The 108,862-nt window shown below is 40.9% G+C and overlaps 1 protein-coding gene across 9 annotated transcripts; it reads left to right on the plus strand.

Annotated features, from left to right (window-relative positions):
• Positions 1-7,856: 7,856 nt before the first annotated feature.
• ARHGAP12 (Rho GTPase activating protein 12) lies at positions 7,857-85,895 on the plus strand. 9 transcript variants are annotated; one of them, XM_084511303.1, is made up of 18 exons: positions 7,857-7,930; positions 13,560-14,314; positions 40,921-41,184; positions 46,862-47,002; positions 48,582-48,662; positions 56,679-56,804; positions 60,538-60,612; positions 63,529-63,590; positions 65,209-65,290; positions 72,313-72,417; positions 72,777-72,875; positions 75,208-75,307; positions 76,230-76,349; positions 79,260-79,358; positions 81,357-81,434; positions 82,481-82,615; positions 82,881-82,983; positions 83,420-85,895. In XM_084511303.1, the coding sequence occupies exons 2-18, from the start codon at positions 13,646-13,648 to the stop codon at positions 83,592-83,594; spliced, it is 2,514 nt and encodes an 837-aa protein (XP_084367429.1). In that variant the 5' UTR covers positions 7,857-7,930; positions 13,560-13,645; the 3' UTR covers positions 83,595-85,895. The 9 variants fall into 9 exon arrangements, 7 of the variants coding, with proteins under 7 accessions (XP_084367429.1, XP_084367433.1, XP_084367434.1 ...); XM_084511307.1 differs by having other exon boundaries at positions 72,316-72,417; XM_084511306.1 differs by having other exon boundaries at positions 7,874-7,926.
• Positions 85,896-108,862: the final 22,967 nt, after the last annotated feature.

Here is a 108,862-nt window from a genome sequence, read left to right on the forward strand (position 1 = left end):
TTAATTTCATTTTCCCCCTTAGTTTTTTTTTTTTTTTTTTTTTTTTTTTTTGTCTCAGTAGGATTCCTGAGAACTCTCCCTCCCTTTTCTTTCATTGCAAATGTAGCGATAACAAAGCTCCAGGCCAGTGAACACCTCTTGCTTTGGAGTTTATTCCTCCCTAAGGTGTAGTTATTATTTCGTAACTGAAAGCACCTTCTAGGTATTCTTTTATCAGCAGGATAATAGATATGTGTAGCTCTGCTGTTACTTCCTGGTGAAGCCACCGTGATGCCACCGGCTTTCATCTCGGCTCAGCTGTTTGCAGTGGCTCGGGGACTCCTCCCTTCCAGGAGGCAGTTTCATCACGAACGAAACCAGCATCCTACGCAGCCCGGTCCTGTCGCCAGGGCAGACTGGTGCCACAGCAGGAAAAGATCATGATCTCCACAGTGGGAGCACACGTATTATGTATTGCTAAAGTCATTACCTAGTAGGCACAGTGCTCCCAGACTTTCTAATTAGGTTCTGAGCTAATTAGAAGTGGCTAAGATGGAAGCATTTTGGACATACTTTTATTGAGTGGGCTTCAAGGGAGGTATAAGACTCTCCTCCTTCCAAAAATGTTTATATTCACCATCAACATTTTCACTAAAAGTTTTAGCAATTATCAAACTGAAACCTGACTTTTCAAATGAAATGATTACATCACCCGATGGTTTTGATGAAGAGACTGGGGATTGGCTTAATAAGCGTGGTACAAATAGGAAGTTTCCACGAATGCTTTAGGGAGTGCCAGCACAGTGAACCGACAAGGCCAGGGGAAAAGGAATTAGGCAAAGGCTATGGAGGAGACGTGCAATGAAGGGCCACAGCTAACACAGTTGTTCTTTTCTCCCTTTTTGTAGGATGTGGTGATCATAAAGTCAAGCCCAAACATATCAAGGGATCCTTCACATCAATTCAGTGTGTAAACAGATGGAGGTCCAGCCAAAATAATAGTAGCTTTCCATTCTTTCTACAGACAAATCAGTTTTACTATTAAAAAACACATACAAATAAGAAAGACCGAGCCAATCCCTTTTTATGAGCTTTTTTCATGGTCTGCTCTCTAGTGAAAAATGTGAATGACTCATTTCTGGCTAAAACCAGCTGATCCAACAGAAGGAAAGACAGCACCGACTGCCATCACCAACAGCGGTATTGCTACGCCAGCCTTAGAGCAATAAAATACTTTGTAAGGGTTTATTTTCTTTTGTTGGTGGAAAACAATTGGGCAAATAGAAAGAACAAAGAAAATCAGGAGAAAAACTTACAGGAAAACAAACATACGACAGAATGAGGACTTGGACTCCTGAAGATATTGTTATTGGAGGAAGGAGCGACAGGATTGGAAAGGGTCTGTTCCCTGAACTCCAGTGACTCCTCGGGAATGGCTATGATATGCTGAAATTACTACGAACTCCAAGCCAGCACATAGTTTCCTTCATACCAGCCCACTCAGGGACTTGAAATAACTTTTTTGTCAGAGGCAAAACACAAAATTGAAAGAAAGAAACACAGCATGCCATGGAAATGTCATAACCTTCCACCTGCTTCTTTCTGCAGTAGCTGTCGGCACAGAAAGTTTCCTTTATCTTTTATGAAATAGGGAATGAAACAGACAAGAGCTGGTGCAGGGGCCGTAATAGAACAAAGGGACTGGATAAGGAAGAATAAAAGTTGACGTCTATACCAGCAGATGGAACATGCTCACTGGCACTGGAATGTGATCATCCACATCGTTAACATGTTAGAGCAGCCCCTTCCTACGGTTTGGCTGCAGGGTAGCATACTGTGTCCCACACACCTCCTGCGACGAGACCTTTCCCAGTTTAGATGAGAACACCAGATTTTGAGGAGTAAGAGCATTTAATGGTGTGGCTGTGGGACCAGCAGGGATAGTTGGCTTCACTCTCCGAGACCTGTTTATCCCAGTGGTATGGACTCAGCCACAGAGGGTGCAGGAATGGCCACATCTGTCCGTCCTTTCACATATGCAACCCAAGTCATATTGTCTTTTCTCTAAATGCATCTAACAGCATCTTGGAAAGAGTTAGATTTTTCCTGACTTCTTTGTTCCTGATGGCAGGAAGCATTTTTGGGAAAAAAAAAAAAGAGAGAGAGAGAGAAGAAAAAAGGTCAATTCAATTTGCATCCAATGTGTTTAGACATAAAAGCTTCTGTTGGTATTTTTCCTTGACATATTTACACAGAGGAATCAAAATCTCTCTTCACCTTTGCTGTGTTCAACTAAATACAGGAGTATGGAAGTGATCAGGGGCCTGCCAGAAGACAGAGTGCACAACTCCCCTGTTTCAAGCCACCATGTCTCTTTCATGCTGCATGTCAAAAAAAAAAAAAAAAAAAAAGTATTTTTATCCTTGTTGCTACTGCTCATTCCAGTTCTTTTTTCTATCATAGTTAAAAAGCACCTCCTATTTTCCAACTCACACCTAGCCAAAACCACGTACCAAAACCATGCCAGGGACCATGCTACCAGTTTAACATTGGGTGGCTGTGTCGGTTTGCCAGCATGGATATACATGTAGCTTGAGACTGTGATTAGCAAAGATGTTTACTGAGTTGAGTATCACAGTTACCAAATTAAATGTTTTTCTGAATAGCCTGGATCCATAGAGGGCAACATCTTTCATCAGGATTGCTCTCTAGCTCTGTCCTCTCCAAGCCCAGCCCCAGGGGTTAGCGTGGCCACCAAGCAGTGAGAGGAAGTATCACACTTTTAGAACAAAAAGATGTCAGAGAAACTGAAAACCAATACATACATGTTCATGTCTCTGAAAACAGGTAGGGTTAAACTCAGTGTACGCAACTGAAAATCAAACATCTGTCTCTCAATTTTTTCTGACGAATTTGTCTAATTTTTTTGAATATGTAAACCGGAATTCACTGATTCCAGTAGTAATGACTTCCACTGGTCAGCTACATCAAGAGCATTTAGAGTGTGATCAATCTGATCACATACAGGCATCCATGATGAGGTGAATTATTTTCCAGACTCTTTTGACTTCTTGATTCCTACTCTTTGAGTAGAACTCCACCAGTCATCAAGGGAGCACAGACACCTGCCTAGATGTAGATACACATTAATAGACACACACAAACCTTAGGCAGAATGGAGTCCCCTGTCTTGAAGCTGTGCCTATGAGGGTGAGATGAATCCTACCTTGTCTATCTATTTCTGGTGTTCCATTGAAATAACTTTCAGTATAAACTGGACAACCTCCAGCAACTTCTCTTTGACTGTCCAGCCCTTGAGAAGTCGCTCAAGGCTCAGAGTAGCTTTGTGCTTCTAGTTTCAGATGGGCCTGGAAGTGAGCACGCTGCTGCTGAGCCAGGCTGGGCCTTCTGCTGGTGTCAGCTCTGAATCTCTATGATTTGGGGAACCAGAAACTCCCTCGTGTTTCTTCTTTCACATTGGATTTTGTGCATTTTTACAAAAGGAACTTCAAAATAAACAAAACATTAAACTCAACAGGTCCATTCTTTTCGCACATCTTTACATTTCTTTTGACTCTGCTTATCAGTGGTTCACAAATGCAATTCCTTCCTTTTCCTTAGACAAAAACAAACAAACACAAAACCAATCCACCTACTTAGAAATTAAAGAAACTGGTGCAGGACCCTCCTCAATTCTCCAGTGTATAAATGGACATTTACGTTGTGCTTTTTGAATCTCAATACCTTTCATTATAGTTTTATCCCAGGAAAGAGGCACTATTATTAAAAGGATTAATTGTGCCTTTTGTATGGTTGCCTGTTAGCACAAACCATTGCTACACCAAGCCGCAACTGGCCTTGTGGACATGACTAAGGTCTAGCTTAGTGTTTCTGTGCTAAGGCAAAGGGCTTGAGCCAAGGCAGCAGAAAGGAATGTTCTCCTTCACCTACTCCTTGCTCTAGAGAGTGTATCTGAAATAGATTTGGTACCTTTCACCAGTTTTAATTCCATGCTGTGGCCTGGACGTACATTTTCATGCTCAACATAAAAGGGATTCATTTTTGAACACTATGACCAAGAAGAGAAAGGCAACAAACAACGTAATGTCATGGGTAACTTGTGAGCCTGTTCCTGGCAGGAGCAGACCTAGAGGATATGTTTGACCGAAACAAGTACTACTTTGTACTTTAATAATGCTGGCAATTGGATAACTGATACACTGCTCATGCAAACAATAATCATATTTGAATTTTTGTCACAGCTTCCACTGGATGGTCTCAGAGAGAAATACAACTATTAAACACCACAGTGGCCCTGTGGCAAATGAACAGAATAAAGTAAAAAAGCTTGCACTGACCTCAGTCCATTCTAACATGATTTAAAAAAATGTGCTGGAAAGACAGAAGAATCTTACAAACTCTTCCCTGCTTTTTCATAGTAATAGAAATTATCTTCTCTGAGCTGTGGATACAAATTCCTGCTTAAGGCAGAGAACATTCCTCTGCAGTGTAATAGCAAAAGCTCTTCACTGAACTTCTGAGAAATCTGGGTTCCTTTGCTATATTCCTTACTTTCTTTGTTCCCCTTTCAATTCAATTGATTTTCCTTATAATGAACAGTTATATAAAAAAAAATGGCTCATCTCTGAGTCGAGGCAGGAGATGGGGAGTGAATTGACAAGTTCATGCAAAAAGCCCACAGCATCTGCACGTCGTTAAAAAGTGCTTTTGTAGTAGTTAGAAAAAACAGAAAGGAAGAATTGATTGTATGTACATGTGTGGGCGGTAAAAGTATTTTTAGCTAGAGGTGAGAGGCTAGAAGCTGTCAAAAAACTGGGAGTAGGAGCAGAGTAGACAGGAGATGCCCCAGGTGATGTATTTTAGATCAGGCTAGTTGAACCATTTTATAAAATAAACCTGTAAGTAGTACTGGAAGTAAAAAATATTTCCTATTTATATCAGAACATTTTGCTAATTAAGTGCATTTCTTTGTCTAAATTTAGAATGGTTTCTTTATTGCATAGCACTATTGAGGTCATAGTTCCAAACACAAGATCACTGAAAAATGGGCTGAAAACCCAAGGAGAAAGGAAAAGGACTAAAGTGGATACTTGCAGTATCTGCCCTGTGATGTGAGAAAGCCTTTTTTTTTTTTCTTCCTTTTCAGCCATTTCTGAAAAAAAAAAAAAAAAAGAATCAATGTAGGTCATAATGAGCTTAGCCTGTGCAGTGTTAAATCCAGGTTGTTTATTTATTGTTTTCCATCCCCTGATCACATTTTAGGCAGCACATTTCTGTTATCTAACATCAGTTCTGGCACTATGAATAACAGGATGGCAATGTCCAATCTTAGATACGCATTTCAAATGAATTAAAACACAGTGCTCATCTAGAATTACTGCAACTGAGTCATGACCAAAATAATGGACAGCTGAACTTGCAGAGATTTGAATTAGAGGACTCACAGAAGAAGAAACATAAATGGGATTTTGCCCTTCAAATTTAATAGACTCAGATTTTTATATACATGACCCTGCTATTTCAGAATTCTTAACCCAAGGAGAACAAGTATTCTTTCTATTTCTAATTCAAACACCAAAAGAAAGATTTTTCCAAGACTGGATTTTCAGAACTATGACACTTATTTTCTGTGGACTTGTGTTTTATCACAGAGGTCATAAATGAAAGTATGAGGTCAACTTTTTCTCCACGATTGTGGATTGTATAATGTCACTTTCTTCTCCTGCCCTTCTGTATAGCTGCCTGCTTTCACAAAACTTTCGAGTTTAGCTGCCTTTAAGACAACTCCCTTTTGGCAAACACAGATAAATTTGGACAATGGTATTGGAAGATATGAGGTAGCAGGACAGACAGACACAGATTGAACACTGGCTTTATGTAAGGAATCGGTTTACAAAGGCAAAAATTGATATTTAATGTTCAATTTGTGATATAAAAACATTCCAAATGCAATACATACAAGAATTAAGAATCTGTAGATTGTATAACAGTTCACAACAGTACCTAAAGCAGTTGTATTTGGCAATTCTTTCAATCTGAAATTCATGAGGTAACTGCACGTACTGGATATTTTCACCTAATGTATATCTCAGTCCTACCTGAGGCATCGAGTGTGACAGCAACACTGCACTTGCACGTTTCGAGGAAAAAAACAAATCACAGTGAGTAAAGGTTGTGAACTCTAGCTCTTTTTACTCCAGCAAAATTATAGAGAAATCCTTTATATGCGAAATACGTAACATGCTAAAATTGGAACTTGAGCTGGACAGTTTGTGTGTGTTGTGGAATCTTTCATGACTGCACTTGGGCAGGGACTCAAAATTACATATCTTCTGGCACCTTCGGCTCTATTACACGTTAGCATTATGTGGGACCATTGGTTCAACACTGACTCAGAGGGAAGAGTGCCTCATTCTGAATCACTAATGCCATATCCTGCAGCACTCCAGCGAAGCCCTGGCAGTAAGAAAGGATAATTACAATGTGGTTACTAAGGCTGATTTTTGAGATGCTTTTATGCATACCTCAGGCATGTCAGTAGGTAAAATGTAGTCAGCTTGCCTAGAAATACCCAGGTGTCTTAAGTATATTATTTTCTACCCCAAAACCGGGCATGCGAACTGAATCTTTGTAGACAAAAACATCCAACTGAACGCTGTATCTGGAACTACCGTGCATTTATTTTCACACGTATATTTAAAAAATACTAGGTATGAATACAAAACTATTTGATGAGTTTCTTTCACCTTTTAAGGATAAATCATGAACATCTGCATAAAAGACGTTGTTTCCCTTGCGATAGAAATAGTAGTCTCTACTGTTTTTCTGGACTGTGAATAACTTCTGAAAGGAGGTGTGAGAGTGGTACCAGCCTTGCTCCATCAGCAGACTTCACAGGATTTTAATGATGTTCTGTGAACAGTTAGCCCAAAGTCAAACAATCCTTGGTGTCAAGGGGGACACTTGCATGAGTATTCAGGCTGAGATACATAGAAGCAAACCTTTAAGGTGTTTGCACTGTTTACCACTTGTCTTGCATGTTGTCACACATCACCAAATACAAAATTGCAGGGAAATGTAATTACTGGAAATATGATTCAGTATGAAAATGTGTCCACATGTTCATTTATACAGACTCATGTCATTTTTCTATTTTTTTCCCCCTCAGTTACAGCCTCTGCTCCTCTTTTCCTCAAGTGGAGTCTGTTTCTCTTGCCTGCACCCCTCAGGTGCTCTCTTCTCACTGCCTTTCCTTCCCTTCAACAAAACCTTTTTCCCACTTCTTGAGGATTTTACCATCTCCTTCCGTATTCTATGTGCTAAAATTATCAACAAAGAAGTTTGGGCCAAGGTGAGCCTGGATCACAGGAACAGAGCACAGTTTACATGCCTCAGTGACGTTGCTTCAGGATGTTTGCAGATCCCCACAGATCCCCGTGTGGGTTACACTCAGCTCATGCTTTCAAGGAGGAGTAGATACTATTATTTTTGAAACGATGAGATAAATCGCAATTTGAAAACACCGCGAAGGTCACGTAAACAGCCCCAAACCGGCCGCGTGACAGTTTTGACTGGCAGAGTAAGAAACACCACACAAACTCTGAACAAGCAGGGATGCATATTTTTATTATTTCACTCCAAACACCGCGTATCTTTCCCACAGGTGCCCCCTGACGAACACCCCCTTCCCCCCCTCCCTCTCCTCACGGCCGCCATGCTCAGGCCGCGCCCCCCCCCCCCTCCCGCTCCCTCCCGCGCTGCCCCGGGCCAGGCCCCAGCGGCGTCCCGGGGCCCGCCCGCCCCCGGCACGTGACGCGAGGCGGGGCCGGGACCGGGAGCGGGGCGGGGAGCGGGGCGGGCCGGGAGGGGAGGGCACGGAGCGGAGCGGAGCGGAGCCGCCGGATCGGGGCCCGCCGCCACCCTGAGGCAGGTGAGGGGCTGCGGGGCGAGGACGACGACGACGACGACGACGAGGTGGTGGAGGAAGGTGGGGAGGTGCCGCCGTGCCGCCGCCACCGGGAGGGCTCGGGGCACGGCGTCGCCCCGCTCCGCCGCCATCCCGGGGAGGCGGCTCCGGGCCGCGGGGAGGCAGCGGGGAGGCAGCGGGGAGGCGCACCTGGGCGCTGCGGGGCCGTGCCCAACTGGGCCGGGCTGAACCCAGCCGTGTTCAGCCGAACCGAGCCGTACCGGGCCGTACCGAGCCGCCGGGCGCAGCCTCCCCTCACCTGCGCCAGCCGCAGCCGGGCTGCAAACAAAGGGAGCGCGGCGCTGCCTCTCCCCGGCTCCCCCCCACCCCCTTTTTACCCTTCCTCACCCCCTCTCCGTTTTGTTTTTTTTGGGGTTTTCGCCCCTCTCCCGGCAGGGTTTTGGAGCCGTTTGGAGGCGGGGGGCGAGCCCGGTGCGAGGCGCACGGTGAGGGCAGGTGGGGTGGCGGGGGGTGCTGCAGGAGCCCCAGCAGTGGCCCTGGGCAGCTGCCTGAGATCCAGGGCTTGTGCAGGGCTCTGAGTCAGTAGGCGATTGTTAAATGGTTACTTATTAAGCCTTTTAATTTTTAAGGAAGTCCGAGCTCCGGGAAGCGGCTTCGCGTCGCGCTTGTGCTTGATTTCTAACCTGGCGGTAGGTAGCCCTGCGAGGAGGCAGCGCAGGAGCGAGCTCGTCTTCAGGAGCCTGCACGTTGTGCATGTTTTGTCTGTGTTTGTTGGTCGCATTTGCATTTGGCATCTATTTTTATACGATTTCAGCGGGCCGCAAGCGCAGGCTTTGCAGGCAGTAGTTTTTGCAGGCGCTGGTTGGGTGCTGGCTGCTCGTCTGACCCACCAGGTCCACCGAGGAGGTGGCTGGAAGGGGTCCCCAGGAGAAAAGCAGCATCAGCGGGGAGAGATTGGGACAGACAGGGCTGCTGTGGGGTTGTTCTGCCCAGAAACCATCGTGTGATACATCCAAAAGTGCTGAGAAAGCTGCCAGTGGAGAAGCAGAAGCACAGAATCTAGTGAACTGCAGCCAGTTTATCTCATCTGGCCCAAACCAATAATAATTTATCTCAATTTAGCCTCAGTAATTGGGTTTATTTCTGCAGCAGCACCCCAGAAGGGTTCATTTCAGTAGTGGGTGAAGTTTGATGCTGAAAATGGAAAAAGATGGCGCGAGTCAACTGCTGCTACTTTGTAGGACATCATGAACAAGGTCACAGGAAGAATTTTAAGGAGATCAATTAATATCCTCAGTGTTTTGTATTCAGTAATTTGCTGTGTTTGTATTAGTAAGTAAGTGATTACATAGTTGTGGTAAGTCTCCCCCAAGACAAATATAGAAGAGAAGGACTTGAGATATACCAAAAAGGCTTTTCTGTAATTACTTGGCTTTCGAAGATCAGAAGAAATTCCTCTGTGTGTAATAACTTGGGGAGAGGTAGGAAACTTATATTGTGTACCTTCTGATTTGTATTTTTGTCTTGAGTTCTGGGGTAGTGCTGAAGTTAGGGATGACATAAACATAATCTTACACATGTTGTACACGGTCGTATCTGTGTGCTTCTGTCTGTCTGTGTGTGCTGGGGCTGTGCTTCTTTCAGGTCCATTTGCACATGCTTCAGGATGAATTTAGTGAAAATCTTTCTGCAGTTAAGAGTGAGTGTTTCAAGCAGATGAACTGCAGGGTTTCAGTTGCCCTAGGAAAGGCCTCCTAAACAAATGCCAAGATGCCTAGAACAAACCACTCCAAGCAGAGATCAATTTGCCATTGCAGCTGCTTGGGTTTGGTGAGAAAAGATCTTGGTTTGGTGAGAAATGCCCCAGTTCCAGCTGGGCTCAGAGGCTGGCTGCAGAGCTGCTGTGTGCCTGTGCTGGGGGTGTCAGGGCTGGGTGCTGGCAGGGCAGAGCTGATCTCGGCAAACACAGTGGGTTACTCACCTTGCTTGGTCTTTGCTGATAAACAGCTGGGAACAGTTCACATTAGGAATGGGAGCCCAAAGAGATCCATGGCATGGTGTTGAGTGAGGGAACTCATAACCATTGGCCCTGTCTATGTGGGGACATAGACACAGGTGTAATCATGAACATGCTCGGTCTTTGTGGCAGTCCAACTGCTCAGTTAAGTGGCAGGGTGTATTTCTACGTGGGGATGTGGCCCACCTTAAATTCGTTACCTGTAGCATTCAGGTTTCACTTGCCAGATGGAAAATGTGGCCTGAATCTGATCTTTGGCATTCCTGAGAAAAGTTTTCTTGTTTTTGTTGTCAGGTGGGGGCATTCATTGTTATTAATCTCTTCACCAGGTATTAAGACTTTATTTAAGGTATTAAAGCTTACAGATGTCCTCTGTGGCAGTCGATGGCTTTTTCATGCCTATCATTCTCTAATTAGGATTCCTCAGCCTTCTGTACCGACGTGGGTGTCATCCAGCCCTACAGGTAACGCTCGAGCAAACAGCTCAGGGGCTGTGAGGCCTGACCTGCCGTATCGCTTCCGTGGCTGCCCAGTAGCAACAAACTCACGTGCTCCAGATGTCACTGCTGTGCTCTCAGGTCTGAATTCTTCCGTGCCCTCTGCTGTAGAGGCTCAGCCCAGGCTCCCAGGGCTCTGTAACACGAGGCAGGCAGGCGGGTGCGTCCTCAGAGGATGTCACCAGAAGCTGTCCCCGGGGCTATGCACAGGGTTCAGGCAGTCCTGTCTCCTGTGGTGCAACAGCTGCGTGAAAAAAATGAAGTAAAACTTCCTGCGTTTGGATCCGTGAAATCAAGGCAGTGCTAGTTGTTTGCGGACTTAGAGGCTTAAGTCAATATTTATTAATTAAACTCGGTGAGAAGGATTTCCCACCTATACCATAGGTGTTTCTCTCAGGGGAGGTGGAGAAGTAGAGCCTCGCTTGATCCCGATGATGTGAGCTATTTATAAATCTGTTTCAGTGTGCTGGCCAGCCACAGAATACAGCCTGTCTCTTTTCATCCTATGTTCAGTGTTACAAAATGCTTGCTATTGACTTGATAATTTTGCAGCTCAGCTGAAAGAACAAAAAACTCTGCCTTTTTTTTTTTTCTTTTTGGAAAAGGCATGGGGTTACAGAACTGACTTCAGAATTGAGTAGGGCTATTTTTGTAGCTCTTGCATTTTTTATTTAACTCCTATTTCTTAAAATTCTGTTAACTTTTTTGAAGTGTAAAATACAACTTATATTGAGCCTATCTATCTTGAAAAAAAAAAAATAAACAGTAAGCATGCATTCTCACTAAATAGTTATATGAAGCAGGCAAGAGAATGAAAATTCCAAGCTTTTAAACATTTGGGAGCCCTGTGGGAAACCACGAGCTTTTGGGAGAAGTAAAACCAGTGTGAGTGGGTTGTCTTCTTACATTTTAATATCCAAGGCAGCATAACTTAATGGTAGACTGTAACTAGGAATCGCTTCTATTTTTCTAGTATATGACCTTGAAGCTGTGACAGGGATTGGTAGCAATGCTGAAGAAGTGTTGGGAGGAGTCAGATTTAGTAACGAGGAGGAAAATAATGTTTTTATGCGAGAGTTTCCAAAGCTACGAAGCGAGTGGGTATGTTTACCTGCTGCTGGAGTTGCTAAACAACTGCAGAAGTGCACTTAAAAATACCGATTTATGTTGAGCAGCAGGTAGGCTGTTCTGTACCCAGCCTGTAAATAGACCGGGGTGCTGCAAATGTCAGTGTGCTGTTTTATGGGGGAGAGAGTAAAAGGAAAAAAACAAAACGCGCACACAAAACCCCAGACAATCCGAGCATTCTTTTCTACTGCTGTGTGTCCCTCTCGTCAGCTCTGTTTGAATGTGGTACCATCTTTCTTTCTGCCAAGTCCTGCAATAAAATTGCAAGCCTGATCTTGTGACTCCATTTGGAGGCCGGTAAGCAATTGTGGCTTTAAAGCTACCCGTAGGAAGTGCGTCCTGGGTGTTGATGATGGACTGTGGGAGAAGGGAAGACATGGTTGAAACACAGATTGTTCTTTCTAAGCTTCGTACTTGAGCTTTTTAGGGTTGTCTCTATTGAGTGAAGTGGGAAGCGCAACGTAGTCGAGGATCGGCTCAAATAGCAGAAATGGTGAAAGAAAAATTGAGGAACTGCTAGGGGTTTCTGCTTCAACTCTCCCCAGAAGTCCCTTTTGTTGTTTGTGCACTTAGTCCCTCTTACAGCCTGCATCTGTGGGCCTGCATGGAATTGCATTAGTTCCGCTGTGTTTCAGGGTAAACACTCCAAATCTCATCATGAAGTCTCAACTTGCAGAGCAGCGAGTTTCGGAATTGTTTTTCTCATTCACGAAACATGCGGGACTTTTGGAGACTTATTTGTTAATCTTTGGGGTTAAAATGGCAGCATTTTATTGAATTCTCCTAAACTCTATTTGAATGTTAGAGGTCTTCCCCGTTTACTGCTATGCTTCTTTTTTTTTTCCCCAAGATTAGGAGACTGTATCTTAAAATGAGCACAACGCAGTGAAAGTTGCTAAGATTGATGTTTGCCAACTCATGAATCATGACCTCAATGTTAACATGATTAACTAGAGGAAAAAATGTAGTCCATGGATATGGTACAGTTTTTGTTGTCTAGACTAAAGGATGCTAAAAAGTCCTTTTCAAAATTTTCACATAGTATCCTTTTATTATTTATTTTTGGTTTTGCTTCATAATCCTTTTTCATTATTGTTTTTGGTCTTTGTTTTAGCACACATCACTCCTGGTTATATCAGGTTTTCTGTGAAGTAAATTAAAACTAAAAGCTATAAAAGTAATTAAAACTAAAAGCTTTTTTTTAAGAGCAAAGCAAATATGTGGAATTTAAACCACTAAAACCAGAGTATCTTTAAAACTTTCAATATTTCTTTTAATCTGAAACTGTTTTAACATTAAAATGGTATGTTGCAGTTATACCAGCAATTTATACAAGTAAATCAGCATTTTTGAAGACTGGCTAGATGTAGAGGCAATGACCTGCATCCTCATGTGGCAGAGGTTGCAGAGCTCCTTGGGGATCAGTTTTGGCACTGAGGTGGAGGTCAGCAGAGCCTGTATACAGCGTGCAACACGTGGGGCAGGGATTGCCAGCCCATGCTGAACTTGGTGGCTGGCGTGTAGCACTGGGGGAAGAATTAAGGGATTTTGTAAGGAATTCTGAGCGCTCTGAGGGGACTTGTGAACTGAAGGACAGCTCAAAATAAGCAAATCACAATCTTTTTCTTTTAAATATATTAAATCCAGTATAGTGACGCACTTTCATATGAAATTAAGCCTGTATGGTAGCAAGAGAGACTCAGACTAGTCCCCCCAGTGTTGGTTAACCTTGTTTAGTGATAGAAGCAACAGGGTTAACATGTAACTTGGTAGCAAGAGGCTTGTGTGAATATGGGGGTTAAATCAGTGGTGTTTTATTGCTGTGAAAGATACCTGAAAAATCTTGCTTTTTTTTCATCAATTTCTCTGTCTGAGTTGACATAAATTGAATATGAAGGGTTATTTTTGAAATTATTTTCTTCTAAAATGCTCTTGGGCAATTACTTCATTATGTAGATATAACTTTGTTTTTTTTTTTTTTTCCTTGCAGCTCTGATTATTAACAGGAAAATAACACTTCTGAACCAGAATGTCGCTTACTGTTTGCCGGAAAAGGTGAAATCTTTTCAAAGAGAGATGGCTGATAAGGGTGGGAAGATCCTTCCAGGACAATTGTACATTGAAGTGGAGTATGACTATGAGTACGAGGCCAAGGACAAGAAAATTGTGATTAAGCAAGGAGAGAAGTACATCTTAGTGAAGAAAACTAATGATGACTGGTGGCAAGTCAAAAGGGATGAAAATTCCAAACCTTTTTATGTGCCAGCACAGTATGTGAAGGAAATACCACGAAAAGCACTGATGCCACCTGTTAAGCAAGCAGGAATGCTGTCAAATAATGCTTTAAAGTTGACACATGGATTACAGAGGTCGACAGAAAATGTGAATAAGTCACCAGAGCTTTCTAGTTTTGGAAAATCTTCTCCAGTTCAAGTGTCTTGCTTAGTTCGAGATGCCAATCAAAATCTGGGACCAAACAATAGCCCTGGTCAAACGCTTGGTTTGAGTCTGGACCTTACTCAAAACAATGGAAAACTTAACAACGACTTGCAATCTCCCAAGATTTCCAATCAGTATAGAACCATCTCCATGGGTCATTTCCCGTGCCCAGAGTTCTTGGAAATAGAGAAGACCAGCTTTTTGCATGAACAATCTTGTGATTCAGCAGGAGAAGGCTCAGAAAAAATTCATCAAGATTCAGAATCTGGAGATGAACTCAGTAGTAGCTCCACAGAACAAGTGCAGGTAAGCTTAAAAAAGGTTTCTGTAGATGTGTGTTTTTTTTCCTTCTTCATTTTTCCTTGTTACCATAATGGTTCGTTACTGTTTTGATTTTTTATTTTTCAGTAATAATTTGAGATTATGTCAAAGTGTCCTGTCTCAGCATGAACTAGCTGTTGAAGTCTGAACAGTTGGCGTACGTGGTTCTATTACTTGCAGAAGTACTTTGGTTTGGGGATTAATTCCATTTACAATTCACACAATCGAATGTTACAGAAACAGCTCTTCTTTATTAAGTTTGTTTTGAGATGACTCTTAATTTGGGTTATTCTCTTCCAGAGGAAGCGAGCCTGTTGCAGTAACTCGCTTGGACTTGTGAAAGCAGAGGAAGATAATAGTGCTAGTTATCGACAGCTTTTTCTAAATCTGTGTGTAGATAGTGAAAGAGCTGTGAATTGACGTACTAGAGGGTTTAATAGCTTAAAAATGGTACACTTAGATTTGTATGGAGTTTAATTTCTGGCTTGATTATTTTATTTGTAGACTTGTAATGAGTCAGTCTTGCCAATTCTGCTTCCCACAACTTTACACTGGATTAAAACTCAAAACATGTGAGTTTTGTTAATTAGTATGGAAGAATCTCAGGAATGATGTACTCCCACTTCAGGCTAAAACTGAGCATTGATTTCCGTTTTCTTTAGTAAAATGGAAGTCATTTCTTCTACTTTTTCCTTTTTTTAACACCTCCTTGCCCTCTCCCCCCCCCCCAAAAAAAAAAAAAAAAAAAAAAAATTAACACTGATTTAGATAATTAGGTCATACTTCTGGTATGGGTAACCAAGCTAATTGGTCTGTTGTAATTCCAGATTTGTTCTTGAAGTATTGATGTGTGTGTACATGTGCATATCTATGTATTTGCATAATGCAGAGATTTTAATCCCCAATATACAGAGATTTTAAAACAATTTAAAATTCTCAGATTAAAAAACTCCCTGCTCTTAAACTTCCTTATGCTTTATTGTTGCCTGTACACAAACCAACCACTATAATAAATCCCATTTGTCAGCCACTCACTTGCCAGATTCAGGTCTCAGTTAAGGGTGGTATTCAGATGAAAGCTGATACTAACTTCAAAACTGAAAATATTACTTTGGAGAGTTGTGCATCAGCACTGGTTTGCTAATAAGACACAATTCGTACAAAGCTGCTTAGTTAATGAGTGAGTATAGAAAGGTCTTAAAGATACAAGATAGATTGGGTGATATACGTAGTCATGAACTCTTAATATATATTATTATGTAATATATTGATATTTATTGGAGTACCTAGAATCAGGAATTCTTAAATATCACACTCTATTCTTGACCTCTTTCTTGAAAGTCCAAGTTTCTCTAGCTAGGTGATTTCATACCTCTGGTATCTGTTACCTGTTCTAACAATTTTACTTTCACTTTTTTTTTTTTTTTTTTTAAATGTGGATAATATGGAACAAATGGGATTACTGATTTTTATTTCTTCATGCTTTTAGTTTTAGTTTCATTTTGTACTTCATTAATGTAAAGGTTGTTATGAACAAAGTGGAGAAAACCAATGTCCTAGCTCATGGTAGCTGATACCAGCTGCTTAGAACTAAGGATAAGATTACTGTTAGACATTTACTTTAGAAACGTGCAGTGGCTCATCTGCTGTTGGATTAATTGATTGCTGAATGAATGACAAAATACTAAGGGATGGTTTGAAAGGATATCTTACTCTAAATAGTTTATCACGGTGATGTCTATGTTGTGTCTCAAGACAGTTTCCTCTACTGTGTTGAATAAGCATTACCTTTTCTAGTTAAAGTAGATGAAATTGATGTTACATGGGTGTATTCTGCCACGCAGTAATTAACATGCAGGCCTGCTGTTTGGTTTTTGTGCAACTTTGTGGTACTGATAGAGTGACACAATCTTTTCACCTTTCTCCTCCATCCCACACCCCACTGCCTTACCACTAGAAGTGTGAACTTCGGTGGAACAAGTATGCACATGTGTGTAGCCTTCATGGGGTTGTAAGGAAGGTCAGAAAATGGAAGGTTTGACAGTGCTTAATATTCTGTGTCTTAAAAATGTGATGTTTCAGCTGGAGGGAAAATCATGGCGGTGTTTGACATGTGCTGCTGTGGAACTTGTCCTAATCACAGCCTCGGACATTGAGAGCGGGTGCTCAGTATGCCTCACAGTTGTCTTATTTTAAAACTGTGAAGGAATTTCATCTCATGTGGAATCATGGGCTCCTTCAATACAATAAAAATATTTGACATTTCGTAGCCACAGGGATTAAAGCAGTAGTAGAACTGATGTCACTGCAGCTCAGTCTAGATTCTCTGAGTGCCAGCCTTCTCTGGAACAGACCCATTTTTTTTTTTTTAATAATTCTTTCAATAATGCGCATTGTTTAGTACAAATCAGCTGTGCCGAAATTAATGGCTTAGAAAGCTGTTTTTACTGCTTTTTAGTCTGTAGTGAGAACATCAAGTTCCCTGCTTTTGCACACAAACAGGATTTCACTTCCCAAGACAGTCTGGCTGTGGCTCTTCCTTCCCTCTGCCTGCTGTGGAATTCAATTTTATGCTGTCTGTATTGCGATGAGCTTCAAGCTACAGGTGTTTTCTCTTAAATTTGTAAGGTTAGAGACTAGACTGGCCTTGATAGGATCTCTGTGTGGGTGACTTTTTATTTCTTCCTAGACTCATGATTTAAGAGTCTGGCTGGAAGGGGAGTTATCAGTGATGTCAGCAGAGCTGGTACGGAGGTAGCCTGAGAGTCAAGGGATGTACTTCTGTGGTCAAGCTGGTTTGGAGAAGGAACCTTTGAACTTACCCAGCCCAGTGGCATGGTTTCTAGCCAGCCACGGAAATGAGGAATGGGTTTGTTTGAGGTGATGGTAATTTTTTTTGTCCCTTTCCCAACCTGCAGTGTTTTTTCAGTATCCTGAGTATGAATGCACAAGATGCAGAGGAGTGCTTGTATGATGAGGTGGGTACACTATTTTCTGAAGATTATCCTACTTCTTTCCAGTAAAGAAGTACAGCTTCTGTGGCTGAACAGCCTCCAGCTCATACAGTTGCTGGCTGCGGCAATGTTGGAAGATCCAGTCTCTGATGTACTGCATATGGAAGGACTTTCTGAGATGTGGTATGAAATGGAGGTTAGGGAGGTGACAATGTGAGCAGAAGAATTAGTTAATGAAGATGAGGGCAAAATGATCTGATCAAGAGGGAGAGGAAAAAAGGAAAGGGTAATGAATACTTCTGGCTCTTTGTATAAAGAAATTCCAAGTGCTGGGTGTAACTCAGATGCATAAGGTGTGCTAAGGATCAGATGTTTGCTTCTGGACCTGAACTGTAGGAAGGCTGGAGGTAATTAGAGAAAGCAGGGCTTGAGAGGAAATGTTCCAATTTAACCAGATTTAAATCTGGTGGAGATAGTACCTGCCAGTAGAACTGGTATTGAATGAGGTGGATCAGGATTGCACAGATGGGATCACTGGCACGCTGATTGTGCTTACATCTGAGAATCCATGAATGTTTTCAACAGAATTTTAGGACAGTGGTGTCAGGTATGATGTGTTGGTCCTATGAAAAGCACAGAAAATAATCAATCGAGATGCTAGCAGTGGGAAAGAAGGAAACTGAGAGGAGAAATTTGTAGCAGAGGAGGCACAATACTTGAGAAGAGCAACTGAAAGGTTAGTGATGTGTAGTAGAGCCAGAATAATTGTTGTGTAGGTGTGTGGGGGAAACCCAAAACCCACGTGTTTAGGCACACCTGATTTCTTAGGAAGGGAGAGTTGAAGCAAAAGTGGAAAAAACGTAAAAGCGGTTTAGAAGACTTTGGGTCAGTGTTTGCAAGTAAAATCTACTCACGGGTTTTGAGGGAGGGTGTGCAGAGAGGGAAGAGTTGGTTGAGTTCTGAGATCGTGCCAAGGATGATTAGGTGTTATCTTTTATATAAAGGTGGTGCTTTGGAGTAAAATAGCTGCAGACAGAAATTAATCTGCTTTCAGCAACGCTAATGTATAACCTACCTGCAGTAATTTTTGTGATGAGCATGAGTGTAACTTCCTCCTGTGTCATAAGAACCATGGATTATATATGTGATTATGTACGTGTATGAGTAAAATACTTGCTCTGACTTAGTGTTACTTCTTACGCTCATTAAAAGTTACTTTTAGTCGCAGGCTGTTTTTAATCATTATAAATATAGACACTGACCCATTTGCAAAGATTGTTCTGTCTTTCATCCTCTTTAGTAATTGACTATTGCATAAACTGTCAAGTGCTAAAGGGGATTATCACTAGGATGACTGTTTTGCTTTGATTAATTCTGAGTAGTAAAGATCTCGCAAAGAGATCCTTCTGTTTTACTGTAGAGATTTCTGTGGGAATTGCAGTAACTTTTTAAATGGAGACAACAATTTTTTGTGTCTGTATGTTTCGGTAGATAGTGTGTGTGTGTGTCATCTGGAGGTCTTAGTATTTTTGTCTATTTTGCCACCCAGTTGAAAAGTAGGTGGTAAATCTTCTGCATTAGACTACCTCGGTCAAACAGTAAAATTCTAAATAAATGTTTGTTACTGTTTTTGTGACCCTCAGATTTATTTTGCATAATAACTTTTTTTTACTTCATTAACTAAGAATATGCTGAAATATAGCCATTATAATGAGGTGAAGAATAAAGCTTTTAGTTCCTAGTCATTAGAAGTTATAATCTGTGGTATTTTGTAAAGTACTAAAACAATTCTTTTTATGTAATCCCAATAACTGCTGTTAGAATTTAGGAAAACATATCAGGCTGGTTAGAAAGTTGTATCAATTACCCTGGACATGAACATTGTCTGTTCAGATCCTTTAAGGGTTACTTTTTTTTTTTTCTTCCTATCCTATGCTAGTAGGTCTGGATAGCTTGAATTTCTAAGGGCCTTGTTTTTGAGCAGCTCTGTTAATAGCTGTTGCATATTAAAAATATTAAGTCAGCTAGCAGATAGTTGTCTCTCTCTGTCTCAATGAGCAGTTCTGGATTTGGGTGTCTGACAGTGAGAAGATACCATGTCCCGCTAACACTGCCTATAGCCCTTGTGTTCCTCTGAGCTTCCCTGCTGCAAATCAGACTGGCCTTTTTTTTTTTTTTTTTTTTTTTTTTTAAATCCATATAAGGCAGCTGTGGAAGAAAGCATAACCTGGGAGACGAGCTGGGTTTAGCTGACTGGCTTGTTCAAATACTGGTGTATGAATGCTCGGCTGGGTAAGATACCAAGCTGCTTGGAATATGTGGTTTTGCTTTTGTGCTTTCATAATTTAAACAAGATCTACAGCATGGCTGGATTTCTGCAAGTACCAACGTAGTCTTCTGACTTTGTGCCCTGGTTTACATTAATTTAGTGCAGAGCATGCTAAAGTGGAACTTGCAAGGCATCAACTTACACGCATAAACCTCTCTATGCCTGTGTTCTGGTGGGGCTACTTACTAGCTCAAATGAAGCCCAAGCTGTGGTGCTTGAGGAATAACAATCATAATATGGAAATGAGTTTTGGTTTTCATCTAGAAAAGTGCCGTTCCTAGTGTGCAGTATGAGTTCTGGTGCCTGTTTTCCCACCTGCCTTTTCTTTTAAGCAGTACAAAATACCACCTTCAGCTCTGACAATGGCAGAATCTCCGCAGCCGGTAAGCGCTTACACAGAAAAGCAGCACCAGGAAAATGAACTGATGTTTTGTCTGGCTGCTGCATAAACTTAAAGCAGCAGGCGATACTGGAGACTTGCTTGTTCTCCATTGGCAGTGCTTCTGTCGGTTTTTGAGTTGGGAACTTCCAGATGCAGAACAAACTCAAATTGCTTTGTAATAAACAAAAACCCTACTTGAGAATATTTGATCCAATCTTGTTCTTGCACATTGCGTAACTCTGAGAATAAACAATTGCATTCTGTATATATTTACCTAGTTGCTTTCTAGACAGTTGTTTAATGTTCCAGTGCTTGTATGTTAAATAAATGTGCTGTTCTTTTGTAGAATTCTAAAGAAAGTCTCGCTTGTTTCACAGCAGTGTGACAAAACAGTAGGGAACGTATGACTGGATAGAATAAAATGCAGAACGCTTTTTTTTTTTTTTTTTTTTTGTCAGATGGGCAGCTCTCTGGAATAGTAGACATTTGTGCTTAAAAAAGGAAAGTAAAGTCTGTGCACATCCAGTACCCAAACAGCTGATATTTCTGTGTCCTTGCAGAGGTGTTTGATTTAAAAGTGATAGAAGTGGGTTTTGTCCTTACATGGATTTTGTTCTAATACTAAAGCACAATACTTTTAAACAATGAAACTCTTCATCATCAGTTCTTACTATTCAGAAGAAGATTATAAAGACTTTTGTGATGGTGAGTGATTGGACAACGTAGTGTTAGATTACATTTATAACTTTAAATTTAGTCTTAGTGTGGCTTCTGTGCTAGTTCTTGGGAAAGATGGTAACTGTTCAGTGCACCACTTTATGGAAGAGTTAGATTAATACAAAGAAGTGATCAAATAAGTGTGGGTAATGTCAGTTGTAGAAAACAGTAAAAAATGCAGCAGTTTGTAACTAATTCCATGGTATTTCAGTATCTTAACTACTTTTGCAGTCATCGTTCTCATTGAAAATCTCTCTAATGGAAAATGAGAGAGTGCTGAAAACAGCATACAGAAAGGTGAAAGGTACGAGCAGAGGCATGGAATAGTTCCCATGTGAAATCTTTGCAAAGCCTTTTAACTCTGGGTGCACATTTAGCATTATATAGAGAATACGTATTGTAATTATTGCTGCTGAAATGGCTGAGAGATTGTTGAGAAGTAAAGTAGTCTTTTTTTTTTTTTCCAACCTTTTATTTTTCTGCCTGTCTTTTCTGTTGTAAATTCTTGAAGGTTGAGAACTTGTGTACAAAGATGTTCTGGAGATGGGCGTGGGTATTCTGAGTCTGTTTCAGTGAATTGTAGTTCTCCCTCAGATAAAAGTTTTGTAAATGAAACCTTAAAGCTGAAGGGTTGAGCTTATTGCTTATGTTGGTTTTTGATGTTGTATTATCTGGCTTCAACTTCTGTTTGTAAGCAGAGTTCCTGATTAGAATTTACTGGCACCCCTCTTTAATCCGAAATTACATTAGACTTTTGAATTTAATTAATAGTTTTAATTGTTCCCTTTTTAAATGGTTTGCCTGGGGCTTCTGGATGATCTTCAGATCATCCAGTTAAACTAAGTAGCGTCCCCGTGTTCTGTTGAAAGGCACTGCTGAGGAGCAGAGTGTTACACAGGTTTTCTGGCTGTGGCTAGCACGAGCAGATGTCATCTTTCTCCTGCTTTTGTGGATTATCATTCAGCTGAATAACTTTGCTGCTCTAGTCACCGTGTGGCTCTGTAAATATTTATTGCTGGTGGAGCAGAGATGGAACGGTGCTGGCTGGAGGAGAGCTGTGATGGAGAATGTGAATAGCGGTGCAGCAATACCAAAGGCTGTGTGTATCCCTTTATTACAGCTTGAATAGCTATAAATAGTCTAGAGCAGACTTTGAAGCCTGATGGACTGAAGGACACACTTGCCTTTTTAGTACAGGTTATGGGCTGAGATATCTGCAACAAAGGTACTATGTAAAGGAATACTCTAGCAACATACTGCCTGATAAAAACCAAAAATACTACTCCCCAAAATCTTTCTGAACTTGTTCAGTATATACAACAGTGTTGTATACAAATCTATTTTCTTGACAGGTTGCCATGATGTTGTTCAGAATCACTTGTGCCACACGAATTCTGCACTGCATTGCATATAACTGGTGTGACTCCCTCATACCTGCGCTCACACCCATGCAGATAAAGCTGGAGGAGGCTTTGCTGCCTCCTCCCCGGCCCACTTGTCATGGCCGGGCCCTGTGGCTGTGGTGGTAGCCCTGAGGCGAGGCAGCCCAGGATGGATCTCCCTGAGGCCTGCCATGGCTGTCACCGGGCGCTCTCCTTCCCGCCCTGTCATGGCAGGCAGCCCCTCACGGGGCGGGTGCTCCTCAGTCATCCACTGCTGCCCTCGCAGCTCCCGGCTGCGGCCTCTGGTCTGACTTGCTTCCTCCCCTCTCATCTTCGTTGACTGGAGGGATTATGTCCTTCGTTTGTCACCTCTGAGAAGGGAGGACATGTACTGGGGGGAAATACAACTCGGAAGGGACTTTTTTCTTGGTATTCTTCCATGCCCTTCTTCCTAGAAGAGACCTGTCTGTTCCTTCTCTCACCAAGTGTTAGAGTACTTGTTCCCACAGCAGGATGTGGGTTGTGACCTACCAAGATAGAAACTTTAACTTTGTTTTCAATTAACTGTGTGTGTAAAAACTGTATTTTATCCCGTTCCTTCTGTTCTAGTTCACAAACTGCTATTGTAACCACTGACTGAACAAAACTTGGTACCTTCTTGTGCTCAAATTTATATTTTTATGGACAATGAGGAAAAAAAAACTACTCCCATGTGCTTTGTGAATATGTTGTTTCTTGCTTTGTAAAGCTCTAAAGTCGCTGCAGACTGTCCAAACTTAGGGTCTGACGAAACTTCATGTAACATTTATGAAGGATGTCAGACAGTGCTATCCAGCAGCTGCAACTCTGTGGCATGCTGTTTGTTAAAACAAATAAAGAGAACATTATGAGGAAAGATGATGTTGCACTGACAATTTATTTCTTTGCAATTGATTTCAGAGGGAAGACTTTTTTTTTTTTCCTTTTTATTTGCGACTCCTCAGTTAACCCTTCTGTTAACTCCTCAGTTAAACCTCCCTGTGGCTACTTGCACTGTCTGTTTTGTGGCTCTTCCCTTGCCTTCTCATAATGTGGTTGCTTCCTGCAACAAACAGAATCAATAGCCATAAGATATTTCCAATTTTATTTCCCCAGCACTGTATACTAAGCTAGGCTGTATGTTGCTAATTATGTGCTTCTTTGTGACACATCTCGAATTTCCTAGCAGGAGAAAGTGATGCAATACTTCACATCTTGAGCTATGTGTATACTTGTTATCTATGTAGTCATAGCTGGTGGGTAGAAAGGATAGATCATGTTGGTTTTTACACTTTCATAAACTTTCTCTTTAGTCCTGACTAGTCATAGCTGTGCTTAGCAGGATCCAGTTACATTACTGCAGCATGTAAGGATAAAGCTCCAAATTCTGGAGTGCAAGTCTTGTACTCACCAGTCTGTGGGAACAGTTAGTGGTTGGTAAGTCTTCCTTTTGGTTAGAAACCTACCCACCTTTTTCACCTACTGAGCATTTGCTGAAAACTGCAAAGCATCTTTTTGGTGTTTATTCTCAATGCAACCAGTTGATAAAGGCAAATGCGGAGGTCAGCTAGAAGGAAGACAGAGCAATTTGCTGTAGCTTGAAGGGCTGAATTTAAAGACTCTGTCCACAGCTGGACTCAGAAATTGTAATTGCTTATCCTCCTCGCATTTCATCTTTTTGCTGTGCCTCCTTACTGTCTGTCTGTCCAGTGTGCTTGCTGCTTTACTTCACCATATATTATGTTGTAGACTGATTTTTGCACTGAGGGCCAGGCTTCCCTATTGCCCTTGCTGTGGTTGAATTTGGGTTGAGTGCAGCCTCAGAGCTGTTGAAAAGTTAATAAAATTCCACAAATACTACATTTTCTTTGTATGTTTGCAGCTGTCATTGGGGGGAAAAAAATCTGGTTTAGTATCTAATTTCATTGAAGCATTGTGGTAGCTGCAGACTTGGTTTAAATTCTGTTCTAATGTTGAAACGCAAAAGGGAATGACAGAAAGTATACTTCTTTACTCTGGATACTGAATTGCAGAAATAACTGTTCTTAAAAATGAAAGAAATTCTTGCTAGTGTAAGGAAAATAAAGGGGAAGAAAGAGTACAGAAATGCGTGGCTGTTAAATGCTTTCTGCCCTCAACCCAAGTGCCAATAAACTGTCTGCAAGTAGAGAGAAACAGTAAAAAGTACAGTCACAGGACAAATATGTATATTTTTAGTTGTTGCAAGGGGGGAAAAAGCTGCAACCTGGTTGAGATTCCCATGAAAATTTTTACTTCGCTTAGCTGTACTGTCAGCATTATGTACAGTCTGCTGCTGTGTTCGTTGGGATTTCAATGTAGTTTTTAACAGTACAATTATGTACTTGTTGTTAGCATTAAAAAACAAACAAAACAACAGAAAACTGAAAAGTGATCTTAAAAATCTCTAACTTGTTGAAGTTACATGCTGTGTTTTGGATGTAATTCTAAAAATATTGATCTGTTTCTAAAAATATTCATCCTGCTTTGTACTCTGTTGCAAAATGGAATCAGAACATTAAAATCAGAGGTACTGTAGTCTATTCTAGCACCATTGAAAATGGAGAATTTAAAAAAGAAATTAGAAGCAACGTGGCACAATTTCTTATAGGCTTTTCTGTATGACTTTAAACAGCAATTAAAGGAAGTATTCTTTGCTCAAATTTTTAAATACTGTATAAGTGTGCTGACAATATTTTTTTGTTGTTGTTGCTGTTCATCCTATTACATCTTTTAGGACAGAATTTGAAGCTGAAATCTTGATGTAAAATATTGCCTATGTATTGTCTGGCAAGAGACTTGCTTTCCTACATCATGATGAGGAAAAAAAATATGCCTGGTGTAACAGTAGATATTCTTTTTCTCATGCCTCTAGAATAAATGAGTTTTTTGGGGGGAGTAAAGTGGGGGTCAAACAACCCTAACAAAACTTCAGAGTTTCAGTTTTGTGTTTTGAAGAAAATATGTTGTGTAGGCAACGTCTTCTGAATTTAGAAGGACTTGTGATATTTTGCCCTAATTCTTCATCCCTTCAATTCATATTCATTCATATTCCTCCTTCTCTCTCCCTTTCTCTTTCTGATCAGTGCTAATATATGTGGGATTTTCATGGTTTATTGGGAACTTCATTTCCACAAGTGTCAAAATCAGAAGTATTTTTCCTGGTCAGGGAGGTTTTCTAGAGAAAACTCATCTAAAATGTGTTTTAATGCCAAACTTGATTTTTGCCACTTTTTGCTTTAAAGTTTTATCGATGAAGTCTGATAAATGCCCTGTTCTAAAGGACTCCAAAACAGTAAGGATGACAAATGCAGTATCTTGAAATACTAAATTCCTTTGAAAGTTAAATTGCAATCTCTGATCTTGGCTGTTGTACCGTGACTGTCTTGCACCTTCTACAAAATCGTGCTGTCTGTCATGGAACCCACTAATTATATGCAGTGTTGGCAATAAAAATGTGAGAGAATATTGCATGTGAATGCGGATTCAGGAAAGGGACTGGTATAAGGCAAGTGGTGTTTAAAGACAAGGTCCAACCTGTTCACTGTTGGTTGAAACCTGCTAGGTAAAAATCAATTTGGATTTTAAAATACAGAAATGTAAAATCTGTTTTAATAGTGCACTAAATAATTAAGGGGAAGCGTAGTGTCTTGTTTTAAAATACATATTCAAAATGAAATGAAAAATTAAATGTTAATTAAAATGTTTAAATATGCGAAAAATGAAGTGTGTGTGAAAACTACTTCTGTATCATCTGTGTGCTTGGCAGAAGGTTTATGTGGAGAAAAGGCTGTGGAAACAGGCAACCCCAAACCTATTAAGCAGCTTCGTGTCCCAGATTGTTTTCAAGTAGGGAACTCTTTTCATACCAGCTTACGTTAAGCATCTCAGTAAAGGTATGTTTCCTTGCAGTGACAAAAATGTGGGTGTGACATGTCTTTTTTAATTCATATTTTTTTTTAATATTGCTGCTACTAGACCTGTTTTGTTACGGGGTGCCTGTGTGGCCAAAAGCTCTATGCTGCTGCCGTGGTTAAAGGCAGCATAAAATGTTAGCTTCTGCTCTTACGTGGCTTTATATGCTACAGTGTGAAGTATGCACTGGTGTTCATAGCAGAGATTAGTGGTTTAAAATCTTCCTGCAGCTCTTCTCCTGCATTTCTCTGTAGGACAAGTGATGGCTGCAAGGTTTGTGGTACTGCAGGTCCATCTGAATGGCTTTGTAGTAGGTTGGGTTATGATTGCTGTGCCAGACTGATTGCCCATCCTCTAATCCCTTGATTTTAATGGCGTTCTAAAAAACATAATTATTAATCCTGATGCCTGCAGTTAGATCTCGGTGATTAGATGTCATTAAGTGCTGAGAAGATCCAGGTAACCCCCTAGATACTCAACTGCAGCTCTTGTGAAGACAAAATACTTGGGAGCAACGCTGCTCTTAAGCATGTATTAAAAGGTATTTAAAGTTTCCTGGTATGCCACCTATGCTTAACGTAGCTCTTGTACTAGATGTGACTGGACAGCAAATGGAGCTTCATTTAATGACAGCGCTGCTCCAGGACAGTTTCTGGGCAGCTGGCTGGGCAGGAGGCACTGGCACTTCTGCAGACTGTGGTGGGACCTGAGCCTTGCAACAGCAGGCATCGTGGGCGCTTTTTTTTCACTGTTTTAGAGAAGCTCAGTGGTAATACTGAAAGTATCTCTAGAAAACAGCACTGAAGTCAATGGAGAAGTATTCCTGTCAAAACTTCTATGCGGTAACTTTCAATCCTTTTTAAAAACTTGTTTTTCTGTCTGCCTTAATTCATGGCAAACTGCCATCTTTCCAGAAATGGTAATACTTTAAATTTCACTTGTGGTACTCGGCTTTAGCTGTATCATCAAACAAATGCAACGACCTTCCAAAGGTGCATGTTTATAACAGAGAAATACCACGCCCTTTACTCTATTACCTATTTTTCTTGGAGACTCCTAGAAAGTTCAGCTTTCATTGAACCTGGTTTCCACAGCTGAGCAGCTGCTTTCCATCAGCTCTCAAGAAAACCTTTACGCATCGAGCTCTGCTATATACCTCAGAGCAGAGATTTTAATGCATACGAGTCCTTAAAAGCATTTTTTTTCCGATAGCTTGGCAGATAGTGCCATGATACTTTCTAATACTTGCAGTTTCAATGGGAATGTTCTGCAGAGGCTCGTGGCTCGCTGATCCGCTGACTGCTGAGCACAGGGTTGTAATTCAGCTGCCTGGGGGAGGCTGCTGTTTGCTCTTGGCGCTCGGGCACCCGCTCGTTGCGTGTTGCTTAATCAGCATGAAACTATTAGCAAATTCCTGCCATCTCAGCTATAATGCATTGCTAATGGGTTTGCTTTATTACACAGTATAGTCAAAAAACGTCTGGAATGTTTTAGTAATTTTAAGTAGCATAACATTCTGCTTAATGACATCAGACGTCATTTTCTGAACTCCCTCGCTTAACGCATTTGTACTCCTGTTGTACAAAATGCTGCTGACTTACTTGTGCCTTTTCTTAAGGAAAGTTTTAGTATTTAAAAGATTTCTAGATGATTTTAATTTATAATGTATTACATAAAAGAGACTCCTGCCAACAAAAACATCTGTATAATTAGTTCATTTTAAAGCACTATCAGTTTTGTCAGAAGATCTTGCAAATTTTACTTCAGTCCAAAATTTTGTGTTCTCTTGTTTTAATTGCCTCCCCACCTCATATTTTAGGAAGTGCTTTGTAAACTGGTGTGCAGTGGCCTCACTTGCACCATCAGCAGTGTGTTTCAGAGGGGACTAGTGCTAAATGTCTTGATTTGTCTTTCTTTTGCCTATTCTCTGCCTCTTGCTTTAGAGCAGTAACTTTTTTTTTTTTTTTTTTTTGTGGCAATTTAGTCATGTCTCCCTTTTACCGATAAATCAGAACGGATCTCTGACATCTACAGGCTGGGACAATTTTTGGTTTTAGTCGCCAACACTGAACTTGTTACGTGGCAGAAAGCCAATTTAATTGCTAGTTTATTTTGCTTCTTTTAGTAACTTGGCAGAAACTGGAAGGGTGTCCTCCCACCCCCCTGCTTGCCAGGTCTGCACTGAATAGACTGCACGGGTTCTCTGCGTTGTGGTCAGAAATGTGGCGAAGAACGAAGCATCCGATTTATACTGTGAGATCTGGTTTGCTTACAGCTGCACTGACTCCTTCAGTGCCCTATCTCACTTCTGGAGCCAAACTTTGAAATAGACTTTTACAATCTGAATCCAGGGATGGGCAGACGAGATGCCACCCTCCTGGTAGGTGCAGCCGTAACCGACCCTATTGGGATTGATCCTAGTGTGACATCAGGACTTTGGAGATAGAGCCTTTACTGGAAATATCGAAATGCTTTTTTTCTTTTCTTTGCTATTTCTGGCAGGCTGTAGCCCTTTGGTACTGATCTTCTTAAGGGATCTTTCATTGTATGAAAGCTTTGTTTGAGAAGGACCTGCTGACCGGAGGATTTCTGTTAAACCTCCGACTGTGATTAGTTGCTGATACTTGTATGAAGGAAAGAAAGCAATGCAGAAAGACGGAATGAGATTTTAAACATCATTTTTACTTCTGTGTACCGTTACCTAACAGTTTCCTGCTGTTGCAAATGCAGCATTTTTTGATGAACAGACAGTTCCCAGCCTTTAAATGAAAAACTTCAATTGAGGATGTCAAAATTTTAAATAGTGGGCTATTTTTTTCTTTTCTTTTTTGAGTTACCAAACAACTCAAAGATAGCATCTCAGTGATACTTGTAATAACCTCGTACCCTGATTTGTCACTAACATTGTACACACAGAGTGAAACATAAAATATATTTGACCATGTTAATTATGTCCAGTCTGTTTTCCCTGCCATATACCCTTAAAAAGGTGTGCTTAAAAAAAAATAATACAATGAACTATGTTATGGGAAATTTGGTTGATACTGTGCTCTTTAACCTTCCTTTGATAAATCACACCCTAGCATATAGCTGGAAATACTGCAGTGGGGCTGTTTTTTGTTATAGAAGATCGAAGCAGTCAGTAAATAAGTATTTTAATTTGATCACTGAAAACTTGATGAGATGCTTACTCTCAAGACATCTATTTTTTTTTCTTTTTTAAAACCAAGTAGCTCTTTTGTAGGGTGGGCCTGTAGTCTCTCAATTCTCCTGGTGCTTGACCACCAGACCATTTGGTTGCCTATTCAAAGGTAGTCATGCCATTGGGAATGGGGATACTTTCTTGTTTTGTTTCTTTTTCATTTCAGTCATAACAAAAATTAGCTGAATGTCAAGGTTTGTTTCACTTTTTTTTTTTTTTTTTTTTAAATTCAGAGTTTTTTAATTTGAATCGCTCAATAGCTCATGTAGAACATAAGGGACCATTAGAATCTGTGCTGGCAAATCTTCTGTAACGCATACCAGTCAACATTAAGCAATAATTTTCTGTGTAAAATGAAGAACTGTTCTGATTGAGGAAGATTGCTGGAGGAGGGGAAATACTCAGATAAGTTTTTTGCTTTTTGGGCATGGATGGATGTGCTGAGTCTGTGGGAATGGGCACAGTCCACTGCTGAGCTGCCCATTCATTATTACTCTGAGTATTTTGGTATAAAGCTTTTAAAAAAGTGAACTTCTAGACTGTGGCACTGCCTTGTCCCTTCACCAGTTCTTTTAGATAAGATACTATAGACAGTAGGCACTGTGATGCCATTTTGTGGTTCCTTCTTGATTGCTTTAGTATACAATTCACAGACTTTATCGTAATGGCTACATTAAAATTTGATTGGAACTGGAAAAAAAAAAATAAGACCAAATGCTTCTGGAAAAAAATAAATATTTGTTTCGATTGCAATGCAGTCGAAAAGCCCTAAGCCCTAGTTTGCTTTGTTTGCAAGACCTCTATTTTGTATTACAAATGAGCAAATGATGAAACAAGTTGCATTTTGTAACTTCTCAAGGAAGACCAGGGACCTGAAGTTTCCTGTGCTGCAGCTGTGACAGCCAGCGAGGGGGAAATAGCTGCGGGTCTCAGTAAAACTGCTCCTCGTGAAACGTGGGGTTTTGCCATCTAACTTCTAAGACTACGTTTTTTTTTTTTTTTTTTTTTTTTTTTTTTTTTTTTTGCAAATTGCACCTGAGAGTTGTCTTACCCAACTCTGTTTCTGCTGGCTGTGAAGTGATAATTCCTAGTTAATGAAGAGTAACTTCAGTACAAGCGCTGCCAGTTGCCTGGCACATTACAGGGTACTGGAATGGGTGATTTACGTTCTGTGCAGAAAGTTGTCTAATACAGATATGGTTTTACTCCTTTCATCATCTCAGAACATGAAAGTGGGTTTGCCCCCTTGATGAGCTGTACTGCTCTGAAAAATCTACCTACTAGCTCCCAAGTGTAGTATTATTGGGTTTGTTTTCCTGTCTGGTTTGGTGTGCCATCCTCTTGCTAACTTTTTTGGGTTAAATGTCTGGGTGAATGGGACAGGATCCACTGTAGGGTTGGTGTGACAGGGCGAAGGGGTGCAATTTGTCTGAAACCAGAGAAGCCTGACTCTCCTGAGCTCTGTGATCTGTGGCAGTGTCTGAAGGCAGAAGCATAACCAGATCCAGTGAAAACTTCTTGCTTTATCCAGGGCGGTTTTGCTACAGGTTCAAGAAAACCATCTTCAGCTTAAAACTAAATGTATCCCCTTTCCTTACTGGCACATTTCTGAAGGTGTTATATCTCTTCTGGGTTACAATTTATTTTAGGTATTGATACACCCTGGAGGTTTGGAGAAGAGCAGAAAATGTATCATCTTCCCTTGCTTAAATTGATGAAGCTATTCCCAGCATACCTGACCCAGGATTTTTCTTTCTGCTGGATATTAATATTAGTAATACGGATTTTGTTAACGTTACAAAAAATGACTAAGCACTCTGAGCAATGTTTCTTTTCTCTGAGAAATAAGAAGTCTACAGACACAGCAGTCCAGCATAGCTGAGAGCACACATTAGTCCTTGACCTAACTCTGTCTTGTTCGATGACAACTGTGGCAAAAGCATCCTGTGTCTTCCTAATTCTGTAAAGCACCATGTTACATAGAGGAATAGGTGTTTTTGTGCTTGTCCATGCAGATCTTCAGCATACTGGAACCAGTGAATGCCTCAGGAGGAAGCATGGAGCTCGTGCCCTCGACTGTGCAATAGCCGAGCTTGTTGAGGTACCTTGGTGTAGCTCTGCTCGGCTCTTTGCATCAAGTATTGGGGCTGGCTGACCCCTGCTACCAGCAGCAGGGTGCTGGAGGGCAGGGGGCAGCCACTTGGGGCTGTGGGGCCAGGAGGGGGCTCACCCCTTGGTAGCAGTGAGCTGGCCCAACCCCTGGCTCTGGCATCAGCCTTCTTCAGGGGTCTTCTATTTCCTGAGCTAAGTAAATCTGTGTTTGTCTTGTTTCCTAAACATTGAATCGTTGGCTGAGTCCTCTGAACTGCATGCTGTATTAATCTGGCGACACGAACTGAATTGGCAAAAGTATTTGCTGAACTCTGGGTGGAAGCAGAAGTGTCAGCGTGGCTTCTGCCTTCGTGCACAAAGGAAATTCTTCTCGGGCATGCAGGGGGAGTTAGGGTAACTAACGCGTTCAAAACAGCAAATTACTTTACTCGGCGCTTCCTTGTCTGTGAAGACGAACAGACCAGTTTTTCAGAAAGGGAAAAAAAGAGCAGAAACCATTTTTTTATAGTAGATGTTTTGCTGTGTTTAAAAGGACAGCTGTTGGAAAAAAATGGCTGAAAATAGAGCTATGGAAACAATCGGGACTTTGCATATACAGACTTGAGAAAGATGCATCCTGAGATCCCTGCCTCCCTACCATACATCTGGTCTGTGTTAGAGTATGACTGAACTACTTGGTGAAGAGTATTCATCGTAATTTTTCTAGATTTTGGACGTACAATTTGATTTTTAGGTTTGTACAGATACAGAGCTAGCATGGCAAAATGTGGTGTGTCGATCAGGAATTGAATAGCCGTGCAGAATCCTGAGAGCATACTTCTGGGATGTTGCTCTAGTTTATCAATTGTGTGTTAATGATGCTTGGTTCTCAGGTTTTTGGTATAATTTCTTATGGAAGTTAATGTAAGTGTTTACAGGAGTTGTTTTCTGAGGCGATTTGCTCCATTTCATCCCAAGTGGGACGCTGATCAAGCCAGCTGCCCACCGCAGGTCTGAGGAACACGCATAGCGCGGTAGCTCAAGGGTGGTAGCTGCAAATAATAACTGGAGACACCTCCGAGCAGCAGATGTGGGGTAGCAGCTGTCGTAACTGTGTGAAGTACAGCTGCCTGCCTGCCCAAGGGCAGATAAAGCCCGCTGCTTACCCAACAGGTTATAGTCGTGTTACTGTATGAGTAAGGTAAGCCAACAGAAATTGTTCCAGAGCTGATTTCCTACTGTACTGTGGTTGTTCTCGAGGCCAGCTAGCCGTGTTAGTAACTGGGTTTTGCTTTTATATCAATAAGTGTCCTGGTACGTTAGCATTTTTTATACTGTTTAAATACTGGTGATGTCCTGCAGCTGCATGTCATTAAAACCTCACAAATTTTCAGCCTGGAGAAGAGGAGGCTCAGGGGTGACCTTATCGCTCTCTATGGGTACCTCAAGGGAGGCTGCAGCGAGGTGGGGGTTGGCCTGTTCTCCCACGTGCCTGGTGACAGGACGAGGGGGAATGGGCTTAAGTTGAGCCAGGGGAGTTTTAGGTTAGATGTTAGGAAGAACTTCTTCACTGAAAGGGTTGTGAGGCACTGGAACAGGCTGCCCAGGGAAGTGGTGGAGTCACCATCCCTGGAAGTCTTCAAAAGACATTTAGATGTAGAGCTTAGGTCCCCACTAGGATTAGATGTAGAGCTTAGGTCCCCACTAGGTTTAGTGGGGACTGCTAGCGTTAGGTCAGAGGTTGGACTCGATGATCTTGAGGTCTCTTCCAACCTAGAAATTCTGTGATTCTGTGAAATGCTGCAGTTCATAAGAGCAACAAGATATTCTGAAATTAGGCTAACACCTAACAAAGAACTACTAGCACAACAAATTTTTTACAGAATTTGCTGCCACAAGCAACATTCTCTTGAAGTAGTTTCACACAAGTGAAATCTGCTGTAAAAGCAGAGTAGAAGGACAACAGCTGTAAATAAATTGTGTGGGAGTTCTGCATTTTCTTGTGAAATGCTTGGAATTAAACACCCTCTTTGACAGTACGCAGTTTTGATGACTCCTGTGTTTTGGAACAATAACTTGCAATTTTTTTTTTTTAAAGCTTAAATATTTGGTAACAGCCCTTATTTATATTAAAGTCCTTAGTGCCTGTAGCTTTTTCTTTCTCTTGAAAATTGTAGGATAGTATAATTTCTGTGCCAGTGTGTCATGATTTTTAGTATCTTGCGTGGTATTAGATTTCATTATATATTTGATCAGGTGGCTCTTGAGCTATATTTTAGCCTTTCGGAGCTATTAACGCAACTTCAGTATCTTCTCAGTAACCTGGGAATCGTACCAAAGGTGATGTTTACTTTCCCATCTGCACTTTCTAGGGGTGCCTGGCTTTACTCAGCGCTGTATAAGCACTGAACTCTTACAAGTACACTGAAATGCGATGGGATCTGTGCTTCTGAAAATAGGAAGTGTAGGAAAAATTGCTGTTCAGTTGGCAGTGATGTAAACTAATGGAAACTTTTTTTGACCATGAGGTCAAATCACACCACGGTAATTTGTAAGAGGGAACTTTGTGGAGATGCTGTGGAACCGTAGTGGTGACAACACAGAGGAAGTTCAGGGTTGCTAATAGCTCTCTAAAATTACTTTGGCTTCTGTGAGGCAAATACGATATGGGGCTATACGATATATATTTTTTTTAATGGTAAATGTCTTGTGAACTGAGAATTTCCAGTACTCTGGAAACTTATGTATTTATTTACAGATGGTTCTACTGTAAGGCTTCTAAAACTCCTACAGCTCTTTTGCTCTTGTGATGCTGCCCTGCTGAAAAGGTGGTAGCCGCTGGCACATCACACAACATTTTTCCACTGGAGAAAGAAAGCTAGGTTTCTGTGGTGCTTTCTTAATGCAGTTAGATTTTATCAGAAGTAATCCTCAGGAGACATCACAAACAATGCCAACAGCTTTCTTCTTCGCAAACCTGCTTTTAAACATGTACTTCAGGTTCCACAGTGGTCAAGAATTGAGGCAGTTAAACTAAAACACAGAATAAATTGTGTTCTTACGAGTTCTGTTGACTTTCATTACTATAGGACCAACTTTACATCACTTGTATGAAACTTGTATGAAGCTTGGAGGAAAAATAAATATGACAAGTTACTACTGCATGGCACGTCCAGGCTGTTGATGCTGTCTGCATTTCTGAAATGTTAGTACCTTATGTCTGTTGAAGGTATCCGCATTTTTTATGGTGAATAGACAGTTGAAAGTGAAGGAAATTCACCATCTGACTCTTGAATATGTTAAATTTGGCCAATCTTTCCTAATTGGGGTAAACTTTGTGTAAGTGTACATGAAGTAAAGTGTTTCATATGGTGTTTAAATTTCCTACTATAGGAAAAGCAGCTTTGTCTATAGCCTTGGACAAAAGCTTTTTTATTAAAGGGACAAGCTAGATTGTGCAAGTGGTGGAGAACAAGTATGGTAAACACTGTCATCTTTGTGCATATTTTACAAAGGATCCCATTGTGAGGTCTTACTTCCGTTTTTTATAAAATATTTGACATCAGTGTCGCAGCCCTCCGATCAATCATAACTCCCTTGTATCGCTACAGAATTCATAAGCTGATGCAAGTGTTCCTCACTGAGACGGTCGGGAGCACTATAGAAATGTGAATGATAAATCTGTACTATGTAAAGAGGGAAGAAGAACGGTTTTCCATCAGTTTCCTTTGATCAGTCAATTATGATTGATGGAGTGTTGTCTCTGGCAGGGAGAGGAGTAGCCAACCGCTGCCTGCAGCGACCGGCCGAGTCGTCGCAGAGCTGTCCCGCTGGAGAGGCTCTGCGCTTCTCTTCCTAATTGGATGTGAATGTGACGGGAACAAACCTCTTGGCTTTCTGTGCTGCAGGATTTTTGCAGTGCAGTTTCATGAATCACTGCCTTGATGAGTATGAAAACAAGCTACTTTTTTCAGGTTATCAGGAAAAGGGAACGTGTTTTACTTTGATATTAGTCAAATAATTCACTGTATTCCACTAAGGTGCATGTATATTTTTTTTGTTCTTTTATTTAGTACTGTCCTCAGAGTTTTAGAGACTTTGCTGAAAAGGCATTATGATATCACCAGATAGTTATATTTTTGCAAACTTTGGGAGATTTTTCTTTAATGGCTCAAATATCACAAGAACTTTCTGGCAGATGGTGATGTCTTGTGTGTCCTACAGTGCTTTGCTTTGTAATGTAGTTTCGTAAAGCAAAATATGAGTAGACATTTGTAGTAAAATGTAAGTAAATATTTCCAGAAATAGAAAACAGCTTTGCTTGTAATTCAGTGCAACATTGAAAATAATAATAAAAAGCAAGCATGTAATTTATTTTTGATAATTACATTTTTGATCAATCTGATGGAAATTTATTGGCCAGCCATTACAAAAAAACTACTTCAGATTATCTGCTTAATTTTTTAAGTGGGACACTTTTTAAACATTTTACTGTTGAGTTGCCTTTAATAGACAAATATATACCAAGGAATCTGTACAGGATGCTTTTCTGTATTACTTTATGAGGTCATTTAAATTTTCTTACCAATTTGATATTACCAAATGATAATCATAAATAATCTCAACATGAAACCTGTAGTGAAAATATTTAACAGCATTAATATTGCTTGCCCTAAATTCAATGTCAGCTGTAAGCAGACTTATAATATTTGTTTTCTTTTTATATATAGTGTAGGCTTACAGTTTAAAGCATTACCCAGCTAAGTGTTAGGGCAGAGAAGGCTAGTGCATTGTTTGGGTTCCCATTTTAACTTTTTTTTTTTAAATTATTTTAGCGTTACCTGTGAAGTAGCCGCAAACTTGCTGAAAATCGTCCTCAAGTTTGTTGGGCATTACAGGAAGTTTTAAATGTGTCTGAATACATTAGAAAGAATATAGGATCCTGAAAGTGTTTGTAGAAAGCTAGGCCACGAACAGAAAGAGGAAGGAAGAGGTAAGCTAATTATTCCAGTTGAAGCTGTCACTTCGTGAAAATGAAAACCTAGAGTTTTTAAGATTTCTTTTATGTCATTCTTACCGAATAAAGCTGGTATTGAAGTCCCAGGCCTTGCTAAAAGGACAGTGGCAATTCCTTGGCAAGGAGCTCGGTTGTTGAGGGAACTGGGATTCTTCGGTCCCCCTCTGGATGCTGGAGAATACGGCTGTGCTTCTGCCTGCCCACTGCTGTGCACCAGTACACCCTCGGGTTCCTTCAGTGCCATGTTGCTCTTTTGCATGCTGCTGAATGTAACTCAGGGAGCATGAACGTGAGGTTTATGTATTTTTTGTTACTTTAGCCATGCCTCTCAGCAATCTAATTGCTGCTGTTACTGAAATGGAAGATCTTAATTCCAAATTCTTAACGTTCAGAAAAGCTGCGAACAGAAGCAAGACAAATAAAGCTAATTGTCGTGGAGGGAAAAATCACGTATGGTTTGTTCTGAAAAAACTTGTGTTTTGCAAGCTAGCATTGCAATCATACGTGAAGCAGTTATGTTCTAGAAGATCTGTCCTAGGATTTAAGTGCTGTAAAAAGAAAAAGGTAAGCATCAGATTAAAAGGAATTTTATTTTTTGTCTTTTAATTGCAGGCATTCTTAATGCAGAATGTTCTCATTGGATTTAAAAAAAAAAAAAAAAATTTTTTAGGCAGTGGTTAGGAGGCAATGTGTTTACCCTTCTCCCAGAACTGAAGTTTTACGCCGTGGTGTGCTTCGAACTTTTTTTTTTTTTTTTTTTGAATGCTTGAACAAATACTGTCATCTGAAGAAAGCCTTTTGTATAAGATAATATTAAAACTGAAGGTATTCTCTGAGAAACTGGTAATGCATTTTGGTAATGAAAAGTACCTTGTGAAGTACAGCAAGCTGTGGCTTTTCATTGCACTGAGTTCAAGTGTTCAGAGGCCTGATAGCATATCTGGCCTTTGTTGAAAATGTTGACTGCTCATTCATGAATGATTAACAAGTTGTTTTATTTTAAGGCACGTATCTGCTTCCTACTGTGTCAGTGTAAAAACTAAGTCCTGAAAAAGCTGTGTGTGATGTCTGTATGTGAAGAATGTTTTGTGTGGATCCTGAGAGCTTTGTCCTGCCTGTGTGAAAGTCTTCATTGTCAGTTTGCAAGGATTTACTGCTAGCAGTTTTTTTTTTTTTTTTTTTCTGTGCAGATATTGCAACAAGACTGAATTTAAATACAGCAGACTTGTAATGTGTTAAAATGTCGAGCATTACTGAGTTCAGGGAGAGGTCCTTGTGTTCATAAAGTTGTCATTGTGCTTAGTGGGCTGTGCAGTTTTCGCTCAAGTTGTGGCACTGTAGAAGTACTTCTGCTTTCTGCTTTTCCTTTATCACTTTTACCTAGCAAGAATTCCTACTGTCTTTAGTAGGAGAAAGCAACATGAAAAAACTTGAAACCATACCAGGCAGCAGATGAAGTTTGAAATGTTTTGAGTATAAGCTACCTTGTGTGTGTACGTGTGTGTGCATGTTGAAGGACATGTTTTACATATTTTCTCACTATCAGAATTACAAGAACAAGCAGTCCTGGTAGATTTATTTCCACGTTTATGAGCATTTGGAGTTCTTCAGGACAAAAATGAATCTCAGGGAAGGAAGCTCTAAATGGAGCTCCACAAGTACATACCAAAACGCTTGGTGGTTAGCATACATTTAAGTTTCCCTTAACTGTATATGTCTGGATATGGGAAAACAACCAAGGAAGCTGTTATAAACTATTTTTATCTACGTAATGCTTTATCTATTTGGATTTCCATATTAGTGATGAGTAATGGGTTAAGTAAAAGAAAGTTAAATGATTTTAATATGCTTTTTGGCTTGGAAGTAGTAAAGGCTTTTGCAGTGTGCAGTCTTTCACTGGCACCATTCACCTTCAAGGCAAAGTTGTTTGAAGCCTGAGAGCTCTACAGGGCCACCTGGAGGGAGCTGCTCCCTCTGGCAGTCCCCTACCCAAGGGGGAGAGGGACCTGCCTTCCTGCGGGCACCGGCTGGGAAGTGCCATAGGGGTACCTCAGGAAGTGAAGAGCTTTGTAAATGTTGCTTTGATTTGTCAATAAACAAGAAAATCTTATTGTATAAGGTTAGCATTGACGCTGGGCAGCAGCAGTGCAGAGAGCAGCGCACCTCGTTGCGTGTCCTGAGGTATGAGGAAGTCCTGCTGCGTGCTACGTGGTTATTTAAAGTAGTTCCTGATAAGCATGTCAGATCCCTCGCACACATACTTCATAGCTAAGCTACATGTTGTACTTAAATTTAGTTTTTGTGTTTTCCATGCTTTGCTGAAAATAGTAATGTGGAAGGTCTTGCAGTTTTACCGGGGGACTCTCTCAGGAGAGAGCTCAGCAGGGCATGGCGGTAGCTGGGCCTTTGGTTAGCAGGACGCTTAGCCGGCCTGTTCGTCGTTCACCTCAGAGGTTCTGGCTTCCCCACTTGCAAGCCAGAAGTTGGTATTATGTGTTTAGTAGTACTAAACATTCAGAAGAAAAACACTCATTAAACTTTCATCTCACGCTTCTGTTTTAAACTTAAACAGAGTGTTGCTTGTACTATGTGGCTGTGCATCGGCCTGTGTCAGCGCAGGGTAATACAGGCCCTGCAGCTTCACCTGGTGCTGTTCTGGTGACGATGCTGAGACCTTGGAAGACCTCAGAGTGAAATCTCCGAGCCCTGGGCCTCAGGCCTCCTGCCTCCAGGCCGCTTCTTAGTGCCATTGCCCTGGAGAGCGGGGCAGCCCTCAGGCCCACATGCTGCCACCACTGCCCGCAGCCACTCCACACACACCAGGAGGTGTTTCACAAGCTGGTTGCAGTCACGCATCTGGTGGCATCCTCAGGCAGGATGGTGGGATGAGTCTTTACTTGTGGCAGTGCTCTTTGTGCTGTTAATGCCCTCGAGAAACAGAACTTCACCAAAGCCAGGTGTTCCCCCTGGCCCTCTTAAAAAAAAAAAAAAAAAAAAAGGCAGAGTTTGGATTTCTTTCCTTTGAGTTAATGGAAGAGGATACAAATTGTTTTCACAGCTGATTTTGAGTGCTGCAGATACTCCCCCCTGCCATGGTTTGCCTTTATTGCTGTTAAACATACTCCCTATATGTAGTAAATTGCCTTTTCTCTTTTAAAGCCTCGCAAGACAAGTCCATGCCTGTTCTAATCTCATTAAGTTCCTCTCCAGCTATTTCCCCTTTTGGTTGTGGATATTGCCCATATTTGGTTCCAGCTGTGGTGCAATCAGTTTATATCTGATTGTGTGGTACAATATGCTGTCTTGCCTGAGCAAACCCCAATAATTTATGATGAGATGTGGCCGAGATTAGCAATTTAAGATTTTAATGCTTAAAAGCACATTATAAAGGATCTTTTATGTAATGCAGTGTGTTCTCTTTTTTTTCTTTTTTTTTCTTTGAAAGATGCAACAAGAGGCACAAGGACTTGCCTCCAGCAAAGCTTCTGAATTAAAACTGAGCAGGGGGGAGGAATGGTATGAATGATATTTTTACTTCCTTTGGATGCCTAAATAAAGTGCCCTGACACAGGGAGATGGCCCTGTGTTAACAGGCAGCTTTTCAGTTTGGTTTAATAACAAGTTGCTCCCACAACCTCTTAGTCACAGCTTTCGTGAACTACTTGTCTTCTGTGTGGTGTGTTTTATGTACTTGTACTTTAAAAATTGGTCAGAAAGTATATTCTCCTCCTAAACACTTCTGTGACTTATTTAAAAGTACACACGGTTTCTGTAAGAGCCACAGACTTAACATGAAGGCCAGCAGAAAGCATGGTTATCAAACTATGAATCTGAATTTGTCATTGGTGTTTAATTTTCTTGTGGACATTTGTTCTCCTTATGTGCATATATATGACCAAAATTAGCTGGATAAGAATAGCCACTTAATTTCTGTAAGAAGGGAGTGGTAATCACAACACTGTCAGTGATATTACATAAACGACTGAAGTAAGCATCTGTTTGGAAAGGCTTGCAGGTAAACCACCCAGGTGTTTTCTGGAGTTTCTTTGTCATAACACTGTGCTCGTCTTTCAAACTGAAAAGTGCTGCTTTATGTTTGCCATCCCCTATATAGCAGTAGGGGAGGAAAAAGGCCGGGGAACCATCTTTGCTTAACAAGTGACATGTAAGAGATGCTACATTTGGTCTTGAACAAAAGCACATTGCTTAGAGTTACTGAGCAATACCAGAACTGTAAAGCTCAAGTTTCTAAACATACAATTATTTTGATGATGATTCCAGTGCATTTCAAATCAATTGCAAGACATACATGTAATTATCAGCTGTCAGCTGGAGAAATGCTAAAATATTGTTAACTATAAGGTAAACATCACAAACTATATTTAATATTGAAAAAAAATCTAATGTTTCCATGCCCTGGCATCTTGTGGCTGTCCTTTGTGCTTTTATATGTAACAAAAAAAAGGGAGTTTGTTGGTTTGTTTTACTACTGTAATGTATACTGATTTGTAAGGGAGCATTATAAAATTCATTTGCTCTTTAATAACACGTTTCTTCTCTCAATAGCCAACTACTCCACCAAGCCAAGGGAGGCCTGATTCACCAGTTTATGCTAATTTACAAGAACTGAAAATATCTCAGTCTGCACTTCCACCACTACCTACAAGTGCTCCAGTCCAAATAAATGGGGAATGGGAAACCCATAAAGATACTACAGGACGCTGTTATTACTACAACAGAGGATCACAGGAACGAACCTGGAAACCTCCACGTTGGGCCCGAGATGCAAGCATTAATAAAGGGGATTCCCAGAGCCATGCAGATCATGAGGTAGTTTGTTCTGAGATCACAAACAATGAGATTATAATGTATTTGAGTACTGTTTTGCTATGGAACTTGATATCTCTGAACTTTGAGGTTTCAGGGAGTGTCTTTTTTTTGTCTCTTTGGTCACGTGGCTGGGTATGAAGTAGTGAAGATTAACAGTTTCTCTCTTCAGTCAATTTTGTGTATGACTGTGTATGTGAAATGTGTGAAAGATCACAAATCTGTTAAAGGTCACAAATCAGAGTACTAGTTGTAAAAGTGCCCAGCAGTCGCTCATTAGGTGTTACAGCTTTGCTTTTAAAATTAAAGGAAAGCTAAGAAGCCTTGAAACTGCCAGGACTTTAAATGACAATTGAATATGAAGGCCATCATAACTTTTCTGATACGGTGTGTTCTCTTTTTCAGTATATTCAACATATTTTTGGGTGAGAAGGGGGAGATGGGGAAGGTGAGGGAGTGTGGGAAGGGGGATGAAAAAAGCAAGGGGAATTTTTATCAACCTCAGTTAACTATACAGTAAAACAAAGGCAGATGATATATAGCTATTTGCTACTGCTTGGTTAATGCTGTGGCAGTAAATTTAAATATGAATTATATTTCTTACAGGAATTTTTTTTTTTTTTTTTTTTAGAGAGGAATTCAGGTGGTTGTAGAGATGGATGTAGAGAAATCCAGAATCTAGGAGTCAAAACTAGACTTAATAGAGCTCCATAGCATGTTCCTCCAGGGTCAAAAATACTGATGTAGTTGAGGCTTCTATCCAATTCCATCCATTTTATCTGTTTGTTTAGGAGAATTGAATTTACACACTTCTCAATTATTTTTGTGTCTAGCCTTGGATAACTCTAGAACAAGCTAGAGGAAAAGGCAGTCAAAGGAGCAGTACTTGGTTATGTTGACAAAATCCTTTTCTTCATTCTGTGAATGGTAACTGGGTATCCCAGAAAAGAAGTCAAATGATGGTGCTGGTAGGTTTGCCAACCAAATGTCTGGGTCCAATAGTGGCAAATGCTTGGGGTGGGGAGAATCTGTCCCAGCTTTTGGCAGTTGGCTGTAGGAACTTTTTGCCTTGATTACATTCCAACCATAAATGTTATTTTGGAGATATATCAATAGATTTTTTTCACTATGCAAATGTTTTACCTTTTGAAGCATTTTTCAGTTATTCAGCTTTGCCACAGATTTTGCTTAAGAGAATTGAAGCTTACTATGAAATTATTAATGTTAAAAGATTGTTTAGGATAATATTTGAGGTGCAAATATGTTCTGTGCGGCTGATTGCTAGGGAGAGTCAAACACTAGTGTTAGTCTATTTGAGCTGCTGTGGTTCAGATAAAGAAATGGAATAGTTGGAAGATGGATATTACTGTTCAAATATGCTTAAAATAGTGCTCTTGTATTCAAACAGTGCTTAGGTTAATCAGTTTCTTGATTGAAAGAAAAAGCAAACATATTTGTCAAAAACTCTTCCATTTTTATATACCCTTTTCAAATATGTATATTTTAGGTGGATTTCCTCCTGAGCTATTACATTATTTAGTTTTAAAATTTAATTGTGTACTGCTCAGGAATTTTAGATTGCTAAGAGTCCTGTTGTAGGACTACTGCATTTGGGCCAGTAGTGCCAGAATCAGGAAAGAAAGGAGAAGGGAACCTCTTCATCGCCATTGGGAATGGCCTTCCTAGCAGCAGGGACATTTGCAAGCATTTAAACAGCCTTTTCTTGTCACAAGGTAGTGGCTGCAACAGGTAAACTGGCAAAATGTCTGCAACCATCTTACAGTTCTCTGTTAACTTCTCACTGGCTGTGCTTTTGCTGGATGTGACTTTGTTCTTAGGAAGAGATGATTGCTTTTTTGAGTAGTAACTCACCTAGCAATAAGAGTGACTGGTTTTCTAGTGTGATTATTATTCCTTCTTCTCTTGGAAGGACTTTGAATAATTCTTTCTCTTTCCCCACCATCTGCAAATAATGCCTGACTCCTATTCCCACCTCTGTACCACCACTTCACTGTGTAGGTGCATGATCAGAAAGCATAATATTCACTGCCTGTGTATATTTTATCAGACAGCTCAGTTCTTCCATTTATTTTTGACTCTTAAAGTATCACAGCTTGACCTTCAAACAATTTTATCTGTCAAAGTTTCATTCTGTGTAAGATCAATGGCTGATACATGCTTTGATTAACATAAACTTGTGTTGAGCTGAAAAATTTCCAGTAGCACAAATTCCTTACGTTATTTATCCTTTCTGACTAAGGTATTAAAGGTTTTGTTGATTTTAAAGCCAGTTTTTCTCTTCTGTTCTGCATTTGGGAGTGTACTTCACACTCCACTGGTTGTATTCACCATTTCATTTATGACCTTTAAGTACTTTAAGTACTTTAATACCTTAGAGTACAGGTTGAGATCCCAGGCTAAGCTACAGTAAAATATAGAACATCCCAGATTTTGTCTGACCATGAGGATTTAGATTGCTGTTAGAACAAATATATCTTAATAATTAGCAAAAACTGATTTAATTTCTTTTAATGAAATTAAATAGGCTTTTGCATACCAGTCAGTTCTCCTCATTCCCTTCAGATTTAGCAATACAGGAGCATACGCACAAAGGTTAAATGCTAGTTGTGTCTCTGATGGTTTGTCCTCAGAGGAGGTTGTATCTTATTAGGTAGCAAAATAACAAGGTGACATCAATATGGGAACTGTATAGGACTATATATTATAATGTATGTATTCATATGTAATTTATTAGAATATAAATAGCTTGTCTTAAAACTTTGGTTAGGAAATTTTTTTGATAGTTAAGAACAGGCAAAATTATAGTTAATGTGTTGAAGCTGATAACAGGTATGGCACAAAGAAAATGGCCTGAAGTTAGGGCAGTTATCTGGACTTGGGGGTGGGGAACAGTACAATCCTAACAGGGCCTTTGGTAAAGTAAGACTAAGTATGGAAAAAATTTATCAGAGGCAGTGACTTGAGAAAAGAGGTCTGAATGGTAACGGGGAGAAATTGGTCAAACTGTGAAGTGGTTTAATTGGGGTGGGACTGTAAGTAGAATGAGGTGTGATGTCAGATCAGAGAAGGGAAAACCTCTGATGCATAGCTAGGAGACCAGAACATGGGGACCAATGAATTAACCAACAACGTGCTGAAAAGCAGAACTGTTTTGTTTAAATTAAAATTTGCATTTAAAAAATGTGGCCAAGATGCTCTTTCATTCCCTGTTTTTAATTTGTTTCAAAATAAACGGTAATAAAGGGATGCTAGCTTCTTTAAAGACTCATTTTTTTCTCACTGTGTTTGAAAGTAGTGGTAACTTCCAAAACTGGTTTGATTATAGAAGAGAGACCATAAATATTCCTTTTTTTCTAAGTGCAATATGTCCTGGTCTCTGCCCTGAAGAATTTTCAGCATAAATGAAAACAAGGCAAGAAAGACAGTAGAAACAATGATGTGGGGGCATTTTTGTAATTTGCTTTGAAATTTAACAGCAAATTTCTTAGGAGGTGTAAGGTGTTGGCAGCTGCCTGCGTAAGATGGTTTTAGCTAAATGTGGTATCCTGTGATTGAGGATGGGACTCCGTGAAGTAGCATGGAGGCTACATGAAGGGAGAGTGAGGTTAGAGAGCTCACAGGCAGTTCGTGCTGTGAGAGAAATTGAAAATTGTTGAGTGTGGTTTGGCCAGTGTTCTCTTTAATCCCCATTTAGGTGGCTTTAGCAGTTGTTGCTACTAGCTGGGGGATGAAGGATGCCTTGGTTTGAGATAAACTTTGAAACAACTAAGGCATTTCATCTAAGTTTGTCAGCCAAGGTTAAGGTCTGAGATAGTGTGGTAGGTGGGATTAGCTCAGCCTTGGATCTTCAGGCATGATATAGTGGGTTACAGACATGTGTTAACTCATTCTTATTGAACAAAAGTTTTCTTTCTCTTGGAGAATTTTCATTTTTAAGTCTTCTGTTTAGTTTTAAATGTGCACAGTGCTTCTTCAGCATCAGGAATTACTTGGAAGAAAGATTGTTATTTGTTCAGAATTCCTATTAATTAATCCTCCCCCCCAAAAAAACAACAACAAAAAACAGCAAAAGCAATACCCTGCAAGTCTACAACCTTGAACAAATGTCAGTGTGCTTGTATTTAAGCTTTAAGATAAAATGTAAATTTAAATGTGCATATACATTACGACTATCCTATAAAACAGTTGCTCAAGTGGGGCCAATGGCATTAACATCAAGTCATTGGTCACAATCCAAGCATAAAAGCGCGGCTGAGGACTTTTTGTTGTCCCAATAGTTAGAAATTGGCAGTTCAGGTTTTCGTGTTAACCCAAGTCTGAGAGGTGAGACTGTTTAATGCATTGCTGAAGTGCACCCATCCTTTTTGCTGTAGAAGATACGCTTATGTTGCTTTGTTAATGACCAAATTGGTCCTGGGTTTTGCTGTGTCTGGTAAGCCAGCTTGTGTCAGTTTAGGGAGTCTTCCTCATGCATGTGGTAAGCTACTCAGGAAGCTAACACCAGAAGCCCATATAATAATTTGGAAATGTCACTAAATATATAATCTCTAAAAACAGCCTCTTTAAAACTGGTGAATTTCTGATGCTTGAATTACTATTAAGTGGGAGTTTTGCCTTTCTTCCTGCTTTATGGCTTTCTTTAAAACCCTTACGTTGTGTTGTTGAACCTTAGTCCTTATTTAACCATTGTTTTCAACTAGCAATGATGCGTTCCCCCTTAAGATTTATGCCTAGTACCAACCTATGATCAAAGACAGTGTGAAAGGAAACGCGTGATGATTTCCTCAGGAGACTGTTGTAGAAATACTGTTGTGGAAGATGAGCGTAGAGAGGGTTTTTTTGATGCATGGAGTGGATACTTGGAATAATATCTACAATACCTAAGGAGGGAGATGAATGAGGTGTACTAAAGAAAAGAAGTTTTGATGTGTGTGCAAAATCTTTTCTTTGCTTCACATGCCAAACTTGTTCTTTGCATTATAATCCACTCTTGTCTTTGGAAAGTAATCTTGCAGTTCAGCTAGCTGTGCCTTCAGTTGGTGGAATATCTTGATTTATGAATCACCTGTTGTCACGTTTGTCACCACTGGAAGGAGGAAGGTGGAAATTCCTCGTCATTGTAGGATGCACTGCAGACACAGATAGATGGAAATGGAGTTTGAAGTTATCCCAAATGATTATTATGTTTCCAGGTACTACTTGGGAAGGGAAGAAAAGAATCTACGTATGAAAGCCAGGAAACCAGTAGGTCTTATAGGTTTTCTGGGGCAACAGAGTTTACTAAAGCTGACTTTCTTCATCAATCAGTAATGTAAATTTGTGGGAATAAATTTTAGATTGGCAAAAAATTTGGAGTCAAAATTATATTTGAAATTGTTGTTGTATTGTATTGTTTAAATCTGAGTGGTTGGAATATGGTATGGTAGAATTAAGAAAATTAACAGTATAAACTCTGTTCTGAAAATGTTCTTGAATTACCTAGCAATTATCAAATCCTTATGAACTGTAAAAATGTCTGTCTTATTTTCTGATGTAAGGTATAAAAATGTGAACTTCTCTCAGTTATTGCTATTCTCGTTCTCTCCAAATAATCTTTAATCTTTCAGATTTTAAAGCATTTTCATTCTCAAAATCGCCTTATGTTTCTGACTACTTGTAGCATCTTTCATCAGAAGAAAACGACCACAGTTCTTGTTACAGCCAGTCAGATAGTCAGTATGGTTCTCCTCCAAGGGGTTGGTCAGAAGAGTTGGATGAACATGGTCAAACCTTATATACCAATGACTATACTAATGAAAAGGTACTTTTTCCCTTCTTCTCATCGCATGTTCAGCTAATTCACTGTTAGAAATTCAGATTTCGTTTCTAGAAGTCAAAAGCATTCCTTAGTGGTATCTCCTTTTGTTTTTAAACTTGCATGAAAATTTCACAACTGAACTAACTTTTTTTTTCTTATGTATGTCCTTTGCCATACTAAGGACATACTTTTTCTTTTATTTATTTCCCACCTACCATCCTCGTGGTTACACTTTAGGAATGAACTTAATACTCCTCTAAGTTGTTCTTGTCTATGAGGTAGGTCTTCCAGATAGGATCGTTTCAAACTGAAAGTAATGCTGCGTTCTCAGTTTCATCCTTGCCTTATTTGAGGTTTTCAGTACTGGTTTCAGATTTAGACAAACTTTTTACTTAAACCATAGCAGTATCAGTAGATTTATGTTCTGTTCTAAGGAGATAATTGCTACTGATAACTTACTATGATTCTGGGCATATCCTATAAATTTCTACCACACAGGAAAAATTACGATGATATTTATATATATTTGTAAAGAAGTCTAGTTTTTAAATTGTTCACTGAAGTTGTGTTCTGATTTTTAACCTTCAAAAAGTGTTTATGGCACCAGTAATATAATTACTATCTTGTAGCACTACTTCTTCTTTACTTGATATATTACATTTTTTTTCCTTTTTTTTTTTTTTAAAGAAGCTTTTATGTGATCGAGTTTTACGTCAGTTTTGGAGTTTTGTCTTTCTTAATCTATTTCTGCTAAAAATCTATAGCTCGTACCTCCTTTAGCAAACATGCAAATATTGTTTAAAAAAAATAACACTGGGACTGATAGAGAACAGTATTTCCTATCACAAACAATTCACTGAAAGGCAGTTCTGTGAAACCTACTTGACCCAAGAAATTTAATGTGAGTTTTTCTATGCATATTTTTGTGAGACCATCCTGTAGAATTTTACTCATTACAGTTCTGTCTGTTCTGCACAACTAGTCATAATCACCATAGGTTTACCTCTTTGGTTCTGGGAGCTGCTGATAGAGCTTACGTAAATTATATTCCTTATAATATATTTAGATACTGCATCTTGTGCTCCTGTCTGGTACAAAAATGTAGTTGTTCAAATTGTGCAATAATCTCTTAAATTATCAGTTGCTGGTTGAGCTTCTTAGAATTCTGTAATTTTATCTATACGCTTCTTACTCAGATCTGGTGCAAAGATTGTACTTCCTTAAACTGATGTCATAATGTTGATAAAAGTGAGATAAGTAATCTCCAAAATATCTGTTGATCACATTCTCTTGGTAGGTTATGTGAGTCATCAGGAATTCCATAACTGTGATATTGCAGGTGTTTTTCCTGAGGTGTTTCAGAAGGAAAAAATGATAGTGAGCCCTATTCGGAAAGCAGAAAACTGAAATGTTGCTCCCATTGTTAACTAACCTTGGTTAGTTAAGGGAGGTTGCTTGCTAGGCACTGCTAAAGTGGATGGAACTTTATTAAAAATTAATTTTAAATCCCAAATACCAGAGACTAGCTTTGTTATGACTGTCACACTAATTATATTTCCTGTCATCACATTTCTTTCTGCAGTGGTTAAAACATGCAGATGAACAAGGTAGACCATACTACTACAGTGCTGATGGTTCCCGGTCAGAATGGGAGTTACCTAAGGTGAGTGACCTAATAAAGAAACACTAACAACTTGGGATTTAACTCTTCTCCCCAGGAGATGTTTTATGAGGCCCTTAACGGGAGTTATTTGCAAGAAGAGGGCTTAGTTACTTCTAGCATTTTTGTGGAATTTCTGATTGAGGAGAGAAAAAACATACTAAAGGACATAAAAAATAGATGTATGTAACTATTCAGATGTCAAAAAAGATATCTTTTCTGAACTGAGCTTTTCATGTATGACTGCAAAGTATTATCTGTGATTCATCTGTGAAATAGAAAATCTTTGTAGGAAAAAAGGTGTTTTTCTTATACTACAAAATGTTCCTTAAAAACTGCGGTCTATTTTTATTACCCTCCAAAATGAATGTTTTTTCTGTCCTATATTTCTAAATTTGGTGATTTAAATCTTATACTGAGAGGTGTTGAAAAACAAATTTCAACAGTTCTGTGGTGTTTTTGAGCATGAAACTTGAGAGCTTCACCAGAAGCGCATTCTGGTATTTATTTATTTTGGAATAAAAATAAAATTGTAGGAAATCGACATACTTAGGTAGTCTGAGGATGTTCCTATTATTACTTAATTTACATTTTCATGTTGAAAAACTATAGAACATCTGTCATAGGGATGTAGTTGTAGAACTATGAGGGTGTTTGTTTGATCTCATACAGTAAAGTTATCATTAAAAAAAAAATAATCACAGGGAATTGCGTGCATTGAACATATCAAAGTGTGTGATTCTCAGCTATTGTTTCTTCTGTACAAAAATTTGTGTCCTTTCTGCTTAAAAAGGAGCAACTGTAATAGTGCTCTTGTAATACTTGTGGGAAAATATTTCAAGTTATCAAATGATGCTACAGTCTACACTAGTGTTACATCAGCTAAAGGATTTGTATCTTAGCTGAGCTGACATTGAGTTCTCCTATGTTGATCTGATGTGTTAGGATCTTGAATTTTGTAACGTCAAAGCTATCTGATCTGTAACTGTTGTTTTTAAGATACATAACTATTGATTAGCTGTTACATTAGCAGTGTGCAAATCTGCTAGCACAGGTTTTACCAGAAGCAATTGATATAGTTGAAGGTAATTTGGGGAGAATGATGTCTTAGGTACTTCATTTGGTGACTTCTTCACAGTCAAAACCTGTGCAGAAGTTGCTTTCCACTGAAATAGATTGGATTTGGATTTAAACTAAATAGCAAATGGAATTAGCTTTTAATTCAACTGCACCAAGTCACAAAGAGAATCCAGCACTGTTAATTGAGGCACCTTAACTACAGCGGTGAGGTCTAGTACTCGTGTGTTTGAGCATGATATTTTTAGTGGTTCTACTTAAACCTCTGGGCTCCCTTGTGTTATTAACCACCTACAGAATGAAACAAAGCCTCTGTTTCTTGGAGTTAATGGTCTGATACGTTTTAGCTCATATTCATATGAAAATCATCAAATATTTTTGTTAGGAATTTTGCTTAAATTGTTTACCCTGGGCTACTTGAGTAGCAAATATTCTTAATTTCCTTATTGAGCATTCTTGAAAGTACTAAATTGTGGCTGGAAGCAAATATAAGGTTAACAGAAGTAAATGACCAATCGACTTCTCGATTCACAGTCCAACTACCTATCTGTTGACAGAAACCCTAGCTTTTAGCTTTGAGTGCTGTGGAATAGATTAAACATTCTAGCAAAACGTTTAGCTAGTCTGTGTGTCTGAAAAACAGAGTAAAAACAAATGTTAAAAACTTGTGAGCAGTTGAAGCGTGATTGAAGATCGGCCTTTTGAAAGACTCGCTGAAGCGTGTTCTAAAAGCGCTTAGGAACAAATGAACTGGAAAGACAACGCAGACTGCAGAGCGACTTTGAAGAAAAATAGTCTCTATCAAAAACTCTCATGAATGGTGAGACGACCTTAGAAAGACTTCAGCATTTTAACTCCTGCTTAAATGAAAAGTTAAGTTACTTGGGAAAAAAAAAGACCTTTTAAGAAGAAATTAGATACAATCTACAGTAATTCTCTACGTCAGTTTTTTCCCCAAACATATTTTGGAAGGTGATATATGAACTACATATTTTGTAAAATAAACAAATAGAACAGCATGGTTATGTAGTGTTGTTAAACCAGAAAAAGATGGTAATCCCTTTTGAGGAGATTCTTAGTAATCTGGACATCAATAGAACTAAAAATCAAACAGGCTTCTGGAAATAGCACGTTAACTGTTCTAATACGTTATATGAAAAAACTTCACTTTTATAGCATTAGCTGTAAATGTGAACATGCTCTAGAATAACACTTCAGTAGTCTTGAATGTGTGTTTAAAAATATCTGATATTAGAGGAGGGAGGGAGAGTTAAAAAAACGAATTACTTCAGACAGTCTCATAGAAAGCCCTCTGGTCACGTATATTTAAATGACATCTAGGAATAGCTGAATGCCTCTGGCGAAAAGCAACATCTCGGATGGAGGAGCTTTGACAACTGCTGCAAAATTCTATTAGGACTCATGAGTGTGACTGAATGGGAGCTTGTTGTAGTGGAACAGAAGAACATGCCGAATTATTCTTTAAATTGGTTAACAGTATTTACTCATAACTTGTACTACGTCTTCCGAAGACTTTGTCTTCTCCTGTGATTTCTGCTGTATTCAGTTGTCAGTTCTTGTTGATTATTTAAAAAAAAAAAAAATCAGGTCTTCTGTGAATAGTTCATTATGATAAAATTGGTTTATTTCCTTTTTAGTGAATGAGTAATATCTAAATCATAGTGACGAAGGATATGGCCCTGTTCCATAAGCCTAGTAGTCTTCTAATACAGGTTTTATATTTCAAGCAAATATAAGGGGGGGACTCTATATTGAGGGGAGGAAAAAAGGTTAAATTGATCTCAGGAATAAGAACTTCCTAAAGTTTAAAAATGCGATTTATCAAGATGACAAAAAAAAAAAAAAAAGCAAGGAAAACTAAAAGAAGTACTACATATTGAAGAAATAGCTGAAAAGGGAGGAAAAGAGGGCAGCCTAATAAAAACTAGAGGTACTGAATAATTGTCTTCCCAGTTTTCCAAATGCGTTCCTAATCATATCTAAAAAAAAAACAACATAACAGCATGGTTATTGGACATCAGCTGGCTGAGTTCCCTGATTCAGGAGTAGACATCAAAATAAAATGCTTATGCTGTAAGCATCGTAGTTTGGCTGTTAATATTTAGAGACTGTGATATCCTAATTGCACTTCATCTTGTGAAATTGCACTTTCTCTTGTGATATCCCAATTACACTTTCTCTTCTTAGAAATTAGTTCACCATCAGCTCCCCTCACTCACTGTATGTACAGAGGAGGCAGTAGGTAGAGGAGCTTCATTTGGGGATGTCATCTTAGCCTGACAGTTTTATCTTGCCATCTCTGTGCTCCAATGTCAAGTGTGAGCTCCGAGGCCTCAGTTCTGACACTCAGGTGAATGATTTTGCTACTGGAGTCCTCAGTGCTGTCAAACAGCAAATGCCACCTGAAAAATTATAATAAATAAACATGGTGCTGGTAATAGGAAGAAGAAGATACTGTGCAGTCAAATGGTGAAATGAAAAAGTGAAAATAGGTATACCTGAATTTGTCTTATGGCCAGGATGTGAACAGTCCTACTTGGTTTGAGGTAACACATAATGTGTGTTGGCATTTGTGTCTACTGTAAGACTAAACATTATTGTTAGTAGTAGTGAATAATCCTCACATTCTTGTCTTGAAGCTTGGGATAGCTTGGAGGAAGTTGAGACTGCCTCAGCTGATGTGTTGATTTAGAGGTATTCTAGGACAGAAGTGCAGGTGATATTATTTCCTTTCTCTTTACTGTGGGTACCTGTATCTTATAGGCCTGGTCTGGTCTTCCTCACTTGTCCTGGTGTGGTGCTTTCCAGCCCCTTTCATTCCTCCTAGATCAGAGAAGGGAGGGAAGTATCCCCAGCTTTTTCTGAGGCAATCGGTACTGGCTTGGTGCTGGTCTTCACAAGCTAGCAGTCTTAGCGAAACATAAGGTGAAGCAAAGAACATCCAACGCAGCAAAGTCAACGGAGCAAGTATCCAGAGGGGTCTCCAGTCGCTTCTGCTTCAGGTGGATTTGTCTCCTCCAGCAGCCTCCTGCCCCTGCACGTCCTTCAATGAGGCCGCTGCCTCAAATGCTGCTGCAATGTGGATGGAAAATGAGTCTTATTTCTCCAAGGAAAAAAAGTGCATGAGGTAGAGATGAGGTCCATGAAAAGACCAAAAAAAAAAAAAAAAAACCAACCAAAAATTTATATATATGTGTTAAGGAAAACATTGTATTGATTTAGCTAAGAAGAGCAAAATATGTACATTGGTGCTACATTAGTCGTAGCACTAAAAAAAAAAAGTATTCAAAGCCGAGGACTGTTCTAGCATTGGAGAAATACTTCTGTTCTGAGGCAACATTAAAAAAAAAAATATTTTTTTAATATATGATTTCAGACTATCTGTTGGGAGAACTGCAAAGGGTTACGGTAGTAAAGAGGACTAGGATTTCAGAATATTCTTAAATGACCCTATTCTAATCTCTTAACTGCAAGAAGGTAGAGTAAAATATTCAACTTTGGGTCTTTACCAAGTTTCACTGACAGTTGCATTCCGTGCTTTTCTCCCTTCACCCGCCTGTTCCTTGCATTCGGCTGTGGCTGTTGTTAGCGCAAACAAAGGAGAATCTTTGTTCTGCTTCTTGAAGCTGACAGATCTGTGTCATTTCCCTAAAAATGGGGACAACTGCTACAAATAACTCGGAGGTGTTGCATTTATTCCAATCACAATTAGGCTAGGACAGAGCCTTGAGCCATGCCACATTATCAGGGTAAAATTAAATATAAATCATTTAGCTAGTTGCGAGGGCTAGAAAATTTTAAACCAAAGCAAAGAGAGCTTTTAAGTGACTGGTGAAAGCTGCTACTTGAAAAAATAAACAATGAAAATAACCCTGTATTACCCAAATTTACACCATTAGTGTCCTTACCCTGCACCAAGAGCTGGTGCAACAAGAAGTCCGTGTCACTTGGCACATGCAGTAAGGTTATGAACAATTGTGAAAAATCTGCTGATGTCCTTATTTCCTGATAAAAAGAAACTGGTAGTAGAATAGAGAACAAATGAATGCAATGTGCTAGAGGGGGTAATGTATTGGGACAATTTTTGATTTTTTAGGGAAAACTTTAAAGGAGCAGCAGCCTGCATTCTTAGAACTCTCGTTCTTATCAAAATTTTTAGATTTAAGAAAATTATAGCATCTTTTGATGTTTAGATGCATGGTAGCATCAGACGATCTCTGTATGGTCCTTGCCTAATCTCTTACTTCAAGATTACATCAGAGACGCAAGGAGGCATCTGACTGCATCACCAATAGCCCTGGCTACTTCTCCCTAGCCAGTGGCATCTATCCAGTCTAGAGGGTGGCTACTTCAGTTGGATATGCAGAGACTGAAACCGTATCTGAATCTCACTTTGATTCTCTTTGGAAAATCACAGATCAGACAATTTATTTCAGAAGCTTAGGCTTGTCTTGAGGCCGGAAATATATTTTTATTTTTTCCCCCTAGTAATTTGTTCTACTGCTTGCAGAGAGGGTGGAAAAAAACCACCTGACAAACAGGCATGAACACTTGAGTGAAAATTGTTTACTTGACACCTATATTGTGAAAAAATGGGGGAAAGATGTCAAATTTCTCTTTAAAGAGCTGTCAGTTTATTAACACTGTTTGTATCACCGAAGCAAAGTACTGAAGCTGCTAAGATACGTGGCACAGTGTTCCTGAACTGTTGGAAGTGCGTTGTTAACGAGCTCCATATATACTGTTTCTTTACTTTCTTCTTCAGTGTGTTCTTAAACTGGAATGTCACGGTGTGTTACAGCCCGTTCTCCTTCAAGATGGGGTTGTCTGTAGAGATAAGTAGACTCCTGATGGTTTGTGGTGGTATAAAGGCACCTTTTAAATATAGATCACCTGTAAGTAGGCTGTGCCCACATTCTGACTCTTAGGACAGATTTCAATTCAAGACACTTTTAAGTCTGCCTTTGACTGTTGTTAGAACCTGAATTCAAGTTGTTCAAACAGAAAGTGCATAGAGGATTTTCATAAATAATATTCAACGGTGTCACTTAAGTATAGATATTTAAAAAATAAATGGTTCATTTGATAGCAAAAAAATGTTTGAGCTGTCCATTTAAATTCTCGAGAACTGTTCTGAGGACTACTGTGGCAGCTTTCCGTGGTGTAGGCATTGTTTCATCAAAACTCAGATTTTAGTTGTAATATGGGCAATCTTTTGCATATTGTAAATTGCATATATGTTTACTGAGTTGCAGAAGCATCTTCAGAGTGGATGTTTCTAGAACAAGAAAGTCAGCTGGTTGTAGATTCCTTGCAGCATGAAGGAGAGTTCAGCTTTGATTTAACAAGGGAGCAAACTAAAAGTTTCTTAAACCTCACCATTGTAATACAGGTATATCTGTTGTCATATGAATGTAACTGTGCTGAAACCAATGCAAAGTCCCTGCTGTCTCAGCTGTGGATCTCTACAAGGATAACCAGTACGCTTCTGCCTGTATGCAAACCACCAAATTTTATTCTCTGTACTGCAACATTCATTCAACTGGGAGTATTTTATTACTGTTACGCATGTTGGAATAACTAAATTAAATACTAAATTTCTTTTACTTCCTACATATTGACATATTGAAACACTCTTTCCAGAGTAAAAGACAAAGCTGCTATCACATAGTGTCTGCCATGGCAGTAGTAAGGATGGCTCTTTATTTGGACGCTAACTGTGGCTGTATTGTTATTTAGCTTAAAATTGGCATTTCTGTTATTTAACTTAAATCTTACTGTGCTTTATCAGTATGTGTTATTGTCTTTGAAGACCTCAAGCTCCAGAATTACAGTAGTAAATCAGCAGCAAAACTGTGGAATTCAATGTGCTTACAAAGGTTATTAGTTTAGCCTTTTTTAATAAAAAGGACATTTGATTTTCCCATGTTACATCTTACCCAGTGGGTTCTAGACCTTTATGTGACTCCACAAATACTTCCATGTGTTCCTATGTGCAGATTTTAGTCTTCTAACACTGAATAGAGAGAATGAGAATTTTATTGCCTTTGTAAAAAAACAAACAAAACTTATGTTGTTTTTCCTTGTTTATATTTTCAGTGGTAAACTCTGCTTGAAATATTGTTATAATTCTTTATAATGCTACCCTGGTGATGGTGGTGATGATTTGAAATGACTGCACTACTGACAAGTATGCTGCAGTGCTGAGATGAAATTAATTGCTAGGTCCTTCTCATGGCTTTCACATTTTCTTAACCTCTTGATCTTTTTGGATGCTGTTGAGTTAGTGGAATTATCAGAACACAGGTCTTCTATTTCCTTGGGCTATTACAGCTCTGCCAAGTCCTACAACTATTTCCTGCTAAATACTTATTTTCTGTGCTGAGGAACAGCAAATCCTTCTATCAGTAATTCTGTGTAGTTATTCTGAAAAGCAAATCCTCACGTCTTTGTCTCCCCTCTCCGAGCCATACCAAACCTTTGGGTGAAAGAGAATTATATTCAGTCAATCACCACTCTCAATCTGAATGGCTTACAGTAGAATAGAAGGGTTTTCCTTGTTCTACACAAGACCTGACAGGTGCTACAGTATTGTCAGTGCAATATAAAGACTGAATGTTTGTATCTTGCGTTTATTGTATTATTGTATTGAACCACAATGCCATGGTGGTTCTCAATGTGCCAGTTGGTTGCAGAATGATAAACTCTTGCCTAAGAAATCAAACATCTGTCTGTTGCCCAAGAGAGGCACTACAGCAGACAGGAAGTTCTGAAGACTAAAAACAAAAGAAAAAGGCTATTTTCATACCCTTGAGTGAAATAGGGAATCTGAACATTTGTACTGTTAATATGTATGAATGGCATGCTCAGGTGTTTGTGTAAATTAGCTTCTACTTATAGTTTGATTTTTCTTTTCTTTAGTATAATGCTTCACCACAGCAGCAAAGAGATATAATAAAGAGTAGGAGTCTGGACAGGAGGCTACAAGAACCAATAGTTTTAACAAAATGGAGGCACAGCACAATTGTGTTGGACACCAACGATAAGGTAGGAGTGAGTTAAACAGCATGCTCCAATGTGAACCATTTCTGATTTCTAAATTATTTAACAGAAAATCAGTGTGCATGAATTTCTGAAATCTCATTTATTTGTATTCTGCTGTATTGCTGTGTATAACATTCAGTGAGTACAAGGACTGGTAGATAACTTCACTATTGTTTCTTTGTAAGTAGTAGCCTTTTTCTCGTTATCCTTGAAATATTTTAGAGTTAGTTCAGGTTTCGATGTGTACAGCCATTTTACTTATAATTGGGAATTTCCTGCAATTCAATTCAGGCTATAGAGCATAATCAGGGCTTGGGTTCAAGAATTATGAATGTGGGTGAGGTTCCCATGTGAGGTATATTGGTATTTCATCTCTGAATATCTTCATTATAGACAACACCCAGTGTAAGTACACTTTAAGGATTGCAGATGAATAACTGAAGTGAAATATTTGTAGAATTGAAATAAAAGTTGCACTTACTGAACTAAAATTCTTCTCTAAAGATAGCAGTAATGCTATTACACAATGAATTTATCCCTTTAATGACCTCTCTGCCGATCTCCATCATGATAGGTTAAGAGGAAAAGTTGCACTTGATTGCAGCAGGGTTGTAATGTTACTAAAGGACAGAGGACAGCACTGAAAATGCTAAAAACGCTTGGTTTTAATCCAGAGCTGAGCTGGGAGTTTAGTCTGAAAAGAGCTGTGAGTCAGGGCTAACAGAAGCTGTTTTCTGTGCATTGTTTATGGCACATTCTTGGAAGTCTGTTTGGGACTAGCCGCTAACAGATGCTGCTTGAGCAAACACGGAGACAGAGCCTGTCCCTTGTTCTTCCTCTGTCTGTCTCTGTTCTGTTTGACTTTTGTCACTGCTGTGTCTGCCTGTGCTGTGACATTGTCAGCACGCTGATGTATATAGGGAAGGATGTGTACAGGAGAGCTGATGTATGTAGTGAAGAACTGAAACTGGTGGCGTAGGGTGATGACTTGCTTTTCCTGGAACTTCTTAGTAGGAGTCAGTCCCGAGTTTCACGGAAACCGAAATATGTTGTAATGCTGAAATCGCAGCACAGGCTACTCAGAATAAGATGCCAGCAAACTGGCTAATAGACTTCCTTTTTCAAAAATACAGGTGACAATTAACCAAAATCGATGTGGTTTCGGGATTATGGCAAAAGACCTCTATAAGCTGGCCTGTGTAATTGCAGATGTTAAAGACAGACTTAAATGACAAAACACAGCAGTAGTAATGAAAATGGATCTGCTGCCCAGAATGTTGCATGCTTGACCTGTTTCTGGTATGTTTTAATAGTTTTCCTTGTTGAAATGAAGTGTTTCTTGTGGTAAAAAGAGTTGAATGGGCTATCAAGAGTTGTAGTTCCTCAGAACAGGATTTATTGGATTTGATCTTAAGCTTTTGAGCTGCCAGTTCAGAACATTTTATGTGTGGTGCTGAGGAGCCGGAGACCATGCTTGACTGGCAACTGCCTGCTCTGCACCTGAACATGTTGGTTCATTGTGAGAGGTTTTGAGGTCCCCTTACTGCTCCTTCATCCTGCCTTGATCTCCTTTGGCATCTTTCTGTGCCAAATGGGCTGTAACACGTGCATGGAAGGCTAAATGGAGTGCTGCAAAACGAAGGCTGAGAGGGCTCTCCTAGTCTCATGTGACATTTACACTTCATAGGTACGAACAATTCTGTTAGTGATAACTTGAAATTTTTGCCTTGCTTTTAAAGGAAGACTTCCTTTTTTGTGTAAGATTTACTTTTGGAACGACCTTTATGTAGCTCGGCACTGAATGAAGAAGCTCTTGTAAAACATTGAATAAGAGGAGCTGTTTACTTTTCATCAAGACCCAACGTTCAAGTACCAAGACCTTAAACCCAGTGAAGCAAATGTGCAACTGTACAAATGTCTGGTGTAATAACCAAAAGAAACTGTGTATATAAGTCAGACTTGTAAAGTCTAAGCCAGCAGCTTGAAGTTACTTTAACAGCTTCAAAATATGCAGGCAATGTGCATTTGTTAATGGTAAGGAGTCACATAAAGCACAACATGAATGCTTTTGGAAAATTTAAGAACGTGTAGTGGAGCAATAAGCTAGTGTTTTGTGGAAGGACCCGTGGATCTTAAATTTTAGTGCATTGATGGACCCATTTTATTACCACTGGTAGGCACACTCTTATGTGAACTTCTTAGAATTAGCATCCGGTAAAGGAGCAGATTATGCATATGTATGTTAGGCTTCTTCAGAGCTCCTTAGTGTATGAAAGCTATCTCAAATTTGGAATGAAATAGAAGGAGAAAAAACAACAATTGGTATTTGTCTGGATAGGTGCATCAACTCATCCCCAAATTAGCTTTTAGCTGACTCCTAGGAAAGTTGTTTTTTTAAAATTTTTCTGATTTTTTTTTTTCCTGGAAAAACAGCAGAATGCAATTCTATGAAAACGTGCTGGTGAAGAGTGGTTAAATGTGTCAGAGGGAAGGTGTGGGTTACCAGGGCTGACTGGGACTGGATGATACCAAACGTACTTGCTGATTGTTCAGTGGCTGTGGCACATACCTGCATATAGCCATCAGGATTTACATAGCTAAAAAGTTTTATTAGCAGGGAAAAGCATACCTCTCTGAGAGGGACAAAATTGATTTCCTTAGCTTGAGCTTTCTTTTTTCCCTATAAACATCCGAAAATATAGAATACTTAGCTTATTCTTAGGGATGCTAGTGCTGTTTGTCAGTGCAATAGTAAAAGAAGTAGTGGGCCACTACCTGGAGGTAGATTTATAAGTGGATTTTAAATTGCAGGTGTGTAGGGTTTTTATGTAATACTGGAAAAATAAACATTTTCTGTAAGTTGAAGCACAGAGGTTGGGAGACCTATCAGAGGAATTAAAAGGGGAGAAGGGGGGAAATGTACAACTAGCATGTGTCGTGGTTCTATTTGAAATCCTTTACCAGGTTCTCACACAGTATATTTGTGCAAAGCAGCAGTACTTCAGTGGAAACACACATGCCTTCTGGCTTTCAGTATTTTTTCTAGTCTTCAGGGATTTAGTAATTTTCTTTTGATCCATCGTTAATGTTCGGTTTAAAACAAAAACCTGAATCTGTAATAATCTCAGTGCTTGATTATAAGGAAACAAACTGTCACGACTCACAAATATTAGACAGAGTTGGTATACACTGAATGTATGAACCGTGCATGTATAACTATTTATTGTATAAGTTCTCTGCATGTATATGTAAATGCACATATATTTATTGTACTAATCTTGCATGTATTGACCACACAGAAATATAATCTGTTCTTTAAAATCTTTGTGTTTTTTCAAATGTGCCCTGTAATAAGTTAGTATTATAAACATGCTTAATAATTTGATAGCAATGTCATACAGAAAAATTGCTCCTTAATAAGGATGAAAGCCTTGCTTTGCTCATGAAGTATGTATTTTTTTTTTTTTTTTCAAATTGACATGTGCTAATTAGGCTGGATTGATTGGCCTGTAAATCTTGTCGTAACACTATTTGGTAAGCACGTTTATAATACAAGTATTTCAGAATATCATGAATACTTAAACAAAATAAAACAAAAACAACCAAACAAAAAAAAATGTAACAAAACACTTTTTCTGTAAAGTGTGAGAGGGGAGAGGGTGTCTTTAGGGGTGAAAAAAGTTAAATTAAAATTGTAAGAAAGAGAATAACTTAATTGCATTTCTAAATTCTGTAGGAATCATCAACTGCTTCTAAGGCCAGTTTTCCTGAAAATGAGTCCTCTCCTTCTTCACCGAAGCATCAAGCCACAGTCAGTATGGAAATTGTTTAAATAAATAAGTAGATGTTGTAGAAACTTGTCTGTTCATGATTAGATAATTGAGGGTAAACCTGCTTGTTACTTGGGAAAGTAGTGGGATAAAACTAACATTTTAAAAGGAATGTGCTTTAAAAAAAAAAAAAAAAAAAGGAAAGAAAAAGCTGGATATTTTTTATTTAAAAACAGCTTTGTGATGGGAGATGATTCCACAATGAATTTTTAGCTTCAGTTTATGCCAAATTACGTAATTATTCCCCAACAGTCATGTCTTCACACCTAGCAACTTGGAAGGTTACATGCAGAAACAAACTGTCCTTAACCACAGAGTTTCTCTGTCAGTAGTCAGTGATAGTTTGTAGGATCTGATGTCTTTATTTTTCACTTGTGTTTTTCATCTACTTGAAAAGATGTAGGAATCATGAGAACCTTGCATAAATAAAACCTTTGTCTTTTTAATAGGATATATGCTGGGAGGAAAAGCTAAGCTTGCTGAAGTCTTGTTTTGAATGCTTAGATATTTTTGCTTAAGTTTAAATTTTAAATTTGCTCATTGATTTTTTTTAAACAGTAGGGAATAATTCAGAAATATGTGTATATATGTGTGTGTATATATATATATTTCTTTTTGCTTTAAGAACTGCATTCCAATAGCATTGGAATATGTGCCTTTATGAGTTTTAGCATTTCTTTAGTGGGAAGCTCAGGGCATTAAAGGCAACTAGTTGTGCTTCATTCAAATGCTGCACACAGAGGAATGGTTCTCTGGCTTATTTATGCTGATCCATTCTTACAACTTCTAATAGTGTTTTTCACAATGATATTAGCATTGCTTATTAAGCAAGCATAGTTGAGACAGCCTTAACACAAGCAATTCTTGCTGCATGTGTTCTAATTTCTGTAAATATGTTTCAGACCTTGAAATACTAAAACTAGATTTTGTAGCAGAACTCACTTTGGGCTTTAGATGATAGAAAAAAATCTGTGTTCTCTTAAACTGTCCTTGGAATATAAATATTACAAAGAAGCTCTTGAATTTTTGTTTTGTTCCATAGACTTTTCTTCTTCTTTTCCCTAATTAAATATTACATTAATTTTCCCTTTAGTACCCCCTAGTGTTGCTGCTAAGTTCTGTGTTATGATACTTTTTCTGAATAGTTCTCCTTTGGAGCAGTCCCACTGGTTCCATATGTAACTTGTGAATATCACAGACTATTTGAGCAAGTGGGCATGGGTTGCTTGGTCACTGTGAAAGGTAGTGACAAGCTGTTCCACTTCCTAAAACTTCCTAAAGCCAAAAGTTTGTTAGAAGGGTGCAACACATAGGACTGCTAGTGGTGTTGTGCATGGATCATGAATAAAATGATCCATGAATTTGCTCATTTTTTTGGGGAGGGGAGGGAGATGTGACTAATTTCTTCTGTTGAAAATTCTGGCCCAATGAAGACATTAGATTAAGAGTTGCAGCAGCTGATGGATCAAAACAACATATGAATCACTAGATAAGTGGTGTTATCCTTGGAAACATCCCTCTTGTTTTATCCATGCTGCATAAAACATACAGATAAAATTTGTAAGATTCCTGAACTACAAATTAGTCTTTAGTAAGAGTATTGTCAGAGCATTTGAGCAAAAAAATTCTATGCTGTATTCTGAAGTTCTGGTCCACTTAAATTTGAGATTTAGAGGAGAATGCTGGAGAGAATGTACATGTATCTTCTGTTTTCATTGGATCTAAAATTTAGGACATTTTCGTTATGGTAAAGCTAATTTGGATCCTTTTCCTAGTTGACTATTTCAACTAATAGCTTAGTTCTTAAATTAGGAATTATTAAGAGCCGTTACTGAAAAGGAATAAATTAAAATAATATAGGATTCATTTAGTATACTGGTAGGACAAAGCTGGGGTGACAGGAGATGATAGAATTCATTACCTCATTTCAAGAGTCACAAGTAGTACAAATTGACAATTTTCTTTTTATCCTAGAGTATTTTTTCAAACTTGTCTTTATTTTCTTATTCTTCTATAGAAACAAAAAATATTCACTCCTTTGAAACTTGAAAATGCCCTTCTTATTCAGTATTCTTCTTTTTCCACCATTCACTGCTTGATCTCCAAATTTATAGAGACGCATACAAATACAAATGATTTTCATCAACGAGACATAACTAAGCAGCTTAAAATTCTAATGTTTTGCTTGGGGTTAGGAAAAAATAGGGCATCAAATGTTTCACTCATCTGTTTTGGAAATGAATATATTAATATGAATTAATAATGAATATTATCCACAAAGATGATCCTGGAGGTGTTTAGGGCCAGGCTGGATGGGGACCTGGACAACCCGGTCTAGTGGGAGGTGTCCCTGCACATGGAAGGGGGGTGGGAACAAGATGATCTTCAAGGTCCCCTCCAACCCAAGCTGTTGTATGATTCTCTATGAACACTTTTATGCAGTTCAGGTATGGTTTATTTAAAATACACAGCTATGTTAGAATAACTTGGGAGAGTTCTGTCAAAGAACTTGGGTTGGCTGTTTGTCAGCCTCCTTTTTTAGTAAAAGACACAAACACAATTTTGCTATTACGCCAATTATTATATCCTTGTTTAAAATTTCCACTGTATTGTACCACAAAGAATTTAAGTTTAGCTTGTCAAAAGAACCTAGGCCATGAAGAAAGAAGGCTTTTTACCTCCTTCATGTTGATGAGTATTTTCCCAGAGTAATCTTGACTTTGCTGATCTCTGCATATTTAAATATAACTTCAAGAAACTGCTGTATGTAACTGTATAACATGTGCAAAGATGGCTTGTTCTCAGAAATTGATTATTTGAGGGATGTAATTCAGTGATGTGATGGCAATGGAAGCAGATTTTCTTTTTAATTTATTATGCCTTACTGCATCTTACAGGGTCAAGAGAAGTATGGGTTATTGAATGTGACGAAAATTACAGAAAATGGGAAGAAAGTTCGGTAAGTCTTGGAGTTCTAGAAGTACACATACGTAAGACTTTGTGTAAGGTATTTGACTTCAATGTTAAGACAGCATTGAGGCTTTTGCAATTACTTGTATTAGGACAGCATAGAATGTTTTGCAATTTCTTAGTTTTTCTCTGAATTTGCCTTAGAGATTTTCTTGTAGGTTGCGTATTTTCTTGTCCCAAAGCGAAGTCTGTGTTTTTTCCCAGTGACTTAATAGTGGACTTCAGGCATCCAGAGGCTTGCGTGTGCCAGGTCCTCATAGAGGGCAGTGATTTCACGAAGGTGTACTGATGAGAGACAGCTTATTTTTTAAAGGAATTTATTTATTTACGGCAAAATCTATGTAGCTTATAGTCTGTCTTGTTCCTAGAATAAGAGGGGTGTAAGAGGGGTCTTCAGACTTTCACTTCATTTGGTTTAATATTTAAGGAGAGTGTATTTCATGTTCCCCCTAGTTCTTCCTTCACTTCTCTTGTGAAGGATTTCCTACATAATGTCTTATCCAATGTTTGTCTCCCCGTAGGTGATGAATGACCTCTTTTTAACTTCCTTTCTCTGCCTCACAGGCAGGCATCTGCATAAAACATAATGTAAATCCAAGTAATGCTGTGTAACTTAAAATTCTAGCATTTTGCAAAGAGTCAGTGCTATAAAATGTGTTTTTTTCCTCAGTTTTTATTTAGGTTTGCTTTTTTACGTTTAATTTTAATCTCTAGTACTGTGTTACAGAGATCAGTGTTCCCAGATTTTTGATACATGGAACATATTTTTCTTGAGGATTAAATTGTTAGCACGTAGCTGATCTTTAAGAGATGCCCTGACCAAGTCTAGTACAGGTGGGCAGCAGACCTTGCCCCCAGCTTGGTTCCCCAGAGCTGCTCCTAAGAGCCTGGTAGGAAAGGGCAGACAGTGGCTCGTGCAAGCTGCTGCTGGTGCAGTATAATCTTGCCACTTAAGTCACATCTGTTGGGAATCACTGATCTGGATTACTGGGCTGCTGTACAGAAAGATGCAGCATGTCACTGTGAGAGCTGTTGAATAATAATTCATGTTTGGGCAGTAGGAATAGATTGTCAGGGCTCGTCAATTTTTTTTTTAACCTCAGGACAGATATTCAGGCACAAAAATATATCGTCAGACAGCTGGAACAACTGATTTGTTCTTTTTCCACATCTTAAAGATGTGTAGCAAATATTTCATTGCCAGTGTAAATTAGCTTATTGCATACAAATGGGGACAGTTGCATCCCAGTTAGATGTGATCAGTCAGTTTCAGAATTATGTGGTACTTTGGCACAATCTCCTTAGTACACAGTGGGTTGAGCATTCCCGATTAGCCCTTTTGAAATTATAATTGTATGGTATTCCTCCTGGTGAACTGCTTCCACTGCTAATTAGCTTTGTTTGATTTAGATTTTGATGGTCAGGCTGGGACTATTAACATATGCTGCCTTCTACAAATACGCTAGCAATTAAGACTTACTGATGGCACTAATGACTGTATATATGGTTAAGTTTTAATAACATGCAGGTCAACTGGGCAACACTGATAGCTTAAATATGTGCTTTCAAAGTCAATTTATCATATGTTTGTTTACAAATATTTACAGAAAGAATTGGATGTCATCATGGGCGGTATTACAGGGTTCATCACTGCTGTTCACTAAAACCCAAGGAAGTGGAACTGGCTGGGTAAGCTTGGGAACAAGTCCCTGCCTTCATTTAAGTGTTAATCACATAAATCACAAAAAATTAATATATATGCATAATTTAGAAAAAAAAACACACAAGGTGTGAGTATGGGAGGTAGAGTGGGGAGGCTGGAGAAGTTACCAGGAAAATAGTTGTGATGTAGGATGAGAAGAAAAACAAATGTACTTTCTTGTAATTCAGAAACATTTTTACATTTAGTAAGTATGAAACAGATGAAGAGGCATTCAGATGTTCAATAAGTTGATTATTTTTTTTGCTGTGGACCAGATATTTTTGTGTTCCTTACTAATGTGTTTATCTAAATAGTTCTTTTGCTTTACTGTTCCTAGGTAATTTTTGATGTGGTAAATATAATTAAAAAAAAAAAGTCTGACACTGACACTTAGTTTATTGCATTGGAGTATTTGAATAATATAAATAAAAAGGACTGCTGTAGGTGTTGTTGGTAGGCAGCAGTGCTTTGAACTTACGGGAGAAAGTGTACATTTAGTATTGTTGTCTTACTGTTTAGTGATTCCCTCGTTGAACTCCTTATTTTGTTTTATATCTGTATAGTGGGTGACAGGTATTTGAATCTATTCTGATGCCTGATGAAGACCTAAAGAGAAAACATCACACCAAATGTGACATCTATTCAATTTTTATATCATTTCTGGTCTAATAGCACTATAATTAAATAGGCTATATTTATCCAGCTATGTTCCTACATTAATCAGTATAGAAATGATTCATTAACTATGTCTTAATTACCCACTTTCGGAGGTCTGATACTAAAATTTCATGTGGATCTCCTATAATACCTAAAGATAGGTCAGATAAAGTGTTGGTTATTCCAGGATATTGTCATGCTGATTCCAGCAAAATTGCTGATCTTTCTACTTGGCTCACTTTCTCTTGCTACTCTTCTTTTTGGACAGTCAGTTGATACTCACCATTCTTTTCTAAAACTCTGAGTTCATTTCAGAGGTGTAAACGTCATTTTTCTGCCCTTTTGTTGCTGTTGAAGAGGTGGTTGCAGGAATATGGATGAGGATAGGTGAATAACAACATTGGGAGTAGTAGAGAATGGAAATATGGAAGCTGGGCGAAATGATCAAGCAGATTGAAGAGAAGAGGAGGAAAAGTATAAGAATTAAGGTATAGGATAAGGTGAACTGTGCTGTCTGTAGTAGAAAATGGACCTAAGGAGGTCTGGCTATGCTGTATGTGGGGAGGGGAAAAGAATGTGATGCACATCGGAGACAAAGCACAGAAAAAAATGAATAGAAACATACATATATCTGAAAGTGACTTTCACAACTGTAAACATTGGGACGCTAGGTAAATGTAATAATTTTTCTCTTTTGTGAGTAATATTAATAAGAAAACCTGTGAACTACTTTTTAATACATAACTTCCATAACAAAATATGTTGAAGAAATATTGGAGGACTTTTACAAGGTGAGTCTCAAAGCAGGAAGTACTGGGATCAGAAGGCTTAAAAACTTCCTCCCTTGCCTTCCTTCATGCCCTTCAGTTATTGTCTATTGTTCAGCCCAGTTCAGTTTTATCACCCTACTTCATGAACTGGGAAATTCCTGGACGTTCAGGGGTGAGGTTTAATATTTAGTCTCTGTGCACAAAGAATACTATTATTATAGCAATAATGTTATTTTTATTCTAAAATTTCTTAATACTCTTGATCCAAATTTAGCTGTAGATCAAAAAAAAAAAAATTAACAATATGTTGATTATATCATACTGTTCATGAATGTATGATACAGTTATGAATGGATGTGTGCCTGACTGAATTATCCACAGAAGATAGTTGTGCAGATCTGCTTATTGTTTAAGAAGACTATTTATAGGGTGTAACACACCTAACACTACAGTCATTCAGTGAAGAGGGGGAAAAAAAATTATCAATTCTTTTGATAATTTAAGTGCAGCAAAAAGTCCCATGGTCACTATCTGGTAAGAATATTTCTGTGGGAAACTGTCAGGTATGTGGCATGCTGTCAAGTACCTGATGCTGTACACAGCTTTATTCAGTTCATACTGTTCATGTTTATGATTAAGTTGAAAATGTCAAGGGAGAACATCCTTCAAGGACTGTGTGTGCAGACTTACCCTAGGTTTTCTAAATGTGTAAATATTCAGCACATGTTCTTTTTCATCTTTGTATAGGAAATTTTTTGGGGATGTTAAAAATTCTGCCTCACACGTCAGAAACTTGGAACTGTATCAGTATTTCAATAAGGTGGAGCCAAGTCTAAGTCTGACATGTGAGAAGAATTACATTTCTCCTTCATCTTGAGAGAAGAATGTTTGTTTAGCAGTGGTCTAGCGATTGATATAACCATATCATTTTTTGTGCATTGTTTTGTGACTTCATCACTCTTCTTCCTTTTTCTCATCAAGTCACTTTGCCAAGTGAGCTCAATCCCTGAGCTTTTGCTCTCGCTGCTTTCTTCTTGGAAAAATGCTCTCAGTCGTCGACCTGCTGTCACCTATGTAAACTCTGACCGAGTTTCAGCTATCAGTGTATGTGTTCTTGTTGCATGTCTCTTGTCGCTGTAAGGCTATTTGCCACTAATCTGGAAAGTAAATTTGAGCTTTTCCAAGTTTTCTCTCTTCATATAACACCTTATGTATCCTATTTGTTATTCTCTCAACTTTTTTTTTAAGGTACAAATTAACAAAAATGAATTACAATAATCCTGTAATTGTTTTAATAGAACAAGGTACAGAGATTGTCTGGTTCATCAGTACCAGAATTATATTATAACCCCAAATTTGCCTACTGTTTGAACCATTAGTGTCTTGACTAATAAACAGCATGATATAAAATATCTGTTAAAAACTGACCATTTCTAATTCTTTCTAACACAGCTAATTTAAGATGTTTGTAAGGTGCCTACGGTGCCTTTGATACAGTGATGCACATGGTATTGCTTAATTCTAGCTATAATTGAAATACACAGAAACATAAATTTTATACATAAAAACCAAAAGGAAAAACTTGAGGATGTTCTGGCTATATACCACATACAGAAAGCTGACATAAATTTGTAGGACTTCCTAAGTATAACGTAAGTATTTGTAGTTAGTCATATTTTGAAGTGTAGGTGCCAAGCATAGAAGTGGTGCTTATCAGAAACTGGTAAATGCTGGTAGCTAATACAGTAGTTTGTCTAAGGTGGATGAGGAGAAATTAATACTCTTTGTAGAAGAAATAAAAATTCTTGATTGGCTGTAGTAGTTTTTAACATCTTAGTTCTGATTATTAACGTAATCAGAATCAAACTAAAGGTTTCATTATAAATTATATCCTGAAAACATTAAAAGTGGTTTCATTTATTTGTCTTCTTGAGGACTAAGGTAGTGGGGGTCACTAAAGCTGTTTTGGTTCTTGGCTGTGTTCCCTGAAGAGTGGAAAGTGCTAAACGTTTTGAGTGTAGTTACAGTTCCTGAGACTTTCTTTCAATAGCTGAAAAGCTCTGTCTCTTGGTGGGAATGAGTTGTAGTAGCTACTGACAGATTTTAGTGGTGGGGCTTCATAAAACATGGGAAATAGCAATTACTGAAAGGTTTCACCCATCAAACTTCTGCAACAGCTGCATGTCACCAGTGTCAGGTATGGTGGTGGTAAACTTCCCATGTAAAGGTAAAGAAGTAAGCAATCTTCAAGGTTGATTTGGGCAAACTGTTTATTATGATATACCACTGCTTATAGACAAGTGTGTGATACGGACGTTACTACAGTTCATCAGTGTTGCACAGCTGAGTATATAGGAGCTTAGATTATTATCATAAAAGCTATTGGTAATGTAAATACTACTATTGGAGACAGATTTCCAAAAACTTCCAACATCTTACTATGACAGTAAAGAATATCTTAATATTTCTCATTTTCTTGTCAAAGCTGTAAGTTCTCAATATTTGTTACCAGCTCTAAAGGAGCCGCTAAAGAGCCCCACAGTGCTATTTCTGCAGATGATTGCAGGTGAAGAAGATTGGGGATTTAAAAATTCTACTAAACACTGATGAGGAACAGAATATTGAGAACGGTAGGGGTCATTTGTACATCTTAAAGCCTTCCTACAAGTAATATCTGACTCTGTTTCCAACGAATGCTGGCCTGTATCACCATACAGACTGTATGGTTCCTCCTCTGGAGGCTTCCGTGGCTTGGAGACAACCTCTAAAAACACCGAAAAGGCTTTCTAGCTATTGATGCCAGCACACATCTTCGAGGCAGTCCTTAAGCTACTCAGCATCTACTGTGTCTGAAGCAACAAAAAAATCCCCTGTGCTTTCCAGAAAGTGAAAGTTATCTCTGCCATGGAAATAGCATAAGCGCATCCCGTGACTATACTTTTTTTGTTCCTCAAAAAAAACTGTCAGAAGTGAATGTAGGACAACTTCTTTATATCGGATATCTCACAGCACCGTGTTAGAGACCTCTCCCCTCTTTCAGTCTCATTTCTGCTGTCCTTTCCAAACTTCCCAGACAGCCGAAAAGAGAAATCTGGTAAGAAGCAGGGAGCTGCCCAGCAAGAACTAAATGTGACCTGACCAGTGCTGGCTTGACAGCTCGCTCTGAGAAAGCAGGCTTTGTCTAGGTGGCAGCAGATGCTAAAGGGACAGGTTTTCTTTTTACTTCTCCCAACAAAACCTGTTCGCTGCAGGAGGATTTGATCCCCTTTAGCTAACCTTTGGATGCTGAGCATCCGAGCAGCCCTGCATTTGCTTCTGGAATCTTTTCAGGAGGGAAACAACTGCTGGCTTCTCATTTTCGTGCACCCAGGAGCAGAAAAGAAGCATGGCAGAGAAACTCATAGGAGACATTAAATGCTAAACTTATTTTTTTGTTATTTAAGGAAATTCTAAGTTTGACTTATCAGAGGTGTTTTGCAGAGAGGCTGGAGTGTGTGCTTTGTTGTTTTCACCAGCTTGCATCCTGAAACTGCAGATTTGGCACTGCTCATGTGAAGGAGCTGGGGAAGAATTCTGTTTTTCTACCCCGGCAAATGTGGCTTCTGTTTTTTGTGTTCTGTGCTCCTCTGATATGCTGAAGGGAGTCAGCCTGAAAACAAGGGTAGAGTGCAACAGTGCTTGAGGTAGCACTGGGGTTTGTTACCTGGAGTTCAGCAAACGGGACCGTATTGCAGGGCAGGAGGGAAGCTCGCTCTGGTCAAAACAGTAAGGACTGTTGTTTGTTGACTTCCCCTGTAGCAGGTCATCTCCTGTGCTGCTCAGCATCATGTGGGAGGTGTTTTTAATAAATCCCTTGATCTTGCACAGGACTTTGGCACTAATCTCCTGCTCTCTCCAGTGGCAAGCTCTATAAATCTTTTTTTTTTTTTTTTTTTCTTTTCCAGCATGCAGGAAAGTTGCTGTAGGCTGTCAGGTGGTGGTGTGTGCCTGGTGCACTTCAGTTGCATATGCAGCAGTTGTGTGGGTCTCCTAAATAGACAGCTGTTGTACAGCTGCCCATGATTGCCAGAGGTGCATCTGTCCGACATTTGCTTCTAGCTTCTGCGATCTCCATTTCTGAACTGTACTACCAAAAGCTATTAGGCAGTAGTCTTAGATGAGATATCTGAGAATCAGGTTCGAAGGTTTTTTCAGACATAAGTTGACATTGGGTAAACTAGAAATATTCCCCACTTCTGATATTTCACATGTTGTTTCTTTCCATTTAATGCTTAATTGCCCTTAGGAATCAAACAGGGAGATTTTCTAGTGGTAAACAGCCTTTCTAAAACACAATTAGCATTAATTAACATCCTTGCTGGGAATTTAATCAGAAGCAGCAGATTAATTCTGTTTTCTGTTTTTTCTCACTTTGGATATGGTTGTTGTGGTACAGGCTGCAAGCCTTGTGTTCACAGCAAGGAGATTGTCCTGAGGCTCAGGTCATCCTGAGCTCCTGCAGAAACATCAAATTTCTTTTTTTTTTTTTCTTTTCTTTCTGTTTTCTTTCCAGAAGTAGAAAAGAATCTTTATGTTGGATCAGATACTACAGGCTGTCCTCAGATGTACAACATTAAATTTCTGTACTGCAGCCAATTGACAGCTTTTCCTGTTCTTTTTTTTTTTTTTTTTTTGCTTATTTTATTCACAGTTGGAGCTTCTTGTTTGTGTGGTTCCCTAAATTGGTTTCCTTGAGGAATGATACTTCAAAGCTATGTGGTGTATGCTGAAACCCTAATAAAAGTACTTGGCTTAAAAAATTTGCCATACCCAGCATAAATGTACAAGTAGGAAGTAAAAATAGCTCCCTCATGCGTTCCTCAATTATTAACCCACCAGCAACCCTTCAGAATGCTTTTTAAAATCACTTTGGTTATTTACTGTTTTTTTTTTTTTTAAGTAGCTAGGCAGTGAAATTGATTTGTGTTTACTTAGTGGAGTATGCTCTAGTATTACATTAGAAGCATTAAAGGAAAACATTAAATAGATCTAATATAAAAAAGCATCATTGGAAACATTTAAAAAGAGTATTTGTTCTGAAAATGTAAGAGCTGAAAGTGCTCTTTCAGTGCAAGAGGGATGTATTGTGTGTAGTGATTCCTATCTGGCAAAGCTACTGTTCCTGGTGGGATTTGTGTTTTTATATATTGATGTTGTTAACTGACTGAATGATTTGCGTTCAGTTATGTGTTAGCCTTATGTCTTGAAAGCTTGGGACTATTTTAAGATCAAGCTGTAATCAAAATATCTATGGACATCTACTACTTGCGACAGAAAAAAGCCTCTGCTAGAATCTGGCACTTAAAACTATGGAATTTTAAAGTCTTTAGGCTGGGCAGTTTCTAATAGGTGTGTTTAAAGATTTTTTGGGGTATGTTTTTTGTTTTTCCTGATATCATGTCAGTTGATATGTAGCAAAGTACTGTATTTGGGTTAAATCATCTAGGCTGCAAATAAAATGTTGGTGTGTTGCATTTAGAGAATTGCAAGGCTATTTGTTAAAAGCTTTTTTCTCTTTTCATCATCATTGTTCCTTTTTCCAGAAGTTTGGTGTCAATCAGTCTAAGCCAGAATTTACAGTGGATCTCAAAGGGGCATTGATTGACTGGGCTTCAAAGGACAAATCCAGCAAAAAGAATGTTATTGAGGTAAATTATTTTATTTAAATGCAAAATTATAGGCACTTCAAGTGACTTCAGAAAGTGTCTCTAAGCATAAGCTTCAATTAGTTCAGTTTTTTCTATTTCTCCCCTCTCAAATGTACATGTATGTTTATTCTAGTACCTGCAAGAAATGTCCTTTCTTTCATGTCTGCACAGCCTATATGCATGCATTTAAATTTTAAGCAGATGTATGTACTGCTTTCACTGATTGTTGAGTAGCTATATATTATTTAAAAGTTGTGCCAAAAAAATGTTTAACTTTGTTTAGGTAATTTCAACTGGGAATTCTAGTAAGTTTCTCAATTCCGATGACATCTTTTTTTTTTTTTTTTTTTTTTTTAAAGCTAAGAACCCGCCAAGGAACTGAGCTCTTAATTCAGTCTGATAATGACAGCTTCATTAATGAATGGTATAAAGTTCTTAACTACACCATCAACAATCAGGTATGTATTGGAATCATGAAGGTTCTGTTTTCAAGGTAATACTGTTTAGTAAAATGATTTATGTAATGACTCCAAGTGCTTCATATAGATCTTAGTTTCTTCATTTTCTTGAGCATGGGCTGGCGGTTGAAGATGTGGCAGTTTCTGGTGATGACAAGTGAAATATAACTAATAGTGACAAGGGAAGAAGAATGGTCCACTGGACTAAGGACTGGGAGGTGTGGACTGATCTCCAGCTCAGCAATGAGCTTCCTGCTGTGCCCAGATAATTTTTCTATCTCAGCAAGCTGAAAGGTTCTGACGGGAAGCAAAAGGGGGAAGGACTGCCAAGGGAATGCTTAGCATAGTGACTTAACTTAGTCAGCATCTGTTACTGCTATTCAATTATAATAAGACTACATTAAAGTGTAAATCAAAAGCCCTGGCAAAATACTGTGTTATAACGCCAACTCCTTATCAACAGAAAGGTGATCAAGCATTTGCTCTTGATGCTGCTGAACAAGATTTTACCATCTTTGAATTCAGAAGTTGGAGGAGACATTGGAGAAAATACTACCCTCAAATTGAGTTAATGCACATTCTTAATTTGTGTAGCTACAGGTCTGGCTCCTTCCCAGAAAAGCTGCATTTATGTCCTAGTCTCCAGGCAGCAGATAATTAAAGTTGATGCTTTGCTGTCAGTCAGTAGCCTTCATTTCTCTTAACCCTTGATAGTTTTTTCCACCCAAACACAGCAGGGTAATACAAATGGTTTAGTTTCTTTGTGCTCACAGTTTGGGCCCCTTAACTTCTGGTACAAAAATGTCAAGACTGTTAATAACAGGCAGTCACTCAGCAACACCTTTCTCCTGTCTGTCGCACGTAACACTGCTGACACTTCTCCCTTGCTGAAATGGAAATGGAAAGGCTGGGATATAACTGAGGCAAGAGTGAGGTACTACATATCGTGTTGAGGAAGTAGAACAGAACATAGCTTTGAAATTTAACAGCCCTGAGGAACTTAGAGGCCTCTTGAAGAGAATATTGTTCAAATGTTCTCAATAATGGAGACATCGTTTGGAGGTCCAAATGATGTCAGTGACAGAGATCCTTAGCAGGGACATTAACTGAATTGCTGAATGTAGTGAACTTTGACATACGAGAAAGGCTATCCAAAGCTTTCGAAAAGCAACAAGGAATGAGGCTTGTTTAAAGTCTTCTCAACCCAGCAGGTTAAAGTGCAACTTGTTTTACGTCATGAATAGTCATGTTTTTTGCTCATTCGGTGTTCTATAGTACACAACCTTGCATTATTTTTAAGATGAGAGACACTTCTAAGAAAATAGATTACTGATCTTTTTGTAATTGCATAGAAATGAAGTCTTTCTGCTTTAGTAGAAGAGCAGTTAGTAGAGGTCAATGACGGAATGGATATTTTGCACTGAGACCAAAGGAAACTTCTTTTTCTATTCTTTTTCTCTTTATTAATGTCTGATGTCATGACCAGCTTAAGTATGAGGCTGCAGATAGACAGTTGTGTAGACTTTGGTTTCTGCCTACACACTACAACATGATTTACATTTTCACTTAAACGTGTGTTGTGTTTTTTTTTATTTTTTTCCCCAAGAATATCAAAGGGTGTTGAGGCAGTGGAGCAGGTTGCCCAGAGAAGCTGTGGATGCCCCATCCCTGGAGTTGTTCAAGGCCAGGTTGGATGGGGCCCTGGGCAATCTGATCTAGTGGGTGATACCCCAGCCTATGGCAGAGGGATGGAACTAGATGATCTTTACTGTCCCTTCCAACCCAAACCATTCTATGGTTCTATGAATGTGCTGAGAGAACAATAACACACAGAGCAAGGCTTTTTGGACCCTGGAATAAACTGCTGGAGTGAATTCTGTGTATGTTCTGACAGTGGTGAAGTTTTCCAACTGGCTGTTGTTTTCTGTGACAGAAAATTTTAGTTAGAAATTACAGATAGGGTAAATGTTCTAGAAATGGGTTTTAGACCATATAAATCAGGTGCTTCTGTAGTAGACCACGTGAATAAAATAGCTGATGTTTGTCTACTGATTTGAGGAAAAAAATTATTAGTTTATGTAATCGAGTTTTTGTCTTTATTGGGTCTTGTGATCAAATAGTTTTGGCAGAGTTACTCAGTTACAGTGAGAATGGTATAATACCAGATACCAGCTGAAAGATAATTTTATCATCTAGAGTTCAGGAAGAACCAACTGAATACCATTAAAGGGGAAACAAAAAGTGTATTTTAGAACTGTCTCCGTGATATGTCCTTTAATGCTATGTTCTGTAAACTGGTAAACTGACCTCTATGTTGTCTTAAATCTAATAGGTAGAGTCTGATGAAGCTTTAGAAGATGAGGTACCAGATTCGCCAGGGGTGGAAAAACAAGACAAAGAGAAAGAGAATAAAGACTCTAAGAAACTTCGTTGTGAGTAGAAAATTCTCCAAGAATTCATTTTTAGCAATGAAAAAAAAGTCTTTACTATTAAGTGTAAATAGAAAAGAAATCAAAAAGACATTTAAGAATGAAACTACTCCAATTTGTAAACATGCTTTGGTATAATTCCTTCTCCACCTTGGTGACAATTACTAACTTTTTATTCATGTTTTCCTAATCCTACTTAAAACATAGGAGAGAACAGGAGTAGTGAAATGGATTATTTTCAGGGTGTTGTCAAATGTACAGAGGTAATCAGATGTTTTCTCTGACTCTTATGGATAGTTTGGATTAAGAATCGTTTTGTCCTGTTGCCTGTTCAAAACTGATTTGGGTGTTTTTACATTTTTTTTGTTTGTGGTACAGCATCTGTAAGTATTTTCACATAAACTTCAATTTCACAAGTTGTTAGTGATGTTATTTTGGCTTGCTTGCAGAAATTAAGCATTTTTAATCACACCTTCAGAGAAATTTGCTTTTGCCACAGAAATTTCTTTCTCTCCAGAGAAATATATTAGGCAGACTTTTTTTTCTGTATTTTACTTCTGGGCTTTATGTAATTTGCAAGAAAGTATTTATTTCATTTAAAATACTTAATGAGTGGCAGGACTGGTTTTGAAACATAGGTATACAATTTAAATTCCATGTTTAGTTTATGTAAATTACCATTTAATTTCACAGATGGCACTTGGTTTTAGAAGTTTTATGTGAAAGGTTATTGAATTGGCAGCTTGAAAAGTGAATGCTATGTACAAGGAGTTCAAAAAATGAAGGAAAATGCAGATGCAGTGCAAATTTGAAGAGTTTTTGTATCTTCATGTGTTTTTGAGATGTTTTTTCATATTGATTCCTTGGCAGAGAAGTTCAGTGTTGGTTTTGTGGATATTAATGTGAAGTGCATTTCTGTTTCCAGCAATGAAAATGCCTAGCAATATAGACTCTACAGATCAGAAAAAGACCAAAACGAAGCTAAAGAAGTTTCTTACACGACGACCTACATTACAAGCTGTCCGCGAAAAAGGCTACATTAAGGGTAAATGAACTTTTTTGACAAAGGAAATAATTTGAAAAAATAAATTTCATAGTTCAGGTGTAAAATGGGGTTTAAATTGTCTAGTTTTAGAGTAAAACACATGTATATAGCTGGCTTAACAAAAGTCTTGTATGTATAGTGGAACTGGTGTGTGTTTGTCATTCTTCTGAGCAATGCTGTTAGCTGCTAAACTTGATGAAGGATGTCCTCTTCTACTCTCATTACTGGCAAAACTGAAGTGGAAAATGAGAGACCAGGGACCTACATGGAGCTTGAGTGTTTCTGAGCTAGAGACTCCATTTGGTCTGCAGTTCTGAGCTGGAAATTTTGGATAGCCAGATAATCATTCCTTTGTACAAGGGAAAGGAAAGTTGAGCACATGTGCATATGCTCGTATGTTTCACAGGGGTGTTCTTAGTCTGAATGGAACCAGACAATCTTGCAGCATCTCATAAGAAAGGAGATATTTAGGCAAAAAAAAAAAAAAAAAGAGGCTAAAGGAATCTTAAAGGAAATCTTTTCCCTAACCTTTTTCTTTGAATGTATACATTTTTTACAAACAAATGTTTGACAACAGATATTCTTAAATGCAATTTATGAAAGAATTGATAATTTAATATATTATACTTTCATCTGTCACACCTGTATAAACTCTGAAAGAGAACAGTATTTGCACAGATCAAAGTTAATGTGTTTGTGTAACTTTCTTCTTGCTAATTTCTGGTACTTTCTGTAAAACCTCCTTTGCTTGTTTGTATGCTTTAGCAGGACTTGTAGGTGGTGCTCTACTAGGGTCAAAATAGCGTATGGGTAGGCAAATAACCCAAATCCGACTATGATTTGCCTAACTGCATACTTTAACAGGTGTGCTTCTGTTGCATGTGGCATTTGATATATTTGTGTATCTGCAAACCTAACTTAACCATAAATTATGAAATTTTTGTTTGGGATAAGAAGGCATTATTCCCAGACTTGGTTCTGCTCTGCTTTACAGCTTAGAATTCATGTGAATTCTCCATGATATAACTTCTGACATTAGCAACGGTGAATGCTAAGTCAAGTTCAATGTGTACGTATGCATGCTGATGATTGGATTTTTAATAAAGATATTAAGGAAAGAAGAGTTTGTTTTTATTTAAAAGCATGATGTAAACTTACGAAGTTGGATCTGCACTGTACAGTTTTATGTTTACTGTATGAGTGAAAAATACAAAGGTCTACTTAAAGGCCTAGTGTACTTTTGTGGCTGCTACAGAATAAATTCAGTAAATGACAACTTGGCAAATGTAATGCGAGTTGAAAAATGAAAAATCTTGGAAAATGGTCTTGAAACAGCATGCATTAAGCACAAAAGTAACTGTGCTAAAGCTTTGGTACGTGGAAAAACAAAATTACAAAAGCTACTTTTAAGATGAGAGGAATAAATACAATTCTGGTACATGTGGAGATTATTAAAGTCAGAAGCAGTTGTAGCAAATCCTTTTGTTACATACTAGTATTTTCTCCTGCTACCTAATCTGCATTGTTTTACCTGCTACAGCTGCTTGCTATTCTGGCTTTCTACTTCCTGGGCTTTCTCAACCCTTTGCTACTGATTCTGCTTATACAGCTGGCTGCATGAGTAGCAGCAGCAGGAATGAGGTGTTTTGGGTCACTGACCTTATATGCCTACAGCTAATAATATCATTATATGCCAATTTTCATACCGTACGATTGCTTTGGTGAGCTGTTTGGATTTCCCAAAGTGCTCGTCAGATGCAAGTGTTGCTAGTGAACCTGCCTAAATTTCTAAACATGAAAAGTGGGTTAGATGCTATGCATGATGCAAATGCAAGAGCAGTCTCCCTCTTGCATAAGCTCTGAAGCAAGATGTACTAGATATTGCGAGGATGGTCGCTTACATGCCATGTTTAAAGGATAAAATAGAACTTTATTCACTTTAAGAGCGTGAGCTTTGCCTCTCTATTTCAAGACCTTGTTTCAGTCTCATGCATCTGAACCTGGGAGGTCATGAGTTATTTGGCCGTTGTTAATAAAACCATAGAAGCTGGCCTGGGAAAGATTTCAGTGCTACCATACAATCTGAACAAGAGGAGTTAGCACATTGATGGCATTTACTAAGACATTACAAGAACATGAAAAGTTCAGCTGACTTTCACTGTAACTCCAGTTAGATAGAAAACACTACATCTGGCTTTAGTATAATTTTGAGGACAAGATTCGAAATGATGTCCAAAAGTATGGACTTTGCCAATAAATACCTTTACTGAAATTCCAACCTTGTGGCCAGGTTGCATATACACAGTCACACTTCAGAGCTCTGCAGTATAAAGGTTCATCATTTACAAATCCATGTCAGAACTTAGTCTTTAACTCCTACATTAAAGCCTTTCTCTGTCACTGAATGTGTAATGTAGGGTTAAACAGTAAGTTCAATGGCGGATGACTTTACTTTTTCCCCCCCCAAAAAATCCACAAAAGCATTTATTTTGGTTGAAGTTCCATATCTCTGTTCAGATTGTTTAGCAAAGATTACAGTAAATGTATTTTGAACTTGGAACAGGAATGAAGTACAACAGGACATTTGAGTGTTACATTTCCCATTACAGCAATGACTATGACTCTTACAAGTGTTCTTCTGATGGCTTAAAATTATTTCAGTACCAAAGTTTCCCTACTTGTGCTTGGGTTGCTGCTGACACTTTTTCTCACCGGGAGCTTTTTCTTACTGGGAGCTGTTGGAAACGCTTTTCAAAACTTTTCTCGTTTTCTCTTTTCCCCTTTTCTCTCTAATACTGCGACAATTGTATCCAGTAGCCTTTGCTCTTTGTAGAGGTTTGTTTTAACCTGAACTAGTTCTGTCACTTGAAGCCTGTTCCACTGTAAATCAGTCTCTTTACTTGGTTCCAGATCAAGTGTTTGGTTCCAATCTCACCAGCTTGTGTCAAAGAGAAAACAGCACGGTGCCAAAGTTCGTGAAGCTGTGTATTGAGCATGTTGAGGAACATGGTATGGTGAATTTTTTTGTTTGTTTCCAAATCTCTATTGCTCACCACACTGTCTAATTTTGAACATTGTAATTCGTAAAATGCTGTAGATTACTTAAGGAAAATAATCTGAAACCTGTAGCTGCAGTTAGCAGTGAGTTTTCAAGAGTGCGTGGGTGGGTAGGTGGAGTACAGTTTGGGGATGGGAGAGGAGAGGAAGTCTTGCATCTAAGGAATTGATCTACGTAGTATCTTTCAAGATAAGGAAAAGGCAGCCTCCTAACAGTAGGGGCCTAAGGGAGGAGGGATTACAAGAAGTAATAGATCTCATCAGAATTTTCTTCCAGGTGAAGAGAGGATGTCTGAATGCAACCATTAGTTTCTGAAAGGTTGAAACATGTTTACAAAGTCACTTATATTAACACTTCCTTGAAACAAACTTATAGGAAAAAAAAGTGGTGTTCTTGCTCTGTATAAGCTTTGACTGCCAGAAAAGGAACCTATTATTTTGATCTCCTCCAGCCTCTTACACAGATTGCTATGTGAAGTTTCATGCTTTTCTGGAGATTATCAGTGTCCACACATATTTTCAGTGAAAGCAAACAAAAACTAAGTCTCTCCTACCTAATAGCTGGGAAAAAATGGTATGTTTGAAAGCTATATGTGGCATTAAAGGACATCTTCACCCTTTTTTGTTTGAAATATGTTGGTTTTGACTTCTGACTTGGCTCTAGTCTGGATTAATTTCCTTGCTTGTTTCTTGCTATTGCCATTGCCATATCACCTGAGAGTGGATTTGCCATAACTATCACTCAGATATACCAGTCTGTTAATTTGAGAACATTCTCTTGAGAATCAGGGTAAGTGTTTACAAGGGAATACTATAAGTGAATTTTAAGGTATCTTCCATGGGAACTTCATGTAGGGTTTTGTTGCAACCTGTAGTCCTTTCTCATCTTATGGCCTGGGAGGGAAAAGATAACTGCTTGCTGCCATTTGTGGTCTGCAGTTTGAGAGAAAGGGGTTATTTTGCATTGTTCTTTTTTTAATTTTTTTGTATTTTAAAGACAGGACTGCAGTGAAGATAGTGGTGAAGTTTTCCCTTTTTAAATACCCGAGGGGAAGCTGGCAGAAATGAACAGGTTTTTTCCCCACTTCCTCAACTCTTCTTGCTACTGCCAACACACTTCAAATCATTTCTTTCTGTAAAGAAATGACTAGTGGATTATGGGGAAAAGGGATATGTCAGATGGTGCTGGTAACTGTGCTGTATTGCATCAGACTACTCCTTGAGGAGCTACAGGGACTGAAGGTATTCTGGCAACACTCACCCTCTCAGTGGCACTGACTCACATGCTGCATTCAAGTGGCATTTCAATTAAATTCTTTACCTGCTAATCAATCACTTCTGAATAATTGCAGTAGCAACCACAGAGACACGGTTTTCTTCTTTGCCTGGTTGAATGCTCAATGCTGTAAAGGCAGGGGCTACCTGTTTATTTTGAAGGCTGTTGAAGAGTGAGTGTGCATGCATGTCATCTTTCTTGCAAACCTGGTCACTTGACAAGTTTGAGATGCTCTGTGCATGACTTGATTTGATTTTTCTTAACTACCATGCATTAAAAAAATGAATGTCCACAAAATAATTGGTTCTTGCATGTTGGACTCTGCATATACCCTGCCCACCCATGAAAACCATTCGAGATCCCTAGTCTCATTGGGAAAACTTGGAGCTGTTGCCTCATTTACTACTGTTCTACAGGGTAGGAAACTTAGAGATTACTTTTGAGCTTGATGTTACCAAACGTGTGTCTGAAAACTAAATCTTCTCCGATGTACCCTGCCCATCAGAAAAGCTAGTTTTATTTTTTGCATTGTTGAACAGGTGGTCGTTGTTACAAGATTAGGTGGGTTGCTTTTGTTTTTAATTTTTCAGGCTAGACCTATAGGCAAGGAGTCTAATAATTCCAGAATCTGTATGTATGTAAGGTATCAAAATGGATTTATCCCTTTGTTTTAGGACTAGACGTTGACGGCTTATACCGAGTTAGTGGTAATCTTGCAGTGATACAGAAACTAAGATTTGCAGTCAATCACGGTAAGTTTCCTTGAACTATATTATGATTACATAGATTTTTAGATTATTTGAAGTTCATAGAAAGGGGGAAAAAATGTATAAATACCATGTTTAATAATTGTCATCCTCAAAGTAAAATGACTTCAAAACAGATGAAGTTAGTGTGTAGTAGACATATAGATCATTAAGAAAGACAGAACAAAACTAACATTTTGGAGGTTTGTTCTTGCATGGAGCACAGAGGTTTTGCTAGAACATAATTATAAAGAAAAGTGGTATTAGAATTCAAAGGGGCAAAAAGAGTTTTAAAAAAATAACAATAATAATAACTGCATACCTTATGGGAAAACAGTAAGCATATTAAGTTTCCACTAGCATTAAGTTTACTTTTTAGCAAGATCTGCTATGCTCTTATAGTAAGGGGATTGCAAGCTGTTGTAGACTGTACTCTCGTGTAAAATTCCATGTACCTATACCTTAGTGTTTGTTCAGTGGGAATCAAGGTGGCTTGCAGCTGGGAAAAGAACAGTAGCCCCTCTATATCTGGCCAATCGTTTCCTGATTAACAGGTTCTTGAAGTAAATTTTGTATTATATTGGAGTTCATATTCTCCTCTGGTGTCCTTGGTAAGGGAGTGAGTGACATGTATCTCCCTACACAGTTTGGCTGCAGAAAAGACCCTGCTTCCAGGCTGAGGTGGAATTCCTGTTGAGATTTTTCTTGTTGGTTCCTTTCCGAGCAGTTTGGGGCCTCTAAATTGCTGCAGGTCTCTCAAGGACTGGATTGACAGTGTTCTAGCCCTTCTAAGAGAGCATGCAGTGTTGTCATTAGAATGCAGCCATATGAATATCTCACACAGTGCTTTTTCTGAGAAGTATTCTCCTAGCCACCTATAAATACAAAAGGTTTTACACTGCTGCTGCTGTACAAAGCAGAGAAAAGGCTGAAGGACAATACAGTCTTCACTGCTTTAACAACAATACTATGGGAAAGACTAGGTTATATATTAAAAAATTAGACATTCATAGTTAAATTATTAACATTAGTTGTTTATTTTTGTCTCTCAGATGAGAAACTTGACTTGAATGACAGTAAATGGGAAGATATACATGTCATCACAGGAGCTCTAAAGATGTTTTTCAGAGAATTGCCGGAGCCACTCTTCACTTATAATCACTTCAATGACTTTGTCAATGCTATTAGTAAGTCTGGAAAACGTGTATGTGCTTTTTATGTAACTTCTGCTCAATATGTGCAATTCAGTTATCTTAGTAAAAAGAACATTTTGATTCTGAATGTCTGTGAGGGCTACCTGCAGTTGCCGGTCAGTAATATAGAGGCTGGCCAGGAGGTGGCAGTATGTTCTCTAATATTAGCCCTGCAAAACAAGCTTTTACTCCCAGTCTCTTAAATTTTATGGCAAAGTTTTAAACAGAAATATTGAGGTTTTGTTTCTTCCTTCTGTAGAGCAAGAACCAAGACAGCGTGTCCATGCTGTTAAAGATTTAATTAAACAGTTGCCAAAACCAAATCAGGACACTATGCAAGTACTGTTTAGACACCTGAAAAGGTAAGTATTAGAAAGAATACTGACCCTCCCTTAAAGCTAAATAATCAAATCGAAAATAGTAGGTGACTCTTTCCACTGTATTTTTCTTGCAAATATTGGACTTGATAAATGCAATATATCTCTCTGTTTTATACAAGCTTGCAGAGCACCAGTGGACTTTAGACAGTATGTGTCAGAATTGTGATATTTACTGCAAAGTCCATAAGGACTAACAGCTGATTTCTCTAACATAAGTTAGAAAAAACGTGAAGATTTCAAGAATAATATTTCCAAGTAAAACTTTTCTGTGGAGAAGGAAATCACAGCAGGTGTATGTCTTAATAACAAGACTAGTAATTAAATATTATGAATAGTCATTTGCTTTGGACTGTTTCTTTTTTCCTGTCATCACTCTAACACTGATGTCTTCTTTTGTGTGTGTATTTTTCCCTTCCAGAGTTGTAGAGAATGGAGAGAAGAACCGAATGACCTATCAAAGTGTAGCAATAGTTTTTGGTCCAACCTTATTAAAACCAGAGAAAGAGACTGGTAACATAGCAGTCCACACAGTATACCAGAATCAGATTGTAGAATTAATTCTGCTGGAATTGAATGCCATCTTTGGACGCTGACATTTTTCTCGGAGTAGAAACTGGAAGTGATGGGTTGGCAGCAGTATTCCATCAGAAGGAAAATCTCTCTGCATATGATGTATTATGTTTGTGGACCAAGCAGCAACTTGATTTTTGCACTTTTGGGAGAGGGGAGAAATAGGAGAAATGTTTTACCACTTTAACGCAAATTAAAGTCAACACTTTGGATTTCTTTGAAAAAAATCAGCATAAAAAGTGAATTGAAAAAATTAGTTTGCCTTTTTTTTTTTTTTTTAAATAGCAGTTGAGAATTGCAATATAGGTTCATACACTGGATTTCTTGAAGAGTAAAGCTAGTAATCTCAAACTGGATAATCTGGAATTTAATCTTAAAATATTCCCACTTGGTATGGAAAAGTTCTACCAACTGATATGAAAAAAAATCAGTGAAGTTACACTTCAGGCTTGTGTATTACAAGCGATACAGATCTGTCTGACACTTTTCCATGAAGTTTCTGCATGCAGTGACTGTCTTAAACTTGTGCTAACAGTTTGGTTTAGTTATTCTAGTCTAATTTCTTACATGACATCTGCTGTCCTTTTTCCTTTTTTCTCCCCCCCCTCCCCAGCAACCGTTCTGGAACTTCTTAGTTGCTTTATAGAACAGCACACTGTTTCAAACACTGAACTTGTACCAGTATCCAGCTATGGATATTTGTCCTGTGGCATAACAGAAGTCATATTTAATACACATGTTCATTTTCTTCAGGGCGTTCTCTGAGCTAGGTTTTGTGTTATACTGATTTACAGCTAAATCCTAAGTAAATACCGACTGTAACACTGTACTGAGTACTTGGTATAATGCTGTGGTAGTGGAAGTTTCTTGATGTAAATACAGGCTGTCCTTTTGACTCTTGTATATAATTCAGTTCCTGTATAGTTTAAGAAGAACGTTCTAGTCACACATTTCTAATCATGGGTAGATTTGCTGCAGTAGCATAACGTTTCCAGTTGATGTCTGGGTTTCAGCAGTGAAACAGGTTATGGGGAGGGAGGGGGGACCTAACTGTGTGCACTTTTAGATGTTAATTACATTTGCGGGCAAATACCTGTAATGCAAATGGTACTGGAAAAATACTGAGTGTGCTTGCTAAACTGTTAATGCACTACAAGAAGAGCCTTTTAGGTTATTTAATATGTACAGGATACATTAGAAGAAAATGTATTATGAATTCTAACATCTGCAAATAGTGAAACTCATGTTTTGATAGATGTTTGATGGAATCCATGATGCTAAATTTAAGAATTTCTTTTTACATTAATGTAGAATAATTTGTAAAATTGGTTTTGACAGATTTTGTTACAGGGAGCATGGTCTGCTGAAGATTTTTTTAAATGTATTTTTCTAGACTAACTGCTGTATCTGACATATTTGTTATGTCTAACCTGAATAAAGAAAACCATTAGTTATTTTGGAGTTTGCCATTCCCGCTTAAGACAACATGAACCCCGTTTAAACAGTAAGACTGGTGTATTGTACTGCTTAGCATGGACACTACGTGCAGCAAAGAGTTGTCATGCTGAATTAAAAGATGAAAGGTTTCTGTATAGCCTGACAAGTTTAGGAATCTTCCAGTCCCTCTCTTTGTCAAGTTAAACTCTGACGTAAAATTCAGAGAGGGCAGAAGTAATTTATGGATATGAATTTGTGGTCTTTAAAACATCTCAGCTCCAAACCTATTGTTAAAAAGCAGATACATTGGGAAATATTTTTGTTTCACTTTTGATCTGTTGTATGCTTTTCACAACAAAGTTCCAGATTGCAGCTAAGGGGATATGTGGTGAAGTAGTGAGGTGTAATCAGATGACTGGTACAAGAATTTCATGAGCATAAGGCTTGGATGAGAAGTCTTCATAGATAAAAGAGAAGACGAGTTACCTTGTGGCTTTCTCACTGTCTTGTTGTGGTAATGGTGAAGTCTTGTGGTTTGTTGCAAAGCAAGGTGGGTGAGAATTGTGATAGCTACATCTGTGTTGTATTTTCAGCCTCCTGTTAGGCTTTCAAACAAGAACGGTGCTGAGTGGCAGATGTGCCCCCATTGACTAGAAAACATAAACAAAGTTGAAATATGTTGTTGTAGATTATTCAAATCCCAATTTCAGCTGTAAAATAAAGAATTCCCATTGCTAAAGGGGAGAGCTTATCTACAGGTCGTCTTTTCTGTATGAGTGTTTCTGTATTCAAAGAAAGAATTCCTTTTTAGGACCATTTGGTAATGAGGATGGCCATTTCGCTTTTCCTTGTATTCCCAGAAAATAAAGCATTTTGTTATTACAATATATAGTATGGTTTTGTGCAGTAAATTGTTGTAAGTTTTAATTTTCTCATTTTTAGTTTGGGGAAGTGAATGTACTTCTTAATCTAACGAGGTGCAGCTAAACACTCAAACCCTGCAGAAAGAGGAGGCTGTCCAAGCTGATGGTCTTGACTAACCTGAAATTGTGTATGTCTGCATATATATATAGTGTTTGTTCCCTGCTTGAAATACCTTGTTGTCTTGTTCCTACAGTTAGCTTTTCTTTTAAAAATCAAGAACAGATCTTTACACAAACACAGGGAGGGAAAGCTGTTTGCATCAGATGGAGCACATTTAAAGCCTGAGCTGAGGAATAGATGAACCAGATTGGATTTTAGACTAGAATCCAATTTTAATTTGACAAGTTATGACTGCTCAAAGGTACAATGCTAGGCATTGGTGCCACTTCAAGTCTTGTTCCAGTAACAGAGCTGCGTGCTTCTGCAGTTCAGCCACGTAACGTTACCACCAAGCGACTCCCAGACTTGCTTGATTTATACCAGTTACAAGTTTCTCCTCTTTAAAGCTAGAGAGAGAAGTGGACACAGGTCCTTACGTGTAGGTAAGCCTCCTCAGTGCAAGCTGCTAGGTTGTGCTTCCTGCCTAGAACCAAACTTTCCTCACCATCCTCACTGAAAGCCAGGATGAATTCCCTTTTTATTGAACCCTTTGTATTCCGGCAAGGGAATCCTCGACTCTTGCAGTGTGGGAGAGAAAGGAGGTTGTAGGTACTGTAGTATCAATTTATTCTTACGTGGAGCACTGACGTTTCCCCCTTAGAGGGAACAGCTTTATTTAGCCCCAAAGTAATGATATTTTCAGAATCAATCGGTTAATTCATCAGGCGTGCCGTAAAGCAGGCACAGTGGGGCATTCTGCTCGGTGCGGGGGGAGGTACAGCATGCCTAATGAGGCGCTCTGTCACTGCCAAGGAGAGGAGAGCTCCTCTGAGGAATCTTAATTAGGCTCCACAATTGCAAAGTTTTGTGGGCAAGCAGCTGGTAGGACTGGATCAGAGCTTTACAAAAGTAGCCCTATGCGATTGTGGGACTTAAATGAACATTTTTTTTTTCTCCATAGCATTCTTGTAAACAGAGCACTTGTAAAACAAGATCACACTGTGTAACAGACCAACATGAAAGACACGTAGAGGGAACTTGGCCTCTTGGTCCTTTCTATTTCGTTGAGAATTAAATGGCAGCTCTAATATTAGACTTTCCTAGGACTTCCCCAAATGCAGTTGGGTTTGTTAAAGGTACTTAGCTACTACTTTCAAAAGGAGAAGTCTACGTTGCATTCAGCACGCTCAGAGCTGCAAATGAGAACAATTAGGGATAGCACTGGGTTTATTTAATCTTGCAGCTTATTGCTCTAAAACGTCATTCACCAGGGAAGGGGAGAGCAGGTCCTTAGTGTGGGAATAAGAACATGCAAAAGAGCGAAGGCAACCGGACAAAGCAGGTGTGATGGACAAGCAGGAGAGCAAAGAAACAGTTGCTTAGAAAATCTGCAGGAATACAAGCTGGAGACCTGGGAGAAAGCCAGGCTGCTAGGAGCAGGCTTCTTTTTTTTTTTTTTTTCCTTTTTTTTTTTTTTCTCCCCTTTTTCCTTACATACAGTTCAGATGAAGTTCAGATGAAGGCCTTGGTGATATTTTCTAAGGGTAAGTGTCTCTGTCAACAGGTGGAGGTGCAGAACAGCAGTGCCCACCTTACTTCAAACTTTTCCAGAGCAGATTCTGTGTCTGCTCGGCAGCGGTGAGCTGCAGCCTGGGTTCACTTGATACAAACACCTGCGTGCTGCTGGGAGTCAAGAACTCTGTTCCTTCAGTGTAATCACGGCTGCACAGCCAGAATCTCTGCAATGCAGAAATAAAACTTGTTGCATTGCTCCAGTGGTAGTGCCCGTGCCAGGTGTCTGACCCTTGTGGCACCAGGTCCTGAGCAGCATACGTAGTCCTGGATGTACAGTCTCAGCAAACCAGAAGGAAAAAAAATAATAATACAAAGCTGAGAAGTGGGAGTATGCAGAAAGAAAAATGAAGTCCTGAGCTAAACTTTCTTCAAACCCATTTTAGATTTTAATGTATAGTACAAATCTGCTCAGTCAGAAGTTTAATTGATAGTGTAACGGAAACAGCTGTCCTCTTAAAAAAAATCTGTAATTAAAAGCTTTCATTTTTTACACCAGGCACTGGAAGATAACGTTAACCACTGACACATCTCATTTCTCTAGCTCACCACGTGCTGCAGCCTGGGGTTTGGTCTCAAGCTGTGAAAGCCCCCTTACCCCTCCTGCTGGCTCACCTTTCCTTTACCGAAGTGGTAATCCCAGACTTCTCTCCTATTCCTACCTGCACCCCCGGCTCCTTCTCCTGCCCATCACATCCTTGTGACTCGGGCTGTTGCCTTCCCCACCTGCACAACACCTGCTGGGGCTGGGCCGTGCTTGGTGCTACCTGGAGTGCTGCTGTGCTGCCAGGGGCTGCTGCACGCTCATGCCAGCCTTGAGACTCTGTTAGCAAGTAGTCATCAGTGTTAATGCTAAATGTATTGTAAATAAATAAATAAATAAAAAAAAACAAAAAACAAAAAACAAAAACAAAAATAGAGTAGAACAAGACAAGGGTCCCTTCCAGATAGTTGCAGCAGGCTGCGTGCTGCTCCTGCTTCCCAGAGGGTCTGTCCTCCTCCTGGATTGCAGAAGTGAGTGTAAGCTAGGCAATGAGGTGTTGTATTTGGTGTTATGCTGAGGCACAGCAATGTAATTCCCTGCTCCCATTTAATCACCACCCGTGTCACTTGTGCAGGCTGCCCAGAGGATGGCACAAACTTACGCTAAACCACTGTGGCTACAGACCGGGATCGTGCTTTTTCCCTTCGTTAGCCCGAGCTTCCCGCTCCCACTCATCAAATACCCCAAACTAAACTTTCTGCCCACCTTTCCCACTCACAGAGCACATCACAGCGTGCAGCGAGCTGAGTGCTCGGGGTGTCCCCGGGTGCATTCTGCGTGTAGGCAGTTGGGGTAGGCGGGGGAGCGGTGCGTTTGCTATAAACACCGAATGGCGGGCGGCATCATGAGCTCTTTGAATCGTAACCAGCTCCCCAGGTGGCTGCCTAATGCCTTCTGGGCTTGCTTTGCATCCCCGAGTTAAAGGAAAGCTGGATAGGGCGAGGGGGGGACGCGGTGCTGGGGCTGAGCACTGCTGCTGCTCGTGAGGTGAGCTCCATTCGGCCAGCACCGGCCCTGGGCCACAAAGATGGAGATAGGCCTTCAGGCCACAGGAGGGGATGGAGGTGGGCCTGCAGGCCAGAGGAGGGGCCCGGTGCTCTCCTTCCTGCCCGCTTCCTCTCCCCTCGCTGGGCTGTGAGCTCAGGCTCGTGGTATGTCATGGGCCAGACAGCGTGATTATAATGGTCCTCTCTGGTTTTAGAAACCTCTGAATGAAGCTGGCAGGTAGCCTGCCACTTAGACATTGACTTCCTTGTTCCCACTTGGCCATTCACACCCTGGATAAAATCAAAGCGCTGCTGCTGGCCGAAGCTGAATCCCCTTTCCTCCCCTGAGGTAATGCTGTTCAGCGCGGGGAAGCCATCACCTCCTCCACCAGCAGCTCCTGAAGCAAAACAGGCTTCCCTCCCTAATGTATTTTATTTATTTATTTATTTATTTATTTATTTTTTTGCATCGCCGTGCAGCAGAACCAGGCTCAGAGGGCAGCCGGCAGCGGTGGGGTCCCGCTGTGGGATTGGGGCAGCGCAGCCTCCTCCGCATCCCCGCGAACGAAGCCACTGTGGGAAAAACCCTGCACAAGGAGCTCGTGGGCTGCCAGCCAGAGGGCACAGCAAGCACATCACTGGCCCAGCCGCTGGCACCGAAATCAGGGCTGGGAGGGACACAGCGCCGTGTTTCTCCTGTCCCAGCAGCAGTCTGGGCTGCTTTCACAGACCCCACTAATGGAGAGGGTGGAAACTCCCAGACAGCCTTTGCTAGCACATAGTTCCCTTCCCATTTAGAAAGTTTTTTCTTTTTGCATATCTATGCACTCATTGCTGCAATTTACTTTCGTCTTTTTCCCTATTCTGTCCATACCTATGGCTTTTATCCCATTCCACAAAGCACATGGAGAGCTCTTTCCTGTTCATCTCTGCACATGCAATAGCAGCCTACAAAGCTATAAATGGCTTCTGCATCTCAGTTTTCCCTCCTGTAGCCTAAGCAAGCCCAATCCTTTTAATCTTCCCTTGGCTGCCACGCAGCCTGCTGATTAGGGCATGGGACGGGGCAGCACGAGCTCACGCTCCCCTCAGAGACAAGCCCTCAGCACCGCCCCATGCAAGGAGCCCAGCACACCTCCTGCTGCCCCTTCGCCCTGTGGTGCCCCCTGCACGCCAGCCCCACATCCCGAGCTCTTCCTCCCAAAGCACTGATGGCTCTGGGTGTCAGCAGCAGCCAGGTGGCCACGGCCCCGCTGCCAGCACGAACAGAAGCTCGGCTGGAGCAGCAGGGAGCGCAGCGGGCAGGAGGTGCAGCTCCCGGGGCTGGGCTGGGGGCGAGGGGATGCAGCCAGGGGCAGCGCCCGCAAGCTGCCGTCCCGGCTGTCACCGCGCCACTGCAGCGGGATGCACGGACCCCCAGCCTCCCCAGAAGATGGGCTCTTCATTGCTTGGATTTGCTCTTCTTGGAGAGCAAAACAGCAGCCCCGGCACTGATTGCTGTTGCCTCCCTGGAGCATCCCAGATAGGGCCAGTGCCACAAATCCTCAGTGGGACCCTGACGCTGGGGTTCCCCTGCCTGCTTGCTGTCCCCACCTCATCCCTCTGTCCTGCTGCCACGTGCTGCCTGCCCCAGGACTCCATGCCAACAGCACGGAGCCACCCCTTGAAGGCTCGTGCTGCCAGCCGAGCTGCAGCCACTGGAAGCAGTGCTGGTGACAGAAGCAATCTTTGAACTCATTGAGCTTTGTTACCATTCTGAAGATAGACCTTACTGTGACAACAAACCATGTAACATGGAGAGGATCTCAGCATCTTGCATTTACATACAAAAATAAGTAAATAAATAAATAAATAAAGGTTCTAAACATTAAGAAACAACATTGAAGAATAAAAAAAAATGGTACTGCCTATTCTGGCAGTTTCGTTTGACAAATTAAAGGCTGGCAGAAACGCTCTCATTTGCCCTGGCCCAGTGATAGTCATTACACCTGCATCACCACCAGGAACATGACTAATCCTGAATTCCTTTCACTTCAGGCACCCATGAAAAGGCTTCATCTGTCCCAAAGCTACAATTTAAATGCTGAAAATAAAATACTTTAAAGCCACACAGTGGTAGTTCGGGGTTAGTAATGATTTTGCCTGGCACGGGCTGTGGTAGCTGTGTCTGTGCCACCTTGCTGGTAGCTCGCTGGCTGCAGCCAAGCCCTCTGCTCCCTTTTGGTTCCTGCACCGTGCTCCCCAGCCAAGCCACATAACTGTGCCAGGCCAGAGGAGCTGGAAAGGCTAACCAGGGGCAGAGCAGGTGGCAGGGCCGCTGTGGTTGTTACTGGGCTGGTGACACTGCCACAGGGGTCCCTTCCTCCTGCCCTGCACACAAACCCCGGTGAAGTTTTTAGCCCCCCACCAAAGCATTAGTTCCCACCCAGCTGGCTGACAGCATATTGTCCTAGTCCGCAGAGCCACTCTTTATGTTGAAAGCATTGAAGAGAGAAGGAACATGTAATTAGGATGCTCTGAGTCCTCCCTTCACAACCTTAACCCAGCTCGTGTTCAGTGGTGCTACCACCTTCCCCCAGGATAATGCACCCGGGCCGCTGTCAGGCTCGTTCCCAGGGAGGTGAAATATTTAGCAGATCCCAGCCCATTAAGCACAAATCACTTCGGGATTGCCCTGACCCAACCGCAGCGGTTGTCCTTCCTCCAGGCATTGTCCTCTGCAGAGCACAGCCGTGGATGCAAAAATGCCTCCTTCTCATCCTGCTCTGTTGTTCCTAACAGGGACGAAGCCCGGGTGGGGACGGGGACCCTGGCTCCTTGATGAGTCCCCATGGTCACCCTGCCAGGCAGCGGGGTAGCATGAAAAATACACATCCTGCAGGGCCACAGCTACTCTTCTGCCATTGGGTTGTTTCCCAGGCTGCCAGGACTTCTGGCAGCAACAGGACTGAGCCCTCGGTGAAGCAGCAGACCCTGGCATCGGGTCTGCTTCTCCTCACCTGCCTCCCCCTGAAGGTGCTACGAGAGGCTCTGCCTGACTTCCACGAGGCTCTTGCAGCGTCCCGAGCACGCAGCAGCCTGTTCAGGGCAATTATTCTCCTTTAAGGCCTCAGAAACTGCGAGGTTCCTGGCATTTCTCACTCTCTGGACAGGTGCAATTTTTCATCGCTTTCCCGAGGACTCCTGTGCTTCGCCACAGTAAGGGAGCAGCCCCTAAGGGAGCGAGCTGCAGCCTGCAGTTTATTGTTATCTCCTGATGGACGTAAGCTGAAGGAGTTCCAGTTAAGCCAGGAAAACGGGGATGTGTAGGTGAAACCATTAAGCAAATTGTTGTGGAAGACGCGTGATTTCACACGGTTTTAAAATTGTACAATACCAGTACACACTTCACCCAATGCTACTCTGTAAATAAAAAGTAAGGGGAGGGATGAGACTTCAGGCTGCCCTGAAGTGAACAGAGTCCCAAAGGCAGCTGGCAATGCCCTTCATGCCTTGGCTCTGCCCGTCCCCAGCTGCAGGGCCAGGGGCACCTGGGCAGGCCCTGCGCCCACCGTGTCCCTTGCTGCGTTTTTCCCTGGGGCCTGCTGAAAAGGAGGCAGCTGTCGCAGGAAAGCTCCTGCAAGCAAAAGCAAACAGAACAGGAAAGGGCTGAAATTGCAGCTCAGGTTTGAAAAGGGTTTTCTAATACTTCTGAAATCTAACATCCAATTTAACTCCCCGAAACAGGTGACCAGCAACCGATAAGCCCGAAAAATAAGAGCATCAACATTTTGCCAAACCTCCACGACGATTTGACATAGAAAAACCATTCCAGCTCCAGGCTCTTCAAGGCCATTACCTGTAAGAATAAAGGAGCATAAATTTGGAGAATAAATAAATAAAAGGGAAAATCCCTGTGCCTGAATCCCACCGTTACTGCCCCCTTAGATTAGACCAAGTTCACTTCACTTGCAGAGTTAAAATCGTTTGATTTTTCTCCAGCACAGGCTGGGGCAACAAATAAATAAATAAACAAACAAACAGTGTGATGCTGCTTTGCTCCAGACAAGGTGCTTTTTGTCTTTTTTTTTTTAACCCAACCCTAAAATTCAAATTAGGCTCCAGCTCAAAGCCTGCACCACCAGGGCATGAATGCTAAGTAGCCTGCTCCCCGTCCAATCTGTTCACTGCCTGGCTAATGATTATTCTCCATAGAAACCCTACCGGAGTCAGTTATTATTCTCTCCTCATGCACTTGTATCTCTCTTGTATTTATATAAGATTAAGTAGCCCCGTTAGGTTTTTACCTCTCTGATTGGAGCTTATTTTAACCTCAATTAAGCCATCATCCCCACTTTTCTTAAGGCAGAGCAGGAGCATGGCCATTATCATTCTCGCCACCTTTTGTAGGAAAAGGCTGCTGCGGCCCGGCTGCGCTGGGATCGCCGTGTGGCAGGTAACCAGCGCGGCGTCGGGGAGGATAAATGGTGCCAGACTCCCAGAGGTGCCGTGGCACTGTGTAATTATTGTTCCAGACAGCTGAAAGCAGCGGGGTTGCTGGTTCCCCTGCTTAGTTTCAGTCTGCCATGATTGCTGGCACAGAAAGATGCTGATTATAAGTAAACATTAATTATGCCCTGCTACCCCACTGCTCGCAGTGCTGTGCTCGCAGGCAGCGGAGCCGCTGAGCCGCACTCGGCTCCTCCTGCTGAAAAACCATCCAGATTTCAGTGCACGGGCTTTCCTCCTGTTTGGACAGAGGACATCGCTCCTAAGGGTTATCCTCACTCATGGCCACAGTTACGGCACTTTCTGTACCCCTGTGCTGCGGTGCTGTTGCTGAAATATTTAATAAAGTGCTTGTCACCCTCCAAGAAGGTAGGCTGAAGTGATGCAGTGAGCAGTACTGTTATCTGCTCCTCAACAGATGAACCATTTTAGTGTCTTTAAAGCAGGGGAAAATAAAAGCAAATAAAACTTATCAATCATCCTATATGTCAAGGTAATTTTTTTCAGGTGATGTCCTTCTTTTTTTAAATGGCAGCCTATTCCTGACTCCATTTTTTTTTTTTTAATTTGCTATTACTCATTTTTTCTTTGCTGAAGGATGCCTAGAAACACAGAGCCCACGGAGCCCGGCTCCTCAAGTTGTGTGGATGGTTAGTGGGCGATTTCCCCGTCCCTTGAAACGCAGCCTCCGCTGATGGAATTGCACTGTGCCGTGATTGCACCGCACTGCAGTGAAATAGGTTCAATCTGATTATCTGGCTCTTCCATTTCGCCCATATTTACAACCTGCCTGACCTCTGGGGAGAGGGGAGGACGGGCAGCCAATCATGCCAGAGACATTTCAAAAGGTCAGAGCAATACAGGGGTTGCTGCCATAATTCACAGGCTCTACAATTCGGAGACCGTGTTCGCTTGACAAAACCTGGCAGAAGAACATAGTTAATGTGAAATATTTGTCCACTCCTTGAGCAACTGAGGAAAACAGAGAATGTTTTAAAAATTAGGCTCCTTCTCCTCTTGAAACCTGTGACAGATGTTGCGTGCAAGGGCACGTAAGGCACCCATGGGCAATGCAGAGTTTGGAGAAGTTTGAAGCCCTTGGGAGATGCCGAGGGGTCTGGGCAGCGTACCAAGAGATGCCCAGCATGCTTGTGGAGCGTGTTGGTCTCACACACACCTGGAGGTGAAGCACAAAGCCCACAGACAGACACACAGACATGCAGCTCCACCTCGCCAGGCAAGGTGTGTGGAGGGGTAGCTAAAAGGCTTAGCCTTCGGCACAGGGCTGGGGCTTTCCATGTGTGGAAAAGGCTACAGTTCACTTTCACCTTCCGTTCTTTTTTAATCATTCTTCTTTTGCCCCATCTCCTTCCATTTCTTTGCCCACACTCCTCATTTTGTGTTTCCCAACCTTCAGCAAGAAACGCTCACCTCCCTTCAACCCTTGCCCAAAACATCTCAGTATTGATAAGATAACTCGTGTCAGTTCAGGCTGTCCAAAATTCTTTAGCACAAGCCTGTTTCCCAGCAGATTATAAAGCCACCCAAAGCTGAAAGGTCTGGCAAGGTTTTCCATGTGGGATTTTCAGGGAATACCTCCTCTACAGAGGCTTCTTGAGGCAGCTTCAGCACCTCTTGTTTGGGTGAGAAACCTGCTGAGAGATCACTGCGTGTTAGGGACGGGCCTCTGCAGAGGCCTGACCCCAGGCCTGACCAAATATGGCCCATTTTGGGACCTCTGAAAAACCTCAGCCTGCACACAGGTGATGGGGCTTTGGCTGATGGATGTGACAGAGACATTGCTGTGCACGTGGTGGGATTTGCCAGAAAGAAGCCAAATCCAAGTTGTTTTAGCAACCTTTATTTTAGAGTTCCCTTTCTTTGAGTGCTCAGCTCTAGAACACCACTTGAGGCTGTGTGCTCAGACCAGGTAAAGATTTCCACTGCGGTCAGACCTTTGGAGAAGTTAGTAACTATTCAATGCATGCAAAAATTAAGGCTTCAGTGAGAAAGACACTAACATCACCAACAGTGTCATAAACGTCTTTATTCTTCACCAAAATCATTGTTTAATTTGCAACCCCACACTGTGTTTCCAAGATTTACACACCCCTTGGAGTAACAGAGCTGCTTGAAAGAGCAGGAAGGCATCAAATGCTTGCCTGCTTGGCTTAACCTCGTCCTGGCCGGGCTACGTGATCGATCCTCTGTGATTCCACGTTATGGGGACAGGAGGCAGGGCCAGCGGGCTGGGGCTGGCAGGAAGGGTGCAGTGGGACGTGAGCTGCTCCGGGAACAAGGCTCAGCAGAACCCCATGTAACAGTGAAGGGAGGGATATATATAGCAAGGCACAAAATGAAAACAGAACAAAAATACCCGTGCCAGGAAACGAGTGTATCTCTGAGGCCGGATGAGAGAGTAGCTCAGGAAGCGTTTCTGCAGATAAGAGGGCTCAGTACAAAAAAAAAAAAAGAAAAGAAAAAAAAAGAAAAGAGAAAAAATCAAAATAAGAAAAAAAAATCAGCCCACCAAACTCATGCATTGATCATGGGAGGATTTCACACACCGCGACGTCCGCCCCAGCTAACCAAGGTGACAGACGGGCGCTGCCTTGTTTTTACAGCTTGCAGAGGCAACGGCTGTGGCAGAGACTGGCCTGCAAAAAAAGTGTCAAACCAAGCCAAACTGTGCAAAAAGTGCAGCCTGCAATGCCAAGCACGTGCACGTGGAGCAGTGCTGGCAAAAAGGGGCTGTGGACAGCGGGAGCAGCCCCGGCCCAGCCCCACACCCTGCTCTGCTCCAGGTGAGAGCAACGTCTGTGAGCAGCAGGAGGAAAAGCCACACCACGGACACGAGGTTATTTATAGGAAACCTACAAAGGTAAAAAATATCCCGTTGTGTTTCTTGCTAACAAGCAGCCTTTCCTAATTCATTTCTGCTTAATTCAAAAGGGAAAGCTTTAAAAGGAAAGAGAACAAGCCTCAGACCCAGCACAGTCTCCTCTAGGCTATTTGCAGTCCTCTGAGTAACTACAGCTATGCAGCTTTTTTCCTGATCTTTTACAGCAAATTGGCCATTAAAACAAGACTTGCCTTTGCTTTCTTCATTTTGCAGAAATGAGAAAGGACCAAAAGCTTTGCGGGCTGCACTGACCCAGACACAGCAGTGCTCCTGCACATCCAGCCCCGGGCTGGCTCCTTTAGCTCCATCTGCTCTGGAAACGCCACCCACACTGGTGGCTATCACAGAGCTTTCCTGCCGTGTCTGTGAGCCTGGCAGTGGGGCAGTCAAAGCCTCCTCTTTCTTTTCCCAGCACCTCCTGTTTCTCCTTGTCCCTCCTGCTGCTAACCACAGGGCTCTTCCTCTGGGTTTGGGGCACCCCAAAGGGGAGCGCACAGCCACACCAATGACCTGTGAGGGACCAGAGCTCAGTGGAGCAACAGCAAACACCCAGGACAGGGGGAATTTCATTCATCCTTCCCTGTTTTGAGCAGGTTATTCTCCCTCCAGGAGCACAGGACTGGAGCCATCCTGTCTTCTGGCAGGGTCTAGGAAGGAAAATCTCCCTTCCCATCTCCCTTTCACTGGTTGCTGGAGCCATTAAATGTTGGGAAGGTCTCTGAAAATACATAAAGCCCTAAATTGGTCTTTTCCAGCGAGTTTAGCATTTTAAGGCCATGCCAGCACAGTGCCACTCGCAGTAATCTGCCAAGCCAAGGAAAATAATTAACAGCAGGGCCCTTATGGAGGGACCTCCACCCAGCATCCTACCATCTACCAGCTCAGGAAGGCAGCTACGTGACAGCCTAAGGGCAATGCAAAACCTGTGAAACTTTGCATTTACTGTGATTTAACACTGCAAACCCCCTCCACGTACCCAAAATCCAACCTCAGGAAGGAAGATCACAAGGAAAAGGGTGGACTGTAGGGTTTTCAATAGTTTCAATAGTTTTAGTGGGAAACAAACCCATGGAAAGAAAAGGGCTGCTTACACCAAATTGTTCAACCTACTGCCCAGCTAAGAAGAATTTAGTCTTCTCTGCGTGCTGGTGCTCTTTGAAAGTGTGCTGGTGCTTGAGAGACAGGGTCTTAAAGAAAGGCTTTGACATATTTTTCCATAGAAATTAGTGCCTGAACTGCAGCAATAGAAGGAGATGGAGGTGGGCAAGAATCGGCCACAAAGAAAGAAAAAGGCAAAAGCCAAATGGAGCTGGAAAGGGTCAAAGAGCACGAGCACAACTCGAAGCAGCCGAAGCAGACAATAGCAATTACTTTGTCATTTTGCTCTCAAGCCCATGCAGCAGGTTGAAAACACCGTGTTTTTCTGTGCTCGGCAGCGCAGCCCACAAAGTCGTGGGCTTGCTGTGCCAAAAGCCTTCGAGTTAACACGCTATATATTTATATCATTAAAGCAATAAAAGGCCACTTCATTCACGGTATTTAAGCCTATATATTTGAAGTCCTAAACAGGTTTTTGAGTGACAAGGCTTAGTGAGGTTATTCCGTAATTACCTGCTACGAAATTCCTCTCCAGCTGCTGGCTGACGGCTGCTGCAGGCGCAGAGCACAGCCCAGCAGCAGGCTGCCCCCCGCGAGCCCCTGCCTCTGTGCATCCTTGTGCATGCCCCAACCCTACCTCGGACCCAGGACCCTTCCGTGCCCCATTTCACAGCCCTACAGGAGCCGAAACCGGGAGTGACATGTTCAGAGAGCGGTCGTTTAGCACTAGCCTGGGCTTCAGGAGTTTCCCCTCCGGTTGATGTTAACCAGGTGTTAAACAGTAGGCGATTTTATAAGCTTCTTTTAACTGGAAACTGTCTTGAAAGCAACAAAACCCTCGCGGAGGAGGTTTTGTGAAATGTCAGAGGGAAACACCTGGTGTTCAAAAACCTAGTAAGAGGAAAGCAGTTAGAAGTGTCTTTTTTTTTTTTTTTTTTTCTTTGCACATTTTTCCCGTGCCGGGAAGTGCTCCCCTGGGACTTTCGCTCTCTGCCTGCAGCCTTGAGGGCTGACGTCTCGCTCGCGGGGGCCTGGGGCAGCTCCGTGCTCGGTCGGCACCCAGGCTGCCAGGGAGGCAGCTCAGCACCACACAGCAGGAGGCTTAGGGAAAAGAAAGACGATTTTGGGGCCTGGCCTATAATCAAAATTTTCTGAAGACATCAAGGAGGACTCCAAACAGAGGGAAGTGCAAGCAGGGATGAGTGACAAGGGCTTATAGCACAGGCAGAGCTATTAGACCTGGTGCTCGGGGTGTGAGCTGGGTTTAGTGCACACCTCGATGTAATTCATACACAAAACCAGGAGACCTGGAGCAGATCAGAAGCCAGGGCATGCTCAGATCCCTGCTCCTACAGTCATTTCTTTATTCTGCAACTCAACCTGAGAGCAGCAGGGGCAGGCAGCTCCCACGTAGCGGGAGGGAGGTTAGCGAGAGGAAACCCAAAGGTTTTCCTCTCTGCCCCACCAACAGGTGACAGCCAAAGCCGAAAACAAACCCGTCCTGGGGGATTTCCGTCAGCTGCCCTTGGTGGAGGGCAGACTCAGAGCCAGAGCCGCTGCCTGTTTACTGCTACACCATCAGCTCTTAACTGCTCGCTGTGAGCGTTTCGGGGAGAATAAACAGCTTTTGTTTCGCTCCTCGGCGTCTTTGGCTCCTGCACGCCCCAGTTTATTGGATTAAGGCGCACAGATTAGGGGGCTAAACTGGCCGGCACAGCAGATGGCTGCAGGCCGCACGCTGCCAGCCCCGCGGGACACGGCGGTGCCGGGCAGGTGGCTGTGCCTCAGCCACCTCGGGGGCACCCAGAGGTACCCTGAGTGAGCAGGGGAGCCAGCTCCTGCGTGCCTGGAGCCACCTCCTGCTGGGGTTGTGTTTGGTCTGTGCTGGCACCGGTGCTGGGACAGCCTTGGCATTGTTTGAGACCCCATCCAAGCACGCTTGTGATGTTTGTCTTGCCAAAAGCCTCAGGAGAAGTGACACAAAACCCTATAAATAGGACATGCAGGTAGTTTTTATTGACATTTTCTCATGGGGTCCTCTTTAGCCAGCCACAGATGACTGAGCAGACAGATGTGAGGACCCCCGATGGGCATCCCTGGGCTGAGGTACACCGGCACCACAGCCGTTTGCTAGGGCGTGGGTAGCTGGCAGGGTCAGGGCGCTGGGTGACACTCACTGCTTCAGCCTTTAAAACAAAACAAACCCAAACCATCTCGTGTTTTGCTCAGCAGTCATTTATTGATTTGGGGTTTGTGGATGGCGTGGCTGCGGTACTCCCACTCGCAGTAATGACAGCAGACTGAACATTGTACAAGCACCATAAAAGCCTTTATACATTACAGGAGATGCTGCAGCTGCAGTGCCTCCCCACCAGGAGACCATCTCCAGCAGCGCAGCAGCCCTACGGGGAGCTGCCCCAGCCTAAGGGTGCCCAGTGTCTCTGGTCGCTGCCCATGCCCACCCAGCCACTTCTTCAGCTCCGTGCCTGTGTCACCTGCTGCTCTGTCCTCAGCTCTGGACGGTGGCAGGGAGGGGCAGAAAAAAGTGGAAAAGGGAGTCTCACGCACACACTTACTCAAGCATGGGCTCAGACAGATAAGGGCTTTTTCCTTTTCCTCTGCGTAATCTCTGGAGACGCCACGCTTGAGTTGTTCCAGCTCCTCGCATGCACTGCCTGCTGCCACGCTGCATCCCAACAGTGTTTACTATAAGCCAGGCTCCTGAAAGGCTTAGCATGAATTCCCTTTTAGGAAAGCAATTTGCCATTCATCTGATGCTCAGTTCCAGGAAGGCTTCATTGGGCAGGCTGCAAAGCTATGGTGTAAACAAACGCAGCTTTACATTACCAAGCTAACTCGGCTCTGCCTGCGGACCTGCAGCTCCGCTGCAGATGCCTCTGCAGTGCTTCCACGACGTGTCCTGCCCTCCCTGTCAGAAGCAGGACCATATTTTACCACTTCAGCATGTGCTCCTATCAGCAGCATGGCCAAAAGAGAAGCACCAGGTGCACCAATGGACAACGGCTGCATCTCCAAGGGAAGCCAAGCCCACGCTTTCTGGAGCCGCCTGCCCCTGCTGCACAAACTTTGTGCTGTGCGTACCAGGCTCTCCAGCCACCGCCCCATTCCTCTCATTTCTATTGCCTTGATTTTGTGGACTCCTTTGCAAAGCTGCCTGGCAGTAGCTCCTGCTGAAACCCGCAGCCGCTCGCCACAGGAACATTTCACAAAAACCCCACTCTTTGAGCAGAGCCATGAGTTTTGAGCAAACGTTCAAAGCACTGCTTTCACCCTCGCTAATTGGGAACCCTATTTTTAAGGATATATTTTTTAGGCTATACTGACATCTGCAGGTGCACCATAATGGATTTTGGAAATTAGGCGTGCTGTGGTTGAAAAATCAGACTCCAGGTTTGCGAAGAACATGAATATTGTGCTGATGTGTGGGAAGGGAGCAGAGGAACAGCACAGGCTTCCACAAGAGGGTGCTGCGCAGTGCCCTGGCCGGGCTTTGCTCCCATCTGTGCTGATGCTACACGAGCAGGCTTAATTACTTCTTGAAATTGTTCTCAGGCCGGTAAGTCACAGCAGGCCAACACAGTAAAGTGCTTGTAAGCTGCAGCTCCTCAGGGTTTTCAGAGACTTATGCTTAGGTATATTTTTGCTGGTATTCAAATCTGTGTTGATCACTGTTGGCATTGATTTATTTTTAAACTATGGCCAGAGAAACCTACATTTGGAAAAATGCATGAGACTCTAGGTGAGTGAGGGTTAACTTAACTTAGGTCATTGATATTTTAACTTAGAAACACTCTAGAAATAGCATTCAGCCAGAATACTGCATGCTTTACAAATATTCCCAAGTTTGCACAGTTCTGCTCTTACAATGAGGTGTTACATTGCTGCTTGCAAAACTGCAGCAAGGTGTCACGTGCTCTTCAAAATCCAACAGCGAAACCTTTTTGCAGAGGTGAGTCCTTCTGACTTGTCCGTGCTCTGGTGAGAGGCTTTGAAACATCCTATAGAGGGGATGGAGTCTAAAACCCCTTCAATATCAGCATATTCCCATCGCCTCCTCTCAGTTTCTGTCGGGCATCCTGACACAGAGACCTTGCTCCAGGGGTGAGCTGTGGAGCAGCTCAGCAGCCCGCAGGACATGCCCCAGGAGTCCCCAGCAGCCCAGCGCCTCCCAGGAGCTCATCACTTCGCCTCCAGTTTGCAGGGTGGAAGCTCACTCCCTTGTGCTCAAACTCAACAACATGACAAGCACTGAGACCATCATTTCCATTGTAGCTTTATACAGCCAGAAAGGAAACAAATCTCTTTCTCTCTTCGTTTCCACAAGAGGAATAGGACAGGTAGGCACTGTGGTATGCCTGCCAAGCACCGTGTGCAGCACAGCTGATGGTCATGAGCATGAGGCAGCGGTGAAACAGGTGAGGTCCAGTTCTTACACGACACTCCCAGCAACAGGAAAGCCCTTGGAAAGTGATCTACAGAAGAAGAACGTTTATATGCTAAGAAAAAGGGAACATTCATTACATCCAAGACTCCCCGAAGCCCCTGTGTTGAGGACCTTGCTTGCCTATTGACACGACACAGCTGTAGGTCAGCAAAGGGCAATAGAAGAGCAGGTAAAATCCCAATCCAAGCCCTACTTGCTGAAACTGATGGGGAGACGAGAAAGGAAATCAAATGGGCATCTGGACCCAGAATTCATGTTTTGGATTGTGTATTATGACAGTCTAAACCTGAAGTCTGATCTGAGAGCTTCTGAAATTCAGGGAACTCAAACTCAGGTGCAGACTTTGTATATGGATCCGTTCCAAATAAAATCCCAATGGAGCAAGTCTTCTGCTCTCTGAAGATTAAACACCTTTATCTGGCAAATTATCTGTTACCAAGCATATGGTTACACAGGAAAGAAAGGAAGAAAAGGATCAGCGGAACACGCTTACCTGATTTTTAAGTAGTGAATGAATAGTCTAGAATTGAAAGTGCCATGTATGAGGAAACAAGAATCTAGCCCAGTGCTGAGCCTGGGAGTTTTCCAAACTATTAAACAAAACACCCAACATTATCAAAGCAAGTTGCAGGTAAACAACCATACAACAGGTGAAAAAAGTGTCTGCAAGGGGTGTGATGACAGTTTTGTTGCCACAATACATTAATTTCAAGGTGCTTGAGCATCTGTTATATATTTAGTTCTTTTCTGCTAAAGACAATAAAGCAACTGAGCATCACTTACACCTAAAAGACCATATGTTTGTGAGACGCTGGGAGGTGCACCCAGCAGAGAGAGAAATGTTTTCCCTTCAAGGGGGAGCAGAGCAGATTGAATTTCTTCTTTACACAAACTACTCTTTATTAACATAAAGTTATTAATGTGAGCAATTTAAAATTATGTACACAGAACAGAGCAGCTGGGCTAAATGCCTCTTCCTTGCTCACAAAAAATCAAACGAGAGCATTGCTTTGGCTTTTGTGGACCAGGAAGGTGTAGAAAGAAAAGTTGAAAGCGGCTGCTTTCCTCTCTTCTTTGTGCTGTGTCTTCTCCTGGACTGCCAAGAGGGGAAACTGAAGATGAAAAGATGGCTCCCGGGCAGGTTTTGACTACTGAAGAGAAACTCCCAGGTGCTCAGCTTAAAGCCTCAGCTGGGGACAGGAAAGGAAGAGGTAACAGTTTTTTAAATCCTGTTTATGATGTCCCCATTCCCAGAAACACAACAATAGTTGCTTTTGCTCCCATTATTTAAGGTATGTTTTGAGGAAGCCAGAGGCTAAGGAAGGCGATGACTCCCCTTTAGCCACCAGGTGTGAGGCCAGGACTATGTCCAGCACGAGGCTCTCCGGTACAAGATAGACCCCCCCTGCTGTGAGAGGGGTTTGGGCGAGATCTCCCAAGGTCCCTGCCAAACCACATTATTCTGTGGTACATGGGATTCACTGCAGTGGAGGAGGCTGGTCAATACAGCAGAATAGGGTGAGAAATAGGGTGGGTTGTGAAAGTCCCCAGGATGCTCACTGGAAAGGTTTTTGGAGTGTTCAGAAAACAAATAAGATGATTTTTTTTTCCCCCACAAGTCCAAGGAACTCACGTGCTACATGACAAATCGTGGTTGTGCTAGAAAAAAAAATATCTCTGAAAGCCGCTTTGGGGGAGGGTTATGTTTACATGTGTGTACTTAAGTACAGAAGTGCAAGTGTTGTGTTGTAGCCTTGTAGAACAACTATGTGTAATGGTAACAACGGGAAATTCTGTATGGAAAAAAGCCAGTGTACTTATTGCTTGAATGGGTTTTGTTTAAAAGTAAAGCAATGGCATTCCAAATAGTATGTGAAGTGCTTTATTTATTTATTTATTTAAAACGTATTAAAGATTTGTTAAGGAACCATACAGTCTTCTCTCTGTATTGTTAACAGGGGCTGTGGATTCCTCCAGTTTTTACTAAGACGGGTGCGATGTTTTCAGGACAGAACTGAAGTCTCTGTTTCAGGACAGTGTTACACAGAGCTGCCAAGTGAAGGAGCACGGGATGGTTGCAGTGGGGCTGGCCCCAAAAGGGACCTTCACCTCTTGCACCTGTGCCCCTGAAGGCGGAGGTGATGGAGGCCTGGCACCAGCAAGTCAGCTTGAGGTGCCCCTGCACAGCCTCGGCAGAGCCCCCAGGAGGGGACCACACTGATAAATGCTTATCAGTGCTGCCATCGTTAATCCATATGCTTTTTAAATAAACAACACGAGCCTACATAAAGCTGGGGAAACCATATACATGAAGTCGTGGGAAAAACTGGGGACTTGGAGTGGCATGTTTCCTATACTTGGGGGTTTCCTTCTGTGTAAACACCTCAATAAATAACTGGGGCATCAACTACCGGCTATAAATAATGCCTCGGGTGCACGCTCACATGATTTACACGCCTGGAGTGACTGGGCTGGAACAAGCTACAGCCTGCTCCCCTTCCTACATGGCAGGAGTCCTCCCATTACCTAAGCTTCATTGTTTTTATTCTCTTTATTCCTGGGCTTCACGCATGACTTGTTTCTGCTCAGTTCCTTCCCGTGTCCAGCTTCCCTCCTTGCCAGCGCTTCCAGCCACGGAGATGACACCTGAGGGTGAGCCGGTCGCTGCCGGGCTTCCTTCCTCAGGTCTCGCCCCGTCCCACACGCACCACGCTGCAGCGGCCTCACAGATGGCTTCGTGGGGTATTTGAAAACATTTCTAAGCCACCAACTGTTGGATGAAAATAATTCAGGCCCCAAGCAACTGTGCTGGTTTTTAATCGTTATTTTCCCTTGAAGGGAAACTCCCCTTAGTGTGCGCCCAGAATGCTGCTCACGGAAGACAGACACGGACGTATATAACTGGTAACATCATTTCCTCTGCCTAGCACCTTTAAAAGCACCAGACTCTGTTAAAATATTGAAATATAACTTCCTGTCCAGTTCGTACGCCTCCAGTTAAACAAACATGTGCACTGTGCACAAAATTTTCACACAAATGCACATAGAGATGTTTTCTCATGTAGCTAATATGCCTTTTCTATTGCTTACTCTTGGTATTAAACAATATCTTTTTGGCTGAAAAAGTATTGCACAACACCAAAAAGAAGTCTGCATTCTTTAGGTTGTTGTAGAAAAAGTCACAGATAGAAATTTCCCTTGGGAAAATGCATAGCACTTGAAATTTTCTCCTTGCGTTCACGAGCATATTTAAATGAGTCTTGATTGTATGAAGTGCTAATCGAGAGGATGCAGCACAACCCTTCTTGCTGTCCTGACTTCCTTGCTGTCGAATTTGCCTTCTTTAAAGCTCTCCTGCCACCTCAACTAAACAGAGGTCAGCGAAGGGGAGCTGCCTTGGTAAAATGCTCTGTTGCCCCAGAGCAGGGCTTTGCAGCCTTATTTTTTTTCATATGCCAACGCTCAGCCTTCTGAACTACGGCTCCACAGATGAATGGCATCTCCCCTGCAACCTGTGTGCTGCTGGAGGTGGTTCAAAGACACACAGGGAGTTACGAGGAGAAGACAGCCCTGCTTCTGAAGGCAGGAAACCAGCCAAAGGGGCGCCTGTGATTTACAGATGAAATCAAGACTGTGCCAGCTTAGCCTACTGCTCTGTCAGCCTTGGCAGTCCCCACAGGCCCCTGCAGGGCCACAGCCATCGACTGAGAGCTGTTGGCCTGAAGTCATCAGCTGGTTTGATATTTGGTAGAGGGGGACAAGGCGGCAGACCTCCTGGTTTACCATGGTCATCCTCTGGGGGGTTGAAAAGCTCCCATTTTTATGGCACGGGGCTGTGCCTGTGCTGAGCCTCCTCACAGCTGCAGGGAGCTGCTGGAGGCACTCCCGCTCCCGAGGATTGTTCGGTGCAGCTGGATTGTGCACATGGCTGCTCCCAATGTCCACAAAAGGTTGAAGAATGCAGAGAAAACATCTCAGACAATGGCTCGTTTGTGTTAAAAAAAGGAAAAGAAAGAGACTCTCAGTGGAGAGCGTCAACTCATGGCCAAGCACGTGTCTGTGGGACTAGAATAAGTGGTGTCTCCACCAAAGGAGATGAAAGCTGGTATCTCCTGCCAGGCTGGGCCAAGACACCACCTCATGCTGCTGTCTCGCCTCAAGTGCCAGGACAGCCTCTCCCCACGCGGGGTTTACAGAAGCAGGGTCTCAACCTCTTTGTGCATCTGTCAGTAGAGGGCAATATAGCTACAAACAACTGACCCACTCCAGGTCCCCACCCAGCAGAAGGCATAGACCTTAACCTCGTATTTCATGCTGCCATGTGTGACCTAACAGTGTATCCTGCTGTTCTGTGCCGTGTTTAACATACCAATAACACTATGTCATGCAGCTGATACTAGAATTAAGGTCTAGGGTATTTGTTTATGAAGGCAGGTTCCCTTCCAGTCACTGCTATTTGTGGCAGGGGAAAGGAGGGGACGCAGCGCTGGAATGGGCTTCCAGTGGGCGTTTGTTTACTGTACTTTTGATGCACTGGTTGATCAGCCCAGGGAATAAGTTATAGCTTCCCAGCCTGCCTGTCTGGTTACAAATTCCAGTCTGCTCCTCCAAGCTGAATATAGAGAGCAGCTGGCTGGAGCTAAATGAATAACACTGCCTCGTGAAACAATAGTGCCGGGCTCAACATGTTGCACAGACATCTATTTTGAGTTTGGATATTTAAAGACTAAGGAGGCATGACAGGCACATTTATGGGGCAGCAATTACCAGCAGCCTGCAGACTGTGCCTTGGATGTGAACAGATTAACACCTTCCTCCCTGCGTGCATCAAATACTCAAGTAAAGGGTTCAACCCTACAAAGAAAGTGCCTCTGAAGAGCTGACAAGTCCTCCCACTTCTTGTACATCCAGCTTTTGCATGCTGGATAACCTGAAGTAGAGACTTTCTGTGCTACAATCAGTCATGTCTAGAATAAAGTGAGGAAATAATGCTGCTATTTTACTCCATCCCGTCCCTTTTATCAGTGGGGAAAGGTAGTAAGATCTAACAGGACTTTATGGTTTATAATTTTCTAATTTCAGGCAAACTCTTATCTCTGGAAGAATGAAAGCACTGCTCAGAACATCCTTAGCACATGAGGTACCTCAATACTTTACAGAGGTTATTGCTTCTTGAAAGCTAATGGACAAGGAGGCTATTTTCTGGTCTTCACGGCAATCAGAGCTGGATGTGAACTGATATTTAGGTTGCTTCTGGAGGCACTTCATCTCTTTCTGTTTCACCATCCGGCTACAACTGTGAATTCCTGCATATACATATATTCCAGAAAGAGAAAATTTGGGGCAAAACCTGCCAGCCGTTATGAATTTCAGATGAAGGTGAACGTGTGCAGGAGAGAGGTTTCTATAACTTTGTGCACTGAGCCTGCAGATACGTACTGAAAAGCACGGCTCTTGGGACACCGTCAGGGCAGACTGAACTGCTCTCATGTGAGACAGTGATAGGATGAGACCTTAAAATATATTTGTTGTACAACACAGTGTAATAACACAGCATACAAGCAGCTACAGAGCCTTTATAAGCTCATGGTAACTTCAGGTACTTGAAGATCCAAACATTGACTATTCTATATGAAGAATACTCTTTTAGAGGGTGCCTAAGGAAAAAGTTCAGGATTTCTTAAGCCCACTCACCAGTGAGGCTGGGGATGGAGAAAACTCCCAATCCTGGCTGGCAGTGACACTATAACCCAGGTTTATGGGCTGAGGTGTAAATGAGCACAGGATAAGAAGGCTCCTGGTCCAGGCTTCAGCTAACAAGCAATGTGGACTGACCCGCAGCTAGCTTGTGTATTAGTAGTTGCATGCCAAGTAATTCAAAATTCCTAGTAATTGAAATTGAGATAGGTAATTTAAAAGAAAAATAGGAAAGTCAAATTGGTTATTCGGTCCAGCATTTACTGTCTTTTTCTTCAGTTTTGAAACCAGCACAATTCCCACATCTCATCATGTTCTGCATGCAGTAAACGCTCACAACTAGGACAGTTAAAAACAAGCAGTGGACTTAAAATCCCAGTGAAAAATACAGCACAGCACTCTTCTGGCTTTTGTCTGAAGATGGCACATGATACGAATGCTTTGGTCTCACCAATAATGTCCATATTAATGAAATTGAACATGTGATTAAAAGCTTTGCAATAATAACAGTATTTATCCCAGGCTTTTGGAAATTATTTTGTAAGAAACAAAAAGATTTAGGTTCTAGTCCTGATTGCAAGAAAAAGTAGAAGTGGCATTCCAGCAGAATTAACCATTCACAGCCGTATTAGTGTCATAGAACATAAAGAGGTCCTCAAAGGACCTCACCTGGAACCTGTGCTCTGTTCTGTGAGGAACCTCACCTCACCTGTGCTCTGCAGCACTCGCTTTCTGGCCCTAATGACAGAGGCTTAAGCAGGTTAGCCAGGACAGTGCCTCAGAGACATGGAGTAACCTGTGTCAGAAGGGACCTCTGGAAGTCATCTTGTCCAACCTGTCACTGGGAAGGTCACCTACAGCAAGGCCTACGGGGCCTTGACCAGCTGGGTTTTGAATATCTGCAAGGGTGTAGAATCCACGACCTCCCTAGGAAACCTGTTGCACTGTCAGGACCACCAAGCCTCCCTAACCAGTGAAAGACTGGGTTTCCCAAGTTCTTCTTCATGTTAGTTGCCCCTCAACCTGTCACTGTGCACCTCTGACAGTCTTTCTCAGTGCCTGTCAGGCTTTAGACGTCC

The sequence above is a fragment of the Aythya ferina genome (genome assembly GCF_964211825.1).
Source record: "Aythya ferina genome assembly, chromosome: 2".
Lineage (NCBI taxonomy): Eukaryota > Metazoa > Chordata > Aves > Anseriformes > Anatidae > Aythya > Aythya ferina.

Bases quoted from the DNA above. Each gene is read 5' to 3' on its own strand.
- ARHGAP12 (XM_084511303.1), top strand. From the start codon at position 13,646: ATGGCTGATAAGGGTGGGAAGATCCTTCCAGGACAATTGTACATTGAA. The intron at 14,315-40,920 runs GTAAGCTTAAAA...TTCTCTCAATAG, and splicing joins GCTCCACAGAACAAGTGCAG to CCAACTACTCCACCAAGCCA. The intron at 76,350-79,259 runs GTAAATGAACTT...ACTTGGTTCCAG, and splicing joins CGAAAAAGGCTACATTAAGG to ATCAAGTGTTTGGTTCCAAT.